General features: G+C 49.5%; 3 protein-coding genes and 2 long non-coding RNA genes across 7 annotated transcripts; 2 read left to right on the plus strand and 3 right to left on the minus strand.

The window, feature by feature from the left end:
- Window positions 1-8,409: 8,409 nt before the first annotated feature.
- LOC141989679 (zinc finger protein 92 homolog) lies at window positions 8,410-19,122 on the minus strand. Its single transcript, XM_074956613.1, has 5 exons — window positions 18,817-19,122; window positions 18,430-18,556; window positions 17,640-17,756; window positions 9,110-9,473; window positions 8,410-8,550 (listed from the first exon to the last, which is right to left on the minus strand). Exons 1-4 carry the CDS (start codon window positions 19,120-19,122, stop codon window positions 9,115-9,117), a joined length of 909 nt encoding a protein of 302 aa, XP_074812714.1. The 3' UTR covers window positions 8,410-8,550; window positions 9,110-9,114.
- An 8,624-nt stretch (window positions 19,123-27,746) lies between these two features.
- On the minus strand, window positions 27,747-45,270 carry LOC141989680 (uncharacterized). Its single transcript, XM_074956615.1, has 4 exons — window positions 45,247-45,270; window positions 44,590-44,716; window positions 43,539-43,655; window positions 27,747-31,844 (listed from the first exon to the last, which is right to left on the minus strand). Exons 1-4 carry the CDS (start codon window positions 45,268-45,270, stop codon window positions 30,352-30,354), a joined length of 1,761 nt encoding a protein of 586 aa, XP_074812716.1. The 3' UTR covers window positions 27,747-30,351.
- A 260-nt stretch (window positions 45,271-45,530) lies between these two features.
- On the plus strand, window positions 45,531-56,884 carry LOC141988619 (uncharacterized). 2 transcript variants are annotated; one of them, XR_012639792.1, is made up of 4 exons: window positions 45,531-45,756; window positions 46,088-46,324; window positions 46,693-47,070; window positions 54,526-56,884. It is a non-coding gene; the product is annotated as an uncharacterized LOC141988619 (long non-coding RNA). The 2 variants fall into 2 exon arrangements; XR_012639791.1 differs by having other exon boundaries at window positions 45,531-46,324; window positions 54,526-56,881.
- Window positions 56,885-57,659: 775 nt separating this feature from the next.
- LOC141989681 (uncharacterized) lies at window positions 57,660-93,703 on the minus strand. The gene is given in 10 exon segments (XM_074956616.1): window positions 57,660-61,936; window positions 61,938-62,006; window positions 62,009-63,009; window positions 64,749-64,950; window positions 70,283-70,293; window positions 70,862-70,950; window positions 84,310-85,144; window positions 91,388-91,504; window positions 93,028-93,154; window positions 93,680-93,703. Coding segments are annotated over 10 exon segments (2,589 nt in total). The 3' UTR covers window positions 57,660-61,822.
- Window positions 93,704-93,928: 225 nt separating this feature from the next.
- Window positions 93,929-105,293, plus strand: LOC141988618 (uncharacterized). 2 transcript variants are annotated; one of them, XR_012639790.1, is made up of 4 exons: window positions 93,929-94,742; window positions 95,111-95,325; window positions 98,493-98,544; window positions 102,939-105,293. It is a non-coding gene; the product is annotated as an uncharacterized LOC141988618 (long non-coding RNA). The 2 variants fall into 2 exon arrangements; XR_012639789.1 differs by lacking the exon at window positions 102,939-105,293 and having other exon boundaries at window positions 98,493-101,004.
- Window positions 105,294-108,713: the final 3,420 nt, after the last annotated feature.

The following is a 108,713-nucleotide window of genomic DNA, read 5'->3' on the forward strand; positions in this document are numbered from 1 at the left end:
GGGAGCGACCTGGGTCCCGGCCCCCTTGGCCCCCAGCCGGGAGCAGCCAGTGCCTGGCCAGGGAGTCCCCGCCCTGCGTCCTACCTGCGCCGGCCCCGCTGCAGCCATTGCCAGGCACGGCTCCGGCCCAGGCAGCAACTTCTCGCCCTGCGGCTGGTGCCTCCCCGGGGCCGCCTCTCGCCTGCTCCCCACCCTGGGGCTGCAGCCAGGGCCTGCCCTGCGCATTGTCCAGGCTGGCCCGGGAAGGCTCCTCCCTTGGCCCAGCTCGCTAGGTGCTCCAGCCCTGCTGCTTCCCGCCTGCCCCGGCTCAAGGGTCCCGCGCGTGCGCTGCCAGCTCCAGCAGCCAGGGAAGGCCCCAGCGCAGGGACCTTCCGGCCGAGCCCCTCCGGACGCCTGGGTCCCGAGTCTGACCGCTAGGGCGCTCGCTGCACGTGATGCCTGGGCTGCAGGAGCCCATTACAGGCCAGCCCCCTGGGCTGGGAGTGGGGCCCCGCTGTGCCTTGGGGAGCTGGCTAAGGCTGGGGGTTGGGAGCCCAGACTCCTGGGTCCGCCCCCGGCTCTGGGATGGGAGGGGGACTAGTGGGTACCAGAGGGCCCAGGCCAGGCTGTGCAGCGTGTGTGTCACAGTAAGGGATGGGTCAGGTTGTGTTTGTTGCTCGGTTGTGTGATGTTGGTGTGTGTGTTACAGGAGATCACACCCCAGGCTGTGTATGGTGTGTAGGTATGAGTGTTGCAGGAAGGCTGTGTGATGTTGTCAAGGTTTCTTCCCCACTCTGAACTCTAGGGTACAGTTGTGGGGACTTGTATGAAAGACCCCCCTAAGCTTATTCTTACCAGCTTAGGTTAAAAACTTCCCCAAGATATAAACTTTGCCTTGTCCTCGAACCGTATGCTGCCACCACCAAGCGTTTTAAACAAAGAACAGGGAAAGAGCCCATTTGGAGACGTCTTCCCCCAAAATATCCCCCCAACCCCTACACCCCCTTTCCTGGGGAAGGCTTGATAAGAATCCTCACCAATTTGTACAGGTGAACACAGACCCAAACCCTTGGATCTTAAGAACAATGAAAAAGCAATCAGGTTCTTAAAAGAAGAATTTTAATTAAAGAAAAGGTAAAAGAATCACCTCTGTAAAATCAGGATGGTAAATACCTTACAGGGTAATCAGATTCAAAACCTAGAGAATCCCTCTAGGCAAAACCTTAAGTTACAAAAAGACACAAAAACAGGAATATACATTCCATCCAGCACAGCTTATTTTACCAGCCATTAAACAAAAGGAAATCTTACGCATTTCTAGCTAGATTACTTACTAACTTTACAGGAGTTAGGTTTCAGAGTAGCAGCCATGTTAGTCTGAATCCGCAAAAAGAAAAGGAGTACGTGTGGCACCTTAGAGACTAACAAATTTATTTGAGCATAAGCTTTCGTGAGCTACAGCAACATCCGATGAAGTGAGCTGTAGCTCACGAAAGCTTATGCTCAAATAAATTTGTTAGTCTCTAAGGTGCCACACGTCCTCCTTTTCTTTTTACAGGAGTTGTAAGTCTGCATTCCTGATCTGTTGCCAGCAAAAGCATCACACAGACAGAACAACCCTTTGTTCCCCCCTCCAGATTTGAAAGTATCTTGTCCTCTCATTGGTCATTTTGGGTCAGGTGCCACCTAGGTTACCATAGCTTCTTAATCCTTTACAGGTGAAAGGGTTTCGCCTCTGGCCAGGAGGGATTTTATAGCACTGTATACAGAAAGGTGGTTACCCTTCCCTTTATATTTATGACAGAGGTATTTTACAGATCACACTCTGGCTGTAAGTATCAGGGGATCGCCGTGTTCTTCTTGTTTTTGTGGATACAGACTGAGTCCAGTGGCACCTTAAAGACTAACAGATTTATTTGAGCATAAGCTTTCATGGGTAAAACCCCCACTTCTTCAGATGCAAGAGCCTTCTCTGGCTGTAGTGTGCATTTGTTACAGGACCCTGTTGCCCCTAACTCCAGCACCCCCTAACCTTTGTTAACCCAAGGCCAGCACCGTCCCTCGCTGATGAAGAGGATGCTGGTCTATGGGGTAGTGTCTCCCCTTCTCATCCTTCCTCTGCGGGACCTTTCCTCTGTCCCACAGCACCTCCCTTAAGGTGGCTGGGTCTCTGATCCCCCTCCCCCATCTAGCAGCTGCTTCGCATAAGAGGGGGGCAGTCCAGTCCCTGTGGTTCAGGCAGCCGGAGGTAACAGCAACGGTGGCTGAAGAGGGGAAGGGCCTTGGGACAGGTGGTGTGGGGCAGGGAGGGTCACCAGGAGCCTCAGAACACCTGGGTCCCATCCCCAGCTCTGTAAGCGGGATAGTGGGTTAGAGCAGGGGGGTCTCAGAGTCAGGACACCTGGGTTCTATCCCTGGCTCTGGGAGAGGAGTGGAGGCTGGTGGGTTAAAGTAGTGGGGGCTGGAAGCCAGGACTACCCTGAAATGGGATCTCAGCCATGTCTTCTTGTGATGCCTCCTGCAGAGATGGGACCCACCCAACCCTGATCTCAACACCAACCTGGCTGACAACATCAAGCACTGCTGGAGCAATAGCATGCCCAAAGCACCCATTGATATGGCCATCGAGGGAGGAGTACGTAGCCGCATCCAGGCAGCCCAGCTCACAAGGCAGAGGGGCTCATGAGCAGCAGCCTCGCTGCATTGTCTGGGCCATGCCGAGGGGCAGGGCCATCCTTACCCATACGCAAAGTACGCAGCTGCGTAGGGCAAATTTCCTGGTGTCCTGCACAGCTGCCTGTTGCTCCAGCCCCTGCCCTGCCTCTTCCCCATGACCCCCCCTTCCCGCCCCTGCTCTGACCCAGCCCTGCCCCCACTCCACCCCTTCGCCAAAGCCCCTGCCCTGCTCCGCCCCACCCTGCCCCTTCCCCACCCCTGCTCTGCCCCCACTGCCCTGAGGACGGCAGCAGGGTAGGGCCTGCACTCACTGGCAGCGGGAAGTGCAGCGGCCTGGCCCCAGCCACACCGCCGGTGAGTGCTGGGGGGTGGGTCCTCCCTGCCCTGCCCCAGCTAGGCTTGGGGCCAGCCCCGCCCCCTCCCACAGAGGCCTGCCCCCCCGGGGGGGCTGCATAGGGCCGCAGAATAGCTAGGGACAGCTCTGCCAAGGGGCACTGGGAGCCTTGAATGAGGGAGCGAGGCTGGGCTTGTGGCTACAGGGCTGGGCTACAGAACTCCCGGTGTCTACTCCCAGCTCTGCCACTTGCTGCCTCTGTGACCTTTGGTCACAGGGAATTGCCAGACGGGATCAGAGCAGAGGTGTGTCCACTCCAGTGTCCTGTTTCCAGCACCAGAGGCTGCAGAGGTTGGTGTAAGAATCCTGCAGTAGCGGATGGGGGGGGATAATCATCCTGTGCTCGTGTCACTCAGTGGGTCACACCGGGAAATACCAGATTCAGGACAAACTGCTGAGAAATAGGGCAGACACACGCCAAAATTGCTGGTTATTTTTCCAGAAGATATACCAAACCAGCAACAAAAGTAAACTCCTGTCTCACCACAGTGGCTAATAGTCAGAAATGCAGCCGCCTTAGGTATCCCAGGCCTTGTTTCATCACCCACACACTAGACTTAATGATGAGTGGTTATTGAAAACCAACTTCATCAAACAAGGAGTTCTTCTGAGCCCAAAGGCCCAGCCACAAACCCAGGTTAATATACAGCTCAGATCTTGCCCAATAATCGCTGTTGCCAATCCTTTGGTATCTAATATCTAAAGCAGGGGTCTCAATCTCAAATGACCACGAGGGCCACATGAGGATTAGTACCTTGGCCCGAGGGCTGCATCATTGACACCCCCCCCACCTGCAGCCCCGCCCCCACTCCACCCCTTCCATGAGGCTCTGCCCCTGCCCTGCCTCTTCCCTGCCCCCATTCCAACCCCTTCCCCAAAATCCCCACCCCAACTCCGCCCCCTCCCTGCCCCCAGGGGGTGCAGGTAGGGTGTGGCGGGGGCTCAGGGCAGGGAGTTGAGGTGCAGGAGGGGTGTGGGGTGCAGCAGGGGGCTCAGGGTGCAGGAGGGGTGTGGGGTGCAGCAGGGGGCTCAGGGCAGGGGGTCGGGGTGCAGGAGGGGGTTCAGGGCAGGGGGTTCGGCTGCAGGAGGGGTTTTGGGGGGCAGGCTCTGGCCTGGCACGCACCGGGGCAGGGCAGGCTCCCTTCCTGCCTGCCTGCCCTGCCCCCGCGCCGCTCCGGGAAGCGGACGGAACCTGGGGGAGGGGGGGTACAGGGGTCTGTGTGTTGCCCTGGCTGCTCCTCCAGGTACCTCCCCCGAAGCTCCCATTGGCCGGGAACAGGGAACTGCGTGTTTGAGATTGAAAGCCATGTGTTTAAGACCCCTGAGCTAAAGGTTTATGTATAAGCGAAAGAAAGAGGTGAGGGTAAAAACTGTTAAAGGAATCAAATACATACACACATTGCAAAGTGCTTGTGTCCGGTTTGAAGCAGTGATGGAATAAACTGTTGGCTTGTTAAGTCTCTGATGGCATCCAAAAGAATGGAAGGTCCCGAGTCAATTGGTTAGAACGCTCCTTTTATTATAAGTCCATAGTCCAGAGATCAGTGCAGGGAAGAGGCAAAATGCAGATGTTTCTAGGGCTTTTTATAGCTTCTGCCAGGCCTAAGTGTTTCATGAGTTTCTTATTTCTTTTTTAGTATTTTGCTAAATGTGCCAAATAAATCAATAACCAGCTCTGCATTTTGTCTCATACGTGGGTGTATTGTCCAACTTTACATTGTTAGATTTACCTGACAGGCTCTGTGTGTTTTGTATAAAATACTGCTGAAAACAAGTATGATGGTCTGTGAGACTTAACTGTCAATAAAACTAACTTGAACGTATGCTTAAAGTAGTTTATCTATAAAATAATATGCAGTTTGGTTTGAGTGTATGCTTAATTGTTTTGAGAAAGAGGAGGGAAGGGTGGATGTTAAAGTGTTATGTGTCTGTATGTGTGTAGAGAGGTCAGAAAACAACATTTATAGCTCTGGTAAAAAGTGCAATCAACTCTAACATAAAATAGTGTAAACTAGCCCTACATTTTGTCTACATGGGGTGTATTGAACAATTGAACACTGTTAGATTTCCTTTAAGCTAGGCTGTGTGCGTATTCTGTATAAAATAATGCTGAAAAACAAGTATGAATGTGTATGTGAGTGGATGACATCTATAAAACTAATTTGAATGTATGCTTATGGTGGTTCATAAGTTGTCTTGAATGAATGCTTATTCGTTTTGGGAAGTAGGGCTGGGAGGGGTTTGTGACTGGGGCTGTGTGTGCAGGCTTTTGGGTTTTATTTATTTTTTTCTTTTTAATTTCTCTATCCCTTCACCCACTGCCACAATATACATAGGAAAGAACAGGTCTACCTCATATAACTGAGCAGCATGAGCTCCAAAATGAACACTTACTACGGTTCTTCTCTCCCGTGTCTTGTGGGCCACAAACAGACCACTGAGACCGGCTAGACCCCTCCGGAGTGGAGAATTCCTGACTCGCTGTGCCACCGGATGACCCTACCACCGACTCCACAATGTTCTCCAGCTTGACCTTTGTCCAGGACTTCGTTCTTGGGCTTGAGCCCCCTGTCCACCTCCTGCAGCCCCGCCAAAGTATCCACAGGGCTCTTGGCGGTGGAAGTGAGGTCACCACCAAGGGTGGCATCCAGCTCCTGATAGAAGGGGTAGGTCTTCAGCGCGGGACCAGAGTGACGGTTTGCCTCCCTTGCCTTCTGGTACGCCTGCCTCAGCTCCTTTCTCTTCGCTCAGCACTGCTGCCTCCTCCCGCCCCGTAACCGGACTTTTGGTTCGGGCACCATTTAGGGTTGCCAGATCCCAAAAGCCAGACACCCAGAAACCCTAAATGGCACCCGGACACAAAAGCCAAAACCTGGACAGGTGGCAACCCTACCAGTCATACAATAAGTACACACTGTGGAACAGGCCCCTCCTTTCATCTCATTAAAAGCTGGGGCATTCCTGGGTGGTCAGATCACTCCTTGCCCAGTTTGGCAGTGTGAAGCCCAGTGTTTTCATTTAAAGGCACAGCAAGACATTACACACTGAAGAGCTGTTTTTAAAGGCAGTGTGGTTCAGTGGGCTGAGCTATGGGCTGGGATCCAGGAGACCAGAGTTCCATTCCCAGCTCTGCTGCTGGCCTGTTGACTGACCTTGGGTGAGGCTCTCTGTGCCTTGGTTTCCCCATTTGTATAATGGGGATTGAGGCACTAAGTGGCTTTGTGGCACTAAGTGGCTGTACATCGCAAAGCTGGCCCCCATCTTCAAGTATTTCAATAGAATAATATATTTCAAGTACAACCAAATTAAACAACCCTCCTACCCCAAGTGTTGTGAGGGATTTTTTCCTTCTCCAGCCCCAAAGCACAGGTCAGAGTGGGCTGTGTCAATCCAATCAAGGTGCTATTGTGTAAGCGGTGGGATGATCAAAGCATCAGACAGACTTTCATGGAGGGGAGAAAGCAGCCACTGCCCAAAGGAAATGAAGCCCACACTGTGCAGCCGGCTACTGCTGCCTTCAGCCCACCTTTGCACATCTGGTGCAATGGCTGCTGCCCTGCAAGAGGCATTGTGCTGTTTGACTCTCCTCTGAGAACATCCACAACCATTTCGCCGTGTGCATAAGCTGTTTTTACAACAGAGAATTCATCTCTTCACTGCAGTGTGAGCTGTCGGGGGGAGGGGAGGAGAGGGGAGGGGAGGGGAGGTGAGGTGAAGAGATGGCAACTTAAAGCTCTTCTTCACAGACACATGGTAAAATAAAAACAAACTTCCTTCCCTACTTTTAACCATGCATGCACAATTCATAACTTCTGAAGCATCCTGGTGGATTCTTCATCTCTGGCAATTTTAATATCAAGACTGGATTTAAAAAAAAAAAGGAAAGTTCTGCTGTAGTTCAAACAGGCATTAACTCAGGGAACTTCTTTGGCCTGTGTTATACAGGAGCTCAGGCTGAATGTGGTCTCCTGTATAGACCTGGGGAAATTGTGCGCCACTGCACAGGCGCAGAATTCATGTCCCCAGCAGACTTTTTTTTTCCCTTTGGCAGAAAATACATTTTGCCAGCGAGGCGCTGCAGTTACACCTTTCTCCCACCAGGAGCTGTTATGGCGCCAGAACAGAGGGCAGCCAGCTCAGAGCTGTAGCAGAAGTGGCATTCCTCACAGCAAACTGCCCAAAAGGGCCAGGTGAGGAAGCAGGCAATATGCGGGGGGGGGGGGGGGGGCAGACAGAGCAGGGCACATAGGGCTGCTGCGGGGATCACATAGGCTGGGGTTCAGAAGGGCTGGTGGGGGGGAAGACTGGGGTGAGGGTCTAAGTGGGAGTGGACCCTCCCCCCAGGAGGACCACACAGGGACAGGGGCTACACAGGGGCAGGTGTGGCTGAGTGGGAGTGCAGGGTCACACAGGGATAGGGGAAGGAAGGTGCAGGGACACACAGGAGTGGGGCAGATGTGCCTAACTGAATGGGAGAGGCTAGGGAGTCAGCCAGGGAAGCATGGGGGAGGCTCCCCAACTCTCTAACAATCCCCGCCCCCCCAAATCTGTTACATACTTCTCCCACCCACACCCAACAACCCTCCTGCTTCACTCCCAGGCTACTTCCAGCAATTACTTCCCTCTCTCTCAGCTCCTCTGTTACTCCTGACTCCCCCAAGCCTTTGTACTACTGCTGAGGGGTGCAGGAAATAGGTTTCTGTATTATAGTTTACATGAATTCTTACTCAGAGTTCTGTGTTAATATGCCTCGTAAAGAATTTATTTGTCAAAAAACACTTTCTGAATCTTTTTTTTGTTCCCTCCATTGCTACAGACATACTTGCTGACAGGAATTTTGAAATTAATTACCAAAATAACTGAAACTAGTGTTCATGCATCTGATGAAGTGAGCTGTAGCTCACAAAAGCTTATGCTCAAATAAATGTGTTAGTCTCTAAGGTGCCACAAGTCCTCCTTTTCTTTTTGCAGATACAAACTAACACGGCTGCTACTCTGAAACCAGTGTGATTATATTGTGTTATTTTGACAAATTAAATATGCAAAATTTTAAAATATTGTTTGCAGAATTTTTAGGGGCAGAATTCCCCCAGGAGTAATGGGAAACTCTCTCTGTGCACCTGCCAGTCACACAGTTCATCAGGCCTCATGGTCAGTTAGGGCCTGGAACACTTTGATTGGTTGCACTTTACATTGGCTTTTCCACCTGCTGTGTGAATGCATCAGCTTTTTTAATAGCAAAGAAACACCTGGTTAGACAGACCTTTGTTACACATTAGGGGCGTAGTTCTTCTTCATCACATTCCTATTTAAAGTAGACAGCATGTGCAGTTCCTGAATCTTCTTTCAATCACACACACTAGGCTGTCCTACCCTACCCCTCAGCCCGATTCATGCTGAAGGAGGACTGCAAATCCCACCTCTAGATGTCACCCAAGAGTCACCCGCTGGCTGGAACAGAGCTAGGTGTGGGGGGGAGGAAGTTCCTGGCTGGGTCCCATCTAGACGGGAGGAGAGAGAGAGAGAGAAGGGGTTATCCTGGCTACACCCCAGTGAAATGAGTGAGTGAGTGTAGGACAGAAAGAGAGACATGGCTGGATCCCACCTACATGAGGGGGAGGGCTCCCTAATGCAGTAGGCTGTGATCATCTGCTCTAAACTCCCTCCACCTGTCTGCTCTTCCCCACACTTGCTCAGCCAAATCCCCTCCCCTGCCCCCCAGTCTCTCTGCTGGGCATCATGGGGACAGGACCACTCCCTGGTCTGCATCTGCTGGCGCTGTGTCAGGCCCACGGGCTGCCAGAAGCCCCTCAGGCCCTGGCGGTGGCAGAGGGGCACCGGTGTGCGTGACCGGGTGCCGGGTGAGGTTGGCCAATCTAGCAAAGTGCTTGCGCCAGTCAGCACAGCTGTACTGCTGCTCTCGGCTGTGAAAGAACCAATGTGATTGCAAGGAGGAGGCCCGTGCAAAGCTCTTGCTGCAGCCAGTGTGTCGGAATGTCCTCCCCTCAGTGTGCGTGCACTGGTGCTGGGTGGGTGGATTGGTTTTTTTCACATTCTTACCAGAATCATAACAGTGGTTCGGCTGCTCCCCGATGTGTGCGCTGGTGTGTTCTCAGGGTTGAACTCTGTGCAAAATCCTTGCCGCAGTCAGAGCAGCGGTGCAGCCACTCCCTGGTGTGCGTGCACTGGTGCTGGTTCAGCGCGGACGGGTTGCTGAACCTCTTGGCGCAGTCGATGCAGTGGTGGGGACGCTGGCCCATGGGGAGTCTCTGGTGTGTAGCAAGGTCTGGTCTCTGGCTGAGTTTACCCCGGGGATGGACTGCGTCCTGTGCATGGATCCCTCTGTGGGATGTGGAATCCTGCTTCCCTACCGTGCTTTCTCCACATTCAGACTGTGTCCGCGTTCCCCCCAGGATCCCGAGCCCTGCTGGAGAGAGCTCACGGTTAAGGCTACAGGTTTGTCAAGGATGGAAAATGTCACAGATGGAGCGATTTCACCATTTGTCTGTGACTGTTTTTTGGATGGGTGCCTCACCCTGCAATGGCGGCTTCTGTCTCACAGAACGCCTCTCTCTGGGTACTGAGACCTGGTCTGCGGGGTTACAGCACCACTCAGATTTGCCCCCGCCCCCCAGTGATAATGGTAGGGGAGGCAAGCCAAACTACAGTGAATGGCCTTGCCACCCAGATCCTCTCTAGCCCGCACCAACCCCTCTGCACCAGGCTGCGGTCAGGTTTGCAGCACTGGGGGAGGTGCTGGGTGGGTGCCCCATGGCGAGGAAGAGGGCAGGTTTTGTTAAAAATCAAGGAGCAGTCACAGGAAGTTTAGTGACTTGTGACTTTTACTAAATTTTCTGTAATTTTTTATACAAAATGCCATGACAAATCTGCAGCCTGACTCAGGGTGGTTCTACCCTATGTTGTTTGCAGCACCTAGCGCCTGCTCCCTCGTGCGCCATGCACCTCTTGGGTTTTCTTTGATGATTAAACTGTAGCTTTCCCAGAATACAGACAGTGCCTGGCACAACAGGGCCCTTATCCAGAACTAGGTGCTCTAAGTGCTAAAAAATAGGGTCCAGGGTTTGTTTCAAATTGATTTTGGTTATATTTCAATCAGAGGTTTCTATTTACATGTGGCTGGTTCTTCACATTCTCCTGTTTTATACCATGAGGCCTGTTCCACAGTGTTTGCGCTGTTTTAACCATATTGGTTCAAAACTAGCTCATGTTGATGCAGTGAGACCGGTCTAAAGCTGCTTAGAACTACGCAATTTATTCCTGCGGGGGAGTGAGTCCTTTTCAAGGAATTCCTTCTAAAGCAGTCATTTACTCTCTGCCTGACGTTTCACTCTTTGTGCAAAACTAAAACTAAACTAAAACCCTCAAAAGGGTAGGGGGTTTTTTGGGGGTGGGAAGTGGGTTGAGGGGATGACAAGTCATTCAGGGTTTGTGTGATGCAATCAGAAAACCATGTCTTGTTTTACAACCCAATCAGTGACACTGCTGAGCTGGAAGGGGTGAATAGCTGCTACCTGGCAGGCCTTTGAGCTACAGACAGCCACAGACTGCATTCAAGCTGAGGGCTGGGCTAAGCATGGACACTGAAGCAATGTAAGTAAGAACGATTTCGTGCCACTAAGAGAGCAGGAAGAGAGGGGATGTAACAATGGCCATTCCACCCCCACTCCCTCACACCCAGCCTATACACCAGGGTACTCCAAGCTGTGGCCTGAAGGACGATTTCGTCTGGCTACCAAACATGCCCAGCAGCAGCTGCCTGGAACGTGGGGCAGTTTTAGAGCGTTACAGTGAAGCGCTGGAAGTGCCGGAGACCTGCTCTACAAAATGGCGTCCTCCGTGTGGTGTTACCTCACACTCATCACACGTGACTGATCCTGCCCTGCCCTGAGTCACGCCCATCTTTCTCCTTGTTCGCTGGGGCAGGTTTCTCCAGCCTGAGAGGTCATGTGTGAAGTGAAGCAGCAGAGAGGGGGTGAGGTGGAAACCTCGAGAGGACAGCGCCTTCTCTGCCAAGGGCCAGTGACTCTGGGATGCTCTCCCAGGCTGCAAGGAGGTTTTTGTCCCCATCTGAAGTATTTCTGGATCCAGGTGCCAAGGGCCTTAGGGCACCAGCACGTACAGCCTGAGTCAGGAGGGGCAGGCATGAAGCCCATTTGAAAAATCTCTTGGGCACCCCGGCTTGGTATGATTTTCTGAGATATGGGAAGCCTAGAAGGTGGTGTTGCGGTCTATGGACCGGCAGGCGTGTCTTTCTAGCCAGGTGCTTGTCTGACCCCCAGTGCCAGACCCACTGACACACACAGATGGATTTTATCCTCATAGCCCCAGTGCCCTTTCCATTACACAGCTGGGGAATCTGAGGCATGCTGGAGCTGTAGTGACTCGCTTCTAGAACTGAACCAAGATCTTCTGAATCCTACTGCAATGTCCTACCCACTAGGTAAATGCAGCTCCCATATGCTCCCCCACCACAGAGACCTCTCTCTTTCCCTCAGCATCCCTCAAATCTTCCCCCTCCACACATTGTCCCATATCACTATCCCACCCTCTTCCAACTCCCAACCTCCCCATCTCCGATCCACTTCTCTTTCACAGCTTTGAGGTCCCATCATTTTTAGGTCCCATCCTAGGTCACAGATATCCAATGAGTAGGAAAGAGAGGAAGTATGATAATAAGACTCCCTGGCTTAACCAGGAGATCTTCAATGACCTGAAACTCAAAAAAAAAGAGTTTCTACTTCTGTCATAAATATAAAGGGAGGGGTAAACACCTTTAAAATCCCTCCTGGCCAGAGGAAAAACCATTTCACCTGTAAAGGGTTAAGAAGCTAGGATAATCTCGCTGGCACCTGACCAAAATGACCAATGAGGAGACAAGATACTTTCAAAGCTGGAGGGGGGGAGAAACAAAGGTTCTCGCGGTCTGTGTGATGCTTTTGCCCGGAACAGAACAGGAATGGAGTCTTAGAACTTAGTAAGTAATCTAGCTAGATATGCGTTAGATTCTCTTTTGTTTAAATGGCTGATAAAATAAGCTGTGCTGAATGGAATGGATATTCCTGTTTTTGTGTCTTTTTGTAACTTAAGGTTTTGCCTAGAGGGATTCTCTATGTTTGGAATCTGATTACCCTGTAAGGTATTTACTATCCTGATTTTACAGAGATGATTCTTTTATTTTTTCTTCTATTAAAATTCTTCTTTTAAGAATCTGATTGCTTTTTCATTGTTCTTAAGATCTAAGGGTTTGGGTCTGTGTTCACCTATGCAAATTGGTGAGGATTTTTATCAAGCCTTCCCCAGGAAACGGGATGTAGGGTTTTGGGGGGAAAGACGTTTCCAGGCGGGCTTTTTCCCTGTTATATATATTTGTTAGACGCTTGGTGGTGGCAGCAATAAAGTCCAAGGGCAAAAGGTAAAATAATTGGTACCTTGGGGAAGTTTTAACCTAAGCTGGTAAAAATAAGCTTAGGGGGTTTTCATGCAGGTCCCCACATCTGTACCCTAGAGTTCAGAGTGGGCAAGGAACTTTGACAACTTCTTGTATGACTAAGTCAAGTTACAAAGGATGAATATTTAAAAACAAACAAACAAACAAAAAAGCACGACAAGCATGTAGGGACAAAATTAGAAAAGCCAAGGCAAAACAAAAAGCTAAACTAGCTAGGGATATAAAGAGGAACAAGAAAGCATTTTATAAATACAAGGGAAACAAGAGGAAGACGAAGGGCAGGCTAGGCCCATAACTAAATGAAGAGGGAGAGACAATAAGAGAAAAAGCAGCAATGGCCAAACTGTTAAATGCCTCTTTTGTTTCGTTTTCACCAAAAAAATTAGCAGTAATCAGTCAACTAAGATAGTGAACACCAGTGTCAATGGGGTAGGATCTGAGCCTAAAATAGGAAAGGAAAATAGTTATGAATTACTTGGGCCTGGTCCACAGTACATGATTATGTTGAATTTAAACGCGTTAGGTTGAATTAAAACGAAATCCATCCACACAACGAACCCCGTTTTGTCGACTTAAAGGGCTCTTAAAATCAAGTTCTGTACTCCTCCCTGGCAAGGGGAGTAGTGGTAAAATCAACATCACCGGTTCAAATTTGGGGTACTGTGGACACAATTCCACAGTATTGGCCTCCGGGAGCTATCCCAGAATGCTCCACTGTGACCGCTCTGGACAACAGTTTCAACTCAGATGCACTAGCCAGGTAGTCAGGAAAAGCCCCGGGAACTTTTGAATTTCATTTCCTGTTTGAGCAGCATGGTGAGCTCATCAGTGACCATGCACAGCTCACCAGCACAAACAGGTGACCATGCAGTCCCAGATGCGCAAATGAGCTCCAGCTCCGGGAGGTACTGGACTGGATCTCATCGCAGTATGGGGAGAAGAATCTGTGCAGGCAGAACTCTGTTCAAAAATCAGAACGCCAACATATATGAGAAAATCTCCCAGGGCATGACGGACAGAGGCTACTCCAGGGATACACAGCACTGCCCTGTGAAAATTACGGGGCTCAGGCAAGCCTACCAAAAGACAAAAGAGGCGAACGGTCACTTGAGGTCACAGCCCCATACATGCCGCAACTATGATGAGATGCACGCAAATCTGGGGAGGGGATGCTATCACTACCCCACCACTGTCCGTGGACACCTGCAAGGGGGGTCTCACAGAGCAGGGAGGATGATTTTGTGGAGGAGGAAGAGGGCAGTGCACAGGCAGCAAGCGGTGAATCCATTCCCCCCGGCAGCCAGGAACTGTTCATCACCCTGGAGCCAATACCCTCCACCCCCTCCCAAGGCGGGCTCTGGCACTATGATGCCAGAGAAGGCACTTCTGGTGTACCTTTGTAAATACGAGACAGGGTTTAAAAGAAAGTGTGTTTAATGATTCCTTTGCCCTGAAGAATTGGGATGCATTAATGCTACTGGAATGGCCAGTAATGCTACTGGAAAAGTCCGCTCACGCTAGGCTGTTCGCGTTTGGCTTAAAGGGCTCAGCCCTGATCAGAGCCACGTGGTGGTGGTGGTGGAGGGGGGTCGTGTTGCGCATCGGCACAGAAACCGCAGGCTCTCCTTTTAAATGTACCATGAATTGCATGTTTCACTGAGAAAGAGTCTCCCCTTTGGTATCTTTTAAAATTCTACTCTCCCTTTTTCTCCTCCCGCAGGTGCAAATGTTTCCATGCTCCCCCTATCATCTCCGTCCCAGAGGCTGTCCCAGATTAGAAGGCGAAAAAAGATGCATTCAGGACAACATGTGTTCAGAGCTTAGGCAGTCCTCCCGCACTGACAGAGCCCAGCTGAATGCACGGAAACATACAATGGCAGAGTCCCGGAAAGCGTTCAATGAATGCGATGAGAGGAGGGAGGCGCGCGATGAGAGCAGGCAGGACGCCATGCTCAAGCTAATGGGGGAGCAAACTGCTCCACTGTCTGGGGGATCTGACGCGGGAAAGGCAGCAAGAGCACGCCCAGCTGTGCTCTTCTAATCGCCCTGGTGTCTGGCTGCGTGAAACTGGCCACCAGGCGATTTGCCTCGACCTCCCACCCCGCCATAAACGTCTCCCCCTTACTCTCACAGATAATGTGGAGCACACGGCAAGAAGCAATAACAATGGGAATACTGGTTTCGTCAAGGTCCAGTAAACTGCGCCAGCGAGCTTTTAAACGTCCAAATGCACATTCTACCACCATTCTGCACTTGCTCAGCCTATAGTTGAACGGCTCCTGACTACTGTCCGGGGTGCCTGTGTACGGCTTCATGAGCCATGGCATTAAGGGGTAGGCTGGGTCCCCGAGGATAACGATAGGCATTTCAACATCCCCAACAGTAATTTTATGGGCTGGGAAGTAAGTTCCTTCCTGCAGCTGTTCAAACAGACCAGAGTTCCTGAAGACACAAACGTCATGCATCTTTCCCAGCCATCCCATGTCGATGTCGGTGAAACGTCCTTTGTGATCCACCAGTGCTTGCAGTACCATTGAGAAGTACCCCTTGCGATTTACGTAGTGGCTGCCCTGGTGGTCTGGTGCCAAGATAGTGATATGCGTTCTGTCTATTTCCCCACCATAGTTAGGGAACCCCATCGCAGCAAAGCCATCCACAATGACCTGCACGTTTCCCAGAGTCACTACCCTTGATAGCAGCAGGTCAGTGATTGCACTGGCTACTTGCATCACAGCAGCCCCCACAGTAGATTTGCCCACTCCAAATTGATTCCCGACTGACGGGTAGCTGTCAGGCGTTGCAAGCTTCCACAGGGCTATCGCCACTCGTTTCTCAACTGTGAGGGCTGCTCTCATTTTGGTATCTTTGCACTTCAGGACAGGGGATAGCAAGTCACAAAGTTCAAGGAAAGTGGCATTACACATGCAAAAGTTTCACAGCCACTGGGAATCATCCCATACCTGCAACACTATACAGTCCCACCAGTCTGCTTGTTTCCCAGGCCCAGAATCAGCGTTTCACGGCATGAACCTGGCCCAACAGCACCATGATCTCCCAACTGCCACATCCTGTGCTTCCAGGAACATCTGAGTCCATGTCCTCATCACTATCGTCATCGCACTGTCATTGCTTCCTCGCCCGGTTTTGCAGATTCTGCACATACTGCAGGATAATGTGCGAGGTGTTTACAATGGTCACAACTGCAGCGGTGAACTGAACAGGCTCCATGCTTGCCGTGCTATGGCGTCTGCCCAGGTAATCCAGGAAAAAAGGCACAAAAGAATTGTTTGCTGTTGCTTTCACGGAGGGAGGGGAGAATGACGACATGTACCCAAAACCACCTTGCTCAGCCTATAATTGAAATGCTCCTTACTACTGTCCAGGCTTCATGAGCCACGGGAGCAAGGGGTAGGCGCGACCGCGTTGTGCTGCCGTCTGGGAGAGCAGCCCGAGGCAGAAGCCTCCAGCTCACAGGAGAGCAGAGTTGCAGCAGAAGTGGTGGAGCCATACACCGTTTACGAGGACAGCTATCAATCCTATTGCACCGTCTGCTGCAGAAAAAAGGCGCAAAACAATTGTCTGCCATTGCTTTCACGGAGGGAGGGGCGACTGACGACATGCACCCAAAACCACCCGCAACAATGTTTTTCCCCATCAGGCATTGGGAGCTTAACCCAGAATTCTAATGGGCGGCAGAGACTGCGGGAACTGTGGGATAGCTACCCAAAGTGCACCGTTCCAAGAGTCAATGCTAGCCATGGTACTGTGGATGCCCTCCACCAACTTAATGTGCTTAGTGGGGGCTGGCAGATGCGTGGAGTGAGCAGGCAGACACCGCTCAGCTCTGCTGCACTGCCGGGGCCCCGGGCCATTGTAAGTTGCCGGGGGCGGGGGACCACACCTGAGGGGTGGCAGGTGGGGCCAAGGGAGAGACCCGGCCCCAAAACTGCTGGAGCCCCACAGGCCACATAGTTTGAGACCTCCTGACCTAGAAGGAAATAAAGTAATAAGTAACAGTCTGCATGGATTTGTCAAGAACAAATTATGTCTAACCAACTTAATATTCTTATGAACAATTTAAAGTTGGGTGGGGTTGCAAGCGCATTAAAGGACAGGATTAGAATTTAAAGTGATCTTGACAAACTGGAGAAATGGTCAGAACTGAAATGACAGCTTAGGAAGGAGTACTGCAGAAAACCATCTGGGGTTACAGTGGATCACAAATTAAATATGAGTCAATGTAATACTGTTGAAAAGAAAAAAAGCAAATATTCTGGGATGTATTAGCAGGAGTGTTGCAAGCAAGATGTGAGAAGTAATTCTTCTACTCCTCTCAGCACGGGTAAGGTCTCAACTGGACTCCTGTGTCCAGTTCTGGGCCCCGCACTTCAGAAAGGATGTAGACAAACTGGACGGGGTCAGAGGAGAGCAATGAGAATGATTAAAGATCTAGAAAACATGACCTACGAGGAAAGATTGAAAAAATTGGATTTGTTTAGCCTGGCAAAGGAAAGACTGAGGGGGGCTTAACAAGATTCTTCAAGTACATAAAAGGTTGTTACAAAGTAGAAGGTGATAAATTGTTCTCCTTATTCACTGAGGCCAGGACAAGAAGTAATGGGCTTAAATTGCAGCAGGGTAGATTTAGGGTAGATATTAGGAAAAACTTCCAAACTCTAAGTGTAGTAAAGCACTGGAACAAATTACCTGGGATGGTTGTGGAATCTCCATCATGGGAGGCTTTTAAGAACAGGTTAGACAAACACCTGGACTAGATAATACGTAGTCCTGTCTCTAGTAGAGAGGACTGGACTAGATGACCTACTGAGGTCCCTTCTAGTCCTACATTTCTATAATTTCTAGGATTCATAGATATCAATCATTGTGCCCATCCAGCCTGGCTTCCTGCCTATCCCAGCCAGGGAAACTCCCCCAGTGATTCCTGCCTCCAGCCCAGTAACTCCTTCCCCTCCAAAATAAATACTGGCCCCTAATTCCCAGCCTCCATTTGTCCCCTTCAGTTCCCAGGCAGTGGATTTCACTCTGCCTTTGCCTTCTACATTAAGGAGCCGTCCACTAGCAGGTGCGTAAATCAGAAGGGATTGGATTATTACGACTCACCTCGGAATGGGCTCTCTGGCCCGGAGCTTTCCCTGGAGTCCTCAGCATCCCGAATCCAGAGCTCTGCCTCCCCAACCTCTATCTGGTGGATTAAGTCTGGTGTGGAACCTGAATAGCCTGTTTGGGGGGAATTAATCAGTTTTATTACTAAAGTTTTGCGGGTAGGGACTCATTTATATGTCGGTGCATCCCAGCACAGTAGGGCTCCGATCTCGGTCAGTGTTTGTCTCTGCAGCACTCGGTGCGATGAGGCCCCAATCTCAGACACTGCTTGAGAGGAAAGCACAAGAGATCTCAAGCAGGAGAATAAAGAAATTAAACTTCCTTAGAGGAGATTTCGTCCCGTCTCCCGCCAGGCAAGTTGAGTTCGTACTCTGAAGCAGCAATGTCTATGATCCTTCTCAATTTGCTTTGGGACTGAGTCCTGGCAGGTGTCACTGTTATACAGACCTACCATTTTTTTGCTTAGCGTGCAAGAATTGTTCAAATGTACAGTTAAGATTATGATGTTCATTCTTTCTGGGGAGGTGGGGAGCTGTTTTCTTCCTGCCTTATTAGTCTTATTTGCTCATATGCTGTTTGCAACCAGCCCTGTGCCAGGACTGAGGTAGGTAAACAAGTTACACTAAGACTAGCCCAAGGCTCTGTAGCCCTGAGTTCTTCAACAGGAAGCCGAACTGAAAGAGGCTGTCATTTGCCACTACTCAGCCATCGGGTGGCACATGCCAGGGGTGGCATTAAGGGAACACAGACATTGGACAGCTATGAGTAGAGATAAATTGGTCCTTACCCAAGGAAACGAGGGCCCGGTAATTCCTCAGCATCTGGTCCCGGTACAGCTGCTTCTCTGGCCGGGACAAGAGCTCCCACTCCTCCCGGCTGAAATACAGAGCCACGTCCTCAAACGCCACCCGCAGCTGCTGGCACAAGCGTTACACACTCAGCACCCTCCGCTCCAGCCCCAGCCCGGGGCCTCGCCCGGAGGAAGGGGCCGCGCCCGGCTCCGCGTGTCCGCCCGGCCCGGGGCCCCCAGCGCCGCTCCCCGGCCCCAGCGCTCCGGCTGCGGCAGCCCCCAGCCCCGGGGTCACTAGCGCGGGAGGGACCCGGCCCCGGCCCTCCTCGGCCCCAGCCGGGACCAGCCAGTGCCCGGCCGGGGAGTCCCCGCCCCGCGTCCTACCTGCGCCAGCCCCGCTGCAGCCATTGCCGGGCTCGGCTCCGCCCCGGCCGCTTCCTCCGCCTGGGCAGCGACCTCCTGCCTCGGGGCTGGTGCCTCCCTCCCCGGGGCCGCCTCCCGCCCACTCCCTGCCCGGCCCCGCGCCTGCGCCGCCAGCTCCAGCAGCCGGGGGAGGCCCCAGCACAGCGACCTTCCTGCCCAGCGCCCGGACGCCTGGGTCCCGAGTCCGGCCGCTGGGGGCGCTCGCGGCACCTGGTCCCCGGGCGGCAGGAGCCTGTAAGGGGGCAGCCCGGTCCCCGCCCCTGACATGTGCGTGGGGCCCCCTTGTGCTGTGGGGAGCTGGGAGCCCGGACTCCCTCGGCTCTGGGAGGAGAGCGGGGACTAGTGGGTACAAGAGGGCCTTGGCCAGGCTGTGCAGCGTGGGAGTGTCACAGTAACACACGGTTCGGGCTGTGGTTGCTGCTTGGCTGCCTGAGGTTGGTGTGTGCATTTGAGGAGATCAATCCCCAAGCTGTGTGTGGGTCTGAGTGGTACAGGAAGGCTGTGTAACGTGAGTGTTTTACAGATCACAACGTGACTGTGGAGTGTGTGTGTGTCACAGTAAGACAAAAAGAAAAGGAGGACTTGTGGCACCTTAGAGACTAACCAATTTATTTGAGCATAAGCTTTCGTGAGCTACAGCTCACTTCATCGGATGTATACAGTGGAAAGTACAGTGATGAGATTTTATATATACACACAGACCATGAAAAAATGTACATTGTAAGGAGAGTGATCACTTAAGATGAGCTATTACCAGCAGGAGAGTGGGGTGGGGGGAGAGAAAACCTTTTGAAGTGATAATCAAGGTGGGCCATTTCCAGCACATTTCCAGGAGTTAACAAGAACGTCTGACAGGTTTCAAAGTAACAGCCGTGTTAGTCTGTATTCGCAAAAAGAAAAGGAGTACTTGTGGCACCTTAGAGACTAACCAATTTATTTGAGCATAAGCTTTCGTGAGCTACAGCTCACTTCATCGGATGCTGTAGCTCACGAAAGCTTATGCTCGAATAAATTGGTAAGTCTCTAAGGTGCCCCAAGCACTCCTTTTCTTTTTAAGAACGTCTGAGGAACAGTTGGGGGGCGGCGGGGCGGGGGGGGGAGAATAAACAAGGGGAAATAGTTTCACTTAGTATAATGACTCAACCACTCCCAGTCTCTATTCAAACCTAAGTTAATTGTATCCAGTTTGCAAATTAATTCCAATTCAGCAGTCTCTGGTTGGAGTCAAAAAAATTTTTTTTTCCCAGGGTACCACAAGTCCTCCTTTTCTTTTTGCGAATACAGACTAACACGGCTGCTACTCTGAAACAATAAGACAAGGCTCTGGATGTGTGGTGTGTTTGTTGTTAGGCTGTGTGATGTTGGTGTGTGTGTTACTTACAGGGGATGAAAGCCTGGGGTGTGATCCCCTGTAATGTGTGTGTTAAACGACAACTGTGTGTGAGTTAGAGGAGGGCGGTGTGTTCATGAGCGTTACAGGAGCTCACAGGTGGCTGTAGTGTGTATGTGTGTTTCAGGAGTTCACACCCATATCACTGCCCAGTGCCATGGGGAGGGCAGGTGCCCCATACAGATGGCGTGTTCTGGCCTCGGTGCTGGCGCTGAAGCAGCTGCCCCTGCCCCCCGCTCATTGTGCCGGGCCCTGCACACCTCAGGTGCCACCCCCGCCGGTGACAACATCAAGGGCCCACGGGACACCAAGCACAACCCGCTCTTCCAGAAGCTTGTCATGCTCCTGCACTTTGCCCACAAAGGTATGGGGAGGAAGGGATGGATCCTGTGTCTGTGTGACACAACCCCAGCCAGAGGGAGTGCTGCAGAGCCCTGCCAGCTTCCCAGATAACAGCTAACGATGGCTGAAGAGGGGAAGGGCCCTGGAATTGGTAGTTTGGGGCAGGGAGGATCACCAGGGGCCTCAAGACTCCGGGGTCCCATCTCCGCTCTGCAAGGGGATGGTGAGTTATAGCAGAGGGCTCAGTGTCAGGACACCTTGATTCTATCCCAGGCTCTGGGAGGGGAGTGGATCGTGGTGGGTTGAAGCAGAGGGGGCTCGGAGTCAGCATTGCCCTCGAGTGGGGTCCCAGCTGTATCTTCCTTGTGACGCTCCATCTCTGTGCACTGCAGCAGGGGGACCCAACCTTGATTTCAACACCAACCTGGCAAACATCACTGAGCAGTGCCAGAGCATGGTCTTGACGCAAGCATCCACTGAGGTGGCCATCAAGGGAAGGTTCGTAGCTGCGTCCTGTCAGCCGGGCTCATGGGCTGCAGCCTTTTTGAATTCTCTGGGTCAGCCCCGACCTTGCCAAGGTGTTACAGGTGTCACCCTGGATGCGGCAGGTACGTGGATGGGATGGATGAGGATGAGCTGTCTTTCAGGATTTGCTGACTCGTGATCTGAGGACCGTGCTAACGCCACTGCGATCGGCTGCCTCTGTGACGGACAGCATTGTGGTGATGTCACGCAGTTCCTTTTAACGGTTCTGTGACGGGAAGACCTGAGGTAAACTGTCAGTTACAGAACCAGTTCAGAGTGGACTGTTAGCTGCCCTTTCCCGCCAAAGTTCAAAAAGGGTGCAAAACCACCACCCCCCAGCTGAAACAAGATGGAGTCTTGTTGCTTGTGGCAAAGAGATGCCATATTAAATGTCTGACTCCATACTGGATAATCACCATTTTAGTGATTATGAGGGGATAACATTATAAAACCTCATTAAAAACACTATAAAATTACAAGATACAAATATATTCAAACTCTTAACAGGGGGCGTTCGCAGCCTTGAATGAAGGAGAGAGGCTGGGTTTGTAGTTATGGTGCTGGGCTGGACTACAGGACTCGTGGTTTCTATTCCTAGTTCTGCCACTTGGTCCCTCTCTGACCTTGAGCAAATCACTGAGGTCAATGGTTCTCAACCAGGGGTACAGATACCCCTGGGGGTATGCTGAGGGGGTACACCAGGCAGTACACCATCTCATCTAGAGAGTGGCCTAGTTTTACAACAGGATACAAAAAGCACTCGCAAAGTCAGTACAAACTAAACTTTCATACTGACAATGACTTGTTTATACCACTCTATATACTATACACTGAAATATAAGTACAATATTTATATTGCAGTTGATTCATAATTATATGATAAAAATGACGAAGTAAGCATTTTGTCAGTACTAGTGTGCTGGGAGACTTTTGTATTTTTATGTCTGATGTCGTAAGCAAGTGGTTTTTAAGTGAGGTGAAACTTTGGCATACGCAAAAGAAATCACACTGCTGAAAGGGGTACAGTAGTCCGGAAAGGTTGAGAGCCACTGGCTATTCCCTGTGACTTAAGTCAGACTGGATCAGAGCAGAGGCCTCATTTGTTTGGTCAGTAATCTAATCTAACATAGGTTTCAGAGTAAGAGCCGTGTTAGTCTGTATTCGCAAAAAGAAAAGGAGTACTTGTGGCACCTTAGAGACTAACCAATTTATTTGAGCGTAAGCTTTCGTGAGCTACAGCTCACTTCATTGGATGCATACTGTGGAAAGTGTAGAAGATCTTTTTATACACACAAAGCATGAAAAAATACCTTCCCCCCACCCCACTCTCCTGCTGGTAATAGCTTATCTAAAGTGATCACTCTCCTTACAATGTGTATGATAATCAAGGTGGGCCATTTCCAGCACAAATCCAGGGTTTAACAAGAACGTCTGGAGGGGGTGCGGGAGTAGGAAAAAACAAGGGGAAATAGGTTACCTTGCATAATGACTTAGCCACTCCCAGTCTCTATTCAAGCCTAAGTTAATTGTATCCAATTTGCAAATGAATTCCAATTCAGCAGTCTCTCGCTGGAGTCTGGTTTTGAAGTTTTTTTGTTGTAATATCGCAACTTTCATGTCTGTAATCGCGTGACCAGAGAGATTGAAGTGGTCTCCGACTGGTTTATGAATGTTATAATTCTTGACATCTGATTTGTGTCCATTTATTCTTTTACGTAGAGACTGTCCAGTTTGACCAATGTACATGGCAGAGGGGCATTGCTGGCACATGATGGCATATATCACATTGGTGGATGTTCAGGTGAACGAGCCCCTGATAGTGTGGCTGATGTGATTAGGCCCTGTGATGGTGTCCCCTGAATAGATATGTGGGCACAGTTGGCAACGGGCTTTGTTGCAAGGATAGGTTCCTGGGTTAGTGGTTCTGTTGTGTGGTATGTGGTTGCTGGTGAGTATTCGCTTCAGGTTGGGGGGCTGTCTGTAGGCAAGGACTAGCCTGTTTCCCAAGATTTGTGAGAGTGTTGGGTCATCCTTCAGGATAGGTTGTAGATCCTTAATAATGCGTTGGAGGGGTTTTAGCTGGGGGCTGAAGGTGACGGCTAGTGGCGTTCTGTTATTTTCTTTGTTAGGCCTGTCCTGTAGTAGGTGACTTCTGGGAACTCTTCTGGCTCTATCAATCTGTTTCTTCACTTCCGCAGGTGGGTATTGTAGTTGTAAGAATGCTTGATAGAGATCTTGTAGGTGTTTGTCTCTGTCTGAGAGGTTGGAGCAAATGCGGTTGTATCGCAGAGCTTGGCTGTAGACAATGGATCGTGTGGTGTGGTCAGGGTGAAAGCTGGAGGCATGTAGGTAGGAATAGCGGTCAGTAGGTTTCCGGTATAGGGTGGTGTTTATGTGACCATCGTTTATTAGCACTGTAGTGTCCAGGAAGTGGATCTCTTGTGTGGACTGGACCAGGCTGAGGTTGATGGTGGGATGGAAATTGTTGAAATCATGGTGGAATTCCTCAAGGGCTTCTTTTCCATGGGTCCAGATAGAGACTGGGAGTGGCTAAGTCATTATACAAGGTAACCTATTTCCCCTTGTTTTTTCCTACCCCCCCACCCCCCAGACGTTCTTGTTACACCCTGGATTTGTGCTGGAAATGGCCCACCTTGATTATCATACACATTGTAAGGAGAGTGGTCACTTTAGATAAGCTATTACCAGCAGGAGAGTGGGGTGGGGGGAGGTATTTTTTCATGCTTTGTGTGTATAAAAAGATCTTCTACACTTTCCGCAGTATGCATCCGATGAAGTGAGCTGTAGCTCATGAAAGCTTATGCTCAAATAAATTGGTTAGTCTCTAAGGTGCCACAAGTACTCCTTGTCTTTTTAATCTAACATAGTTCAAGTAGGCACTAGACAGCATTTTATTTTTATTATTCTTGTAACCATTTCTGACTGTTATGCCTCATTGCTGTACTCACTTAAAATCTCTCTTTGTCATTAATAAACTTCATTCATGGTTTCATCAATTCTGAAGCACTTAAAGAAGAGGAAAGTGATCAGGACCAGTCAGCATGGATTCACCAAGGGCAAGTTATGCCTGACTAACCTAATTGCCTTCTGTGACAAGATAACTGGCTCTGTGGATCGGGGAAAGCAGTGGACATGTTATTCCTTGACTTTAGCAAAGCTTTTGATACAGTCTCCCACAGTATTCTTGCCAGCAAGTTAAAGAAGTATGGGCTGGATGAATGGACTATAAGGTGGCTAGAAAGCTGCCTAGATTGTCAGGCTCAACGGGTAGTGATCAATGGCTCCATGTCTAGTTGGCAGCCGATATCGAGCGGAGTGCCCCAAGGGTCGGTCCTGGGGCCGGTTTTGTTCAATATCTTCATTAATGATCTGGAGGAGGGCGTGGATTGCACCCTCAGCAAGTTTGCAGATGACACTAAACTGGGAGGGGTGGTGGATACCCTGGAGGGTAGGGATGGGATACAGAGGGCCCTAGACAAATTAGAGGATTGGGCCAAAAGAAATCTGATGAGGTTCAACAAGGATAAGTGCAGAGTCCTGCACTTAGGATGGAAGAATCCCATGTGCTGCTACAGACGAGGGACCGAATAGTTAGGCAGCAGTTCTGCAGAAAAGGACCTAGGGGTTACAATGGACGAGACGCTGGATACGAGTCAACAGTGTGCCCTTGTTGCTAAGAAGGCTAAAGGCATTTGGGGTTGTATAAATAGGGGCATTTCCAGCAGATCGAGGGACGTGATCATTCCCCTCTATTCGGCATTGGTGAGGTCTCATCTGGAGTACTTTGTCCAGTTTTGGGCCCCGCACCGCAAGAAGGATGTGGATAAATTGGAAAGAGTCCAGCGGAGGGCAACAAAAATGATTAGGGGGCTGGAGGAGAGGCTGAGGGAACTGGGATTGTTTAGTCTGCAGAAGAAAAGAATGAGTCGGGATTTGATAGCTGCTTTTAACTAGCTGAAAGGGGGTTCCAAAGAGGATGGATCTAGACTGTTCTCAGTGGTAGCAGATGAGAGTACAAGGAGTAACGGTCTCAAGTTGTAGAGCGGGAGGTTAGGTTGGATATTAGGAAAAACTTTTTCACTAGGAGGGTGATGAAGCACTAGAATGGGTTACCTAGGGAGGTGGTGGGATCTCCTTCCTTAGAGGTTTTTAAGGTCAGGCTTGACAAAGTCGTGGCTGGCATGAGTTAGTTGGGGATTGGTCCTGCTTTGAGCAGAAGGTTGGACTAGATGACCTCCTGAGGTCTCTTTCAACCCTGATATTCTATAATTCTATGGATGGACTCCTAGGAAAACCAATAGGTCTTTTAAGATTCTAATGTTCCCCCCCGACTTCCAAGCCAGCTGTCCCCCCACATCATGGAGACCTGGGTCCCCACACACCCCGCCCTGTGAGCGGGCTGCATAGGGCCCCAGAATAGCTAGGGACGGCCCTGCCAGTCGCCTCTGCGCCTCATACATTTTAGTCGCCCAGAGGATGTTAACTCACATTCGAAGCAGTTAGCTTAACACAACCATGTTGTCAGTTTATTATCCAGTATGTAAATATGGTTCATTAACCAATATGTAAATATGCAAAATGATTTTTTTCTACATATCCATTGGAGCTGGCATGGAGGTGACTTCTCTAGCTCAGCTTCACCGTTGCAGTGACTGGTTCTAGAGACGGAGAGGGAGTTCATTCAAGTTTTTTACTCAAGGTGCTGTGACAGCCAGACACCTGTTCTCTGCATGGATTTCTCAGTGGTTGCCCAAGACCGGACTAGAACAGACAGAGTTAATAGGGTGCTTGTCAGCAACCAACTCAAGTTGTTACCCAGCAGGTGGTGTTCTCCCTGATGCTGGTCCACTCACATCTCCTTCATGCAGACATTTTGACTTGAGGAAGCGACGTACTGAACAACATGGGACATTTTATACCATTTCTGTTAAATGGCGCTGCCGCTTAAATGGTTAACCCTTTAAATGACATATTTTACTTGTTTAAACGGTTAACTTTTAAAACAGTATTTACATCCCTAGCAGAAATTTCCATCTAGAAGTTCGAACAATCTCTATGGAAAGTCTCTTTCCACTCCTGGATGGCTCCGTCCTTGGAATGTAGTTCATCCCAGAGACATATACAGGAATTTGACTCATTTGCGTAGTCTGTGGGCATGGCTAACAGGAGAGAACAGTTGAGGAAAGAACACAAACAGCTCTACGCACCTCTGTGCCAGGGCTTGATTTTGCCGTACCCGTCAATGATTACATGTGTGATGTCACTTCATATGTGATACTCACGGAGGAATTCTGCACCACTGCGCAAGCACAAAATTCATGTGCTCCACATATTATTTTTCACTCCAAAATATTTGATTTTATTCTGCAATTACACCTTTTTCCTACTAGGGACTGCTGTGGCACCAGAAGAGAGGGCAGCTGGCTTACAGCTGGAGCAGCCAGCCCCTGAGGGGGAGGGGGTGAGAGGATCCTTCACAGTGGGGTCAGGTGTGGAGGCAAGGAGTATGGGGGAGATGGACAGAATGGAGCATACAGGGCTCCTGGGGTCTCACTGGAGCTAGTGAGGTAACAGTGATCCAGGGGTGGAATGCAAGTGGGGATGCAGGGACACATAGGAGTGGAGGGGGGGGCAGGGACATACAAGGATGGGGGGGATGTAGGGACACATGAGGAGAGAGGGCAGATGTGCCTTACTCAATGGGAGAGGCCAAGGGTGAGCCAGGGTTCCATACGGGAGGCTCTGCAACTCTCTGTCAATCACTCTTCCCCCTCCCCCCAAATCCCCCTCTTCCATACTTCTCCCATCCGCACCCAACAACTCTCAAAGTTCACTCCAGGCTCCTTCCCAGTAATTACTTCCCTCTCCCTCAGCTCCTTCATTACCCCTGGCTCTCCCAAGCCTTTGCACTGCTTCTGAGGGGTGCGGGAAATACATATCTATATTGTAGTTTAAATGAATTATTACTCAAAGTTCTCTGTTAAAAGGTCTAGTAACGAATCTATTTGTGAAAAATCACTTTCTCAATCTTTTTTTGTTTGTATTGTTACGAACATAGATGCTGATAGGTGGCTTGAAATAAATTATCAAAATAATTGAAACTACTGTGATTATTGTGAGGGGTTGGTATCACAGAACCCCCTTTGGGGCTGCCACCTGATGTGCCAAGACTACTTCTGCCCCTGCTTTCTCCGCCAGCTTAGAATGTCAGCATCCTGTCTTACTGAGCCAGACGCGCCAGTCTGCGCCAGCACAGACCCAGGGCCTGAAACATGTGCCTCAATGGCTTAAATCATCCCAGCGAGGCTTAAATGAAAGCCAGTTGAGAAGTGTTCCTGCCTTTGACACTCAGATACCCAACTCCCAATGGGGTCCAAACCCCAAATGAATCCATTTTACCCTGTATAAAGCTTAAACAGGGTAAACTCATAGATTGTTCGCCCTCTATAACACTGATAGAGAGCTATGCACAGCTGTTTGCCCCCTCTTCCCCCAGGTACTAAGACGTACTGCAGGTTTATTAAGAAGTAAAAAGTGATTTTAATAAGTACAGAAAGTAGGATTTAAGTGGTTCCAAGTAGTAACCGACAGAACAAAGTGACTTACCAAATAAAATAAAACAAAACATGCAAATCCATCTCTAATACAGTGATAAAAACTGAATATAGATAAAAACCCTACCAGTAAGCTTCCTTGTACAGACTGGACTCCTTCTAGCCTGGGTCTAGCAGTCACTCACACCCCCTATAGTTATTGTCCCTTGTTCCAGTTTCTTTCAGGTATCCTTGGGGGTGGAGAGACTCTCTCTTTAGCCAGCTGAAGACAAAATGGAGGGGTCTCCCAGGGGTTTAAATAGACTTTCTCTTGTGGGTGGACACCCTCCCTCTCTCCCCCTGTGTAGAATCCAGCTCCAAGATGGAGTTTTGGAGTCACATGGGCAATGTTAGAGAGCTTATTTCTTCACTCTCCCACTTCCCTGGTTCTTCTTGCATGAACAGAGAGCAACAATACCCGAAGTCCGAAGGTGCAAACAATTAGATGTTTATTGGGGTGAACTTCCAGCAAGCTTAAATCTAAGTTCCTTTTTCCTTATTTTCGAATCCCAACTTACTTCCTGTTTGCCCCTAATTTATATAGTAATATTCTTAGCTATACCTTAACCAATCATTCTACTGAAATTTAACTAACCAATCCTAACACATTGTAACATGATTAGCTAACCAATTATATCCCACCACCTTAATTAGTTTACACCCAGCAAAATTAATTATACAGTAGACAGAAACAATCACAGAACCAGACAGAGACCATGCCAATAAACAATAGCAAAGTGGGAACTATAATGACAAAACAATACAGAAGTGAGGATTTCACAACTACATCTATAAAGACATAAGAGTTTCCCAGCTGTGTCTATTGGTAAGTGAGTTCTTACCAGACAGAAAACTAACCACCTAAATTTCCTTTTACATCTTCTAGGCACTTTCCTTTCTCTGATAGACACTATCAAGACAGGATTGTATTCCTAACAGCCCAATAGCACCTTATTTCAATGTGACCAGTCGCTTCCCAGCTTATGGCTGCCTCTGTCACTTAGCCAAAGGCCTTTGCCTAAGAACAGGGCCTCAGACTGTCACAGTAAGAGAAGGACCTTACACTGGCAGACAGTGATTTTGATTCTTTCTTTCTTTTATGCCTCTACAACTAGCCAAGTGATAAGAATACACCTTAATTCTTAAAGTACAGGCCTTTGCAGACAGGCCTGAATATCTATATCCTAACAGGCAAGTCACATGTCCCTGCAAGACTGAGTTCCTTAGCAGTCACACCACATTCCTGGGAAAGCTCAGAAGTGGATTGGCGTCTCCCAAATCACTGTTGGCTTAAGTGGTTCTTGATTGGGCACTTACTGGGATTAGACTTCTCTCAGAAAACTGACAAAATACTTTTACCAAGGCTACCCGGAAATCAAGCATGTACACAGCCAATATTCATAACTTCAACTACAAAAATGACACATGCATATAAATAGGAGGAATAGATTCAATAGATCATAACCTTTACAGAGATATGATACATGGCACATGTACCATAAAACACATTCCAGTTATGTCATATAGACATTTACAAGCATATCCCCATAAAGCCTTATGGGGTGCCCTGTCACAATTATATTATGTTATTTTGACAAATAAAATATGCAGAATTTTAAAATATGGGGTGCAGAATTTTTTTTTGACATAGAATTCCCCAAGGAGTAATGCAAAACTCTCTGTCTGCACCCGCCAGTCACACAGTTCATCAGGCCTCACGGTCAGTCAAGCCTTAGTACATTTGGGCTGGTTTATCTTAAAGATTTACACTTCACATTGGCTTCTGAATGCAGCAGCTTCTTTAATAGCAAAGAAACACCAGGTTAGACAGACTTTTGTTACACATTAGGTACATAGTTCTGCATCGCATTTCTATTTAAAGTAGACGGCATGAGCAGTTCCTGAGTCTTCTTTCAATCTCACGCACTGAGCTGTCCTGCCCCTCAGCTCAATCCATGCTGAGACAGGACTGCAAATCCCTCCCTGTAGATGTCACCCAAGAGTCACCTGCTGGCTGAAACGGAGGTAGCTGTGGGGGAAAGTCCCTGACTCAGTCCCATCTAGATGGAGGAGGGGTAGGGAAGGATTGTCCTGGCTGCTGCACAGCTATATGTGTTGGGGGGAGTTTGATAGAGATAGACCTGGCTGGATCCCTCCTAGACGGATCTCCTTTCCTAATGGAGAAGGCTGTGACCATCTACTCTAAAATCCCCCCACCTGGCTGCTCTTCCCCACACTGCTCAGTTAAGTCCCATTCCCTGCCCCACACAGTCTCTGCTGGGCATGATGGGGACAGAACCACTCCCTGGTCTGATTCTGCTGGCACTGTGACAGGCCTGCCAGCAGCCCGTCGGGCCCTGGTGGTGGCAGAGGGGTATTAGGGAGTCAACTGGGGACAGGTGAGCAAAGCATTTGCCACAGTCAGCACACCTGTAGAGCCGCTCCCCACTGTGAATGCACTGGTGTATTCTCAGGTATTAGCTCTGTGCAAAGCTCTTTCTGCAGACAGTGCACTGGAATGGCCATTCCCCGGTGTGTGCACTGATGTATTCAGAGATCTGAGCTGTGTGCAAAGCCCTTTCCGCAGTCAGTCCAGCACTACAGCTGCTCCCCGGTGCGTGTGGGTCAGCTTGTTGGCACTGCTGAACTTCTTACCTCAGTTGGCACAGCGGTAGAGCTGCTCCTCGGTGTGTGTGTGCGAAGATGTTTGGTCAGCGTACTGGCATTGCTGAAGCTTTTCTTGCAAACATCACAGTGGTAGGGCCGCTCCCCTGTGTGCGTGCGCTGGTGTGTTTTCAGGGTCGAGCTCTTTGCAAAACTCTTGCCGCAGTCGTTGCAGCAGTACGGCCGCTCCCTTGTGTGTGTGCGCTGGTGTGTTCTCAGGTTTGAGTTATGGGCAAAGCCCTTGCCGCAGTCAGTGCAGTGGAGCGGCCACTCCCCGGTGTGCGTGCGCTGGTGTCTTCTCAGGTTTGCGCTCTCTGCAAAGCTCTTGCCACAGTCAGCGCAGTGGTGTGGCCGCTCCCCGGTGTGCCTGCGCTGGTGTATTCTCAGGTGTGAGTTCTGTGCAAAACACTTACCGCAGTCGGTGCAGCGGTGCAGCCACTTCCGGGTATCTATGCCCTGGTGCCTTCTCAGGGTTGAGATCCGATGAAAGCCCTTGCCGCAGTCAGCACAGTGGTGCGGCCGCTCCCCAGTGTGCGTGCGCTGGTGTGCTCTCAGGTGTGAGCTCTCCGCAAAGCTCTTGCCGCAGTCGGTGCAGCGATATGGCCGCTCCCCAGTGTGCGTGCGCTGGTGTCTTCTCAGCTTTGAGCTTGTTGAAAAGCCCTTGCCACAGTCGGTGCAGCGATACAGCCGCTCCCCAGTGTGCGTGCGCTGGTGATTTCTCAAGCTTGAGCTCGCTGCAAAGCTCTTGCCGCAGTCAGTGCAGCAGTGCAGCCGCTCCCCGGTGTGTGTGAGCTGGTGCATTCTCAAGCTTGAGTTCTGGGCAAAACCCTTGCCGCAGTCAGTACAGCTGAATGGCAGTTCCCCAGTGTGCGTGCGCCGGTGTCTTTTCAGGTACGAAAATTGTGCAAAGCCCTTTCCGCAGTCAGCACAGTGGTGCGGCCGCTCTCGAGTGTGTGCGCGCTGGTGTGTTCTGAGGTGTGAGCTCTCTGCAAAGCTCTTGCCGCAGTCAGTGCAGCGATATGGCCGCTCCCCAGTGTGTGCGCGCTGGTGTGTTCTCAGGGCTGAGCTCTTTGCAAAACTCTTGCCACAGTCAGCACAACAATACGGCCGCTCTCCGGTGTGTGCGCGCTGGTGTATTTTCAGGATCGAGGACCATCTGAATCTTCTGCCGCAGTCAGCACAGCAATACGGCTGCTCCCCGGTGGGCACGCACCGGTGCTGCGTCAGTGCGGAGGGGTTGCTGAACCTCTTGCCGCAGTCGATACAGCGATGGGGACACCGGCCCATGGGGAGTCTCTGGTGTGTAGCCAGGTCCGGTCTCTGCCTGAGTCTGCCCCGGGGATGGACTGTGTCCTGTGCATGGATCCCTCTGTGGGCTGTGGGATTCTGCGTTCCTGCCGTGCTCTCTCCACATTCAGACTGTGTCCTCGTTCCTCCCAGGATCCTGAGCCCTGCTGGAGAGAGCAGAGGGAATCCCGGTGTTAGCTCACGGTTAGGGCTGCAGGTATGTCAAGGACAGGAAAATGTCACGGATGGAGCAATTTCCCCATTTCTGACTGTTTTTGGGACGGGCTCCTCACCCTGCAATGACCACTCCTGTCCCACAGGGATGCACCCAACACCTTGCTGCGGGCACTGAGACCTGGCCTGCGGGGTTACAGCGCTACTCAGATTTGCCCCCACCCCCTTGTCACGATGGTCGGGGAGGCAGGTCAAATTTCAGTGACTGGCCTTGGCATCTGTCATAAATATAAAGGGAAGGGTAAACCCCTTTAAAATCCCTCCTGGCCAGAGGAAATCTCCTCTCACCTGTAAAGGGTTAAGAAGCTAAAGGTAACCTCGCTGGCACCTGACCAAAATGACCAATGAGGAGACAAGATACTTTCAAAAGCTGGGAGGAGGGAGAGAAACAAAGGGGTATGTGTGTCTGTCTATATTTTGTCTTTGCCGGGGATAGACCAGGAATGAAGCCTTAGAACTTTTACTAAGTAATCTAGCTAGGTACGTGTTAGATTATGATTTCTTTAAATGGCTGAGAAAAGAATTGTGCTGAATAGAATAACTATTTCTGTCTGTGTATCTTTTTTGTAACTTAAGGTTTTTTGCCTAGAGGGGTTCTCTATGTTTTGAATCTAATTACCCTGTAAGGTATTTACCATCCTGATTTTACAGGGGGGATTTTTTTTTTTATTTCTATTTACTTCTATTTCTATTAAAAGTCTTTTTGTAAGAAAACTGAATGCTTTTTCATTGTTCTCAGATCCAAGGGTTTGGGTCTGTGGTCACCTATGCAAATTGGTGAGGCTTTTTATCCAACATTTCCCTGGAAAGGGGGGGGGGTGCAAGTGTTGGGAGGATTGTTCATTGTTCTTAAGATCCAAGGGTCTGGGTCTGTAGTCACCTAGGCAAATTGGTGAGGCTTTTTACCAAACCTTGTCCAGGAAGTGGGGTGCAAGGTTTTGGGAAGTATTTTGGGGGGAAAGACGTTTCCAAACAGCTCTTCCCCAGTAACCAGTATTTGTTTGGTGGTAGCGGCCAATCCAAGGACAAAAAGGGTGGAATATTTTGTACCTTGGGGAAGTTTTGACCTAAGCTGGTAAAGATAAGCTTAGGAGGTTTTTCATGCAGGTCCCCACATCTGTACCCTAGAGTTCAGAGTGGGGGAGGGACCTTGACACGGTGGCATAGCGGTGGGATTAACCTGAAATCATTTTGAGATCCAGTTGAGATTTTTTTGAACTAGAAATACAGATTTTAAAAAAGGAGATTTTTTTTTTCTTTCCTTTGGAAAGGAAGTCCAGAAGCAGCTGAAACTGAAAGCAGCTTGTTTTTTTCTCTGCTTTGTGGCCAAGCAGAGACAAAAGGGGATTATCTTTGTGAATTGCAGGTTTTCTTTGCCTGGAGGCAGGGTACTTAACTCCTGCAGGGAAATTCACAGTCTTCCAACCCAGAGTTTTTTTTTTTTTCCCTAAAAGTAAATAGAAGGGGGGGTGTTCTACCCATTTGCCTGGAGACAAAAGTGGCGGGGTTTTTTTTTTGGATTTTGAGTTTTTACAAGGAGCACAAGTTTAAAAAGAAAAAAGAAAAGGAGTACTTGTGGCACCTTAGAGACTAACCAGTTTATTTGAGCATGAGCTTTCGTGAGCTACAGCTCACTTCATCGGATGCATAGCATATCGTGGAAACTGCAGAAGACATTATATACACACAGAGACCATGAAACAAAACTTCCTCCCACCCCACCCCACTCTCCTGCTGGTCTCTGTGTGTATATAATGTCTTCTGCAGTTTCCACGATATGCTATGCATCCGATGAAGTGAGCTGTAGCTCACGAAAGCTCATGCTCAAATAAACTGGTTAGTCTCTAAGGTGCCACAAGTACTCCTTTTCTTTTTACGAATACAGACTAACACGGCTGTTACTCTGAAGTTTAAAAAGGAAACTTGTTTTTTCTTTGGGCTGGGTAAACAGGTTTCCAAGTAGTTGGAAGTTTTTTGCTTTGATTTGGGCCCAGAGCAGAGACAAGGGAATTGTCTTTTTCTGTAGGCTGACAATCACTATCAGAGAATAGGTATTCTATTCCAGCACAGCAAAATTTTACAGCCAAGTTTTGTTTGTTTATTTCTAAACTTTGGGTGTAAAGTTAGTTAAAAACAGAGAGGTTAGAATGACCAAATCCGTGGCTCGACTACAGCTGGAATTAGCCAGATTTCAGGCTGAGGAAAGACAAAGGGAACATGAAAGACAGATAGAACTCATGCGGCTGAAGAAGGAGGAGAAGGAACAAGAAAGGGAGGCAGCGAAAGAGGCAGCAAAAGAGGCAGAACACCACCAAGCGGCTGCTCACAGGAGAGCTATGGAAGCAAGGGACAAAGAACTGGAGGAGAAGGAAAAAGAGAGGAAGTATGTGGAGGAGATAGAGAAGATAAAGGCTCAGCAGAATATCCCAACAAACCCTAGCAATCCTTCTCCAAGTACCACTTCCCATCCCAGAAAGTTCCCCACCTACAAGGCAGGCGATGATACTGAGGCCTTCCTAGAAAACTTCGAAAGGGCCTGCCTTGGGTACAACATCTCTACTGACCAATACATGGTAGAGCTGAGGCCACAGCTCAGTGGACCCTTAGCTGAGGTGGCAGCTGAAATGCCTAAAGAACACATGAACAAGTATGAACTGTTTAAATCCAAGGCAAGAGTCAGAATGGGGATAACACCCGAGCAGTCTCGTCGGAGGTTCAGAGCCCTAAGGTGGAAACCAGACGTGTCATTTACCCGACATGCCTACCACATTGTGAAACATTGGGATGCCTGGATATCCGGAGCAAGTGTTGAATCTCCAGTAAATTTGCCCTTCCTAATGCAAATGGAACAATTCTTAGAGGGTGTTCCTGAAGAAATAGAAAGGTACATCCTAGATGGGAAGCCCAAAACTGTAATCGAGGCAGGAGAGATTGGAGCCAGATGGGTGGAGGTGGCAGAGAAGAAAAAAACTGGTCGCAGTTGGAGCGGAGACCAGAAGGGACAACCCCAGGCCACACCCTATTTCCGGGGGCCGCCCAAAGCCCCACCTATCTCCCAAAGAACCCTCCAGACCCCTTATCGTCCCACCACCCCGTTCTCCAGCAACCCTCCTTGCCCCAGTGACCCGTCAGCTGGACGATGTTTTAAATGTAACGAGCTGGGGCATGTAAAGGCCAACTGCCCCAAGAACCCCAACAGATTACAGTTCATTGCACCAGAACCACACCAGAGGTCCGCAGGCCCAGATACCTCCCAGATACCCTTGGAGCGGAGGGAAACTGTGAGTGTGGGCGGGAAGAAGGTCACCGCGTGGAGGGACACCGGAGCACAAGTGTCAGCTATCCATGCTTCCTTAGTGGACCCCAAGTTAATCAACCCAGAGATCCAAGTGACAATTCAACCCTTCAAGTCCAACTCTTTCGATTTGCCTACAGCCAAGTTGCCTGTCCAGTACAAGGGCTGGTCAGGAACGTGGACTTTTGCAGTCTATGATGATTATCCCATCCCCATGCTGTTGGGGGAAGACTTGGCCAATCATGTGAAGCAGGCCAAGAGGGTGGGAACGGTCACCCGCAGCCAGGCTAAACAAGCCGTGAGGCCTAGCTCTGTTCCGGAAACTTCTATCAGGACCCGGTCAGAGGTGATGGACCCGGACCCCAGACCAATGTCTGCAACAGCAGTAGTGGATCCAGTCCCAGAGACCCAGACGGAACCAGTCCCAGAACCGGAACCAGCCGAACAACCAACACCAGACCCATTGCCAGCACTGAATCCAGATCTTGCAACCTCAACACCAGAGGGCCCCACCGACCCTGAACTGGCAGCAGCCGATAACCCGACACAAGAGGCTCAGCCGGAGCCTGAATCCCAACATAGTGCACCAGCGGAGAGCGGTTCACAGTCAACAGAAACAGCTCCATCCCCTATATCGCTTCCAGAGGGACCAAGCCTAGGTCCACAATCCAATGAGGAACTGATGTCTCCAGCATCAAGGGAACAGTTCCAGACCGAACAGGAAGCAGATGAAAGCCTCCAGAGAGCTTGGACGGCGGCACGGAGCAACCCACCGCCTCTCAGCTCTTCTAATCGATCCAGGTTTGTTGTAGAAAGAGGACTTTTATACAAGGAAACTCTTTCTGGTGGACACCAGGAAGACTGGCATCCTCAGAGACAGTTGGTAGTTCCAACTAAATACCGGGCCAAGCTCTTGAGCTTAGCCCATGATCACCCTAGTGGCCATGCTGGGGTGAACAGGACCAAAGACCGTTTGGGGGGGTCATTCCACTGGGAGGGAATGGGCAAGGATGTTTCTACCTATGTCCAGTCTTGTGAGGTGTGCCAAAGAGTGGGAAAGCCCCAAGACCAGGTCAAAGCCCCTCTCCAGCCACTCCCCATCATTGAAGTTCCATTTCAGCGAGTAGCTGTGGATATTCTGGGTCCTTTTCCGAAAAAGACACCCAGAGGAAAGCAGTACATACTGACTTTCATGGATTTTGCCACCCGATGGCCGGAAGCAGTAGCTCTAAGCAACACCAGGGCTAAAAGTGTGTGCCAGGCACTAGCAGACATTTTTGCCAGGGTAGGTTGGCCCTCCAACATCCTCACAGATGCAGGGACTAATTTCCTGGCAGGAACTATGGAAAACCTTTGGGAAGCTCATGGGGTAAATCACTTGGTTGCCACTCCTTACCACCATCAAACAAATGGCATGGTGGAGAAGTTTAATGGAACTTTGGGGGCCATGATACGTAAATTCGTAAATGAGCACTCCAATGATTGGGACCTAGTGTTGTAGCAGTTGCTCTTTGCCTACAGAGCTGTACCACACCCCAGTTTAGGGTTTTCCCCATTTGAACTTGTATATGGCCGTGAGGTTAAGGGGCCATTGCAGTTGGTGAAGCAGCAATGGGAGGGATTTACACCTTCTCCAGGAACTAACATTCTGGACTTTGTAACCAACCTACAAAACACCCTCCGAACCTCTTTAGCCCTTGCTAAAGAAAACTTACAGGATGCTCAAAAAGAGCAAAAAGCCTGGTATGATAAACATGCCAGAGAGCGTTCCTTCAAAGTAGGAGACCAGGTCATGGTCTTAAAGGCGCTCCAGGCCCATAAAATGGAAGCATCGTGGGAAGGGCCATTCACGGTCCAGGAGCGCCTGGGAGCTGTTAATTATCTCATAGCATTCCCCACCTCCAACCGAAAGCCTACGGTGTACCATATTAATTCTCTAAAGCCCTTTTATTCCAGAGAATTAAAGGTTTGTCAGTTTACAGCCCAGGGAGGAGACGACGCTGAGTGGCCTGAAGGTGTCTACTACGAAGGGAAAAGTGCTGGTGGTGTGGAAGAGGTGAACCTCTCCATGACCCTTGGGCGTGTGCAGCGACAGCAGATCCAGGAGCTGTGCACTAGCTACGCGCCAACGTTCTCAGCCACCCCAGGACTGACTGAACGGGCATACCACTCCATTGACACAGGTAATGCTCGCCCAATTAGAGTTCAACCTTACCGAGTGTCTCCTCAAGCTAAAACTGCTATAGAACGGGAGATCCGGGATATGTTACAGATAGGGGTAATCCGCCCCTCTGAAAGTGCATGGGCATCTCCAGTGGTTCTAGTTCCCAAACCAGATGGGGAAATACGTTTTTGCGTGGACTACCGTAAGCTAAATGCTGTAACTCGCCCAGACAACTATCCAATGCCACGCACAGATGAACTATTAGAGAAACTGGGACGGGCCCAGTTCATCTCTACCTTGGACTTAACCAAGGGGTACTGGCAGGTACCGCTAGATGAGTCTGCCAAGGAAAGGTCAGCCTTCACCACACATCTCGGGCTGTATGTATTTAATGTACTCCCTTTCGGGCTGCGAAATGCACCCGCCACCTTCCAAAGACTTGTAGATGGTCTCCTAGCGGGATTAGGAGAATATGCAGTCGCCTACCTCGACGGTGTGGCCATATTTTCGGATTCCTGGGCAGACCACCTGGAACATCTACAAAAAGTCCTTGAGCGCATAAGGGAGGCAGGACTAACTGTTAAGGCTAAGAAGTGTCAAATAGGCCTAAACAGAGTGACTTACCTTGGACACCAGGTGGGTCAAGGAACTATCAGCCCCCTACAGGCCAAAGTGGATGCTATCCAAAAGTGGCCTGTCCCAAAGTCAAAGAAACAGGTTCAATCCTTCTTAGGCTTGGCCGGTTATTACAGACGATTTGTACCGCACTACAGCCAAATCGCCGCCCCACTGACAGACCTAACCAAAAAGAAACAGCCAAATGCTGTTCAGTGGACCGAAAAGTGTCAGAAGGCCTTTAACAAGCTTAAAGCGACACTCATGTCTGACCCTGTACTAAGGGCCCCAGACTTTGACAAACTGTTCCTAGTAACCACAGATGCATCCGAGCGTGGTGTGGGAGCAGTTTTAATGCAGAAAGGACCTGATCAAGAATTCCACCCTGTAGTGTTTCTCAGCAAAAAACTGTCTGAGAGGGAAAGCAACTGGTCAATCACTGAAAAAGAATGTTACGCCATTGTCTACGCTCTGGAAAAGCTACGCCCATATGTTTGGGGACGGCGTTTCCACCTGCAAACCGACCATGCTGCACTGAAGTGGCTTCACACCGTCAAAGAAACTAACAAAAAACTTCTTCGGTGGAGTTTAGCTCTCCAAGATTTTGATTTCGACATCCAACACATCTCAGGAGCTTCTAACAAAGTGGCTGATGCACTCTCACGTGAAAGTTTCCCAGAATCAACTGGTTAAAATCGTCCTTGAGATGTGGAAAATATTGTTAGTCTTTATGTACTTGGTAGTATATTTAGAGATGCATGTGTCTTATTAACTCTGTTTTTCCTAGAGCTCCAGGAAGAAATCCCAGCCAGTGTTTCACCCTAGCTGAGATTTGGGGGGCGTGTCATAAATATAAAGGGAAGGGTAAACCCCTTTAAAATCCCTCCTGGCCAGAGGAAATCTCCTCTCACCTGTAAAGGGTTAAGAAGCTAAAGGTAACCTCGCTGGCACCTGACCAAAATGACCAATGAGGAGACAAGATACTTTCAAAAGCTGGGAGGAGGGAGAGAAACAAAGGGGTATGTGTGTCTGTCTATATTTTGTCTTTGCCGGGGATAGACCAGGAATGAAGCCTTAGAACTTTTACTAAGTAATCTAGCTAGGTACGTGTTAGATTATGATTTCTTTAAATGGCTGAGAAAAGAATTGTGCTGAATAGAATAACTATTTCTGTCTGTGTATCTTTTTTGTAACTTAAGGTTTTTTGCCTAGAGGGGTTCTCTATGTTTTGAATCTAATTACCCTGTAAGGTATTTACCATCCTGATTTTACAGGGGGGATTTTTTTTTTTATTTCTATTTACTTCTATTTCTATTAAAAGTCTTTTTGTAAGAAAACTGAATGCTTTTTCATTGTTCTCAGATCCAAGGGTTTGGGTCTGTGGTCACCTATGCAAATTGGTGAGGCTTTTTATCCAACATTTCCCTGGAAAGGGGGGGGGTGCAAGTGTTGGGAGGATTGTTCATTGTTCTTAAGATCCAAGGGTCTGGGTCTGTAGTCACCTAGGCAAATTGGTGAGGCTTTTTACCAAACCTTGTCCAGGAAGTGGGGTGCAAGGTTTTGGGAAGTATTTTGGGGGGAAAGACGTTTCCAAACAGCTCTTCCCCAGTAACCAGTATTTGTTTGGTGGTAGCGGCCAATCCAAGGACAAAAAGGGTGGAATATTTTGTACCTTGGGGAAGTTTTGACCTAAGCTGGTAAAGATAAGCTTAGGAGGTTTTTCATGCAGGTCCCCACATCTGTACCCTAGAGTTCAGAGTGGGGGAGGAACCTTGACAGCATCCATATATTCTCTACCCCACACCAACCCCTCTGCACCAGGCTGGGGTTAAGGTTGCAGTGCTGGAAGAAGGGTGCTTCTTTGGGCAGCAAGTTCCCCCTGGGCAGGGCGAGGAGGAGGGTAGGTGTTGTAAATTGGAGGGGGAGGGGGTAGTACACCCAGCCAGTCAGTTACCTATAAAAATCCTTAGTAGCTGTTCTCTTTGCTTTACCTGTAAAGGGTTAAGAAGTCTCACTGCCATGCTTAGGTAAGAGGAAAGGAGAGTGGACCTGGCCAAAAGAGCCAAAGGGAAGGCTAGAACTTTTTAAAATAGAGAAAAAACTTCCCCTTTGTCTCTCTGTTGTTCTCTTGGCTGGAGAGACAGGGCAGCAGCTATGCTGTAAGAAGCTTGGGACCCATAGGCGCCAACTTCTGCTGGCCCCGGTGGGTCCTTGACCCACTTTTGGCCCTGCCCTGACTCCACCCCTGCCCTGCCCACCCCCATTCCAACCCCTTCCCACAAAGTCCCCGCCCCGGCCCCACCTCTTCCCCTGAGTGCGACATATTCCCGCTCCTCCCCACTCCATCCCAGAGCTCGTTACCCACCAAAACAGCTGTTTTGCAGTGGCAAACACTGGGAGGAGAAGCGGGGACACGGTGAGCTCAGGGGAGGGGAGCTTGGCTGCCGGTGGGTGCAGAGCACCCCCCAATTTTTCCCCGCAGGTGCTCCAGCCCCAGAGCACACACAGAATCAACGCCTATGTTGGGGCCAGGTATGAAAATCATCAATAGCCATACCGAAACCGTCTCATTTGGAACTACAGCTACGTAAGTAGAACAGGAATGTTTAGACAGACGCGATCAGGTTTCTCTCTTTACTTTGGGCTTGTGGATTTGACTGTGCTAACACAGGTGCTTTCGTTTTGTTTTTGTAACCGCTAAGCTGGATCCCAAGAAAGCCATTCCTGATGTTTAACCCTTGCAGTAGCTTTTTTTCATATCTATATCTAACAGCAGCCTAAGTTTCCAAATGTTGTCTTGCCTTTTTTTTTCCCCAATAAAATGTACCTTTTTTTTTAAAGAACAGGATGGGATTTCTGTGTCTTAAGAGGTCCGTGCACACGTTTCTCTATTAGCTGGTGGCAACAGATGATTTCTTTTTCTGTTCCTTTTCTCAGTTCTTCCCCATAGCGAGGCTGAAACAGTCTGGGGGTGCCCCACAGGAAGGAATTCCCAAGTGCGCCGTCCTGGGCTCTCAGAGGGGTTCTGCACTTGGGGGGGTGACAGCATTTACCAAGCCAAGACCAGGAGAATCTCTAACCTTGGGAGTTTAATACAAGCCTGGAGTGGCAAGTATTAAGGTTTAAAGTCCTTCCAGGCCCCCACCTTCTGCACTCAAAGTGCCAGAGCAGGGAATGAGCCTTGACAGCAAGGTTTATTAAAAATCTGGAGCAGTCACAGTAAATTTACAGACCTGTGATTTTACTAAATTTACTGTAACTGCTCCATAATTTCTGATACAAAACGCTCTAACAAATCTGCAGCCTGACTCAGGGTGGTTCTACCCTATAGTGTTTGTGCAGCATCTAGCGCCTGCTCCCACAGGGGCTATGCATGTCTTGGGTCTTGGCTTAAGCTTCAGTTGTAGCCTGCCCAGGATACAGGCAGCGCCTGGCACAACAGGACCCTGGTTTTGTTTTCAAACTGATTTTGTCTTTATTGCAATCAGAGGGGTTTATTTATGTGGTATTGGTTCTTCACTTTCTCCTGTTTTGTAGGATGAGGCCTGTTCCTCAGTATTTTTGCTGTTATAATTATATTGGTTTGAAACTAGTTTAGTTGAGGGGCTACAATCCCTTCATGTGGGTGCAGTGAGACCAGTTTAAAGCTGCTTAGAACAATGTAGCTCCCCCACAGGAATAAGCGAGTCCTTTTCTAGGAATTCCTTTTGAAGAAATCATTTACTCTCGGCCTGAGGTTTCAGTCTTTGTACAAAACTAAAACTAAACTAAAATCCTCAAGAAGATGAGGGTTTTGGGGGTGTCTGTGTGTGAAGGATTTGAGGGGATGACCAGTCACTCAGGGTTTGTGTGATGTAACCTGGAAAACATGTCCGTATTGTGTCACAACCCGCTCCCTGGCACTGCTGAGCTGGAAGGGGTGAATGGCTGCCACCCAGCCTTTGGTCTACAGACAGTCACAGACACGATAGGGCTGAGGGCTGTGCTAAGCATTGACACTGAAGCAATGTAAGTGACAAAGGTTTCATGCCACAAAGAGCAAGAGGAGAGGGGATGGGCCAAAGGTCATACCACCACCCTCTCTCTCACAGCCAGCCCATACACCAGGGTACTCCAAGTCATGGCCCGCAGGACAATTTAATCTGGCCCCTAAATGTGTCCACTCCCCCCACAGCAGCCGCCTGGCCCGCGGGGCAGTTTTAGAGCATTACAGCGAAGTGCTGCAGGTGCTAGAGATCTGTTCTACACAATGGCGCCTCTGCATGGCGTCACCTTACACTAGTCGTATGTGACTGACCCTGCCCGGCGTCATTCCCAGCTTTCTCCTTGCTCGCTGGGGCAGGTTTCTCCAGTCTGAGAGGTCACATGCGAAGTGAAGTGGCAGAGAAGGGGTGGGGTGGGAACCTGGAGAGGACAGCGTTTTCTCTGCCAAGGGCCAGTGACTCTGGGATGCTCTTGCAGGGGGCAGAGCCATGAAAAGCCATTTGAAAAATCTCTAGGGCGCCCCTTACCTTGGTATGATTTTCTGAGGTGTGGGAAGCCTAGAAGGTGTTGTGGTCTATGGCTGGACAGGTTTGTCTTTCTACCCAGGTGCTTGTTTCCTCCCCAGCAGCCTGCTCACACAGTCTCTATTCTTCTTTCCCCTCCTCCTCCCCACCAGTCTACGTACCCCATCTCCTCAGAGTGAGGGCAGGGAGACAGGGCTCAGGAGAGCTTTCAATGAATGTCTGACTATAGACTGATTACACACACACACACACTCACTCACTGGCTCTTTCACACTCACCTCCGAACACATAGTTGCAATATTGTTGTTACTTCTTGCTACTTCCTATAATGCACATATATTCTCTGAAATTTTATTCTTCCTAAATGTGTTACTTTAGTGTTTTGACTGGTCTATGCATTTCATGATTTTTATTTCTCTTGCACTTAAATTTAATTAAATTTAATTAGTAAGTTCCAAAATACCTAAGGTCTCCTGGCTGGGGTAAATATCCCTATGGTAACTTTTAAAAAAAGTATATGTAGATTTTTTTGTGTCTACTGGTGGTACACATAACTCGATGTACATAACAAAATGTATTCTGCAGATGGATGGAAAAAATGAGAGGGACCATTGCTCACAGCCCCAGTGCCCTTTCCATTAAACAGCTGGGGTAGCCGAGACATGGTGGAGCTGCAGCGACTCTTCAAAAAAGAGTCATACAAGAAATGAAAAGCAGGTTAAATTTCAAAAATGAGTATTAAAAAACACCACAAGCATCTAGGGAGAAAATGAGAAAGGCCAAGGCAAAAAACAAAACTAAACTAGCAATATAAAGGAAAAAAACAAAGCGTTTTATAAATACACGGAGAGGGAGAATCCATCGCGGGAGCTCTCCCAATGGTTTATTCCCCCTCCCAGATAAACACTGGCCCCTAATTCCCAGCTTCAATTTCTCTCTCTTCAGCTCCCAGCCAGTGAATCTCGCTCTGCCTTTGCCTTCTACATCAAGGAGACCTTCGCTAGCAGGTGTGTAAATCAGAAGGCACTGGATTATTATGACTCACCTGAGGAGGGGCTCTCAGGCCCAGAGTTTACCCTGGAGCCCTCAGCATCCCGGATCCAGAGCTCTGCCTCCCCTACCTCGATCCGGTGGATTAAGTCCGGTTTGGAACCTGAAGAGCCTGTTTTGGGGGAAAGTTTTATTACTAAAGTTTTGGGGACAGGGTCTCGTTTATGTTTGTGTGGCACCTGGCATGACATCTTGCATGCTGCTTCATGGGAAAGCACAAGAGTTTCCAAGCAGGAGAATAAAGAAATAAACCTTCCTTAGAGGAGATTCCTTCCCGTCTTCCGCCAGGCAAGTTCAGTTCATACTCTGAATCAGCAACGCCTACAACCCTTCTCACTTGGCAGTGGGGGCCGAGTTTAAATCCTTGCTGAAGTAACTCTAGATGTTCCACAGAAATATCCCTTTCTGCTAATACCTTGGCCTCTACGCGATCTTGTGGCCACTACGTTCCACAGGACAACTGTGTGACATGGATTTTCTTTTAACCCACACTTTGGAATAAGGCAACTTTGCTCATTGCCGACTTATAGCTGTTGAAACCTTTCAGGCATGTCATTAAGGCAAATCGGCCACAACGTGTCGTGGAAGGTGTGACCCGGTGTCACCGTTACACAGACATTCCAGTTCTTTTGCATTGTTCAGTTGTACAGTTGTTAAATTTACTATGTTCATTCTTTTGGGGAAGGTGGGGAGCTGTTGCAGCAGCAGTGTTTTCCCCCTGCCTTATTTGTCTGACTAGAGTCAGCTCCTGAGGCAGAGTTGCTGCCCTCAACCTCTGGCTGGGATTCCGGGAAGAGATGGTTGCTCATGGGCTCTTTGCTACCATCAGGGATGTGCCACGACTGAGGCAGGTAATTCAAATAAACCAGTTACACCAAGATTAGCCCCAGGCTCTGTAGCCCTGAGTTCTCCTCCAACAGCGAGCTGACCTGAAAGGGGCTGGCATTTGCCACCACTCAGTGACAGGGTGCCACATGGCAGCCAAAGGCTCGAGGGAACCCAAATGTTTTACAGATGTGAATAAATGAAGGGAAATTGGTCCTTACCCAAGGAAACGAGGGCCTGGTAATTCCTCAGCATCTGGTTCCGGTACAGATGCTTCTCTGGCTGGGACAAGAGCTCCCACTCCTCCCGGCTGAAATACAGAGCCACGTCCTCAAACGCCACCCGCAGCTGCTGGCACAAGCGTTACACACTCAGCACCCTCCGCTCCAGCCCCAGCCCGGGCTCTCAGCAGGGGACGCGGGTTCGAGGGCAGCGGCCCCCGGGGAACCCCCAGCCCAGCAGCTGTGACCCAGGGAGACCCCCCCGCACAGCCCCCCGGGGACTCGGGCCCTGCTGGCCGGGGACAGGAGTCGCCCTCGGCTCCCCACGGGGCTCTGGGGCGGGGCGCTGGGAAGGGCCCGAATCCCAGGGCAGGGACCAGGCTCCTCCCCCGGCCGGAGTCCCCGCCTCCGCCCCAGGCCTGTGCTCGGCCCCGCTCCCGCCCCCGGCTCGGCCGCCTCGGGGCTCCTCGGCCCGGCTCCGCGTGTCCGCCCGGCCCGGGGCCCCCAGCGCCGCTCCCCGGCCCCAGCGCTCCGGCTGCGGCAGCCCCCAGCCCCGGGGTCACTAGCGCGGGAGGGACCCGGCCCCGGCCCCAGCCCCCCTCGCCCCAGCCGGGACCAGCCAGTGCCCGGCCGGGGAGTCCCCGCCCCGCGTCCTACCTGCGCCGGCCCCGCTGCAGCCATCGCCGGGCTCGGCGCCGGGCTCGGCCCCGGCCCCGGCCCCGGCCGCTTCCTCCGCCCGGGCAGCGACTTCCCGCCCCGCGGCTGGTGCCTCCCCGGGGCCGCCTCCCGCCCGCTCCCCGCCCGGCCCCAGCGCCTGCGCCGCCAGCTCCAGCAGCCGGGGGAGGCCCCAGCGCAGCGACCCTCCGGCCCAGCCCCCCGCCGGACGCCTGGGTCCCGAGTCCGGCCGCTGGGGGCGCTCGCGGCACGTGTTCCCCGGGCGGCAGGAGCCCGTAACGGGGCAGCCCGGTCCCCGCCCCTGGGCTGTGCGCGGGGCCCCGCTGTGCCGTGCGGAGCTGGGAGCCCGGAGCCCGGACTCCTGGGTTCTCTCCCGGCTCTGGGAGGGGAGCGGGGACTAGTGGGTACAAGAGGGCCTCGGCCAGGCTGTGCAGCGTGGGAGTGTCACAGTAACACACGGGTCGGGCTGTGGTTGCTGCTTGGCTGCGTGAGGTTGGTGTGTGCATTTGAAGAGATCAACCCCCAGGCTGTGTGTGGGTCTGAGGGGTACAGGAAGGCTGTGTAACGTGAGTTTTTTATAGATCACAATGTGACTGTGGAGTGTGTGTATGTCACAGTAAGACAAGGCTCTGGATGTGTGCTGTGTTTGTTGCTAGGCTGTGTGATGTTGGTGTGTGTGTTACTTATAGGGGATCACAGCCTGTGGTGTGATCCCCTGTAATGTGTGTGTTAAACGACAACTGTGTGTGAGTTAGAGGAGGGTGGTGTGTTTATGAGCGTTACAGGAGCTCACACGTGGCTGTAGTGTGTATGTGTGTTTCAGGAGTTCACACCCATATCACTGCCCAGTGCCATGGGGAGGGCAGGTGCCCCATACAGATGGCGTGTTCTGGCCTCGGTGTTGGCGCTGAAGCAGCTGCCCCTGCCCCCCGCTCATTGTGCCGGGCCCTGCACACCTCAGGTGCCACCCCCGCCGGTGACAACATCAAGGGCCCACGGGACGCCAAGCACAACCCGCTCTTCCAGAAGCTTGTCATGCTCCTGCACTTTGCCCACAAAGGTATGGGGAGGAAGGGATGGATCCTGTGTCTGTGTGACACAACCCCAGCCAGAGGGAGTGCTGCAGAGCCCTGCCAGCTTCCCAGATAACAGCTAACGATGGCTGAAGAGGTGAAGGGCCCTGGAACAGGTAGTTTGGGGCAGGGAGGATCACCAGGGGCCTCAAGACTCCGGGGTCCCATCTCCGCTCTGCAAGGGGATGGTGGGTTATAGCAGAGGGCTCAGTGTCAGGACACCTTGATTCTATCCCAGGCTCTGGGAGGGGAGTGGATCGTGGTGGGTTGAAGCAGAGGGGGCTCACAGTCAGGATTGCCCTCGAGTGGGGTCCCAGCTGTATCTCCCTTGTGACACTCCATCTCTGCATTGCAGCAGGGGGACCCAACCCTGATTTCAACACCAACCTGCAAACATCACTGAGCAATGCCAGAGCATGGTCTTGACGAAAGCATCCGCTGAGGTGGCCATCAAGGGAAGGTTCGTAGCTGCGTCCTGTCAGCCGGGCTCATGGGCTGCAGCCTTTTTGAATTCTCTGGGTCAGCCCCGACCTTGCCAAGGTGTTACAGGTGTCACCCTGGATGCGGCAGGTACGTGGATGGGATGGATGAGGATGAGCTGTCTTTCAGGATTTGCTGACTCGTGATCTGAGGACCGTGCTAACGCCACTGCGATCGGCTGCCTCTGTGACGGACAGCATTGTGGTGACGTCACGCAGTTCCTTTTAACGGTTCTGTGACGGGAAGACCTGAGGTAAACTGTCAGTTACAGAACCAGTTCAGAGTGGACTGTTAGCTGCCCTTTCCTGCCAAAGTTCAAAAAGGGTGCAAAACCACCACCCCCCAGCTGAAACAAGATGGAGTCTTGTTGCTTGTGGCAAAGAGATGCCGTATTAAATGTCTGACTCCATACTGGATAATCACCATTTTAGTGATTATGAGGGGATAACATTATAAAACCTCATTAAAAACACTATAAAATTACAAGATACAAATATATTCAAACTCTTAACAGGGGGCGTTCGCAGCCTTGAATGAAGGAGAGAGGCTGGGTTTGTAGTTATGGTGCTGGGCTGGACTACAGGACTCGTGGTTTCTATTCCTAGTTCTGCCACTTGGTCCCTCTCTGACCTTGAGCAAATCACTGAGGTCAATGGTTCTCAACCAGGGGTACAGATACCCCTGGGGGTATGCTGAGGGGGTACACCAGGCAGTACACCATCTCATCTAGAGAGTGGCCTAGTTTTACAACAGGATACAAAAAGCACTCGCAAAGTCAGTACAAACTAAACTTTCATACTGACAATGACTTGTTTATACCACTCTATATACTATACACTGAAATATAAGTACAATATTTATATTGCAGTTGATTCATAATTATATGATAAAAATGACGAAGTAAGCATTTTGTCAGTACTAGTGTGCTGGGAGACTTTTGTATTTTTATGTCTGATGTCGTAAGCAAGTGGTTTTTAAGTGAGGTGAAACTTTGGCATACGCAAAAGAAATCACACTGCTGAAAGGGGTACAGTAGTCCGGAAAGGTTGAGAGCCACTGGCTATTCCCTGTGACTTAAGTCAGACTGGATCAGAGCAGAGGCCTCATTTGTTTGGTCAGTAATCTAATCTAACATAGGTTTCAGAGTAAGAGCCGTGTTAGTCTGTATTCGCAAAAAGAAAAGGAGTACTTGTGGCACCTTAGAGACTAACCAATTTATTTGAGCGTAAGCTTTCGTGAGCTACAGCTCACTTCATTGGATGCATACTGTGGAAAGTGTAGAAGATCTTTTTATACACACAAAGCATGAAAAAATACCTTCCCCCCACCCCACTCTCCTGCTGGTAATAGCTTATCTAAAGTGATCACTCTCCTTACAATGTGTATGATAATCAAGGTGGGCCATTTCCAGCACAAATCCAGGGTTTAACAAGAACGTCTGGAGGGGGTGCGGGAGTAGGAAAAAACAAGGGGAAATAGGTTACCTTGCATAATGACTTAGCCACTCCCAGTCTCTATTCAAGCCTAAGTTAATTGTATCCAATTTGCAAATGAATTCCAAATCAGCAGTACCGGAAACCTACTGACCGCTATTCCTACCTACATGCCTCCAGCATGATAATCAAGGTGGGCCATTTCCAGCACAAATCCAGGGTTTAACAAGAACGTCTGAGGGGGGGGGGGGGGTAGGAAAAAACAAGGGGAAATAGGCTTGAATAGAGACTCGGAGTGGCTAAGTCATTATGCAAGGTAACCTAAGTTAATTGTATCCAATTTGTAAATGAATTCCAATTCAGCAGTCTCTCGCTGGAGTCTGGTTTTGAAGTTTTTCTGTTGTAATATCGCAACTTTCATGTCTGTAATCGCGTGACCAGAGAGATTGAAGTGGTCTCCGACTGGTTTATGAATGTTATAATTCTTGACATCTGATTTGTGTCCATTTATTCTTTTACGTAGAGACTGTCCAGTTTGACCAATGTACATGGCAGAGGGGCGTTGCTGGCACATGATGGCATATATCACATTGGTGGATGTTCAGGTGAACGAGCCTCTGATAGTGTGGCTGATGTGATTAGGCCCTGTGATGGTGTCCCCTGAATAGATATGTGGGCACAGTTGGCAACGGGCTTTGTTGCAAGGATAGGTTCCTGGGTTAGTGGTTCTGTTGTGTGGTATGTGGTTGCTGGTGAGTATTCGCTTCAGGTTGGGGGGCTGTCTGTAGGCAAGGACTGGCCTGTCTCCCAAGATTTGTGAGAGTGTTGGGTCATCCTTCAGGATAGGTTGTAGATCCTTGATAATGCGTTGAAGGGGTTTTAGTTGGGGGCTGAAGGTGACGGCTAGTAGCGTTCTGTTATTTTCTTTGTTAGGCCTGTCCTGTAGTAGGTGACTTCTGGGAACTCTTCTGGCTCTATCAATCTGTTTCTTCACTTCCGCAGGTGGGTATTGTAGTTGTAAGAATGCTTGATAGAGATCTTGTAGGTGTTTGTCTCTGTCTGAGAGGTTGGAGCAAATGCGGTTGTATCGCAGAGCTTGGCTGTAGACAATGGATCGTGTGGTGTGGTCAGGGTGAAAGCTGGAGGCATGTAGGTAGGAATAGCGGTCAGTAGGTTTCCGGTATAGGGTGGTGTTTATGTGACCATCGTTTATTAGCACTGTAGTGTCCAGGAAGTGGATCTCTTGTGTGGACTGGACCAGGCTGAGGTTGATGGTGGGATGGAAATTGTTGAAATCATGGTGGAATTCCTCAAGGGCTTCTTTTCCATGGGTCCAGATAGAGACTGGGAGTGGCTAAGTCATTATACAAGGTAACCTATTTCCCCTTGTTTTTTCCTACCCCCCTGCCCCCCAGACGTTCTTGTTACACCCTGGATTTGTGCTGGAAATGGCCCACCTTGATTATCATACACATTGTAAGGAGAGTGGTCACTTTAGATAAGCTATTACCAGCAGGAGAGTGGGGTGGGGGGAGGTATTTTTTCATGCTTTGTGTGTATAAAAAGATCTTCTACACTTTCCGCAGTATGCATCCGATGAAGTGAGCTGTAGCTCATGAAAGCTTATGCTCAAATAAATTGGTTAGTCTCTAAGGTGCCACAAGTACTCCTTGTCTTTTTAATCTAACATAGTTCAAGTAGGCACTAGACAGCATTTTATTTTTATTATTCTTGTAACCATTTCTGACTGTTATGCCTCATTGCTGTACTCACTTAAAATCTCTCTTTGTCATTAATAAACTTCATTCATGGTTTCATCAATTCTGAAGCACTTAAAGAAGAGGAAAGTGATCAGGACCAGTCAGCATGGATTCACCAAGGGCAAGTTATGCCTGACTAACCTAATTGCCTTCTGTGACAAGATAACTGGCTCTGTGGATTGGGGAAAGCAGTGGACATGTTATTCCTTGACTTTAGCAAAGCTTTTGATACAGTCTCCCACAGTATTCTTGCCAGCAAGTTAAAGAAGTATGGGCTGGATGAATGGACTATAAGGTGGCTAGAAAGCTGACTAGATTGTCAGGCTCAACGGATAGTGATCAATGGCTCCATGTCTAGTTGGCAGCCGATATCGAGCGGCGTGCCCCAAGGGTCGGTCCTGGGGCCGGTTTTGTTCAATATCTTCATTAATGATCTGGAGGAGGGCGTGGATTGCACCCTCAGCAAGTTTGCAGATGACACTAAACTGGGAGGGGTGGTGGATACCCTGGAGGGTAGGGATGGGATACAGAGGGCCCTAGACAAATTAGAGGATTGGGCCAAAAGAAATCTGATGAGGTTCAACGAGGATAAGTGCAGAGTCCTGCACTTAGGATGGAAGAATCCCATGTGCTGCTACAGACGAGGGACCGAATAGTTAGGCAGCAGTTCTGCAGAAAAGGACCTAGGGGTTACAATGGACGAGACGCTGGATACGAGTCAACAGTGTGCCCTTGTTGCTAAGAAGGCTAACGGCATTTGGGGTTGTATAAATAGGGGCATTTCCAGCAGATCGAGGGACGTGATCATTCCCCTCTATTCGGCATTGGTGAGGTCTCATCTGGAGTACTTTGTCCAGTTTTGGGCCCCGCACCGCAAGAAGGATGTGGATAAATTGGAAAGAGTCCAGCGGAGGGCAACAAAAATGATTAGGGGGCTGGAGGAGAGGCTGAGGGAACTGGGATTGTTTAGTCTACAGAAGAGAAGAATGAGTCGGGATTTGATAGCTGCTTTTAACTAGCTGAAAGGGGGTTCCAAAGAGGATGGATCTAGACTATTCTCAGTGGTAGCAGATGAGAGTACAAGGAGTAACGGTCTCAAGTTGTAGAGCGGGAGGTTAGGTTGGATATTAGGAAAAACTTTTTCACTAGGAGGGTGATGAAGCACTAGAATGGGTTACCTAGGGAGGTGGTGGGATCTCCTTCCTTAGAGGTTTTTAAGGTCAGGCTTGACAAAGTCGTGGCTGGCATGAGTTAGTTGGGGATTGGTCCTGCTTTGAGCAGAAGGTTGGACTAGATGACCTCCTGAGGTCTCTTCCAACCCTGATATTCTATAATTCTATGGATGGACTCCTAGGAAAACCAATAGGTCTTTTAAGATTCTAATGTTCCCCCCCTGACTTCCAAGCCAGCTGTCCCCCCACATCATGGAGACCTGGGTCCCCACACACCCCGCCCTGTGAGCGGGCTGCATAGGGCCCCAGAATAGCTAGGGACGGCCCTGCCAGTCGCCTCTGCGCCTCACACATTTTAGTCGCCCAGAGGATGTTAACTCACATACGAAGCAGTTAGCTTAACACAACCATGTTGTCAGTTTATTATCCAGTATGTAAATATGGTTCATTAACCAATATGTAAATATGCAAAATGATTTTTTTCTACATATCCATTGGAGCTGGCATGGAGGTGACTTCTCTAGCTCAGCTTCACCGTTGCAGTGACTGGTTCTAGAGACGGAGAGGGAGTTCATTCAAGTTTTTTACTCAAGGTGCTGTGACAGCCAGACACCTGTTCTCTGCATGGATTTCTCAGTGGTTGCCCAAGACCGGACTAGAACAGACAGAGTTAATAGGGTGCTTGTCAGCAACCAACTCAAGTTATTACCGAGCAGGTGGTGTTCTCCCTGATGCTGGTCCACTCACATCTCCTTCATGCAGACATTTTGACTTGAGGAAGCGACGTACTGAACAACATGGGACATTTTATACCATTTCTGTTAAATGGCGCTGCCGCTTAAATGGTTAACCCTTTAAATGACATATTTTACTTGTTTAAACGGTTAACTTTTAAAACAGTATTTACATCCCTAGCAGAAATTTCCATCTAGAAGTTCGAACAATCTCTATGGAAAGTCTCTTTCCACTCCTGGATGGCTCCGTCCTTGGAGAGTAGTTCATCCCAGAGACATATACAGGGATTTGACTCATTTGCGTAGTCTGTGGGCATGGCTAACAGGAGAGAACAGTTGAGGAAAGAACACAAACAGCTCTACGCACCTCTGTGCCAGGGCTTGATTTTGCCATACCCGTCAATGATTACATGTGTGATGTCACTTCACATGTGATACTCACGGAGGAATTCTGCACCACTGCGCAAGCACAAAATTCATGTGCTCCACATATTATTTTTCACTCCAAAATAATTGATTTTATTCTGCAATTACACCTTTTTCCTACTAGGGACTCCTGTGGCACCAGAAGAGAGGGCAGCTGGCTTACAGCTGGAGCAGCCAGCCCCTGAGGGGGAGGGGGTGAGAGGATCCTTCACAGTGGGGTCAGGTGTGGAGGCAAGGAGTATGGGGGAGATGGACAGAATGGAGCATACAGGGCTCCTGGGGTCTCACTGGAGCTAGTGAGGTAACAGTGATCCAGGGGTGGAATGCAAGTGGGGATGCAGGGACACATAGGAGTGGAGGGGGGGGCAGGGACACACAAGGATGGGGGGATGCAGGGACACATGGGGAGAGAGGGCAGATGTGCCTTACTCAATGGGAGAGGCCAAGGGTGAGCCAGGGTTCCATACGGGAGGCTTCGCAACTCTCTATCAATCACTCTTCCCCCTCCCCCCAAATCCCCCTCTTCCATACTTCTCCCACCCACACCCAACAACTCTCAAAGTTCACTCCAGGCTCCTTCCCAGTAATTACTTCCCTCTCCCTCCGCTCCTTCATTACCCCTGGCTCTCCCAAGTCTTTGCACTGCTTCTGAGGGGTGCGGGAAATACATTTCTATATTGTAGTTTTCATGAATTATTACTCAAAGTTCTCTGTTAAAAGGTCTAGTAACAAATCTCTTTGTGAAAAATCACTTTCTCAATCTTTTTTTGTTTGTATTGTTTCGAACATAGATGCTAATAGGTGGCTTGAAATAAATTATCAAAATAATTGAAACTACTGTGATTATTGTGAGGGGTTGGTATCACAGAACCCCCTTTGGGGCTGCCACCTGATGTGCCAAGACTACTTCTGCCCCTGCTTTCTCCGCCAGCTTAGGATGTCAGCATCCTGTCTTACTGAGCCAGACACGCCAGTCTGCGCCAGCACAGACCCAGGGCCTGAAATACGTGCCTCAAAGCTGCAGGCTTAAATGAAAGCCAGTTGAGAAGTGTTCCTGCCTTTGACACTCAGATACCCAACTCCCAATGGGGTCCAAACCCTAAATAAATCCGTTTTACCTTGTATAAAGCTTAAACAGGGAAAACTCATAGATTGTTCGCCCTCTATAACACTGATAGAGAGCTATGCACAGCTGTTTGCCCCCTCTTCCCCCAGGTACTAAGACGTACTGCAGGTTAATTAAGAAGTAAAAAGTGATTTTAATAAGTACAGAAAGTAGGATTTAAGTGGTTCAAAGTAGTGACCGACAGAACAAAGTGACTTACCAAATAAAATAAAACAAAACATGCAAATCCATCTCTAATACAGTGATAAAAACTGAATATAGATAAAAACCCTACCAGTAAGCTTCCTTGTACAGACTGGACTCCTTCTAGCCTGGGTCTAGCAGTCACTCACACCCCCTATAGTTATTGTCCCTTGTTCCAGTTTCTTTCAGGTATCCTTGGGGGTGGAGAGGCTATCCCTTAAGCCAGCTGAAGACAAAATGGAGGGGTCTCCCAGGGGTTTAAATAGACTTTCTCCTGTGGGTGGACACCTCTCCTTCCCCCATCATAGAATCATAGAATATCAGGGTTGGAAGGGACCTCAGGAGGTCATCTAGTCCAACCCTCTGCTCAAAGCAGGACCGATGTAGAATCCAGTTGCAAAATGGAGTTTTGGAGTCACATGTCCCTGCAAGATTGAGTTCCTTACCAGCCAAGCCACATTCCTGGGAAAGCTCAGATGTGGATTGGTGTCTCCAAGTTCATTGTTGGCTTAATTGGTTCTTGATTGAGCACTTACTGAGAATAGTCTTTGCTTAGGCAGCTGACCAACTGCTTCACTGAGGCTATTTAAAATTAACCAAGTACATAGCCAGTATTCATAACTTTGAACACAAAAATGACACATGCATACAAATAGGATGAATATATTCAGTAGATCAAAACCTTTACAGAGATATGTTACATGGCATATGTAGCATAAAACATATTCCACTTATGTCATAAATCATTTATAATCATATCCCCTTAAAGCCTCATGGGGTGCACCCATCACAACCACATAGTTGCTGCAGTCCAAATTGATCCCACAGCTGCCGCTAGGTTTTTACCATTCTGCTTTTCATACTCGGTTTATAGGTGCAACGAATCCTGCCAAGAATGCACACTTCTCTGAAGCTCCATCATGGAACCCCAGGGATTGTATCCCACCTTGGTGAGAGCCCTCTCCAGCCGAGAGAGGTCCTCACCTCCCCTTGGAAAGAGGCAGAAGGGTCCCGTCCCTCTTTGCTGCCTCCCCCATGGCTCTGGTATTGGGGTTACTAGCCTCCCGTGATGCCAGCTGACCAGGCAGCTGGACTACCGTGTCCGTGCTTCCTAATGCCCGTACGTCTGGTCTAGAACCCACCACGGATGCCAGCGCCCATGACTGCGGGACTCCCAAGTCTGCAGCTGCACCCTTCTGTTTCCTGAATATGTTGTTACACTCCTGCACAGTCTATTAGTACAGTATGCTGAGGGGGTACACCAGGGGTACACCATCTCCTCTAGATAGTGGTCTAGTTTTACAACAGGCTACATAAAAAGCACTTGCAAAGTCAGTACAAACTAAACTTTCATACTGACAATGACTAGTTTATACCGCTCTATAATACACTGAAATATAAGTACAATATATATACTGAAGTTGATTTATTTTATCATTATGTGGTAAAAATGAGAAAATAAGCATTGTTAGGATAAAGATATTCAGGCCTGTCTGCAAAGGCCTGTACTTTAAGAATTTAGGTGTATTCTTATCACTTGGCTAGTTCTAGAGGTATAAAAGAAAGAATCAAAATCACTGTCTGCTGGTGTAAGGGCCTTCTCTTACTGTGACAGTCTGAGGCCCTGTGCTTAGGCTAAGGCCTTTGGCTAAGCAGCAGAGGCAGCCATAAGCTGGGAAGTGAACAGTCACATCCTCACATTCCAAACCAGTCACATTGAAAGAAGGTGCTATTGGGCTGTTAGGCACTATCAGGACAGGATTGTATTCCTATCACCTCCAGAGAAAGGGAAGTGCCTAGAAAATGTAAAAGGAAACTTAGTTTGATAGCATCCTGTCCGGCAAGAACTCACTTATCAATAGCTGGGATGTGAAATCCTCACTTCTGTATTGTTTTGTCATTATAGTTCCTACTTTGCTATTGTTTGTCTGTATAATCTCTGTCTGGTTCTGTGATTGTTCCTGTCTGCTGTATAATTAATTTTGCTGGGTGTAAACTAATTAAGGTGGTGGGATATAATTGGTTACATAATCATGTTACAATATGTTAGGATTGGTGAGTTAAATTTCAGGAAAATGATTGGTTAAGGTATAGCTAAGCAGAACTCAAGTTTTACTATATAATCTGTAGTCAGTGAGGAAGTGAGTGAGTGGGTGGGTGTGGGTGATGGGAACAGGGAATGGGGGTAAGGAAATTGGAATCATGTTTGGCTAAGGGCAGGAATGGGAACAAGGACACAGGTGTAAGGCTCTGTGGTGTCAGAGCTGGGAAGGAGGATACTAAGGAAGGAAACTGGAATCATGCTTGCTGGAAGTTCACCCCAATAAACATCGAATTGTTTGCACCTTTGGACTTCGGGTATTGTTGCTCTCTGTTCATGCGAGAAGGACCAGGGAAGTAAGTGGGTGAAGGAATAAGCCCCCTAACAAGCATTTTTTCAGTACTAGTGTGATGGGACACTTTTGTATTTTTATGTCTGATTTTCTAAGCGTATCGTTTTAAAGTGAGGTAAAACTTGGGCATATTAACGTTTTTAAGTGAGGTGAAACTTGTGCTATTAACGTTACACAGTTTAAGAGGGTCACTTTCTAGTGACAAATCAGACTGCTGAAAGGGGTACAGTAGTCTGGAAAGGTTGAGAACCACTGATGGGTCATTACCTGTCAAGCAGCCATTCTTTGGCAAGAAAAGGAGGGCAGGGACAAATAGATCTTCATTTTAGCAAAGAAATACCATGAAGTCTCCTTCCTTAACCAGTCCACCTGTCTCTTGGTCTTACCTGCAAATGCTTTCCAAAGAGGAACAGAAAGTATAAAAAGGAGGGGCAAACACCCCAAGACACCACTCTTCCCTCCCCCTGCCCATCTCATTCTCTGCATCTGAGAAGACAAAGGAAACAGCGATTGGACTCTAGAGGAGGGGTCCTGACCTAAATTGATTGGTCAGTAATCTAATCTAATATAGCTCAAGTAGGCACAAGACAGTGTTTTATTTTTATTATTCTTGTAACCATTTCTGACTGTTATGCCTCATTGCTTGTACTCACTTAAAATCTCTCTTTGTCGTTAATAAACTTGATTCATGGTTTCATCTAACCCAGTGTGTTTAAATAAAGTGTCAGAGTAACTTTGTTTATGGAAATAAGCTGGTGTATGTTATTCCCTTTAAAGGAATAACAAGTTTAGCGTTTCTCGACTGCCTGGGAAAGGGTTGGACATGACAGAACATACATTTCTGAGGGAAAATCTGGGATTGGGGGTGTGTTGGGGTCACATTGTGATAATCCAGGCTGGTGAGAACAGTGGTGGTGTGGCTGGCTGACTGCAGAAGGAAGCTTGAGCAAATCTGGGGGTGGGGGGAGCCCGCAGGAAGCTGGACGGGCCAGGGGTAATGTGGGGATGGCTGGGGAGCCTGGGGGAGGCATCGTGGGCCAGAATGGATAGCTGGGGAGATGGGAGGACGCAGCAGGGAACCAGGATGATGGGGATGTGCATGGGGAAGACAGAAGGGGTAAGAGGGGATTGCCAGAGCCTGGGGGCGGGGGAGGAGTGGGACCAAGGCAATGGGGAGGTGGGTGAGGAGGCAGTGGGGGCCAGAGCAATGGGAAGATGAGGGGAATACAAGTGTAGTTCCCCTGAAACTGACAATATTTTATTTCATTTTTTCTTAAGACCCTCACCCGGCAGAGTACATGAATGAACTTAAATCCAAGCACTTGAGCAGTTCCATTGATTTCAGTGGGACTGCTCACATGCTTATAATTGACCATATGCTTAAGAGCTTGCTGGATTAGGCCTTAATGCTAGAATATATTATAAGGAGTAATAATTAAGAACTGGAAAGTCACACAATTCAACTTTGTAACATTAATAGCACAAGTGGGTCAGTTGTGAAGCTTTGATCCAAATTCAAGCTCCTAATCTTCAGATCCAAACCCAAGTCACTTCACAAGAGTGTTGGGATTTGAGTTCTGAAATGGGCCACCATAAAAAGAAACCTGAGCTGTGAAGTTGAAATCTGCCCCTAGATCTGACTTTCCTCATGTTTCTGAGTGGCCTGGATTCTGTGTCCTAGTTTGGGGTCCATCTCTAGTTAAAAGTGAACTGTAAAGAGAAAACGGAATTGTAGGCAACCTCAGATAGGTGACTGGAACGTCCCTGCTCACTGGGCTGGGCACAGGAGATTGAGCACAGAAATCTGTTTTAATTTATGTTCCAAAAATTCTTTCAAACCCCTCCCCTGCTGCCATGATACCTGTGTTTCCAGCTTTGCTACTGACGCCCCATGTTCAGCATTCTGTGAACCTATAGATACCAGGAGAGAGACGTCATAGTCCCCAGAAGGGTTAACATGAGATTTCTGATACTTGTGATGCCCAGGAGAGCCAAGCTTTCCTTGTAAATCCAGCAGAGAGGGTGGATTCAAATGCAGAGGGGAAATAATTGTATATGGTTAAATTAGAACTGATTCCTGACATAATGATTGGGTGCTGATATTATCACAAGAGCCCCAAAAGACCATATCAAAGGTTTAGTTTGCAAATATCTCTGTCCTTCAAATTGATACAGTACATCAGTGCAACCCAGAGCTGCTTCATGTGTAGCTCTGTTTTCGAACAGTCTCTGTCTGCTATTACATAGTTTCGTAAAACATGATGGTGACGCTATGCCCCATATTCTTCATAGCAATATTGTTATTACATGATTATAGCATAACTGAGATGTATTTTATGCAAGATGGGTTATGTGAGGTCTCACTGGAAAGGTTATGATTACTGGATATGATTATCCTATTTGTAACCATGTCTCATTTTGGTATCTGAAGTTAGGAATACTGATTATGAATCAATTACAAGTGGGTTTTCACCTGGGGAACGCCCACCAGACAATGCAATCAGTCTGGATGGGCTACGAGGAAAAACAATAGGTCTTTTAAGATTCCAATATCCCACCTTCTTGGAAAGCCTTCCAGTGGACCCAGCAAACAGACTTTGAGTTGTGGCTGCAGGGTCATGTGATCACGTCGCCAGATACTGAACTCCATGTTAAAATTAGTACTTTTCCACTGACTGGGGATGGACTCACACTGGAAATCAAGGGATTCCGGCCATATGTGAAACCTATTTAAGGCAGGGGAGCAACCTAATCAGTGTTTGTTTTTCACTGAATCCCTGCCCAAGATGCTGTGAGAAATTGATGCTGATAACTAGTTTCTTTAGCGTATTGAGTTTATTTTGCATGTTTGTTTTAGTTGATAGGTAATCTGTTTTGATCTGTTTGCTCTCTCTTATAATCACTAAAATCGATCTTTTGTCGTTAATAAACTTGGTTTTGTTTTTGCTAAAACCAGTTTCTGAAATTTATAACTGATGGGCAAAAGCTGTACGTATCTTCCTCCACACTGAGGAAGGAGGCGAATTTCATGAGCTTATGCCGTATAGTTCTCTATGCAGTGCACAACTATGTAAGTTTGGGTTTACACTCCAGAGGGGTTGTGCTCTTGAGTGCTGAGCAATTCCTTAGTTGAAGCCTTCCCATGCAGTGCTGATTTCAGTGTTGGTGTCTCTCTGCAGTTGGGTGTGGCCGTACCTGTGTGTGCTGAAGGAGGCTGGAGGGCCTGGCTCAGCAGGACAGGGTAAGGGAGCCCAGGCTGATGGAATAGGTGGGCTCATTGGTACCCCAATATATCAGGGGGCCTCCCGGGCGGTGGGGGGCAACCCGACCCAATGACATCAAAAGTAGGTCTAGAAATCAAAACTCCTTTGTCGCTTGAGTACCTGCCCTGAACCTGCAGCACACCACCAGAGCCTTTACATTGTGCCCCTCACCACTGCCAGCAGTTACCAGTCGCCTCTGCACATCAGACATTTTAGGCGCCCAGAGGGTGTTAACTCAGGTATGAAGCAGTTCGCTTAACACAACCACGCTGTCAATTCATTAACCAGTGTGTAAATATGGTTCATTAACCAATATACAGCAAAATGACTTTTTTTTTTTTTTTTTACATATCTGTTGGAGCTGGCATGGAGGTGACTTCTCTAGCTCAGCTTCACCGTTGCAGTGGCTGGTTCTAGAGACGGAGAGGGAGTTCATTCAGGCGATTCACTCAAGGTGCTGTGACATCCATACGCCTGTTCTCTGGGTGGATTTCTCAGTGGTTGCCCAAGATCAGACTTTACAGGAGGGAGTTAGTAGGGTGCTTGTCAGCAACCAGACTAAAGTTGTTACCCAGCAGACGGTGTCCTCTATGGCCAGGCGTTGCTGGTCCCACTCACGTCTCCTTCGTACAGACATTTTGACTTGAGGAAGCGACGTGCTGAACAACATGGGACATTTTATACCATTTCTGTTGGATGGTGCAGCCTGGTCACGCTGCTGGGCAAAGCTGGCCTGGGCCAATCAGGAAATGACCCATACTCATGGCAGAATCTTGGAACATCGAACTAGGATATGAGTTGTGTCCATTCTCACTATCCAAGGAGACAATGAGGCTATCACAATCCAGGGTGTAACCCAAACTAGTGAGGAGAGGTGGGGGGGCATGTCACCGCCTGCCCTGTAACCTGGGGTGCCCAGTAATGATTTGCTGCTGTAGCTCCCAACCTGGACCACTCACAAACAGCCTCCAGCATCCGGTCTTACCCCAGGTGTCTGTGTGTAGCTGCTGCCTGCCAGCCATGTTCAGCTCACACTCTGGCTTTCACAGCCTTGGTTATTACTGCAGGGTGATCCCAATACACATGCAGTCCCAGATTTCCCCCAGAAATGTGTGGCCTGTATTGTCCAGCCTTCTCCTGGACAGTCCTGATAGAATAGGTCCATTGCCCCTCTAAGGGGGATCAATATACAGTCATTTTTCCCACCCCAAATGGAGCTGCCCACACAGTTCACTTCATTTCAATTAAAGAAGAAAACAAATTTATTTAATCACAAAGGTAGATTTCAAGTGAGTACAAGTGATGAGGCATCAAAGTCAGAAATGGTCTCAAGAAAAATAAAAATAAAAACACTTCCTAGTACTAAACTGAACAAACTAGACGTGGTGCAAAGTGAAGTCCCTTGCCACAGGTTTCCAGTAGCACTGCTGACCAAGTTTCCAGTTCAGGATCAGTTCCTGAGGTCCAAGGGCTGCTTTTTTTTTTTTTTTTTTTTTTTCCTTTTTGTCCTTTTAGGTGATAAGGAGAGATGAACAGGGAGAAATAACAAGAGGTGTTTCTGCCCCTCTCTTTTATAGTTCAATCACCCTTTGAAATGCAGACTTCTGTAATATGTTTTTAAATCTTTTTTTATAATGTGGTGAGTAAGAAACATTCAAAACCAAAAGTGTGGCTAGCATCGAATTTCAAACCACAAGTGCGGCTAGCATCAAATTGCTATTGGACACTGCTGGTTTAAACAGTTAACTTTTAAAATTGTATTTACATCCCTAGCAGAAATTTCCATCTAGAAGTTCGAACAATCTCTATGGAAAGTCTCTTTCCACTCCTGGGTGGCTCCATCCTTGGAGAGTAGTTCATCCCAGAGACATATACAGGGATTTGACTCATTTGCGTAGTCTGTGGGCATGGCTAACAGGAGAGAACAGTTGAGGAAAGAACACGAACAGCTCTACGCACCTCTGTGCCAGGGCTTGATTTTTCTGTACCCATCAATGATTACATGTGTGATGTCACTTCATATGCGAGACTCACGGAGGAATTCTGCACCACTGCGCAAGCACAAACTTCATGTGCCCCACAAGTTATTTGTCACCCCAGAATAATTGATTTGGATGGAGCAGCGCTGCAATTACACCTTTCCCCCCTGGGGACTGTTATGGCACCAGAAGAGAGGGCAGCTGGCTTACGGCGGGAGCAGCCAGCCACAGAGAGGGAGGGGGTCAGAGGATGCATCACAGTGCTCTGCCCGTGGGGGTCAGGTGTGGAGACAAGGAGTATGGGGGAGATGGACAGAATGGGACACACAGGGTTCCTGGGAAAGGCTGTGACCACCTACTCTAAGATCGCCCCACCTGGCTGCTCTTCCCCACACTGCTCAGTTAAGTCCCATTCCCAAACTCCACACAGTCTCTGCTGGGCATCCTGGGGACAGGACCACCCGCTGGTCTGATTCTGCTGGCACTGTGCCAGGCCCGCCAGCAGCCCCTCAGGATCTGGTGGTGGCAGAGTGGTGTTAGTGAGTCAACTGGGGCCAGGTGAGGTTGCCCAAGTGAGCAAAGCATTTGCCACAGTCAGCACACCTGTACAGCCGCTCCCCGCCGTGAATGCGCTGGTGTATTCCCAGGTATTAGCTTGTTGCCACGACTGAACTTCTTACCCCAGTCAGCACAGCGGTACGGCTGCTCCCCTGTGTGTGTGCACGAAGATGTCTGGTCAGCGTACTGGCATTGCCGAAGCTTTTCTTGCAATCGTCACAGTGGTAGGGCCACTCCCCTGTGTGCGTGCGCTCGTGTGTTTTCAGGGTTGAGCTCTGGAAAAAGCCCTTGCCGCAGTCAGTGCAGCGGTGAGGCCGTTCCCCGGTGTGTGCGCGCTGGTGGGTTCTCAGCTTTGAGCTCTCCGCAAAGCTCTTGCCACAGTCAGAGCAGTGGTGCAGCTCCTGCCCGGTGTGCGCGCGCTGGTGTGTTGTCAGGGTTGAGCTCTTTGCAAAGCCCTTTCCGCAGTTGGTGCAGCGATACGGCCACTCCCCGGTGTGCATGCGCCAGTGTATTCTCAGCTTCAAGCTCGCTGCAAAGCTCTTTCCACAGTCAGTGCAGCGGTACGGCTGCTTCCCGGTGTGCGTGCGCTGGTGTATTCTCAGCTTCGAGCTCGCTGCAAAGCTCTTTCCACAGTCAGAGCAGCGGTACGGCCGCTCCCCGGTGTGTGTGTGCTGGTGTGGTCTCAGATTTGAGCTCTGGGCAAAGCTCCTGCCGCACTCAGTACAATTGTAAGGCAGTTCCCCAGTGTGAGTGCGCTGGTGTCTTTTCAGGTGGGCAAACTGTGCAAAGCCCTTTCCGCAATCAGCACAGTGGTGCGGCCGCTCCCCAGTGTGTGCGCGCTGGTGTGTTCTCAGCTTTGAGAACCATCTGAATCTTCTGCCGCAGTCAGCACAGCAATACGGCTGCTCCCCGGTGGGCACGCACTGGTGCTGGGTCAGTGCGGAGGGGTTGCTGAACCTCTTGCCGCAGTCGATACAGTGATGGGGACACCAGCCCATGGGGAGTCTCTGGTGCGTAGCCAGGTCCGGTCTCTGCCTGAGTCTACCCAGGGGATGGACTGCGTCCTGTGCATGCATCCATCTGTGGGCTGTGGGATTCTGCGTTCCTGCCGTGCTCTCTCCACATTCAGACTGTGTCCTCGTTCCTCCCAGGATCCTGAGCCCTGCTGGAGAGAGCAGAGGGAATCCCGGTGTTAGCTCACGGTTAGGGCTGCAGATATGTCAAGGACAGGAAAATGTCACGAATGGAGCAATTTCCCCTCACCCTGCAATGGCCGCTCCTTTCCCACAGGGGTGCACCCAACACCTTGCTGTGGGCATTGAGACCTGGCCTGTGGGGTTACAGTGCCACTCAGATTTGCCCCTGCATCCAGTCACGATGGTCGGGGAGGCAGGTCAAATTTCAGTGACTGGCCTTGCCACCCATATGTTCTCTACCCCACACCAACCCCTCTGCACCAGGCTGGAGTTAGGGATGCAGTGCTGGGAGAAGGGTGCTTCTCTGGGCAGCAAGTTCCCCCTGGTCAGGGCAAGGAGGAGGGCAGGTGTTGTAAATTGGGGGGGGGGGGGGGAGTACACCCAGCCAGTCAGTTAGCTATAAAAATCCTTAGTAGCTGTTCTCTTTGCTTTACCTATAAAGGGTTAAGGACTCTCACTGCGATGCTTAGGTAAGAGGAAGCGAGTGTGGACCTGGCCAAAAGAGCCAATGGGAAGGCTAGAACTTTTTAAAATTGAGAAAAAAATTCCCCTTTGTCTCTCTGTTGTTTTCTCAGCTGGAGAGAGAGGGCACCAGCTATGCTGTAAGAAGCTTGGGGCCCATAGTCGCCAACTTCTGCTGGCACCGGTGGGTGCTTTACCTGCTCTGGCCCCGCCCTGACTCCACCCCTGCCCCATCCTAACCCCTTTCATAGATACTAAGGTCAGAAGGGCCCATTATGATCATCTAGTCCGACCTCCTGCACAACGCAGGCCACAGAATCTCACCCACCCACTCCTGCGAAAAACCTCTCACCTATGTCTGAACTATTGAAATCATGGTTTAAAGACTTCAAGGAGCAGAGAATCCTCCAGCAAGTGACCCGTGCCCCATGCTACAGAGGAAGGCGAAAAGCCTCTAGGGCCTCTTCCAATCTGCCCTGGAGGAAAATTCCTTCCCGACCCCAAATATGGTGATCAGCTGAACCCTGAGCATATGGGCAAGATTCACCGTTCCCTGCCCTAACTCCACCCCCTCCCTACACCTATTCCAACCCCTTCCCCAAATCCCAGCCCTGACCCCGCCTCCTCCTCTGAGCACACTGCGTTCCTGCTCCTCCCCGCATTTGAAGCGACAGATATGTAGGTAGAACAGGAATGTTTAGACCAAGGGTGGGCAAACTTTTTGGCCTGAGGGCCACATTGGATTTCCGAAATTGTATGGAGGGCCGGTTGGGGAGGCTGTGCCTCCCCAAACAGCCAGGCGTGGCACTGCCCTCCCTAACCGGCCCTCCATACAATTTCGGAAACCCCATCCAAACCCCCCTCTCCTTCCTGACGGCCCCCCTGGAACCACAGCCCCATCCACTCCCTCTGCTCTCTGACCACCTCTGGACCCCCCGCCACCCCATCCAACTCCTCTCCTTCCTGACAGGCCCCCCCGCCCGGACACCTGCCCCATCCAACCACCCCTTCTCCCTGTCCCCTGACCACCCCCGGAACCCCCACCCCTGACTGCCCCCTGCCGCCCCATCCAACCCCTCCTCTCATTCCTGACTGCCCCCCCGGGGATCCCTGCCCCCATTCAACCCCCCTGTTCCCCGCCCTCTGACTGCCCCAACCCCTATCCACACCCCCGCCCCCTGACTACCTCCCGAACTCCCCTGCCCTCGATCCAAACCTCCGACCCACCCGCTCCCTGCCCTCTTACCGCGCTGCCTGGAGCACGGGTGGCTGGCGGCCCGGCTGCACCAGGACAGGCAGCCATGCGCTGCGCAGCAGAGAGCACCGGGTCGAGCCGCAGCTCTGCAGCCCCCCCTCCCCCCAGAGCATTGCGCCGGCAGCGCGGTGCGCTGAGGCTGCGGGGGAGGGAGAACAGCAGGGAAGGGGCTGGGGGGAGCTTCCCCAGCCGGGAGCTCAGGGGCCAGGCAGGAGGGTCCTGCAGGCCGTAGTTTGCCCACCCCTGGTTTAGACAGACGCGATCAGGTTTCTCTCTTTACTTTGGGCTTGTGGATTCGTCTGTGCTAACACAGGTGCTTTTGTTTTGTTTTTGTAACCTTTAAGCTGGACCCCAAGAAAGCCATTCCTGGTGTTTAATCCTTGCAGTTGCATTTCTGTACTATATATATCTAACAGCAGCCTAATTTTGCAGATGTGTTTTCTTGCTTTTTTGTTTGTTCAATAAAACTTTTTTTTTTTTTTTTTTTTTTTTTTAGAGGATTGGATTTCTCTGTCTTAAGAGGTCCGTGCACATGTTTTTCTATTAGCTGGTGGCAACAGCTGATTTCTTTTTCTTTTCCTTTTCTCAGCTCTTCCCCATAGGGGGAGCTGAAAGAGTTTGGCGGTGCCCCACAGGAAGGAATTCCCAAGTGCACCTTCCTGGGCTCTCAGAGGGGTTCTGCACTTCGGGGGGGGGCAGCATTTACCAACCCAAGACCAGGCGGATCTCTAACCTTGGGAGTTTAATACAAGCCTGGAGTGGCCAGTATTAAGTTTTAAAGTCCTTGCGGGCCCCCACTGTTGGGATATATAAGGGTTAAGTAAAGACATGGAAAACCGCTGGTGTGCTGGCATGGTATCAGGGAGTAGACACAGGCACGCACTATTCCTTCGCCTAACAGATAAAGTGTTACCCCTTTCCCCTCCCTTCTCCTTGTGAAGAATTAAGAAGTGTTGCAGCTGCATAAGAATTGTGGGGATCTAAAGAATACCTTTTGGGTAAAGAAGCGTTATCTCCTCCTCCCTTCCTTTCCCAGCTACATAAGCAAGCCCTGGGTCATGGTCGTTTTCTCCCTCCCCTGCAAACTGCTGATCCAAGGAGTTCATTACTGCAATTATAGCAAAAAAGTGTATCTTCAAAGTAAAACTTATAGGCAAATATGCTAATGAGGTAAATAGTAATCAGGGGCGGGAATAATTATATTCAGTATAGGCAAAAAGAAAAGGAGGACTTGTGGCACCTTAGAGACTAAAAAATTTATTTGAGCATAAGCTTTCGTGAGCTACAGCATCCGATGAAGTGAGCTGTAGCTCACGAAAGCTTATGCTCAAATAAATTTGTTAGTCTCTTAGGTGCCACAAGTCCTCTTTTTCTTTTTAGCAGATACAGACTAACACGGCTGCTACTCTGACATCTGTCACTCAGTATAGGGTTATCAATATTCATTGTATTTCAACTACCTGAAAGGCGGTTCCAAAGAGGATGGCTCTAGACTGTTCTCAGTGGTAGCAGATGACAGAACAAGGAGTAATGGGCTCAAGTTGCAGTGGGGGAGATTTAGGTTGGATATTAGGAAAAACTTTTTCACTAGGAGGGTGGTGAAACACTGGAATGCGTTACCTAGGGAGGTGGTGGACTCTCCTTCCTTAGAAGTTTTTAAGGTCAGGCTTGACAAAGCCCTGGCTGGGATGATTTAATTGGGGATCGGTCCTGCTTTGAGCAGGGGGTTGGACTAGATGACCTCCTGAGGTCCCTTCCAACCCTGATATTCTATGATTCTAGGATTGTGTGGGCGTTCATATTACTCCATAAGGCTTTTGGGGGTGTTGTAATAAATGTAGGAATTTACATACTAATGTAAATAAAAAGAGTATGATGTAACTAATCCAGTGCTTACTGGACAATTGGGTCCAGGGGAACAAGTACCGCAATAAAGAAGCCCATCTACTCAAATCCGCCCCTGGGTCAGCCTGTTCTTCTTCCAACACCCACCTTGTGCAGTCGAAGTGCCAGAGCAGGGAATCAACCTTGACAGCAGGGTTTATTAAAAATCCTGGAGCAGTCACAGTAAATTTACAGACCTGTGATTTTACTAAAGTTACTGTAACCGCTCCATAATTTTTGATAAAAAAAAGTGTGTGACAAATCTGCAGCCTGACTCAGGGTGGTTCTACCCTATGGTGTTTCCGCAGCACCTAGCGCCTGCTCCCACAGGGGCTATGCATGTCTTGGGTCTTGGCTTAAGCTTCAGTTGTAGCCTGCCCAGGATACAGGCAGCGCCTGGCACAACAGGACCCTGGTTTTGTTTTCAAACTGATTTTGTCTTTATTGCAATCAGAGGGGTTTATTTATGTGGTATTAGTTCTTCACTTTCTCCTGTTTTGTAGGATGAGGCCTGTTCCCCAGTTTTTTTGCTGTTATAATTATATTGGTTTGAAACTAGTTTAGTTGAGGGGCTACAATCCCTTCATGTGGACGCAGTGAGACCAGTTTAAAGCTGTTTAGAACAATCTAGCTTATTCCTGTGGGGGTGTGAGTCCTTTTCTAGGAATTCCTTTGAAGAAATCATTTACTCTCGGCCTGAGGTTTCAGTCTTTATGTGAAACGAAAACTAAACTAAAATCCTCAAGAAGATGAGGGTTTTGGGGGTGTCTGTGTGTGAAGGATTTGAGGGGATGACCAGTCACTCAGAGTTTGTGTGATGTAACCTGGAAAACATGTCTGTATTGTGTCACAACCCGCTCCCTGGCACTGCTGAGCTGGAAGGGGTGAATGGCTGCCACCCAACCTTTGGTCTACAGACAGTCACAGACACGATAGGGCTGAGGGCTGTGCTAAGCATTGACACTGAAGCAATGTAAGTGACAAAGGTTTCATGCCACAAAGAGCAGGAGGAGAGGGGATGGGACAAAGGCCATACCACCACCCTCTCTCTCACAGCCAGCCCATACACCAGGGTACTCCAAGTCATGGCCCGCAGGACAATTTAATCTGGCCCCTAAATGTGTCCACTCCCCCCACAGCAGCCGCCTGGCCCGCGGGGCAGTTTTAGAGCATTACAGCGAAGTGCTGCAGGTGCTAGAGATCTGTTCTACACAATGGCGCCTCTGCATGGCGTCACCTTACACTAGTCGTATGTGACTGACCCTGCCCGGCGTCATTCCCAGCTTTCTCCTTGCTCGCTGGGGACAGGTTTCTTCAGTCTGAGAGGTCACATGCGAAGTGAAGCAGCAGAGAGGGGGTGGGGTGGGAACCTGGGGAGAACAGCACCTTCTCTGCCAAGGGCCAGCGACTCTGGGATGCTCTTGCAGGGGGCAGAGCCATGAAAAGCCATTTGAAAAAATCTCTAGGGCGCCCCTTACCTTGGTATGATTTTCTGAGGTGTGGGAAGCCTAGCAGGTGTTGTGTTCTATGACTGGACAGGCCTGTCTTTCTACCCAGGTGCTTGTTTGGCCCCCATCAGCCAGTTCACACAGTCTCTATCTTTCTCTCCCCTCCTCCCCCACACCAGTCCATTTACCCCATCTCCTCAGAGCGAGGGCAGGGGAGACAGGGCTCAGGAGAGCTTTCAGTGAATGTCTTAGAGAGAGCACCCAGCGTCTCTCAGAAACTTCGCCAGCAGCCAGCACACAGACTGATTCTGTGTTACACACACACACAGTCTCTGGCTCTTTCACACTCACCTCTGAACACATACTTGTAATATTGTCATTACTTCTTGGTACTTTCTGTAATGCATATATATTTTGACTGGTCTAAACACTGGCCCCTAATTCCCAGCTTCAATTTGTCTCTCTTCAGCTCCCAGCCAGTGAATCTCGCTCTGCCTTTGCCTTCTACATGAAGGAGCGCTCCGCTAGCAGGTGTGTAAATCAGAAGGGACTGGATTATTAGGACTCACCTGAGGAGGGGCTCTCAGGCCCAGAGTGTACTCTGGAGCCCTCGGCATCCCAGATCCAGAGCTCTGCCTCCCCTACCTCGATCCGGTGGATTAAGTCTGGTTTGGAACCTGAAGAGCCTGTTTTGGGGGAAAGTTTTATTCCTAAAGTTTTGGGGGCAGGGACTCGTTTGTGTGTCGGTGCAGCCCAGCACAACAGGGCCCACATCTCGGTCAGGGTGTGTCTGCACAGCACCTGGCACGATGAGGCTCCAATCTCGGACGCTGCTTCAGAGGAAAGCGCAAGAGATCCCAAGCAGGAGAATAATGAAATAAACCAGGGATCTCAAACTCCAATCACCAGGAGAGCCACACGAGTACTAGTACATTGGCCCAAGGGCCGCATCACTGACACCCCCCCACTGCCCCTGCCCCCCATTCCAACCCCTTCCCCAAATCCGCGCCTCTGCCCCACCTCCTCCCCTAAGCACGCGGCTCCGGGCTCCTCCCCCCTCCCTCCTGGAAAGCGGTAAGCACCTGGAGGTAAGCAGAGGAGCAGGGATGCGGCGCATTGGGGAGAGGGGGAGTGGGGAACCCCTGAAATAAACCTTTCTTAGAGGAGATTTCTTTCTGTCTCTCACTTGTACTCTGAATTGGCAACATCTACAACCCTTCTCACTTTGCAGTGGGAGCCAAGTTTAAAGCCTTGCTGGGGTAACTCTAAATCAGAGGTGGGCAAACTTTTTGGCCCAAAGGCTACATCGGGGTTGTAAAATTGTATGGAGGGCCGGCTAGGGAAGGCTGTGCCTCCCCAAAGAGCCTGGCCCCGCCCACTATCCGTCCCCTCCCACTTCCCACCCCCTAACTGCCCCCTCACAATCTCCGACCTATCCAAACCCCCCTGCTCCTTGTTCCCTGACCGCCCCTCCAGAGACCCCCCCATCCCTAACCACCCCTTATCTAAGCCCCCCTGCTCCTTGTCCCCTGACTGCCCCCCCAGGACCTCTCCACCCTAACTGCCCCCCCAGGACCCCAACCCCCCGTTCCCTGTCCCCTGACTGTCCCGACCCCTATCCACACCCCAGCCCCCTGACAAGCCCCCAGGACTCCCACACCCTATCCACACACCCTGTTCTCCATCCCCTGACCACTCCCCCAGAATCTCTGCCCCATCCAACCGCTCCCTGCCCCTTATCCAACCCCCTGGCCCCGGCCCCCTTACCAAGCTGCTCAGAGCAGCGTGCCAGGCGACCACGCGGAGCCAGACATGCTGCCCTGCAGGAGTGCACAGCCCTGCCCCCCAGAGCGCTGCCCACGCGGTGGCGTGGCTCCGGGGGAGGGGGAGAAGGCAGGGGAGGGGCCGGGGACTAGCTCCTTGTCCGGGAGCTCAGGGGCTGGGCAGGATGTGGCCAGCCGTAGTTTGCCCACCCCGCTCTAGATGTTCCATAGAAATATCCCATTCTGCTAACACCTTGGCCTCTACGCTATCTTGTGGCAGTACGTTCCATAGGACAACTGTGTGACATGGATTTCCTTGTCTTCCTTCCTTCCTACAGAAACACCAGTGAACACCCATTAGTTTCAGATTAAGAGACAGGGTGAATAGAAAATCCTCCACCACCTTCTTTCTGGTCATTATTTCACTTACCCAACTGTCTCCTGCAACATGGATCATGGGGAAGACTTTGGAAGAAGGGAACTTTGCTCCTTTGCCACCTTATAGCTGTTGAAAATTTTCGGGCATGTCATTAAGGCAAATCGGCCACAACGTGTCATGGCAGGTGTCACTGTTACACAGACATTCCAGTTCTTTTGCATTGTTCAACTGGACAGTTGTTAAATTTACTATGTTCATTCTTTTGGGGAAGGTGGGGAGCTGTTGCAGCAGCAGTGTTTTCCCCCTGCCTTATTTGTCTGACTAGAGTCAGCTCCTGAGGCAGAGTTGCTGCCCTCAACCTCTGGCTGGGATTCCGGGAAGAGATGGTTGCTCATGGGCTCTTTGCTACCATCAGGGATGTGCCACGACTGAGGCAGGTAATTCAAATAAACCAGTTACACCAAGATTAGCCCCAGGCTCTGTAGCCCTGAGTTCTCCTCCAACAGCGAGCTGACCTGAAAGGGGCTGGCATTTGCCACCACTCAGTGACAGGGTGCCACATGGCAGCCAGGCTCGAGGGAACCCAAATGTTTTACAGATGTGAATAAATGAAGGGAAATTGGTCCTTACCCAAGGAAACGAGGGCCCGGTAATTCCTCAGCATCTGGTTCCGGTACAGATGCTTCTCTGGCCGGGACAAGAGCTCCCACTCCTCCCGGCTGAAATACAGAGCCACGTCCTCAAACGCCACCCGCAGCTGCTGGCACAAGCGTTACACACTCAGCACCCTCCGCTCCAGCCCCAGCCCGGGCTCTCAGCAGGGAACGCGGGCTCTAGGGCAGCGGCCCCCGGGGAACCCCCAGCCCAGCAGCTGTGACCCAGGGAGACCCCCCCGCACAGCCCCCCGGGGACTCGGGCCCTGCTGGCCGGGGACAGGAGCCGCCCTCGGCTCCCCACGGGGCTCTGGGGCGGGGCGCTGGGAAGGGCCCGAATCCCAGGGCAGGGACCAGGCTCCTCCCCCGGCCCGAGTCCCCGCCTCCGCCCCAGGCCTGTGCTCGGCCCCGCTCCCGCCCCCGGCTCGGCCGCCTCGGGGCTCCTCGGCCCGGCTCCGCGTGTCCGCCCGGCCCGGGGCCCCCAGCGCCGCTCCCCGGCCCCAGCGCTCCGGCTGCGGCAGCCCCCAGCCCCGGGGTCACTAGCGCGGGAGGGACCCGGCCCCGGCCCCCCTCGGCCCCAGCCGGGACCAGCCAGTGCCCGGCCGGGGAGTCCCCGCCCCGCGTCCTACCTGCGCCGGCCCCGCTGCAGCCATCGCCGGGCTCGGCCCCGGCCCCGGCCCCGGCCCCGGCCGCTTCCTCCGCCCGGGCAGCGACTTCCCGCCCCGCGGCTGGTGCCTCCCCGGGGCCGCCTCCCTGCGCACGAGGCGGGCTGGGATCCAGGGGGCCGGGAAGGCCCCGCCCCGCTCCAGTCCCGCTGCCCTCCCCGGCCGCCCCACCGGCTCTGTCGGGGAGCCGGGGGAGGCTCCAGCGCAGGGACCTTCTGGCCCAGCCCCCCGGACTCCCACTTCACCGCGAGGATCCCGGAGCCCTGCGGTGGGGCTCTGTCCCCAAGAGCAGCATGTGCTGGAACTCGTGTCTCTGGGGGCTCCCTCTGCCCCCCCTCCCATCCTGAGCGAACCCCTCTGGGTGTCAAGCTGAAGGCCAGCCTGGGGTGCAGATGGAGCTGCGACAAGCCAGAGAGAGAAGGTCCCCCACATGAGGCTGGGGAAGCAGGGGCATGAAATCCATGGGTGGCATAACGGGGGTGGGGGGCTGTAATACAAGGGGATGGACAGAGGGTGGGGATCGGGGCCAGGTAAGGTGACCAGACATCAAATGTGAAAAATCAGACAGGGGGTGGGAGGTAATAGGGGCCTATGTAAGAAAAAGACCCCGAAATCAGGACTGTCCCTGTAAAATTGGGACATCTGGTCGCCCTAAGGCAAGGACACATGGGACTGATGCGGTGCGATTTGAAACACACTGGGAGAGAAAAGGGGTTGCCAGTAGATTTCTTTTTCTGACACTCTTTAATTAAAGATTAATTTTTAATTCTTGGAAACTCCAGGCCCAAGGGTTGTCAGCCCTAGTGAGAAATGGGATGGGGGGACTGGGACCCAGTGGGCAGAGGGGAGGGGCTAGAAAAACGGTAGGGAAGGAGCAGATGGTGGGTGGGAATAGAACATGGGGGCAGATCGGGCAGAATGCTAGAGAAGGGGGCCCATGGGATGGGGGTCAGGACCTGGGGACAGATGAGAGCAGGCCACTGTGGGGCAGATTGCCACAGTAGGGGGCTGGACCTGGGGGCACACGGAAGGGGCAGGATGCAGATGCACTAGAATACGGGAGGCCGGGGAGATGTGGACAGGAAGGCTAGGGCAGTGGTGTTAGGATATAGGGGGCAGGAGCCATGGGGTTGGGGCAGGTAGGCTTGGGTAGGACACAAGGAGTGGAGAGGGGCAGGAGGACTAGAGCAGGTGGCAGATGAGAGGGAGGAGGAACCACTTACCTGGTTGCATACCCCTGAGCTTACCCAGGGAGAGGCTGCCAGGGGCCAGGCTGGGCTCTGGATGTCAGTTCAGAGCGACTGCACTTGTATTAGCCCTCAGTGGCCCAACCAGGGCACCCGCTGTCAGGCTTCCAGCTCCCCAGTTGTTCCCTCTCTTGGCTGAAGACACTTGCCCCTCTCCCTTCTGATAGGGGTATTTCCAGGTTGCACCGTTCTCCCTTCCCTGTGTTATCCCAGCACAGACAGGCTGCCCAAGGACTTTCTTTTCAGAAATTGTTAATAGATGCAGTGCGACAGGTATAAAGTACCACCCAGCATTTCCTAGCAAGTCTGCTTTCTTCTTAAGGCACAAAGAACTACAGAGAAAACACACAAAATAAATCAAATAAAAATAAGAAACCTACACTCATGCTAACAAGACCAGGATTCCCCAACCTGCCATGGATTCTGGCAGAAGCAGTCCTTCAAACCCCTGCCCAATTGTGTTCCTTGTGGTTACCAACTCTTCCCAGTTTCAGCTCAAAACTAGCACCCAGTCCTTCCAGCCCTCCCCTAAGGCCCGAAGTTCTGCGTGGGTCAGGAGTCCTGTCCATTTGATGGATCAGGAAGAAGGCCCTGAGCCTGTTTGAAACCAGGCTAGTTATTCACAAAACCCTTCTTTGTGGTTTGGTCCCTAGAGAATCCAGTCTGAACTAGTACATGCAGATCTCTCTGGGGTGGGATAACAGAGGAAGGATATTAGCCTCCCTACTAGAGAAGGTACGAGCAAGGTAACAATAATGCATACACAGCTGCATTTTTAGTATAATGTACCCCAAAGATATTAACCCTAATTCAATACAGTTTAACTTAATTCACTAAAGTGTATCATAATTCCATACGGTTTGTTCAGGATATTATAGGTCAGGCTGTGTTTTAGTCACAGGTATTTTTAGTAACCATGACCTGTCCATGATTTTTGTTCCAGCCCCTAACTAAAACTTGGGCCAGGGGGCCACCCCCAGGACCCCTCTTGCGCTGGGAGTGGGGGAGGGAGGCGGGCAGGCGGCAGAATGTACTATTGCCACCCTTTCTTTAGGAGAAAATACAGTGGGTGACTCTTGTCAGCATACATTTCAATAAAATCTCTTGAGAAGTTCAGAGTTTCCAAAAGGGCTCTTAAGGATGCCACATCAGTAGGGGTGGGAAGTTTTCTAATCAACTCCACCCATTGTGCAGCTGAGGCTCATCCTTCCTTTCCCAATATGACCCCTAAATATTTTACCTCTTGGTGTCCCGATTGGGCCTTGGCTCTGCTAGCCTTGAATACGGTATCTTGGATGATCTGTAACACCTCCTCAGTGATCCTACCAACCTATTGTCCCCATGCACCAATAGATCATCAACTTAAGAAATTACTCTCTTTTGCTCATCAGGTGTCAATTTTTCCCACATCTTAACCACATGGGAGTGACAAATTGTGGGTGCGTTATGAAAACCCTGAGGGAATCTTGTGCAACCGAAGTGTCGTCCCCTGTAGCAGGGCGAGCACTCACCGCTGCAGCGCCTCCTGCTGGTCAGTCCAGGAATTAGCTCATCCCGCTCAGGATCGCCCTCCTCTGTCCAGTTTCTCCCCTGCCCTTACCTGCCCCTCCACAGTCCCTTTATCTCCACCAGTTCAGGCCCTGCATCCCTCCCGGACCACAGTTCCCATGGTTTAGGGTCCTCCCCTCCCAGGGGATCCCAATCCCATAAGCCAACCTCGCCTCAGTGACCCATTGCCAGTGTTCATTCATTCGGGCAGCTAGGCCTTGCATTTCTGTTGCACTGTTTGCATTTTGCACGCATGCCTGTCCTACCCACAGGTAGAGGAACTTCATTAAAATATTCCCAAACTGGGTCTCTTTTATGGCCTGCTGCCATTATAGGTTTTCCCTTCTAGTGAGGGAATGGTATGGTAGAGCTCGAATCAATGAAGGCTACACTCAGAAAGAGCTCAAGACTTCTGGAATATGCTGCTCAAACAGTTTCACTTTTGTTTCTACTTCCTGTCCCTCCCTTCTCACATTTATCTCCAGACTTCTTCTCCTTGTCCAGATCTATTCCGCCCCCAACAATCTTCTATTCGTTGAACTTTTTGAAACTTTGCACTTTTAGAGAGAGGTAAGGGATTGACTCTGTGTACACAAACCTACAGAGGGACAATAGGGTTGAGGTCTGTTATTTCTCACCTCTATATATCATTTATTTATTTAAAACATTTTTGCTGTTAATAAGCATGTTATTTCTAGAGACACAAATCCACAGTTTGAGAACTGCAAAACTAAGCATCTCTGATGGTATCTTCTAGACTGAGCACTAAGTCCCATTGGGTAGATAGAAAGATTAACCTAAATAATCTATACAGAAGCCTCTGGAACCCAATAAGATTGGGTCCCTAATCCATGGAACTCATTTACAAAACTCATTTACAAAACTTTTCTTAAACATTACATGAATATATTTTCTCATACTATATTGTCTCATACTATAAAATTCTTAAACATTACATAAATATATTGTCTCATATTATAGAATTAGAATTTATAATCCCTATTCCATTATGAAATATCTTTGAGCTATAATGTATCTTAATTAAAACTTTTTTTCCTCAAAAAGCATTTTTTCAAAAAAAATCTGATTTACATCAAAAAAATCTGATTTAAATTAAAAAAAATCTGAATTTTTGTATTTTAAAAAAATCATTGATTTTTATCCACCTTGAGTAGCACTGATCCTGTTGCCCCTAACCCCAGCACCTCCTAACCTCTATTAGCCCAAGGCCCGCACCGTCCCTGGCTGCTGGAACAGAGGATGCTGGTCTGTGGGGTAGTGTCTCCCATTCTCATCCTTCTTCCACTGTACCTTTCCTCTGTCTCACAACACCTCCCCTAACGTGACTGGGTCTCTGTCCCGCTCTTGCAGCTACTTCACATAAGTGGGGGGAAGCCCAGTCCCTGTGGTTCAGGCGGCCTAAGATAACATCTAACCGTGGCTGAAGAGGGGAAGGGTTTGGGACAGGTGGTTTAGGGCAGGGAGAGTCACCAGGGGCCTCAGGACTCCTCGGTTCTATCCCTGGCTCTGGGAGGGGGATAGTTAGAGTCAAGATGCCTGGGTCCTACCCCTGGCTCTTGGAGAGGAGAGGAGTGGAGGCTGGTGGTTTAAAGTAATAGGGGCTGGGAGCCAGGACTGGCCTGGAATGGGATCCCAGCCATGTCTCCCTTGTGACACTTCCTGCAGACCCAACCCTGATCTCGACACCAACCTGGCCAACATCATCAAGCAGTGCTGGAGAAAGAGCATGCCCAAAGCATCCAATGAGGACGCCATCAAAGGAGGGGTAAGTAGCTGGGTCCTGCCAGCTCATCTCAGGGGGCAGAGGGGCCCTTGCTGCATTCTATGGGCCAGGCCAGATCCTGCCAAGGGGCATTGGGAGCCTTGAGGGAGGGAGCGAGGCTGGGGTTGTGGCTACGGTGCTGGGCTGGGCTACAGGACTCCTGGTGTCTATTCCTAGCTCTGCCACTTGCTGCCTCTGTGACCATGGGCAAATCACTTGGGTCATAGGGAATTGCCAGACGGGATCAGTGCAGAGGTGTGTCCACTCCAGTGTCCTGTTTCCAGCACCAGAGGCTGCAGAGGTTGGTGTAAGAATCCCGGAGTAGCAGATGTGGGGATAATCATCCTGTGCTCGTGTCACTGTGCTTCAGTGGGTCACACCTGAGAATACCAGAATCAGGACAAACTGCTGAGAAATAGGGCAGACACATGTCAGAACTGGTGGTTGTTCTTCCATAAGTTATGCCACACCAGCAACAGAAGTAAAACTTCTGTCTCACTACACTGGCTAACAAGAAGTCAGAATTGCAGCCTCGTTAGGTATCCCAGTCCTTGTTTCACCACCCAGACACTAGACTTAATGATGAGTGGTTATTTAAAACCAAAAAGAAAAGGAGTACTTGTGGCACCTTAGAGACTAACCAATTTATCTGAGCATAAGCTTTCGTGAGCTACAGCTCACTTCATCGGATGCATACTGTGGAAAATACAGGAGATGTTCTTATACATACAAACCATGAAAAAATGGGTGTATACCACTACAAAAGGTTTTCTCTCCCCCCACCCCACTCTCCTGCTGGTAATAGCTTATCTAAAGTGATCACTCTCCTTACAATGTGTATGATAATCAAGTTGGGCCATTTCCAGCACAAATCCAGGTTTTCTCCCCACCTCCCCCACAAACCCACTCTCCTGTTGGTAGTAGCTTATCTAAAGTGATCACTCTCCTTACAATGTGTATGATAATCAAGGTGGGCCATTTCCAGCACAAATCCAGGGTTTAACAAGAACGTCTGAGGAAGGGGGGGGTAGGAAAAAACAAGGGGAAATAGGTCACCTTGCATAATGACTTAGCCACTCCCAGTCTCTATTCAAGCCTAAGTTAATTGTATCCAATTTGCAAATGAATTCCAATTCAACAGTCTCTCGCTGGAGTCTGGTTTTGAAGTTTTTCTGTTGTAATATCGCAACTTTCATGTCTGTAATCGCGTGACCAGAGAGATTGAAGTGTTCTCCGACTGGTTTATGAATGTTATAATTCTTGACGTCTGATTTGTGTTCATTTATTCTTTTACGTAGAGACTGTCCAGTTTGACCAATGTACATGGCAGAGGGGCATTGCTGGCACATGATGGCATATATCACATTGGTGGATGTTCAGGTGAACGAGCCTCTGATAGTGTGGCTGATGTGATTAGGCCCTGTGATGGTGTCCCCTGAATAGATATGTGGGCACAGTTGGCAACGGGCTTTGTTGCAAGGATAGGTTCCTGGGTTAGTGGTTCTGTTGTGTGGTATGTGGTTGCTGGTGAGTATTCGCTTCAGGTTGGGGGGCTGTCTGTAGGCAAGGACTGGCCTGTCTCCCAAGATTTGTGAGAGTGTTGGGTCATCCTTCAGGATAGGTTGTAGATCCTTGATAATGCGTTGGAGGGGTTTTAGTTGGGGGCTGAAGGTGACGGCTAGTTGCGTTCTGTTATTTTCTTTGTTGGGCCTGTCCTGTAGTAGGTGACTTCTGGGAACTCTTCTGGCTCTATCAATCTGTTTCTTCACTTCCGCAGGTGGATATTGTAGTTGTAAGACTGCTTGATAGAGATCTTGTAGGTGTTTGTCTCTGTCTGAGGGGTTGGAGCAAATGTGGTTGTATCACAGAGCTTGGCTGTAGACAATGGATCGTGTGGTGTGGGCAGGGTGTAAGCTGGAGGCATGTAGGTAGGAATAGCGGTCAGTAGGTTTCCGGTATAGGGTGGTGTTTATGTGACCATCGTTTATTAGCACTGTAGTGTCCAGGAAGTGGATCTCTTGTGTGGACTGGACCAGGCTGAGGTTGATGGTGGGATGGAAATTGTTGAAATCATGGTGGAATTCCTCAAGGGCTTCTTTTCCATGGGTCCAGATGATGAAGATGTCATCAATATAGAGCAAGTAGAGTAGGGGCGTTAGGGGATGAGAGCTGAGGAAGCGTTGTTCTAAGTCAGCCATAAAAATGTTGGCATACTGTGGGGCCATGCGGGTACTCATAGCAGTGCCGCTGATTTGAAGGCATACATTGTCCCCAAATGTAAAATAGTTATGGGTAAGGACAGCTAGTCTTGTACATTTCTATCTCTTCACCCACTTCCACAATACACATAGGAAAGAACAGCTCTACCTCGTATAACCGAGCATCATGAACTTCAAAATGAACTCCATGGTTCTCTTTTCCTGTGTCACGTGGGCCACAAACAGACTTCTGAGACTGGCTAGACCCCTCTGCAGTGGAGAAGAATTCCTGACTTGCCGTGCCACCGGACAAGCCGGCCATGGGCTCCCCAACATCCTCCAACTCGACCTCCTTGTCCATGACTTTGTCCTCAGGCTCGAGCCCCCATCCACCACCTCCAGCCCCGCCAAAGTATCCATGGGGCTCTTGGTAGTGCAGGTGCGGTGGCCAAGGATGGCGTCCAACTCCTTACAGAAGCGTCAGGTCTTAGTTGCAACACCAGACCACATGTTTGCTTCCCTTGCCTTCTGATACTCAGCTCCTTTACGTTTGCTAAGCACTGCTGCCTTCTCCTGTCCTGTAACCAAAAGGTTCGGGCACCATTTAGGGTTACCAGGTCCCAAAAACAAGAAACCCGGCAACCCTAAATGGCACCCGGACACAGAAGCCAAAACCTGGACCGGTGGCAACCCTACCAGTCATACAATAAGCACATACTGTGGAACTGCCCCCTCCTTTCATCTCATTAAAAGCTGGGGGGTTCTGGATGGTCAGATCTCTCCTTGCCCAGTGTGGCAGTGACATTGGGGAGGTTGTGGGGGGGCTGTTACTCTTTCATGCTGTACAAAGGGGTGTGTGAAGCTTAGTGTTTTCATTTAAAAGCACAGCAAGACATTACACACTGAAGAGCTGTTTTTAAAGACAGTGTGGTTCAGTGGGCTGAGCTATGGGCTGGGAGCCAGGAGACCAGAGTTCCATTCCCAGCTCGCCACTGGCCTGTTGACTGACCTTGGGTGAGGCTCTCTGTGCCTTGGTTTCCCCATCTGTAAAATGGGGATTGAGACACTAAGCTGCTTTGTAATGCACTTTAAGATGTACAGAGGCCCCCCATCTTTAAATTATCTCAAAAGAATAATATATTTCAACTAAAACCAAGGCAAACAACTCTCCCTCCTCTAAACTCCATATGTTGTGAGGCATTTTTTTCCTTCTCCAGCCCCAAAGCACAGGTCAGAGTGGGCTGTGTCAATCCAATCAAGGAGCTACTGTGTAAGCGGTGGGGCAATCAAAGCATCAGACAGACTTTCATGGAAGGGAAAAAGCAGCTGGTGCCCTAGGGGGATGAAGCCCACACTGTGCAGCCGGCTACTGCTGCCTTCAGCCCACCTTTGCACATCTGGTGCAATGGCTGCTCCCCTGCAAGAGGCATTGTGCTGTTTGACTCTCCCTCGGAGAACATCCACAACCATTTCCCTCCCTCGTGTGCATAAGTTGTTTTTACAAAAGAGAATTCATTTGCAGTGTGAGCTGTCGGAGGGGGAAGTGGCAACTTCAGGCTCTTCTAAACAGGCAGATGGTAAAATAAAACCAAACCTCTTTCCCTACTTTTAACCATGCATGTACAATTTATCATTTCCGAAGCATCCTGGTGGATTCTCCATCTCTGGCAATTTTTAAGTCAAGTTTAGATTTTAAAAAAATCAAAGCTCTGCTCTAGTTCAAACCGGTATTAACTCAGGGAAGTTCTTTGGCCTGTGTTATACAGGCGCTCAGGCTAAATGATCACAATGGTCTCCTGTATAGGCCTGGGGAAATTGTGCACCATTGCACAGGCGCAGAATTCATGTCCCCCGTAGATTTTTTTTTCCTCTGCAGAAAATACATTTTGTCAGAGAGGCGCTGCAGTTACACCTTTTGCCCACCAGGAGCTATTGTGGTGCCAGAATAGAGGATAGCCAACTCACAGCCATAGCAGAAGTGGCATTCCTCACAGCAACCTGTGAGGAAATATGCAAGATGAGGGGGGGACACAGACAGAGCAGGGCACACAGGACTTCTGTAAGGTCACATAGACTGGGGTTCATAGAATCATAGAATATCAGGGTTGGAAGGGACCCCAGAAGGTCATCTAGTCCAACCCCCTGCTCGAAGCAGGACCAATTCCCAGTTAAATCATCCCAGCCAGGGCTTTGTCAAGCCTGACCTTAAAAACCTCTAAGGAAGGAGATTCTACCACCTCCCTAGGTAACACATTCCAGTGTTTCACCACCCTCTTAGTGAAAAAGTTTTTCCTAATATCCAATCTAAACCTCCCCCATTGCAACTTGAGACCATTACTCCTCGTTCTGTCATCTGCTACCATTGAGAACAGTCTAGAGCCATCCTCTTTGGAACCCCCTTTCAGGTAGTTGAAAGCAGCTATCAAATCCCCCCTCATTCTTCTCTTCTGCAGACTAAACAATCCCAGCTCCCTCAGCCTCTCCTCATAAGTCATGTGCTCTAGACCCCTAATCATTTTTGTTGCCCTTCGCTGGACTCTCTCCAATTTATCCACATCCTTCTTGTAGTGTGGGGCCCAAAACTGGACACAGTACTCCAGATGAGGCCTCACCAGTGTCGAATAGAGGGGAACGATCACGTCCCTCGATCTGCTTGCTATGCCCCTACTTATACATCCCAATATGCCATTGGCCTTCTTGGCAACAAGGGCACACTGCTGACTCATATCCAGCTTCTCGTCCACTGTCACCCCTAGGTCCTTTTCCGCAGAACTGCTGCCTAGCCATTCGGTCCCTAGTCTGTAGCGGTGCATTGGATTCTTCCATCCTAAGTGCAGGACCCTGCACTTATCCTTATTGAACCTCATCAGATTTCTTTTGGCCCAATCCTCCAATTTGTCTAGGTCCTTCTGTATCCTATCCCTCCCCTCCAGCGTATCTACCACTCCTCCCAGTTTAGTATCATCCGCAAATTTGCTGAGAGTGCAATCCACACCATCCTCCAGATCATTTATGAAGATATTGAACAAAACCGGCCCCAGGACCGACCCCTGGGGCACTCCACTTGACACCGGCTGCCAACTCGACATGGAGCCATTGATCACTACCCGTTGAGCCCGACAATCTAGCCAGCTTTCTACCCACCTTATAGTGCATTCATCCAGCCCATACTTCCTTAACTTGCTGACAAGAATACTGTGGGAGACCGTGTCAAAAGCTTTGCTAAAGTCAAGAAACAATACATCCACTGCTTTCCCTTCATCCACAGAACCAGTAATCTCATCATAAAAGGCGATTAGATTAGTCAGGCATGACCTTCCCTTGGTGAATCCATGCTGACTGTTCCTGATCACTTTCCTCTCATGTAAGTGCTTCAGGATTGATTCTTTGAGGACCTGCTCCATGATTTTTCCAGGGACTGAGGTGAGGCTGACTGGCCTGTAGTTCCCAGGATACTCCTCCTTCCCTTTTTTAAAGATTGGCACTACATTAGCCTTTTTCCAGTCATCCGGGACTTCCCCCGTTCGCCACGAGTTTTCAAAGATAATGGCCAAGGGCTCTGCAATCACAGCCGCCAATTCCTTCAGCACTCTCGGATGCAACTTGTCCGGCCCCATGGACTTGTGCACGTCCAGCTTTTCTAAATAGTCCCTAACCACCTCTATCTCCACAGAGGGCTGGCCATCTCTTCCCCATTCTGTGATGCCCAGCGCAGCAGTCTGGGAGCTGACCTTGTTAGTGAAAACAGAGGCAAAAAAAGCATTGAGTACATTAGCTTTTTCCACATCCTCTGTCACTAGGTTGCCTCCCTCATTCAGTAAGGGGCCCACACTTTCCTTGGCTTTCTTCTTGTTGCCAACATACCTGAAGAAACCCTTCTTGTTACTCCTGACATCTCTTGCTAGCTGCAGCTCCAGGTGCGATTCAGAAGGGCTGGGGGGGGGGGGGGAAAGACACCCAATAACCCTCCTGCTTCACTCCCAGGCTCCTTCCTGGCAATTACTTCCCTTTCCCTGAGCTTCTCCATTACCCCCGAGTCCCTCAAGCCTTTGCACTGCTTCTGAGGGGCATGGTTCTGTATGGTAGTTTACACGACTTCTTACTCAAAGTTCTGTGTTAATATGCCTAGTAAAGAATCTATTTGTCAAAAAACACTAACGGAATCTTTTTTCAGAGTAGCAGCCGTGTTAGTCTGCAGCCGCAAAAAGAAAAGGAGGACTTGTGGCACCGTAGAGACTAACAAATTTATGAGAGCATAAGCTTTCGTGGGCTACAGCTCACTTTATGCTTATGCTCAAATAAATTTGTGGGTCTCTAAGGTGCCACAAGTACTGAATCTTTTTTGTATTGTTACAGACATACTTGCCGACATTTGAAATAAATTACCAAAATAATTGAAACCAGTGTGATTATATTGTGTTATTTGGACAAACAGAATATGCAGAATTTTAAAATTTTGTTTGGAGAATTTTTAGGCGTTGAATTCCCCCAGGAGTAATGGGAAACTCTCTCTGTGCGCCTGCCAGTCACACAGTTCATCAGGCCTCATGGGCAGTTGGGCCCGAGAACATTTTGATTGGTTACACTGTTTACACTGGCTTCTCCACATGCTGTGTGAATGCATCAGCTTCTTTAATAGGAAAGAAACACTGGGTTAGACAGCCCTCTGTTACACATTAGGTACATAATTCTTCTTTGTTACATTTCTATTTAGAATAGACGGCATGAGCAGTTCCTCAGTCTTTTTTCAATCACACACACTCGGTCAGAGGTGGGCAGACTACAGCCTGTGAGCCACATCTGGCCAGCGGGACCGTCCTGCCCGGCCCTTGAGCCCCCGGCCCCTCCCCCGCTGTCCCCCTTCCCCCGCAGCTGCATGGGCAGCATGGCTGGCTCCGGCCGGGCGGTGCGGCTGCTAGTCCTGCAGCTCTGAGCGGCATGGTAAGGGGGCAGGGAGCAGGGGGGTTGGATGGGGCGGAGGTTCGGGGGGGGCGGGAGGAACGGGGTGGGGGGGTTGGACAGGCATGGGAGTCCTGGGGAGCCTGTGAGGGGCTGGGGGTGTGGATGGGGTCAGTGCAGTCAGGGGACAGGGAGCAGCAGGGGTTGGATAGGGGGTGGAGTCCGGGGAGGGCGGTTGGGGCGGGGGGTCCCGGGAGGAGGCGGTCAGGGGACAAGGAGCAGGGGGCATTGGATGGGTCGGGGGTTCTGAGAGGGGCCCTCAGGGGTGGGGGCCCGGCTGTTTAGGGAGGCACAGCCTTCCCTACCCAGCCCTCCATACAGCTTTGCACCCCGATGTGGCCCTCGGGCCAAAAAGTTTGCCCACCCCTGCACTAGGTTGTCCTGCCCTTCAGCCCAATCCATGCTGAGACAGGACTGCAAATCCCACCTCTAGATGTCATCCAAGAGTAATCCTCTGGCTGGAACCAAGGTAGGTGTGTGGGGGAAGTTCCTAGCTTGGTCCCATTGAGACGGGTGGAGGGGGAGAGGGGGAGTGAGTGTGGGACAGAAAGAGAGAGACCGGGTTGGATCCCATCTAATGCAGTAGGCTGTGACCATCTGCTCTAAATACACTCCACCTGTCTGCTCTTCCACACACTGCTAAGCCAAGTCCCCTTCCCTGTCCCCCTCCCCCCCATCTCTCTGCTGGGCATCCTGGGGACAGGACTATGTCCTGACCTGCATCTGCTGGAGCTGTGTCAGGCCCACTGACTGCCAGAAGCCCTTGAGGCCCTGCAGGTGGCAGAAGGGCATTGGGGTGCATGACCGGGTGCTGAGAGGTTGGCCAATCTAGCAAAGTGCTTGCCCCAGACAGCACAGCTGTTTGGCCACTCTCGGCTGTGAATGAACCGATGTGATAGCAAGGAGGAGGCCCGAGCAAAGTTCCTGCTTCAGCCAATGCATCGGAATGTCCTCCCCGGCAGTGTGCGTGCACTGGTGCTTGATCAGTGCACTGGTTCTGTTGAAGTTCTTACTAGAATCGTTACAATGATGCGGCTGCGCCCTGATGTGTGCGCTGGTGTCTTCTCAGGCTTGAGCTCCGTGCAAAGCCCTTCCCACAGTCAGCACAGCGGTGTGGTCGCTCCCCGGTGTGCGTGCTCTGGTGTCTTCTCAGGTGTGAGCTCCGTGAAAACCTCTTCCCGCAGTCAGCACAGCGGTGCGGTCGCTCCCCGGTGTGCGTGCTCTGGTGTCTTCTCAGGAGTGAGCTCCGTGAAAACCTCTTCCCGCAGTCAGCACAGCGGTGCGGTCGCTCCCCGGTGTGCGTGCGCTGGTGTCTTCTCAGGAGTGAGCTCCGTGAAAACCTCCTCCCGCAGTCAGCACAGTGGTACGGTCGCTCCCCGGTGTGCGTGCGCTGGTGTCTTCTCAGGTATGAGCTCTGTGCAAAGCTCTTCCCGCAGTCAGAGCAGTGGTACGGTCGCTCCCCGGTGTGCGTGCGCTGGTGTCTTCTCAGGTGTGAGCTCTGTGCAAAGCCCTTCCCGCAGTCAGCACAGCGGTGCGGTCGCTCCCCGGTGTGCGTGCGCTGGTGTGCTCTCAGGTGTGAGCTCTGTGCAAAGCTCTTCCCGCAGTCAGAGCAGTGGTGCGGCCGCTCCCCAGTGTGCGTAAACCAGTGTATTCTCAGGATTGAGGACTGTCTGAAGCTCTTGCCACAGTCAGCGCAGCGATAGGGACACCGGCCCATGGGGAGTCTCTGGCTGAGTTTATTCGGGGGACGGACTGCGTCCTGTGCATGGATCCTTTTGTGGGCTGTGGGATCCTGCGTTCCTGCCGCGCTCTCCCCACACTCAGACGGTGTCCTCGGTCCCCCCAGTATCCCGAGCCCTGCTGGAGAGAGCAGAGGCAATCCCAGTGTTAGCTCATAGTTAAGGCTACAGGTTTGTCAAGGAAGGAAAAATTTCAAGGATGGAGCGATTTCCCCATTTGTCTGTGACTGTTTTTTGGATGGGTGCCTCACCCAGCAATGGTGGCTCCTGTCCCACAGGGCTGGACCCAAAGCCTCGCTCTGGGTACTGAGACCTGGCCTGCGGACTTACAGTGCCGCTCAGATTTGCCCCCGCCCCCAGTCATGATGGTGGGGGAGGTGGGGCAAAGTTCAGTGAATGGACTTGCCACTCATATCTTCTCCAGCCTGCCTCAACGCCTCTGCATCAGCCTGCGGTTAGGGTTGCAGTATTGGAGGGTTCCTGGGCAGGGCGAGGAGGAGGGCAGGTTTTGTGAAAAATCATGGAGCGGTCACAGTACATTTAGTGACCTGTGACTTTTACTAAATTTACTACAACTGCTCCGTAATTTCCGATAGGAAATGCTGACACAAATCTGCAGCCTGACTCAGGGTGGTTCTACCCTATGCTGTTTGTGCAGCACCTAGCACCTGCTCCCACGTGCGCCATGCACCTCTTGGGTCTTGTTCGATGCTTAAATTGTAGCCTGCCCAGGATACAGGCAGCGTCTGGCACAACGGGGCCCTCATCCAGAACTAAGTGCTAACACACAGGATCCGGGTTTTGTTTTCACTGATTTTGGTTTTATTTCCATCAGAGGGGTTTATTTACACGTTGCTGGTTCTGTGCTGTAAAACAGGCGACAGTACGTCTCTTGTTCCCCAGTATTTGCTCTGTTTAAACTATATTAGTTTGAAACCAGTTTAGGATCTACAATCCCCTCGTGGACACATTGAGACTGGTGTAAAGCTGCTTACATCAGCGTAGCTTATTCCTGTGCAGGAGTGAGTCCTTTTCAAGGAATTCCTTCTAAAGATGTCATCTACCCTGAGCCTGTTTCACTCTTTGTGCAAAACTAAACTAAAACCTCAAGAGGGTTGGGGGGAGGTTTGAGGGGATGACCACTCAGTCAGGGTTTGTGTGATGTAACCTGAAAAACAGGTCTGTATTGTGTCACAAGACAATCAGTGACACTGCTGAGCTGGAAGGGGTGAACGGCTGCCACCCAGCAGGCCTTTGATCTACAGACTGTCACAGACCATGTTAAGGCTGAGGGCTGTGCTAAGCATTGACACTGAAGCAATGTAAGTGACAATGATTTTGTGCCACTGAGAGAGCAGGAGGAAAGGGGGATGTGACAAAGGCCATCCCACCCCCTCTCCCTCACACCTAGCCCATACACCAGGATACTCCAAGTCGTGCTACACAGGATAATTTCCTCTGGCTCCCATGTGCGTTCGTGCCCCCAGCAGCAGCTGCCTGGCACGTGGGGCAGTTTTAGAGCATTACAGTGAAACGCTGCAAATACTGGAGACCTGCTCTACAAAATGGCGTCCTCCGCACTCATCGTACATGACTGATCCTGCCCTGAGTCATTCCCAGCTTTCTCCTTGCTCGCTGGGGACATGTTTCTCCAGTCTGAGAGGTCACGCGTGATGTGAAGTGGCAGAGAGGGGGTGGGGTGGGAACCTGGAGAGGACAGCGCCTTCTCTGCCAAGGGCCAGTGACTCGGGGATGTTCTCCCAGGCTGCGAGCAGGTTTTTGCCTGTCTGAGCTATGTCTGGATCCAGGTGCCCAGGGCCAGAGAACACCAGCGCACACAACTTGAGTCAGGAGGGGCAGAGGCATGAAGCCCATCTGAAAAATGTCTAGGATGCCCCCGGCTCGGTATGATTTTCTGAGGTGCGGAAAGCCTAGAAGAAGGTGTTGTGGTCTATGGACCAGTAGGAGTGTCTTTCTACCCAGGTGCTTGTCTGCCCCCCAGTGCCAGATCCACTGACACACACATATTTTATCCTCACAGCCCCAGTGCCCTCTCCGTTACACAGGTGGGGTAACTGAGGCATGGGGGAGTTACAGTGACTCACTTCTAGAACCAAAACAAGATGTTTTGAATCCTGCTGCAAAGTCCTACCCACTAGGGAAATGCAGTCCCCATATGCTCCCCCACCACAGAGACCTCTCTCTTTCCCTCAGCATCTCTCAAATCCACTGTGACATTGCACTCTATATGATTTTATAACAATATGCTAATGAGTGTGACTATAATGTAACTGAGGCATGCTTCATGCAAAAGGTCTCATTGTAAGGTATCATTACAAAGCTTATAATCTACTGAATGTGTTTATCCTATTTGTATGAATGTCTCATTCTTGTATCTGAAACTAGAAATATAATATATAACTCTGAGGGCCTATTGTAATTATGCAAAGTGTGGACCATTAATGGTGGTATGGACTCTTGACAGGAACACTTCTTAAGCTGCTTTCAGTTTAAGCCTATAGCTGTTGGGGGGGTGGTTCAGACCTGGGTCTGGGTTTGCAGCAGGCTAGCGGGTCTGGCTCAAACCAGGCAGGGCACTGAAGTCCCAAGCTGCCAGGGCAGGGAAAGCAGGTTCAGAAGTAGCCTTGGCACATCAGTTGGCAACCCCAAGGGGGTTTCTGTGATCCAACCCATCACATCCACCACCCCACATCTCTTCCAAGTTCATCACTGTTAGGATATAGATATTCAGGCCTGTCTGTAAAGGCCTATACTCTAAGAATTTAGGTGTATTTTTACCACTTGGCTAGTTAGAGGTATAAAAGAAAGAATCAAAATCACTGTCTGCCAGTGTAAGGGCCTTCTCTTACTGTGACAGTCTGAGGCCCTGTTCTTAGGCTAAGGCCTTTGGCTAAGCAGCAGAGGCAGCCATAAGCTGGGAAGCGACCGGTCACATCCTCCCATTCCAAACTAGTCACATTGAAAGAAGGTGCTATTGGGCTGTTAGGAATACAATCCTGTTCTGATAATGCCTATCACCTCCAGAGAAAGGGAAGTGCCTAGAAGATGTAAAAGGAAACTTAGTTTGATAGCATCCTGTCTGGCAAGAACTCACTTATCAATAGCTGGGATGTGAAATCCTCACTTCTGTATTGTTTTGTCATTATAGTTCCCACTTTGCTATTGTTTGTCTGTATAATCTCTGTCTGGTTCTGTGATTGTTTCTGTCTGCTGTATAATGAATTTTGCTGGGTGTAAACTAATTAAGGTGGTGGGATATAATTGGTTACATAATCATGTTACAATATGTTAGGATTGGTGAGTTAAATTTCAGGAAAATGATTGGTTTAGGTATAGCTAAGCAGAACTCAAGTTTTACTGTATAGTCTGCAGTCAATCAGGAAGTGGGTGGGGGGAAACGGGAACAGGGAATGGGGGTAAGGAAACTGAAATAATGTTTTGCTAAAGGGGGAAATGGGAACAGGGAATGGGGATGGGGAAACTGGAATCATGTTTGGCTAAGGGCAGGAATGGGAAGAGGGACACAGGTGTAAGGCTGTGTGGTGTCAGAGCTGGGAAGGGGGACACTAAGGAAGGAAACTGGAATCATGGTTGCTGGAAGTTCACCCCAATAAACATCGAATTGTTTGCACCTTTGGACTTCGGGTATTGTTGCTCTCTGTTCATGCGAGAAGGACCAGGAAAGTAAGGGGGTGAAGGAATAAGCCCCCTAATAATCACCTCCCCATCTCTGATCCATTTCTGTCACAGCTTTGAGGTCCCATCATTTTTAGGTCCCATCGTAGATCACAGATATCCAATGAGTAGGAAAGATGGGAAGTATGATAGTAAGACTCCCTGGCTTAACCAGGAGATCTTCAATGACCGGAAACTCAAAACAAGAGTCATACAAGAAGTGGAAACTAGGTCAAATTACAAAGGATGAATATTAAAAAAAATCCAAACAAAAAAAAAACCCAAACAAACCCACAAGCATGTAGGAACAAAATTAGAAAGGCCAAGGCAAAAAAGCGAATTAAACTAGGCAGTAATATAAAGAGAAAAAACAAAGCATTTTACAAATACATGGGAAGGCAGAGTTAAACAAGGACAGCCTAGGCCCATTCCTAAATGGAGGGAAAGAGAATAAGAGAAAACGCAGCAATGGCCGAACAGTTAAATGCCTCTTTTGTTTCAGTTTTCACCAAAAAAGTTAGCTGTGATCAGCTGACTAACACAGTCAACATCAGTGTCAATGGGGTAGGATCTGCGCCTGAAATAGGCAAGGAAAATAGTTATGAATTACTTAGACAAGTTAGAGGTCTTCAAGTTGGCAGGGACTGATGAAATACATCCTAGAATACTTAAGGAACTGGATGACGAGATCTCTGAGCCATTAGTGATTATCTCTAACAATGTGTGGAGGATGGTTGAGAGACCTGAGGATGGGAAAAGGGCAAATATAGTACCTAGGTACAGAAACGGGATAAGGACAACTCAGGGAGTTATACACCAAGTAATCAAACATTCTACTTGTGAGCACCTAGAAGGACATAAAGTAATAACTAGCAGTCAGCATGGATTTGTCAATAACAAATTATGTCAAACTAACCTAACATCCTTCTTTGACGGGTAACAAGCTTTGGACTGGGCGGACGCAGTAGATGTCACATCTCAAATTTAGTGAGGCTTTTGATACCGTCTTACATGACCTTCCCATAAATAAACTAGAGAAATATAGCCGAGGCAAAGCTACTGTAAGGTGGGTTCGCAACTGGTTGCAAAACTGCACTGAGAGAGTGGTTCTTATCGTTCTCTAATGAGCTGAAAGGGTATCTTGAGTGGCATCCCAAAGGGATCTGTCCTGGGTCCGGTTCTATTCCGTATCTTCATTAATGATTTAGACAATGGCATGGAGAGTGCACTCATAAAGTTTATGGATGATTCAAAGCTGGGGAGGGGTTGCAAGCCCTTTAGAGGACAGGACTAGAATTTAAAATGATCTTGACAAAATGGAGAAATGGTCGGAATTGAAATGATTGCCTAGGAAGGAGTACTGCAGAAAACCATTGGAGGTTATAGTGGATCACAAACTAAGTGAGTCAACAAAGTGAATCCTCAACTGGAATACTGTGTCCAGTTCTGGGCCTCACACTTCAGAAACGATGTAGACAAGCTGGATAGGGTCAGAGGAGAGCAACAAGAATTACTAAAGGTCTAGAAAACATGACCTACGAGGTAAGATTGAAAAAAATTGGGTTTGTTTAGTCTGGAGAAGGGAAGACGGCCGGGGGCGGGGGAGGGGGAGAAAGGATTTGATAACAGTCTTCAAGAACGTAAAGGGTTGTTACAAAGAGAAGGGTGATAAATTGTTGTTCTTATCCACTGTGGCCAGGACAAGAAGTAATGGGCTTAAATTGCAGCAAGGGAGATTTAGGTTGGACATTAGGAAAAACTTCCAAACTGTAAGGGTAGTTAAGCACTGGAACAAATTACCTGGAGAGGTTGTGAAATCTCCATCATGGGAAGTTTTTAAGACCATGTCAGGCATGGACTCCATAATACTTAGTCCTGCTTCAGTGCAGGGGACTGACTGGACTAGATGACTTACTGAGGTGCCTTCTAATTCTATGTTTCTAAGATTTCCAGGATTCAGATATCAAGGCCAGACAGGCTCATTGTGCCCATCCAGCCTGGCTTCCTGCCTATCCCAGCCAAAGAATCTCCTCCCCGTGATTCCTACCTCCTGGCTCAACAAGAACAAAGCTTTGAGAAAGTCACACCCCATTTCCACTGACAGACTTCCAGTGAGGAGCTCTTCCAGTGGTTCATTCCCCTCCCAGATAAACACTGGCCCCTAATTCCCAGTCTCCATTTGTTCCCTTCTGCTCCCAGCCAGTGCATCTCACTTGGCCTTTGCCTTCTACATGAAGGAGCCCTCCGCTAGCAGGTATGTAAATCAGAAGGGACTGGGTGTAGGATTCATACAAGGTTCATACGCTTGGCAACATTCAGGGCACACCCGGAGTGTTGTGCTGGATCTCTGCACACACAGCTCCTCTCAAGGGCATCAACCTTGGAATCTCGCCCAAATGACATGAACCGTGGGAAGCCTCTCAGGACTGGGCTCAAGGCCCGAGAGCAAGGAATGCGGTAGATAGAAATTGGTAAATAAGAATGTTAAACAAAGCCAGTGTATTCCTTTTATCTGTTGGAGAATGTAATGCGCAGGGGGGGAGAGAGAATAAAGGGGAAGGTGGAAAGCTGACAGGCAGAAGCCTGTTAGCAGACCAGCCGCTTGCTTGCTAAAAGCTGTGTCCCGTCTTGTCATTGAACCGCCACAGACTGGGTTATGATGACTCACCTTGGGAGGGGCTCTCAGGCCCCGAGCTTTCCCTGGAGTCCTCGGCATCCCGGATCCAGAGCTCTGCCTCCTCTACCTCAATTCTGTGGATTAAATCTGGTGTGGAACCTGAATAGCCTGTTTGGGGGGAAAGAATCAGTTTTATTACTGAAGTTTTGGGGACAGGGACTCATTTATATGTTGGTGCAGACCAAACAATGGCCCTACTGGGTCAGACCAAAGGTCCATCTAGCCCAGTATCCTGGCTTCTGACAGTGGCCAGTGCCAGGTGCCCCAGAAGGAATGAACAGAACAGGTAATCATCAAGTGATCCATTTCCTGGATTCACATTCACAGCTTCTGGGAAACAGAGGCGAGGGACACCATCCCTGCCCATCCTGGCTAATAGCCATTGATGGACCTATCCACCATGAATGTATCTGCTTCTTTTTTGAACCCCATTATAGTCTTGGCCTCCACAACAGTCTCTGACAAGGACTTCCACAGGTTGACTGTGCATTGTGTGAAGAAATACTTCCTTTTATTTGTTTTAAACCTGCTGCCTACTCATTTGATTTCGTGACCCCTAGTTCTTGTGTTATGAGAAGTAGTAAATAACACTTCCTTACCTACTTTCTCTACCAGTCATGATTTTATAGACCTCAGTCTCCCCTTAGCTGTCTCTTTTCCAAGCTGAAAAGTCCCAGTCTTATTAATCTCTGCTCATACGGAAGCCGTTCCATACCCCTAATCATTTTTGTTGCCTTTTTCTGATCCTTTTCCAATACTAATATATCTTTTTTGAGATGGGGCGACCACATCTGCATATAGTATTGAAGATATGGGCGTCCCATGGATTTATAGAGCGGTAAAATGATATTTTCTGTCTTATTATCTATCCCTTTCTTAATGATTCCCAACATTCTGTTTGCTTTTTTGACTGCCGCTGCACATTGAGTGGATGTTTTCAGAGAACTATCCACCATGACTCCGAGTTCTCTTTCTTGAGTGCTAACAGCTAAACAGCACAACAGGACCCCGATCTCAGTCAAGGTGTGTCTGCACAGCACCTGGCATGATGGGGCCCCAATCTCGGATGATGCTTGAGAGGAAAGCGCAGGAGATCCCAAGCAGGAGAGTAATGACATAAGCCTTCCTTAGAGGAAATTTCTTCCTGTCTCCCAACAGGGAAGTTCAGTTCATACTCTGAAGCAGCAATGTCTATGACCCGTCTCAATTTGCTTTGGGGACTTAGACACGGCAGGTGTCACCAGGTGTCACCGTTACACAGACTTATCAGTTCTTTTGCTTAGAATGCAAGTATTGGTCAACTCCACGGTTGTTAAGTTTATGATGTTCATTCTTTTTGGGGAGGTGGGGAGCTGTAACAAGCAGAAGAAGAGTTTTCTTCCTCCCTTATTTGCTCATGTGCTGTTTGGAACCAGCCCTGTACCACGACTGAGGTGAGGTAGGTAATGCAAGTAAACAAGTTACAACTAAGATTAGCCCCAGGCTCTGTAGCCCTGAGTTCTTCAACAGGAAGCCGAACTGAAAGAGGCTGTCATTTGACACTACTCAGCCATGGGGTGGCACATGCCAGGGGTGGCGTCAAGGGAACCCAGACATTTGACAGCTATGAGTAGAGATAAATTGGTCCTTACCCAAGGAAACGAGGGCCCGGTAATTCCTCAGCATCTGGTCCCGGTACAGATGCTTCTCTGGCCGGGACAAGAGCTCCCACTCCTCCCGGCTGAAATACAGAGCCACGTCCTCAAACGCCACCCGCAGCTGCTGGCACAAGCGTTACACACTCAGCACCCTCCGCTCCAGCCCCAGCCCGGGCTCTCAGCAGGGGACGCGGGTTCGAGGGCAGCGGCCCCCGGGGAACCCCCAGCCCAGCAGCTGTGACCCAGGGAGACCCCCCCGCACAGCCCCCCGGGGACTCGGGCCCTGCTGGCCGGGGACAGGAGTCGCCCTCGGCTCCCCAGGGGGCTCTGGGGCGGGGCGCTGGGAAGGGCCCGAATCCCAAGGCAGGGACCAGGCTCCTCCCCCGGCCGGAGTCCCCGCCTCCGCCCCAGGCCTGTGCTCGGCCCCGCTCCCGGCCCCGGCTCGGCCGCCTCGGGGCTCCTCGGCCCGGCTCCGCGTGTCCGCCCGGCCCGGGGCCCCCAGCGCCGCTCCCCGGCCCCAGCGCTCCGGCTGCGGCAGCCCCCAGCCCCGGGGTCACTAGCGCGGGAGGGACCCGGCCCCGGCCCCCCTCGGCCCCAGCCGGGACCAGCCAGTGCCCGGCCGGGGAGTCCCCGCCCCGCGTCCTACCTGCGCCGGCCCCGCTGCAGCCATCGCCGGGCTCGGCTCCGGCCCCGGCCGCTTCCTCCGCCCGGGCAGCGACTTCCCGCCCCGCGGCTGGTGCCTCCCCGGGGCCGCCTCCCGCCCGCTCCCCTCCCGGCCCCAGCGCCTGCGCCGCCAGCTCCAGCAGCCGGGGGAGGCCCTAGCGCAGCGACCCTCCGGCCCAGCCCCCCGCCCCCGGACGCCTGGGTCCCGAGTCCGGCCGCTGGGGGCGCTCGCGACACGTGTTCCCCGGGCGGCAGGAGCCCGTAACGGGGCAGCCCGGTCCCCGCCCCTGGGCTGTGCGCGGGGCCCCGCTGTGCCGTGCGGAGCTGGGAGCCCGGAGCCCGGACTCCTGGGTTCTCTCCCGGCTCTGGGAGGGGAGCGGGGACTAGTGGGTACAAGAGGGCCTCGGCCAGGCTGTGCAGCGTGGGAGTGTCACAGTAACACACGGGTCGGGCTGTGGTTCCTGCTTGGCTGCGTGAGGTTGGTGTGTGCATTTGAAGAGATCAACCCCCAGGCTGTGTGTGGGTCTGAGGGGTACAGGAAGGCTGTGTAACGTGAGTTTTTTATAGATCACAATGTGACTGTGGAGTGTGTGTATGTCACAGTAAGACAAGGCTCTGGATGTGTGCTGTGTTTGTTGCTAGGCTGTGTGATGTTGGTGTGTGTGTTACTTATAGGGGATCACAGCCTGGGGTGTGATCCCCTGTAATGTGTGTGTTAAACGACAACTGTGTGTGAGTTAGAGGAGGGTGGTGTGTTTATGAGCGTTACAGGAGCTCACACGTGGCTGTAGTGTGTATGTGTGTTTCAGGAGTTCACACCCATATCACTGCCCAGTGCCATGGGGAGGGCAGGTGCCCCATACAGATGGCGTGTTCTGGCCTCGGTGCTGGCGCTGAAGCAGCTGCCCCTGCCCCCCGCTCATTGTGCCGGGCCCTGCACACCTCAGGTGCCACCCCCGCCGGTGACAACATCAAGGGCCCACGGGACGCCAAGCACAACCCGCTCTTCCAGAAGCTTGTCATGCTCCTGCACTTTGCCCACAAAGGTATGGGGAGGAAGGGATGGATCCTGTGTCTGTGTGACACAACCCCAGCCAGAGGGAGTGCTGCAGAGCCCTGCCAGCTTCCCAGATAACAGCTAACGATGGCTGAAGAGGGGAAGGGCCCTGGAACAGGTAGTTTGGGGCAGGGAGGATCACCAGGGGCCTCAAGACTCCGGGGTCCCATCTCCGCTCTGCAAGGGGATGGTGGGTTATAGCAGAGGGCTCAGTGACAGGACACCTTGATTCTATCCCAGGCTCTGGGAGGGGAGTGGATCGTGGTGGGTTGAAGCAGAGGGGGCTCACAGTCAGGATTGCCCTCGAGTGGGGTCCCAGCTGTATCTCCCTTGTGACACTCCATCTCTGCATTGCAGCAGGGGGACCCAACCCTGATTTCAACACCAACCTGCAAACATCACTGAGCAATGCCAGAGCATGGTCTTGACGAAAGCATCCGCTGAGGTGGCCATCAAGGGAAGGTTCGTAGCTGCGTCCTGTCAGCCGGGCTCATGGGCTGCAGCCTTTTTGAATTCTCTGGGTCAGCCCCGACCTTGCCAAGGTGTTACAGGTGTCACCCTGGATGCGGCAGGTACGTGGATGGGATGGATGAGGATGAGCTGTCTTTCAGGATTTGCTGACTCGTGATCTGAGGACCGTGCTAACGCCACTGCGATCGGCTGCCTCTGTGACAGACAGCATTGTGGTGACGTCACGCAGTTCCTTTTAACGGTTCTGTGACGGGAAGACCTGAGGTAAACTGTCAGTTACAGAACCAGTTCAGAGTGGACTGTTAGCTGCCCTTTCCTGCCAAAGTTCAAAAAGGGTGCAAAACCACCACCCCCCAGCTGAAACAAGATGGAGTCTTGTTGCTTGTGGCAAAGAGATGCCGTATTAAATGTCTGACTCCATACTGGATAATCACCATTTTAGTGATTATGAGGGGATAACATTATAAAACCTCATTAAAAACACTATAAAATTACAAGATACAAATATATTCAAACTCTTAACAGGGGGCGTTCGCAGCCTTGAATGAAGGAGAGAGGCTGGGTTTGTAGTTATGGTGCTGGGCTGGACTACAGGACTCGTGGTTTCTATTCCTAGTTCTGCCACTTGGTCCCTCTCTGACCTTGAGCAAATCACTGAGGTCAATGGTTCTCAACCAGGGGTACAGATACCCCTGGGGGTATGCTGAGGGGGTACACCAGGCAGTACACCATCTCATCTAGAGAGTGGCCTAGTTTTACAACAGGATACAAAAAGCACTCGCAAAGTCAGTACAAACTAAACTTTCATACTGACAATGACTTGTTTATACCACTCTATATACTATACACTGAAATATAAGTACAATATTTATATTGCAGTTGATTCATAATTATATGATAAAAATGACGAAGTAAGCATTTTGTCAGTACTAGTGTGCTGGGAGACTTTTGTATTTTTATGTCTGATGTCGTAAGCAAGTGGTTTTTAAGTGAGGTGAAACTTTGGCATACGCAAAAGAAATCACACTGCTGAAAGGGGTACAGTAGTCCGGAAAGGTTGAGAGCCACTGGCTATTCCCTGTGACTTAAGTCAGACTGGATCAGAGCAGAGGCCTCATTTGTTTGGTCAGTAATCTAATCTAACATAGGTTTCAGAGTAAGAGCCGTGTTAGTCTGTATTCGCAAAAAGAAAAGGAGTACTTGTGGCACCTTAGAGACTAACCAATTTATTTGAGCGTAAGCTTTCGTGAGCTACAGCTCACTTCATTGGATGCATACTGTGGAAAGTGTAGAAGATCTTTTTATACACACAAAGCATGAAAAAATACCTTCCCCCCACCCCACTCTCCTGCTGGTAATAGCTTATCTAAAGTGATCACTCTCCTTACAATGTGTATGATAATCAAGGTGGGCCATTTCCAGCACAAATCCAGGGTTTAACAAGAACGTCTGGAGGGGGTGCGGGAGTAGGAAAAAACAAGGGGAAATAGGTTACCTTGCATAATGACTTAGCCACTCCCAGTCTCTATTCAAGCCTAAGTTAATTGTATCCAATTTGCAAATGAATTCCAAATCAGCAGTACCGGAAACCTACTGACCGCTATTCCTACCTACATGCCTCCAGCATGATAATCAAGGTGGGCCATTTCCAGCACAAATCCAGGGTTTAACAAGAACGTCTGAGGGGGGGGGGTAGGAAAAAACAAGGGGAAATAGGCTTGAATAGAGACTCGGAGTGGCTAAGTCATTATGCAAGGTAACCTAAGTTAATTGTATCCAATTTGTAAATGAATTCCAATTCAGCAGTCTCTCGCTGGAGTCTGGTTTTGAAGTTTTTCTGTTGTAATATCGCAACTTTCATGTCTGTAATCGCGTGACCAGAGAGATTGAAGTGGTCTCTGACTGGTTTATGAATGTTATAATTCTTGACATCTGATTTGTGTCCATTTATTCTTTTACGTAGAGACTGTCCAGTTTGACCAATGTACATGGCAGAGGGGCGTTGCTGGCACATGATGGCATATATCACATTGGTGGATGTTCAGGTGAACGAGCCTCTGATAGTGTGGCTGATGTGATTAGGCCCTGTGATGGTGTCCCCTGAATAGATATGTGGGCACAGTTGGCAACGGGCTTTGTTGCAAGGATAGGTTCCTGGGTTAGTGGTTCTGTTGTGTGGTATGTGGTTGCTGGTGAGTATTCGCTTCAGGTTGGGGGGCTGTCTGTAGGCAAGGACTGGCCTGTCTCCCAAGATTTGTGAGAGTGTTGGGTCATCCTTCAGGATAGGTTGTAGATCCTTGATAATGCGTTGGAGGGGTTTTAGTTGGGGGCTGAAGGTGACGGCTAGTAGCGTTCTGTTATTTTCTTTGTTAGGCCTGTCCTGTAGTAGGTGACTTCTGGGAACTCTTCTGGCTCTATCAATCTGTTTCTTCACTTCCGCAGGTGGGTATTGTAGTTGTAAGAATGCTTGATAGAGATCTTGTAGGTGTTTGTCTCTGTCTGAGAGGTTGGAGCAAATGCGGTTGTATCGCAGAGCTTGGCTGTAGACAATGGATCGTGTGGTGTGGTCAGGGTGAAAGCTGGAGGCATGTAGGTAGGAATAGCGGTCAGTAGGTTTCCGGTATAGGGTGGTGTTTATGTGACCATCGTTTATTAGCACTGTAGTGTCCAGGAAGTGGATCTCTTGTGTGGACTGGACCAGGCTGAGGTTGATGGTGGGATGGAAATTGTTGAAATCATGGTGGAATTCCTCAAGGGCTTCTTTTCCATGGGTCCAGATAGAGACTGGGAGTGGCTAAGTCATTATACAAGGTAACCTATTTCCCCTTGTTTTTTCCTACCCCCCTGCCCCCCAGACGTTCTTGTTACACCCTGGATTTGTGCTGGAAATGGCCCACCTTGATTATCATACACATTGTAAGGAGAGTGGTCACTTTAGATAAGCTATTACCAGCAGGAGAGTGGGGTGGGGGGAGTATTTTTTCATGCTTTGTGTGTATAAAAAGATCTTCTACACTTTCCGCAGTATGCATCCGATGAAGTGAGCTGTAGCTCATGAAAGCTTATGCTCAAATAAATTGGTTAGTCTCTAAGGTGCCACAAGTACTCCTTGTCTTTTTAATCTAACATAGTTCAAGTAGGCACTAGACAGCATTTTATTTTTATTATTCTTGTAACCATTTCTGACTGTTATGCCTCATTGCTGTACTCACTTAAAATCTCTCTTTGTCATTAATAAACTTCATTCATGGTTTCATCAATTCTGAAGCACTTAAAGAAGAGGAAAGTGATCAGGACCAGTCAGCATGGATTCACCAAGGGCAAGTTATGCCTGACTAACCTAATTGCCTTCTGTGACAAGATAACTGGCTCTGTGGATCGGGGAAAGCAGTGGACATGTTATTCCTTGACTTTAGCAAAGCTTTTGATACAGTCTCCCACAGTATTCTTGCCAGCAAGTTAAAGAAGTATGGGCTGGATGAATGGACTATAAGGTGGCTAGAAAGCTGACTAGATTGTCAGGCTCAACGGATAGTGATCAATGGCTCCATGTCTAGTTGGCAGCCGATATCGAGCGGTGTGCCCCAAGGGTCGGTCCTGGGGCCGGTTTTGTTCAATATCTTCATTAATGATCTGGAGGAGGGCGTGGATTGCACCCTCAGCAAGTTTGCAGATGACACTAAACTGGGAGGGGTGGTGGATACCCTGGAGGGTAGGGATGGGATACAGAGGGCCCTAGACAAATTAGAGGATTGGGCCAAAAGAAATCTGATGAGGTTCAACAAGGATAAGTGCAGAGTCCTGCACTTAGGATGGAAGAATCCCATGTGCTGCTACAGACGAGGGACCGAATAGTTAGGCAGCAGTTCTGCAGAAAAGGACCTAGGGGTTACAATGGACGAGACGCTGGATACGAGTCAACAGTGTGCCCTTGTTGCTAAGAAGGCTAACGGCATTTGGGGTTGTATAAATAGGGGCATTTCCAGCAGATCGAGGGACGTGATCATTCCCCTCTATTCGGCATTGGTGAGGTCTCATCTGGAGTACTTTGTCCAGTTTTGGGCCCCGCACCGCAAGAAGGATGTGGATAAATTGGAAAGAGTCCAGCGGAGGGCAACAAAAATGATTAGGGGGCTGGAGGAGAGGCTGAGGGAACTGGGATTGTTTAGTCTACAGAAGAGAAGAATGAGTCGGGATTTGATAGCTGCTTTTAACTAGCTGAAAGGGGGTTCCAAAGAGGATGGATCTAGACTATTCTCAGTGGTAGCAGATGAGAGTACAAGGAGTAACGGTCTCAAGTTGTAGAGCGGGAGGTTAGGTTGGATATTAGGAAAAACTTTTTCACTAGGAGGGTGATGAAGCACTAGAATGGGTTACCTAGGGAGGTGGTGGGATCTCCTTCCTTAGAGGTTTTTAAGGTCAGGCTTGACAAAGTCGTGGCTGGCATGAGTTAGTTGGGGATTGGTCCTGCTTTGAGCAGAAGGTTGGACTAGATGACCTCCTGAGGTCTCTTCCAACCCTGATATTCTATAATTCTATGGATGGACTCCTAGGAAAACCAATAGGTCTTTTAAGATTCTAATGTTCCCCCCCTGACTTCCAAGCCAGCTGTCCCCCCACATCATGGAGACCTGGGTCCCCACACACCCCGCCCTGTGAGCGGGCTGCATAGGGCCCCAGAATAGCTAGGGACGGCCCTGCCAGTCGCCTCTGCGCCTCACACATTTTAGTCGCCCAGAGGATGTTAACTCACATACGAAGCAGTTAGCTTAACACAACCATGTTGTCAGTTTATTATCCAGTATGTAAATATGGTTCATTAACCAATATGTAAATATGCAAAATGATTTTTTTCTACATATCCATTGGAGCTGGCATGGAGGTGACTTCTCTAGCTCAGCTTCACCGTTGCAGTGACTGGTTCTAGAGACGGAGAGGGAGTTCATTCAAGTTTTTTACTCAAGGTGCTGTGACAGCCAGACACCTGTTCTCTGCATGGATTTCTCAGTGGTTGCCCAAGACCGGACTAGAACAGACAGAGTTAATAGGGTGCTTGTCAGCAACCAACTCAAGTTATTACCGAGCAGGTGGTGTTCTCCCTGATGCTGGTCCACTCACATCTCCTTCATGCAGACATTTTGACTTGAGGAAGCGACGTACTGAACAACATGGGACATTTTATACCATTTCTGTTAAATGGCGCTGCCGCTTAAATGGTTAACCCTTTAAATGACATATTTTACTTGTTTAAACGGTTAACTTTTAAAACAGTATTTACATCCCTAGCAGAAATTTCCATCTAGAAGTTCGAACAATCTCTATGGAAAGTCTCTTTCCACTCCTGGATGGCTCCGTCCTTGGAGAGTAGTTCATCCCAGAGACATATACAGGGATTTGACTCATTTGCGTAGTCTGTGGGCATGGCTAACAGGAGAGAACAGTTGAGGAAAGAACACAAACAGCTCTACGCACCTCTGTGCCAGGGCTTGATTTTGCCATACCCGTCAATGATTACATGTGTTATGTCACTTCACATGTGATACTCACGGAGGAATTCTGCACCACTGCGCAAGCACAAAATTCATGTGCTCCACATATTATTTTTCACTCCAAAATAATTGATTTTATTCTGCAATTACACCTTTTTCCTACTAGGGACTCCTGTGGCACCAGAAGAGAGGGCAGCTGGCTTACAGCTGGAGCAGCCAGCCCCTGAGGGGGAGGGGGTGAGAGGATCCTTCACAGTGGGGTCAGGTGTGGAGGCAAGGAGTATGGGGGAGATGGACAGAATGGAGCATACAGGGCTCCTGGGGTCTCACTGGAGCTAGTGAGGTAACAGTGATCCAGGGGTGGAATGCAAGTGGGGATGCAGGGACACATAGGAGTGGAAGGGGGGGCAGGGACACACAAGGATGGGGGGATGCAGGGACACATGGGGAGAGAGGGCAGATGTGCCTTACTCAATGGGAGAGGCCAAGGGTGAGCCAGGGTTCCATACGGGAGGCTTCGCAACTCTCTATCAATCACTCTTCCCCCTCCCCCCAAATCCCCCTCTTCCATACTTCTCCCACCCACACCCAACAACTCTCAAAGTTCACTCCAGGCTCCTTCCCAGTAATTACTTCCCTCTCCCTCCGCTCCTTCATTACCCCTGGCTCTCCCAAGTCTTTGCACTGCTTCTGAGGGGTGCGGGAAATACATTTCTATATTGTAGTTTTCATGAATTATTACTCAAAGTTCTCTGTTAAAAGGTCTAGTAACAAATCTCTTTGTGAAAAATCACTTTCTCAATCTTTTTTTGTTTGTATTGTTTCGAACATAGATGCTAATAGGTGGCTTGAAATAAATTATCAAAATAATTGAAACTACTGTGATTATTGTGAGGGGTTGGTATCACAGAACCCCCTTTGGGGCTGCCACCTGATGTGCCAAGACTACTTCTGCCCCTGCTTTCTCCGCCAGCTTAGGATGTCAGCATCCTGTCTTACTGAGCCAGACACGCCAGTCTGCGCCAGCACAGACCCAGGGCCTGAAATACGTGCCTCAAAGCTGCAGGCTTAAATGAAAGCCAGTTGAGAAGTGTTCCTGCCTTTGACACTCAGATACCCAACTCCCAATGGGGTCCAAACCCTAAATAAATCCGTTTTACCTTGTATAAAGCTTAAACAGGGAAAACTCATAGATTGTTCGCCCTCTATAACACTGATAGAGAGCTATGCACAGCTGTTTGCCCCCTCTTCCCCCAGGTACTAAGACGTACTGCAGGTTAATTAAGAAGTAAAAAGTGATTTTAATAAGTACAGAAAGTAGGATTTAAGTGGTTCAAAGTAGTGACCGACAGAACAAAGTGACTTACCAAATAAAATAAAACAAAACATGCAAATCCATCTCTAATACAGTGATAAAAACTGAATATAGATAAAAACCCTACCAGTAAGCTTCCTTGTACAGACTGGACTCCTTCTAGCCTGGGTCTAGCAGTCACTCACACCCCCTATAGTTATTGTCCCTTGTTCCAGTTTCTTTCAGGTATCCTTGGGGGTGGAGAGGCTATCCCTTAAGCCAGCTGAAGACAAAATGGAGGGGTCTCCCAGGGGTTTAAATAGACTTTCTCCTGTGGGTGGACACCTCTCCTTCCCCCATCATAGAATCATAGAATATCAGGGTTGGAAGGGACCTCAGGAGGTCATCTAGTCCAACCCTCTGCTCAAAGCAGGACCGATGTAGAATCCAGTTGCAAAATGGAGTTTTGGAGTCACATGTCCCTGCAAGATTGAGTTCCTTACCAGCCAAGCCACATTCCTGGGAAAGCTCAGATGTGGATTGGTGTCTCCAAGTTCATTGTTGGCTTAATTGGTTCTTGATTGAGCACTTACTGAGAATAGTCTTTGCTTAGGCAGCTGACCAACTGCTTCACTGAGGCTATTTAAAATTAACCAAGTACATAGCCAGTATTCATAACTTTGAACACAAAAATGACACATGCATACAAATAGGATGAATATATTCAGTAGATCAAAACCTTTACAGAGATATGTTACATGGCATATGTAGCATAAAACATATTCCACTTATGTCATAAATCATTTATAATCATATCCCCTTAAAGCCTCATGGGGTGCACCCATCACAACCACATAGTTGCTGCAGTCCAAATTGATCCCACAGCTGCCGCTAGGTTTTTACCATTCTGCTTTTCATACTCGGTTTATAGGTGCAACGAATCCTGCCAAGAATGCACACTTCTCTGAAGCTCCATCATGGAACCCCAGGGATTGTATCCCACCTTGGTGAGAGCCCTCTCCAGCCGAGAGAGGTCCTCACCTCCCCTTGGAAAGAGGCAGAAGGGTCCCGTCCCTCTTTGCTGCCTCCCCCATGGCTCTGGTATTGGGGTTACTAGCCTCCCGTGATGCCAGCTGACCAGGCAGCTGGACTACCGTGTCCGTGCTTCCTAATGCCCGTACGTCTGGTCTAGAACCCACCACGGATGCCAGCGCCCATGACTGCGGGACTCCCAAGTCTGCAGCTGCACCCTTCTGTTTCCTGAATATGTTGTTACACTCCTGCACAGTCTATTAGTACAGTATGCTGAGGGGGTACACCAGGGGTACACCATCTCCTCTAGATAGTGGTCTAGTTTTACAACAGGCTACATAAAAAGCACTTGCAAAGTCAGTACAAACTAAACTTTCATACTGACAATGACTAGTTTATACCGCTCTATAATACACTGAAATATAAGTACAATATATATACTGAAGTTGATTTATTTTATCATTATGTGGTAAAAATGAGAAAATAAGCATTGTTAGGATAAAGATATTCAGGCCTGTCTGCAAAGGCCTGTACTTTAAGAATTTAGGTGTATTCTTATCACTTGGCTAGTTCTAGAGGTATAAAAGAAAGAATCAAAATCACTGTCTGCTGGTGTAAGGGCCTTCTCTTACTGTGACAGTCTGAGGCCCTGTGCTTAGGCTAAGGCCTTTGGCTAAGCAGCAGAGGCAGCCATAAGCTGGGAAGTGAACAGTCACATCCTCACATTCCAAACCAGTCACATTGAAAGAAGGTGCTATTGGGCTGTTAGGCACTATCAGGACAGGATTGTATTCCTATCACCTCCAGAGAAAGGGAAGTGCCTAGAAAATGTAAAAGGAAACTTAGTTTGATAGCATCCTGTCCGGCAAGAACTCACTTATCAATAGCTGGGATGTGAAATCCTCACTTCTGTATTGTTTTGTCATTATAGTTCCTACTTTGCTATTGTTTGTCTGTATAATCTCTGTCTGGTTCTGTGATTGTTCCTGTCTGCTGTATAATTAATTTTGCTGGGTGTAAACTAATTAAGGTGGTGGGATATAATTGGTTACATAATCATGTTACAATATGTTAGGATTGGTGAGTTAAATTTCAGGAAAATGATTGGTTAAGGTATAGCTAAGCAGAACTCAAGTTTTACTATATAATCTGTAGTCAGTGAGGAAGTGAGTGAGTGGGTGGGTGTGGGTGATGGGAACAGGGAATGGGGGTAAGGAAATTGGAATCATGTTTGGCTAAGGGCAGGAATGGGAACAAGGACACAGGTGTAAGGCTCTGTGGTGTCAGAGCTGGGAAGGAGGATACTAAGGAAGGAAACTGGAATCATGCTTGCTGGAAGTTCACCCCAATAAACATCGAATTGTTTGCACCTTTGGACTTCGGGTATTGTTGCTCTCTGTTCATGCGAGAAGGACCAGGGAAGTAAGTGGGTGAAGGAATAAGCCCCCTAACAAGCATTTTTTCAGTACTAGTGTGATGGGACACTTTTGTATTTTTATGTCTGATTTTCTAAGCGTATCGTTTTAAAGTGAGGTAAAACTTGGGCATATTAACGTTTTTAAGTGAGGTGAAACTTGTGCTATTAACGTTACACAGTTTAAGAGGGTCACTTTCTAGTGACAAATCAGACTGCTGAAAGGGGTACAGTAGTCTGGAAAGGTTGAGAACCACTGATGGGTCATTACCTGTCAAGCAGCCATTCTTTGGCAAGAAAAGGAGGGCAGGGACAAATAGATCTTCATTTTAGCAAAGAAATACCATGAAGTCTCCTTCCTTAACCAGTCCACCTGTCTCTTGGTCTTACCTGCAAATGCTTTCCAAAGAGGAACAGAAAGTATAAAAAGGAGGGGCAAACACCCCAAGACACCACTCTTCCCTCCCCCTGCCCATCTCATTCTCTGCATCTGAGAAGACAAAGGAAACAGCGATTGGACTCTAGAGGAGGGGTCCTGACCTAAATTGATTGGTCAGTAATCTAATCTAATATAGCTCAAGTAGGCACAAGACAGTGTTTTATTTTTATTATTCTTGTAACCATTTCTGACTGTTATGCCTCATTGCTTGTACTCACTTAAAATCTCTCTTTGTCGTTAATAAACTTGATTCATGGTTTCATCTAACCCAGTGTGTTTAAATAAAGTGTCAGAGTAACTTTGTTTATGGAAATAAGCTGGTGTATGTTATTCCCTTTAAAGGAATAACAAGTTTAGCGTTTCTCGACTGCCTGGGAAAGGGTTGGACATGACAGAACATACATTTCTGAGGGAAAATCTGGGATTGGGGGTGTGTTGGGGTCACATTGTGATAATCCAGGCTGGTGAGAACAGTGGTGGTGTGGCTGGCTGACTGCAGAAGGAAGCTTGAGCAAATCTGGGGGTGGGGGGAGCCCGCAGGAAGCTGGACGGGCCAGGGGTAATGTGGGGATGGCTGGGGAGCCTGGGGGAGGCATCGTGGGCCAGAATGGATAGCTGGGGAGATGGGAGGACGCAGCAGGGAACCAGGATGATGGGGATGTGCATGGGGAAGACAGAAGGGGTAAGAGGGGATTGCCAGAGCCTGGGGGCGGGGGAGGAGTGGGACCAAGGCAATGGGGAGGTGGGTGAGGAGGCAGTGGGGGCCAGAGCAATGGGAAGATGAGGGGAATACAAGTGTAGTTCCCCTGAAACTGACAATATTTTATTTCATTTTTTCTTAAGACCCTCACCCGGCAGAGTACATGAATGAACTTAAATCCAAGCACTTGAGCAGTTCCATTGATTTCAGTGGGACTGCTCACATGCTTATAATTGACCATATGCTTAAGAGCTTGCTGGATTAGGCCTTAATGCTAGAATATATTATAAGGAGTAATAATTAAGAACTGGAAAGTCACACAATTCAACTTTGTAACATTAATAGCACAAGTGGGTCAGTTGTGAAGCTTTGATCCAAATTCAAGCTCCTAATCTTCAGATCCAAACCCAAGTCACTTCACAAGAGTGTTGGGATTTGAGTTCTGAAATGGGCCACCATAAAAAGAAACCTGAGCTGTGAAGTTGAAATCTGCCCCTAGATCTGACTTTCCTCATGTTTCTGAGTGGCCTGGATTCTGTGTCCTAGTTTGGGGTCCATCTCTAGTTAAAAGTGAACTGTAAAGAGAAAACGGAATTGTAGGCAACCTCAGATAGGTGACTGGAACGTCCCTGCTCACTGGGCTGGGCACAGGAGATTGAGCACAGAAATCTGTTTTAATTTATGTTCCAAAAATTCTTTCAAACCCCTCCCCTGCTGCCATGATACCTGTGTTTCCAGCTTTGCTACTGACGCCCCATGTTCAGCATTCTGTGAACCTATAGATACCAGGAGAGAGACGTCATAGTCCCCAGAAGGGTTAACATGAGATTTCTGATACTTGTGATGCCCAGGAGAGCCAAGCTTTCCTTGTAAATCCAGCAGAGAGGGTGGATTCAAATGCAGAGGGGAAATAATTGTATATGGTTAAATTAGAACTGATTCCTGACATAATGATTGGGTGCTGATATTATCACAAGAGCCCCAAAAGACCATATCAAAGGTTTAGTTTGCAAATATCTCTGTCCTTCAAATTGATACAGTACATCAGTGCAACCCAGAGCTGCTTCATGTGTAGCTCTGTTTTCGAACAGTCTCTGTCTGCTATTACATAGTTTCGTAAAACATGATGGTGACGCTATGCCCCATATTCTTCATAGCAATATTGTTATTACATGATTATAGCATAACTGAGATGTATTTTATGCAAGATGGGTTATGTGAGGTCTCACTGGAAAGGTTATGATTACTGGATATGATTATCCTATTTGTAACCATGTCTCATTTTGGTATCTGAAGTTAGGAATACTGATTATGAATCAATTACAAGTGGGTTTTCACCTGGGGAACGCCCACCAGACAATGCAATCAGTCTGGATGGGCTACGAGGAAAAACAATAGGTCTTTTAAGATTCCAATATCCCACCTTCTTGGAAAGCCTTCCAGTGGACCCAGCAAACAGACTTTGAGTTGTGGCTGCAGGGTCATGTGATCACGTCGCCAGATACTGAACTCCATGTTAAAATTAGTACTTTTCCACTGACTGGGGATGGACTCACACTGGAAATCAAGGGATTCCGGCCATATGTGAAACCTATTTAAGGCAGGGGAGCAACCTAATCAGTGTTTGTTTTTCACTGAATCCCTGCCCAAGATGCTGTGAGAAATTGATGCTGATAACTAGTTTCTTTAGCGTATTGAGTTTATTTTGCATGTTTGTTTTAGTTGATAGGTAATCTGTTTTGATCTGTTTGCTCTCTCTTATAATCACTAAAATCGATCTTTTGTCGTTAATAAACTTGGTTTTGTTTTTGCTAAAACCAGTTTCTGAAATTTATAACTGATGGGCAAAAGCTGTACGTATCTTCCTCCACACTGAGGAAGGAGGCGAATTTCATGAGCTTATGCCGTATAGTTCTCTATGCAGTGCACAACTATGTAAGTTTGGGTTTACACTCCAGAGGGGTTGTGCTCTTGAGTGCTGAGCAATTCCTTAGTTGAAGCCTTCCCATGCAGTGCTGATTTCAGTGTTGGTGTCTCTCTGCAGTTGGGTGTGGCCGTACCTGTGTGTGCTGAAGGAGGCTGGAGGGCCTGGCTCAGCAGGACAGGGTAAGGGAGCCCAGGCTGATGGAATAGGTGGGCTCATTGGTACCCCAATATATCAGGGGGCCTCCCGGGCGGTGGGGGGCAACCCGACCCAATGACATCAAAAGTAGGTCTAGAAATCAAAACTCCTTTGTCGCTTGAGTACCTGCCCTGAACCTGCAGCACACCACCAGAGCCTTTACATTGTGCCCCTCACCACTGCCAGCAGTTACCAGTCGCCTCTGCACATCAGACATTTTAGGCGCCCAGAGGGTGTTAACTCAGGTATGAAGCAGTTCGCTTAACACAACCACGCTGTCAATTCATTAACCAGTGTGTAAATATGGTTCATTAACCAATATACAGCAAAATGACTTTTTTTTTTTTTTTTTACATATCTGTTGGAGCTGGCATGGAGGTGACTTCTCTAGCTCAGCTTCACCGTTGCAGTGGCTGGTTCTAGAGACGGAGAGGGAGTTCATTCAGGCGATTCACTCAAGGTGCTGTGACATCCATACGCCTGTTCTCTGGGTGGATTTCTCAGTGGTTGCCCAAGATCAGACTTTACAGGAGGGAGTTAGTAGGGTGCTTGTCAGCAACCAGACTAAAGTTGTTACCCAGCAGACGGTGTCCTCTATGGCCAGGCGTTGCTGGTCCCACTCACGTCTCCTTCGTACAGACATTTTGACTTGAGGAAGCGACGTGCTGAACAACATGGGACATTTTATACCATTTCTGTTGGATGGTGCAGCCTGGTCACGCTGCTGGGCAAAGCTGGCCTGGGCCAATCAGGAAATGACCCATACTCATGGCAGAATCTTGGAACATCGAACTAGGATATGAGTTGTGTCCATTCTCACTATCCAAGGAGACAATGAGGCTATCACAATCCAGGGTGTAACCCAAACTAGTGAGGAGAGGTGGGGGGGCATGTCACCGCCTGCCCTGTAACCTGGGGTGCCCAGTAATGATTTGCTGCTGTAGCTCCCAACCTGGACCACTCACAAACAGCCTCCAGCATCCGGTCTTACCCCAGGTG

This window comes from Natator depressus, chromosome 6 (assembly GCF_965152275.1).
Source record: "Natator depressus isolate rNatDep1 chromosome 6, rNatDep2.hap1, whole genome shotgun sequence".
In the NCBI taxonomy this organism is placed as follows: Eukaryota; Metazoa; Chordata; order Testudines; family Cheloniidae; genus Natator; species Natator depressus.

Excerpts from the sequence above, each read along its gene's own strand:
- LOC141989679 (XM_074956613.1), bottom strand. The coding sequence starts at position 19,122 with ATGTCAGGGGCGGGGACCGGGCTGCCCCCTTACAGGCTCCTGCCGCCC. Across the intron at positions 17,757-18,429 it reads CCGGGCCCTCGTTTCCTTGG|GCTATTCAGGTTCCACACCA; the intron begins GTAAGGACCAAT and ends CCCCCCAAACAG. Across the intron at positions 9,474-17,639 it reads GCCAGAGAGCCCATTCCGAG|GGCTCGGGATCCTGGGGGGA; the intron begins GTGAGTCGTAAT and ends TCTCTCCAGCAG.
- LOC141989680 (XM_074956615.1), bottom strand. The coding sequence starts at position 45,270 with ATGGCTGCAGCGGGGCCGGCGCAG. Across the intron at positions 44,717-45,246 it reads CTGCAGCGGGGCCGGCGCAG|CTGCGGGTGGCGTTTGAGGA; the intron begins GTAGGACGCGGG and ends TTGTGCCAGCAG. Across the intron at positions 43,656-44,589 it reads CCAGGCCCTCGTTTCCTTGG|GCTCTTCAGGTTCCAAACCG; the intron begins GTAAGGACCAAT and ends CCCCCAAAACAG.